The sequence below is a fragment of the Pinus tabuliformis genome, chromosome 5_2 (assembly GCF_031772625.1).
Source record: "Pinus tabuliformis cultivar Carrire ecotype Pingquan chromosome 5_2, CPIR1, whole genome shotgun sequence".
Classification (NCBI taxonomy): Eukaryota; Viridiplantae; Streptophyta; class Pinopsida; order Pinales; family Pinaceae; genus Pinus; species Pinus tabuliformis.
This window is the reverse complement of record NC_142306.1, coordinates 143,023,206-143,167,384: the sequence shown is the minus strand read 5'-3', so window position 1 is coordinate 143,167,384 and position 144,179 is coordinate 143,023,206. Positions and strand designations below refer to the sequence as shown.

Below are 144,179 nucleotides of genomic sequence, written 5' to 3'. Positions count from 1 at the left end.
ATAATCTCGTCTGGGTGCATTCGGTATCTTGTCATAGAGTGTACCAGACTATGTATAAATCAAGTCCAAATGTTGGGCATGAGAAATTACATGCTCTTAAGTGACAACTCCACCTTTCGCCACATCCTTGGTGATAGATGGAAACAAGGATTTTATAAACCACTCAGCTAAAAGCTGATTAGGAACATAAGTTTTGACTATTTGATGACGATGACACCACTCATGAATATGATCAGAGATGTGAGTAGGAGTAGCCTGTTTAAAGTTGGTCAATAGTCCCGTTCCAGTTTCATATCGTATGGGTAACTGGAAGTGGGTTAAAAGCGTGGTAGCTAAAGATATAAAGTTATCAAAAGAAGCTCGTGGTAACTCAATGTACCACTTCGCAACCGGACCAATAAGTGTTCTCTGGAAAAGACGTAGTCTAACTGAATCATCATTCAGGGAGTTTGATGAATGCCATAAATGAAAAGTCATGACATGATTGGATGGGTCTTCTCCAGGGTTTTCATTGAATTTTGAAATATCAGAAGGTAATTTACGAGGAATCACCAGCCACCAAGGTGCATAAATAATTGGGTCATTGGTAAGTTGATTTAGATTTGGTAATTCAAATGTTGCCACAAAAGGAAACGGTGTATTGAGGTTAGGTTGAGCATAACCAAGGTAAGATGTGATTTCCTGGGCAATAGGCATTTACATACTAGCATAAGGCATCTACTGCTGGTAACCTTGATAGGGGTAAGTTTATTGAGAAAATCTGGTATAAGGTGGTTTTTGAGCACCAGGATACATTTGTTGTTGTCCAAACCCAGCATAGGCTTGTTGACCAAGTCCAGGATGAGGTTGGTATTGTTGGAATTGCTGCTATTGATATTGGGGTTGCCAAGGCTGTTGGAGCAACTGTTGTTGTTGTTTACACAACGGTTGTTTCCCACCAATGTAAGCTTGACCAGGTTGTGAATACACTAAACCAGTGTAAGTCTGATTCGTTCCAGTAAAAGGTAAACTGGCCTGAGGTTTTTGGACTCTAGGCACAAGTGGTTGTTGTAAAACTACCTAAGAAGGCTGAATCTATAAACCTGAAACTTGGGGGTCTGAGGTTGAAGTTCCAGCTTGCATAGGTTGAGATACAACTAACTGAGCTTGTGATTGCGGTAAAGCTGTAACAATAGGTGTAGTAGGTATGGATGATACATATTGCATTGGTTATGATGGATACACAAGCCTTGGTTGAATGGGCATTGTTGGCTGCCATTGACAGACAGTCATTCTAGGCTAACCTAAAGACGATGGCATACCACCATATGGTTTCCCCCAAGAAAATGGAGGATAAGGAGATTTTGCATATTGTTCTCCATATGGGGGTAGTCCAGTGTAAAGCAGATACATTGGACGGTAACCAGATGAACCAACTTGATATTGACTTGATGGGTCAAGATGTTCAGTATCTGTTAATGAAGAACCAAATAAAATTCCTGTAGAGGACATGGGTGAAGACCAAGGGCTAGAAGCAACACCTGAGTGGGTTTCAGATAAAGATTGGTAACCTGATGGGACGAATGAAACACCATACAAATGTGACTCACGTCATAGTAAACATCAAAGAGGTTGCGACAGAAGATTCTGCCCTAGTTGTAACAGATGGTACACTCTGGGATGTTGACTCTTCCATAGTCAAATGTCCAAATAAATTTCCTAACGAATCAACGGGTGTCTAAAAGTAATCAAGATCAAAAGGAGCAGTAGAATGAGGAGTATGAGGATAAAGATAAAGTCCAATTCCAAATGGAATGGAATTCTGGGTGTTTCTTCCTCAGGTTACTCTTCTATCGAAATCAAACCAGGTGGAAGGATTTCACTGTCAAGTCCGTAATAGATTTCAGGTATTTGTTCCCGAGGTAAAGGGAAATTCTCGATAGTTACGGATGTTTGAGGATGTACCTATCAATCTTCTTCTGGTATGGTAACAACTTCTGATTGTTCAACTTCAAGATCCAAGTGTTTTGGTAAAAGAAAAACAGGTTCAGGTTGGGCTTCTTGAACAACTTCTGGTTCAGAAGTAACTTCTGATTGAATGGTGATAGGTTCAAGATCAACTTCTGGTTGAACAGATTCAGGTTCAGAAGTAATTTCTTGTTGAACAACTTTGGGTTGAGAATCAACTTCTTGTTGGACAACTTGGGTTACCGTTTCACTAGTTTCACTTCTAGTGTCCTGTTGAAGCCTTGAAAATTGGGTCTACAACAAGGGGGATACCCACCCAGTCCCCACCTTGGTTAGCAGCTCCTTTTCCGTTTGGTATAGTGGGTCCAACTGGGGATATGGGACCAGTTTCCCAATATATGTGTGTGTGTGTTGAGAATTGATATTTCCTTTCTAATAGTTCCTAAGTAAAATGCTTTTATTCTAAATCTAATCTAACAACATGCAATTGTATTCTAATAAACAGAAATATCTAATTCTAAACTAACCCGGGATGTAATCTTTCCGTTATGCGATCTAAAATGATTTCAAATAACAGTTGGTAATAAAGATCATTCAACTGCTATGAGAAAAGAATTCAATAAAGATAAACCATTTCATATAAAAAGTTAGACGAAACAGTTGTGAAAAACATATCGCATAATAAGCTACTCATATATTAAACATAAATAAATAGTTATCACTGTACAGAAGTGCCAAATGATAACTCAAGCATTCATGCATTCATATATAAATAACTGAACATGAATATCACCCTAACACATAAGTAGAAATAGTTAAGAGATAAAAGTACCATTTATAACTAGTTCTACTCATGAGCTTCAAGCAATAATGATTTATCTCTTTTTAATCCAACATCCACTAAGAGTACAAAAGTGCATCAGTAGTAGATATTAAACACAGATATCAATAAATCTTGTTCCATTCATTCATCAAAACCTCCTCGGAAGGTGCAAAAATGCATGTTCTGAGGGCACGTTTTTGACAAATTTTAGGACCCTTCTCTAAATGCATGAGAAGGGTTTAAATACTACTAGCTAAATCTAAAAATAATTTATTACAAAAAATTAGGATACATCCTAAATGACCATCCTCATTTTAGGCAAAAATAAAGAAAAACTAAAACTAGAACTGAATCTAAAACTAAAACTAATAACTAACTATCTATGTATCTGTTCCTTGTAGTCGCAAGCGTTCAACATTTTCTTGAGGAGAGTTGGCTGGCCAACTTCCGACTTTAGCTGTCCTGCAAAAACGAAATCGGTAAGAGCTGGCGCCATCTTCTTGGCAGAATTGATGATACATTTGAGAGTCTTGCACTGGCTGTATGGTTTTACCAAGTACGCCTAGTAAGAATCCCAATTCAACTTGGTTAACCTTTTGATTGAATCTGCCCTTTCTTGAGCCTTCTGTTTCCAGCTTGTTTGTAGTTGTTGTACATTCAGTAGATATCCTGGAGTGGTCTCTGAGATCAGATTTTCCCTTTGTAAATTTTCATTGATGCAGTCAATGACATTATTTGTTGTTGTGGCTGCTTCTTCTGCCGCTTGTTCTGCTTTCCTGATTTGTGCATCCCACTTATTAAAAAGCATTTCTTTGTGGGTGTCATTGATTATTGGTGCACTTGCCTTTTTCCCTTCCTCTGTTTCCTGCCAAGCCAAATATTCAGTAACTCTTTTATCAATTAAATCGTAATCATGTCGCAAGTCCACGACTTGATTAGTAATTTTGTCGCTTGTTTCGCAATAAGAGCTCCACTATGATATTCTTTGGCACAATGTTTCTTGTTGTTGTAGCAGTTGATCATTTAAGGAAATGGATTCTGTGACAAATTTTGTAAGCTTAGGATCATCCTTGTGCATCTCTTGCATAACCTGTAAGTGTTTTTCTCTTTCGGCCAAACTGTTCTGGTATCCTATTTGCATTTGTTAAAAGTCCTGCGGTAATCTTTCAAGTTGTTTATGTGCTTCGTTGTTGGCGTTGACTTGTTGTAGCTGTTGTTGCAAAACCTGTATTTGATATTCTTTTTCTTTCAGTAGTTTCTATACCTCAGATGCTTTATCAATAGTCGCATAGGCATATGCTCCTGCGATCTGAGATAATTTAGTGAGATTTTCAGTGGGATCGGTGGTAGGATCTTGCCAAAGGATGTCTAATTGTTCTGCATCATGAGAGAGCACGCTTTCCAATTTTCTTTTCTTTATTTGTCTTCTCACCACAACCTTATGCTGCGGGTTGTAAAATACATCGAGAGGGGGAATTTCCTCTATTTTGAGCATAAGTTCAGAGGATGGGGTAATGGGAATATGTTCCATTTCTGGGACATTGCTGATTGTTCCTATGACTATATCATTCACCATCTGTACATTACTCTCAGGTGTTTTTGTGCTCTATTCCTGAATATTGATTAAGTCATTGAATGTGTCCCATTCTTTATCCAGATTAGTTCTAACTGATAGTAGCTGGACGATAAGAGGGGGCGGATATACCTGTGGAGAGGTCAAAACATGTTGCTCTGGGAGCTCCTTAGACTGGGCAGTATCCCTTACTGACCCTTCGCTTTTATTATGGTCACTTTCGAACCTCTTGGAGTGTTCTGACGTTTCTCTCCCAGACTTAGATTTAGACCTGTCTGTTCCTGAACTTCCACTGAGACTGATACTGGGAGTTGATTCTCTCACGGGTTCCAAACGTAATTTATCCAAAGGGATATTAGCTAACCTCCTTTCTCTGTATATTTTGAATTCTTGTAATTCTGCTAGAGGAAATCGCATTTGGGCCGAATGCAGAATTTATTTAAGTGTACTTTTATGTTGGAACATATCATCAAAAAGATCATAGTCTTTAGAAAACACCTTTATTTTGACTACAGTAGTGAAATTCTTAACAATATTAGAAGGGTTGAACAGTCTTCCTGGAAATTTGAACAATTGTAGACATAACATGTTGTTTACTTCTTTGAATGCATGGCCTACATCAAATAGTGAAAAGGCCCCACAGGCCATAGGAAATTGTGGCCAAATGGCCTTCTTCTTGTCCTTCAAATCTTTACTCATACCTCCTTCTCCGCAGGTCTGATAAGCAATCTCTCGTGCCAGTAGTTTATCAGGAACATATAAAGGTAAGACATGAGGGGAAGCGAGACTTTCGAATACCCTAACATATGTGAAAAGTTCTTCTCTGAACCATCTTGCGACATGGAGCATATCGACCTCCGCTTCGGGAGAAAATCTTGGAGCATATTTATCATACAACATTTTGTACAGAGGTAAGATGATTCCATGACAAATCTTGTAGAAATACGGAGTGAACTTGGAATCCCACAATTCTTTGTGATAAATATGAATGGGTAAGGGATCTTGAGTAGTCCATTTCCAACCCATTAGAGGAAACTTGGAAATATAATAGATTGCATCCATCACATATGTAGATAAGTAGAAAGGGGGATAAATTCTCTAAGAAATAGTTCTTTTAGATCGGTAATTCAAAATGGCTGTGGCTAAATTGTCAAACAAGACCTTAGCCCAATCCACAATAGTAGCATTAGTGGCGGCATCCAATAATGGTAGCCATGTAGATGAAAATTTGTTAACGTCTGGCTTTCCAAAAAGTCTACAAAGCATAGCAGCTGCAAAGCAATATGGGGAGGTGAGAGAACCAGTACTATACATACCATGCTTATCCTTTTTTAGTGGTTCATCCCTTCATGACCAGTCCTTGGTGCATTCTGCTAAATCTTCATTTTCTTTAGCGAACTTATCCATGAACTATTTGTTATAAGTCACCTGTGGCTCTGGTAGATGATACATGAGCCTAAAATCTTGTGAAGTAAACGAGCCAATGATTCCTTGACCCTGAGTCTTGAATTGTCTGTTTGTGATATCAGCACTATCTAGTATCCATTTAACCATGTTTGTGTATGGAAGAATTTTGGGCCTCACCGCTATCCTGTGCAAGAATGAACATGCTAGATCTGTAATAGATGCCTCAAAAGACCCGTGTGAGCTTGCAGTAGCTGTAACCTCCATTACCTTGGTATTTTCTTCCTCGATTAGGCTATACATGCCTTCCCAAGTAGTAATATCGGCATCTCTGTTACAGGTGGTGTCTGTGTACAAGGGCGTCATCTCTTTATCTTCAGAACTTGGAGCTTTACCTTTCTTTCCCATAATATCCTGAACACTGCTATGTATACTTCTTTGCTCTTCGCTCCTACAGTTTACAAATGAGGTGAGAATAATGATAAGAAAAAGGTGACGGGAAAGCTTTAAATGCGGAAAACATATAAAATATACCACCTTACGTGAAATGGCTCTTCGATAAGATCAAAACCATATTTCATTAATGATTTCCAACTAACTCATTGATTAACATTAAAGCACATAACCGGGCCTTGGTTTATGGAAAAATATTTTTCGAACAATGAGCCCTGAAGATCTGCGATAAGGCGATTTTGCGATTTGCTTCGCAATATCGCAGATCGCAATGTTATGAAACCAGCTCACAAAAAGATAGAAAAGAGAGATCCACGCCTTATAATTCAGCCTCTTCGAGGGGGAAACCTCCTTTACATTACATAAATGAGCAATTCTTGGATGATACAAATGAAAAGACCTCCTTTCTATATATAGGAGTCTAAGGGGTCATAACATAATGAGAGCTGACATAACAATAATAATGTAAGGGCACAATAATAACAATAGTGGGCTTCTATGGGGCACAATAGTAAAAATATGGGCATTACATGGGTACATCAATATAATAAGTGGGTTATACTAATAACAATAAGGGGTTACACTAGTAGTATAGGGGCCTAACATGCCCCTCTCCTTCAAAAAGCGTTGTCCTCAACGCTTGAGTAGTTCTTGATGCTTCTGTATAAAATTCTTGTCCTCCCATGTGGAGTCTTCAGCGGGTAAGTTCTTCCACTTGATGAGATACTCTGAAATTGATCGATTCGTAGCTGTCAGGTTCTTGTTTTTGTGACTGCTCCAGGTTCTAATATGATTTTTCCTTCCTCTTCAATTTCTAGCAATATTGTTTGAATTGGGATCTTTTGCAACTTTTGAATAAGTGGCCATACTTCTTCGTCCTTCTTCCATTCATCCCTTGCTTCGTTTATCCAATTTGGTTGGATAATATAAATAGCACAAAACAATGCTTCCACATCCTCATCCTTGAAGAGTCTTCCCATTTGGTAAGGTCGTCATTTTTTAAGTACATGTAGTATTGCCAACATTTCCTTCTCATAAATAGCTTGCTTGAGATGTAGCAGTAAAAATACCCAATCACCTACATCAAAACATTTTTCACTACGATGTTGATATACCTATTGTTTCGTTTGATTTTGCACCAAAGTGGCGTTATCCTTTAAAAGTCGGAGAAATTGTTGTTGATGCTCGATGTGATCTTTCACTGCTTGAACCTTTTTCTTCTTGATATGTCCTTCTATCTCTAGAGTTTGAGGAGTGGTAATTTCTTCCAATCCTTTACAAGATATGATCGGATTCATTTCTTGATGCTCGATGTGGTCTTTCACTTCTTGAACATTTTTCTTCTTGATATGTCCTTCTATCTTGATAGTTTGAGGAGTGGTAATTTCGAACAATGAATTACAAGATATGGTTGGATTCATTTCTTCTTTCTCGATGTGATCTTTCACTTCTTGCACCTTTTTCTTCTTGATATGTCCTTCTATCTTGAGAGTTTGAGGAGTGGTAATTCTTGCCAATGCTTTACAAGATATGGTCTGATTCATTTCTTCTTTCTCTGGGGTGGGGTCCTGGCATATATCTTCTTCTTTTGATGTTTCTTGATCCTTTTCTTCCTCCTCTTCATATTCTATGTAAAATAATTTCTTCTCAGCACACTTATGACCTTTAGTGCATTTGCTATCACAATTGTAACAAATCCCTTTTTCTCTTTTTTCTTCCAATTGTTGTGGTGTAACCCTTGTAGGTTGTGGAAGGCTAGGAGAAATGACACTTCCATCTTTATAGTTGTGAGGGGTACGCTTCCTGGTTTCCATAATTTTGCTTTCCACTATGTCACAAAGCCCTTTTAATCTTTCCAATTGTTGTGGTGTTGCTCTAAAGAAGGTGTTGCTCTTTGTATCCTCATAATGTGCTATCATTTCCTCCGGGAAAATTGACCATGTAACAAGTCGTTTACGAGAACAAATCCCTTCGTACCATAAAAATTGATCTGGTTCTAAATATGAAGATGCAATATATACCTTTTGTAACAGTTGTACACCATGTAGATCAAAATATTGCTCCATCTGAAGTATCCAATTTACCGGATCCTTGCCATCAAACTTTCTCATCTTGCTTTTTCTTGATTTTAGGAGCTCGACCTTGAAACGATTGTAACTTTGTAATTTCGGATCTTTAAGTTCTGAAATTACGACCTATAGTAGCCCTCTGTGTCCTCTTTCCAATGCCACTAGTTTGATCCAAATTTTATTCTCCAAGAAAGAGTTATGCGAAATCTCCCAAGATGACCTGATTATAGACCTTTCCAGAAGAGCGAAATTTTATGAAGTGACACGTGTCACTGTTTCGACCTTTGGATTTGAAAAAGATATACAAGCAACTAAATTGCGTCCTCTTTCTGTACCTTCTTACAAAATTTCAATCCAATCCCCAGAGAGAAAGTTATGATGATTTTCCCCAGGTCACCTGTTTGGAATGTAATTCAGGAGTCTGTAAAAAGACCAACTTCCTCAGATCATATCTCCGTAAATATAGCGCGCAAAGATCTGAAATTTAGACCCAAGGTTCAGCGCAATTTCTTCTCAAATGGGTTTGTTTTGCAACTTCTGAAACATCGCAGCAAAAAAGTTATAGCGAAAATGCCACGATGACCTGTTTGGCGCAGCGAAACCCTAGAATCCAAAGCTCTGATACCAAATGTTATGAAACCAACTCACAAAAAGATAGAAAAGAGAGATCCACGCCTTAGAATTTAGCCTCTTCGAGGGGGAAACCTCCTTTACATTGCATAAATGAGAAATTCTTGGATGATACAAATGAAAAGACCTCCTTTCTATATATAGGAGTCTAAGGGGTCATAACATAATCAGAGCCGACATAACAATAATAATGTAAGGGCACAATAATAACAATAGTGGGATTCTATGGGGCACAATAGTAAAAATATGGGCATTACATGGGTACATCAATATAATAAGTGGGTTATACTAATAACAATAAGGGGTTACATTATTAGTATAGGGGCCTAACACGCAATATCGCAAATCCGTTGTGTGTGGTAATCATCCATCAATGTGTTTTCTGTGAAATGTGATTTGCGAGATGCGCCATCGCATATTGGTGGTTTTAAGGCATTTCAGCGTAAGTGATGTTTGAGGCATGCGATGCGATGAGGGTCTTTTGATGCGTGATTTCGCATCACGATTTCGCAATCTTAGAATTCTGCTTGTAGGAAGGCATCCATTACCCTTTTTGCAATGTGACGCGCTTTAAGGAGTGATTTTATTCCAACTTATCATAAAACTTAAGTCTTTTTAGATTTTTCAAGGGTATTCTCCTAAGTTTACGATAGTAAGTTTTATTGAAAAAGGAAATACAATCATTAATCGATTTTTTTAATTTTTGAATAACGGTCCCCACTTATTTAGTATTAGTGATAAAAATAAATAAGAAGGGGGGTTGTTACTGGCCACAACAATTGGCAATTCACTTGGAAGAACCAGTTATCTCTACTTTTCTTTTGAATTTTATAAACTTCCAAAACAGAAAAAATTTCAGAAAATAAAACTTTACTATAGAAAGATAAAGTACACCATGCTTTCAGCCGTCAATGATAGTTTGTTTCTTCTATGTCAACTTTGTTTATTTACTTCCTAGAGCTAGTCATTGTATCTACATAAGTCACTACTTGGTTTATAAAGATAAAAAAACAAAACCTTCTCTTTAAATCAGTTTTTTAAATTTGCTCATTTGTCATAGGTAGAGCCTCTGCTACCAGCAGGCGTTTATAGCCTCGACAGGGTTACCTGTTACTCAGTAATGATCATGTATCCCACTAGGAGAAATATACAATTTTCAAAGAGAAATCCATATCTACACTTATTGCTTTCATTTTCTTTTAATCCTTAAAGAACAATACCTCGGTTTGGTAGCCAAATTATGATAGTGCCACTCACTTGATTTATAGCTTTGCTGAACAAGCTGGCTCGTGATGAGACCCCTTGTCTTTTGATTGCAACAATCTTGAGTCATTTCCCTGTTGTGGTATGCAGTTTTGGCAAAGTCAGCAAGCTATAATATCTATGATCATGATAAGTCGGCTCGTGATGAGACCTCTTATTCTTTAAGTTAAAGTGTATCTCTGGATTATTCCTTGAAGCTCATAATTTCCTAGGTGGGGGGGAAATCATTGTTTCCTTAAGAATTGCTCTAGACGACAATGATAGAGTTTTTGGAAAGAGCCTTTCTACAGAGAATCTTCATTTTGTTATTGATACCTTTCATTTGACTGATATAAAACCAATTTTCACTAAAGGTCGTTTTTTATCAAAATTTACAAGGTTGAAACTAGTATCATTTTCAGGCTTATAGCCTTTGACTGTATCTTTCAATAATAATGACCAATTTTCTAAATCATTTCTATTTATACAAGCGAAAAAACAAAATCTAAAAGAAATACTTGTCTTTTTCGTGAATTCCAAATGTAACCATTTACAATTGGTTTTATTATGAAAATAAAGGAAAAACTAATCTATAAAAATAGAAGAATGATCTCGTATGGAAAGTATTTTTTGAGGATCTTCCCGTTAACAGGTAAAGATTCTCTTTTTCCTGTTAAATCCTGTAACATAAAAGTAGATGGGCCTATGATTTCTGCAATTTGGAAAGGGCCAAGCCACATTCGTTGAAATTTCGTATGTTTTCCCTTTTCCTCGTGAGCCTTGTCCCATTTTAAAACTAGATCTCCCATCTGAAAGTCCTTTCTGGATATCATGTTTGAATCAAAAGAAGCTTTTACTAATGCTTGGTGATGAGCATGAGTTATTTTAGCCTGTTCTCATTGCTCTTCTAGCTTAAGTATTTCCAGCTGCCTTAGTTGTAAGGAAGAAGTTGGTGTTTCGTCGATATATTGAACTAAGGCCAAAGAGGGAATTTCTAGATGGGTTGGAAGAACCACTTCTTTCCCATAAACTAAATTAAAGGGAGAAGTGCCAATGGAGGCTTTCTGCGTTATTCGGTCTGCCCATAAAGCATATATTAAAGACTTGTGCCAAATTTTGTGAGTTTGATCAATGGTTCGCTTAATAATTCTGATTAAGTTTTTATTTGTAGATTCAACTAACCCATTCCCCTATGGGTAATAATTGGCAGAGTATTTAAGCTTAAAACCTCTTTTGAGTGCAAATTCAGTCATAGCATTGCCAGAAAAAATACGATGCATTATCAAACATCAAAGCAGAGGGTAAACCAAACCTGGTGATTATGAACTGATCTATGAAATCAATGATGTGTTCGACATTGGTTGTCTTGAGAGGAACTGCTTCTACCCATTTAGTAAAATAATCTGTAGCTGTAAGGATATACTTATGCTGTTTAGAAGAGTGAGGAATGATCACACCTATTATATCCAATCCCCATTGATCAAAAGGTTGTTCAATGTTGACTGGTTGCAAAGGCAACGATGGTTTCTTTTGTCTCCCAGCAGCAGTTTGACAAACTTGACATTTCCTTACATAGCTATGCACGTCTTTGAATAGTGTGGGCCAGTAATAGCCTGCGCGGAGGATTTTATGTGCAGTAGCATCTCCAGTATAATTTCCACCTGCTGGTCCATTGTGGAGTTCCTGCAACACCTTTTCAACTTCAAATTTTTCAAGACATCTAAGGAGAACAGAATCATAATTCATCCTAAAAAGTACATCGTTCACGAGCTGATATTGCTTAGCCTTCAACCTTAGAGCTCTTTTCTTTGTATAATCGAGGTTTGAAGGGGTATGTCCATTCTTTAGATAAAATATGATATCAGCATATAATGAATCAACATCGTTTAGACTTACCTCGTACATTTGTATCTCTACAGATGGTATTTCGGAAATAAGCGATGCTCCAGCGAGCATTTTGCAAAAGCCTTAACCTTTTACAATACTTGCTGGTTTAATTTCAACGTCATATTCTTGTAATGCGGTAACCCAATTGGCTCTTTTCTCACCCACATCTTTCTGTACTAAAAGATTTCTTACCGCTGGAAATGGTACTATGATTTTTGTATGGGTTTTAAGCATAAAGGGTCTGAAATATTTTATCGCTTTGAAAATAGCATAAGCTTGTTTCTCTATGTCTGAATAATTTAACTAAACCCCTTGTATATTTGAATTGAAAAAAGAAATTGGGGCTTCTGCCTTGTCTTGATTTGCTTGAGTGAGTATCGCAACATATGATCTATCAGAGGCAAATGTATATAAAATGAAAGGATCGGAAAAATTTGGAGTTGCTAAAGATGGAGCATTAACAATCGCTTGTTTGATTAGATTGAATGCTTCATATTCGTCTTGGCCCCATTTAAAGATTGAGTTCTTTTTAATCATTGCTTGTAAAGGAGATACGATTCTTGAAAAATCTGGAACAAATCTCTTTACAAAATTAATCTGGCCAAGGAAAGATTGCATAGCTTTCTTGTTGTGAGGCAAAGGTATTTCGGAAATCTCCTTGATTCTGTCGGGATCAATATGGATTCCAGATTTTGACACTATAAATCCAAGAAGTTTTCCTTCACTTAATGCAAAAAAAGACTTTTTTGGGTTAAGTGAAATTCCATACCTTTGACAATGTTAGAAGATTTGTTTTAAATCTTTGAGATGATTGCCTTGCTTCTTGGAATATACAGTTATATCATCCAGGTATATTACTACTGATTTGTTTACTAATCCCTTAAATGCGATGTCCATGGCCCTTTGGAATGTGGCACCAACATTGATCAGACCAAAAGGCATCTTTTGATATGCATAAGTACCCCATTTGGTTCTGAATGTGGTCTTTAATTGATCATCGGGATGGACCAAAACTTGGTTGTAGCCGGAGAAACCATCCAAGAAGGACATTAATTCTGATCCTGCAACTGCCTACAATATTTGCTCCATAGGAGGCAAAGGAAAATTATCTTTTTGGCAGGCTTTATTAAGATTTCGAAAGTCAATGCAAATTCTAATGTCTCCGTTCTTCTTTCTAACAAGAACCATGTTGGAAACCCATTTAAAATGTCGAACGGGAAAAATGATTTTGGCTTTCAACAACTTATTGAGCTCAGATTTGATCTGGTTTTCTAGATTATGATGGATCTTTCTCAGCTTCTACTGGACAGGTTTTTCATCATTTATCATTGGGATAGTATGTTGGATGATAGAAGTGTCATAAGTCTTGAGTTCATCGTAGTTCCAAGCAAAGAAACTTTTGTATTGTTTCAAGAGATAAACATACGCTAATTTTCCTTCAAGAGCTAGGCCAAGGCCTAGGTTGGTATTCTGTGGCTTGGTATCAGTTCCTAGATTTACTAATTCATAGTTCAAAGTTGAAATTTGAAGTTTTGAATTGGTAGATCTTTTGAATCGATCTTTCAAATCATATAGGTCTTCTAATTTGACTACTGACTTTGGCATAGAATTATTAGTGCTATCTTGTTGCAATTGTTTGTCATGTTGGTCCTCATAAATTTTCTAATTTTTGTAAGATCCCTGAGAGGTGAGGAAGCTTACAATATCAGGATCATCGTTGAAAATTCTCCAATTGGTAATGTTATCAAGAATCAAGGGTCTAAAGATTAATTCGATTGAAAATCTATCGAAGCTATAGTCTTCTGAGGGAATGAGCTTGGAAGCTACGTTTGCCAAGAGGTCGGCACTAGCATTCTGGAGTCTAGGAATTGATGAAATATTAAATGCTATAAAATGTTCAGTCAGATCTTGTACTAAAGATTGGTAATGCTTTAAATGACCCGATAGACAATGTATAGTATTTCGTACCTGTCTGATAACAATTTCAGAATCTCTGAAAACTTGTAGATATTTGATGTCTAATCTGATTGCTTTGTATAATCCTTGGACTAAAGCCTCGTATTCTGCAGTATTATTTGTGCAATCGAAGTCAAGTCTACAAGTTAGCATAGTTTTTTTTCCCTTTGGACTGATTAATACGCATCCTGCTCCGGCTCCTTCATTAGACTTAGAACCGTCAAAAAATAACTTCCAAAATAAAGATTTATATACAGGACTATCTATAAAATTAATACATTTAGAACTATCTGTTTGAGAAAAAATTTCTACTTGAGATAAAACATAATTTTCTAAGTAAGGTGAAGTATGAGCATTAAAATTTCCTAAGAAAGAATCAACAGAATAGTTTCCAATTATATTGTTGATGTATGCCACATGTTCATTTTCTCCTTCCAATTATGTTACTATGTATTTTTTATGTCTTTCTTGCTCAACCTTTATCTGATTTGGTTTACCATTGTAATGGAGCCACATGTGCGACCAATCGGTTGCAAAGTATCCATGAAGTTTTTCTGACCAATCTCTACTAAGAATTAAGCCATAAAATTTTGGAATGTCTGCAACTAAAATATCGATAACTTGACATACCTTTGGATTAGATGACAGCCTTATGGTAACCTGATTTAGTTCTCCGATTACTTCAACTTGCGACCGATCCAGCTGCACTATGTGAACAACAGATTTTTGAGGTTGAACGTTCAACTTTGCAAATACTGATTTAGATAAGATATTAGATGAAGCTCCAGAATCAACTAAACAATTATGCAAATTTTTGTTGAAAACTTCATAAGTAAGAAGAAATGGGGGAGTATGAGATCTCGACCTTCCTCCAATTAAAGCGATATCATTTGGATCAACTTTATTAATCACATTAGTTGGAGGTCTTCCCATCTCATGGGAAGCTTGAGAGATTACAGCGGCGGGCAGAGGTGCAACTGGTACTGCATGTAATTCTTTCAAAAGTACCTTTTGCTGATGTTTTAACTTGCTCAATTCATAAAAAGTAATATTAGCCCTAGTCTTCTTCATGTCTTCTATGATATTATACTCCATTTCATCCGAAACAATCAATGTTTTAGATGGAGTTGGTGAATCTATTTGGATTGGGCTTGTTTGAGTCGCTTTGGGTGACGTTTTCTTAGCTGCGACTTTATCCTTAGTCATTGAGCTTGTGCTCTTTGGCTTAGGAGTAGGTTGAGGAGGATCGAGTTGATTTCTACTTCTAGTACTGACCGGTGATGCCTCTTGATCCTCTTCATCTGGTAGGATGAAATCCCACATACCTTGTACTTCTACGACTTCTTCTTCATCGGTAGGCTCTTCGTTAGAGATTTCCTCTTCTTCTTCCTCTGATTCAGCATTAGTAATAGCATTGGGAGGCTTTGAATCAGTTGAAGGATTTCTTCTATAAGGCTTGTAAGGCTTTTTAGAAGAAGTCTCTGCTACTTGTTTCTTTATGTCAACCATTTTCTTAGACATGGTTTTCAAAACTTTCTGCAATCCCTCTAAATAAAATGGGTCTTTGGGTTGTTTTTGCTTTGGATCTTCTTTGAAAGAAACCTTTTTAGATTTACGTTCTTCAACGGTGTTTTCCTTTTCTAGAGCTATGATGCATTTCTCTACCGCTATTGCTTCCTTCATATTGTTAGCTAAATTTGTTTTGTTAGCTCTGTCAACGAAGATTGCTATGTTTGATGGTAAAGTAGATATGTACCATTCACTTTAGACTTCTTCACTAGGTTTGGAAGCAGTAGGGATTTTGTTCAACAGTTTATTAAAACGTGAGTTAAAATCTTTGATGGTTTCCTTTGACTCAGCCCTAAGATTAGACAGGTCATTGATTAGTGTCGCAGTGGACCTATCATCACCAAACTTAGTCAAGAATTGTTCTTGGAAAATATCCCAACTAGTAATAAACCCAGATGGTAATGAGAAATACCATGTTCCGACTGCTCCTTACAAAGTGTAAGGAAAGAGCTGAACGACAGCGTCTTCATTAGTAACCCCATTGAGATTTATGGATAACAGGAAGTTGTTTATGTGTTCTTCTGCTAGTATTCCTGCTTCCGGATTAAACTTAGGCAGCCATTTTTCGGGATGGGCCGGTACTTGACTCAAGGGCGCAGGCATTAAGATTGTCGCTGGGTTATTCCATGGCATTTGGGCCATTGTTGAACTACTAACAAAGGAAAGCGCAGAAGATGATCCCTGCGGTTGGGAAGATGAGGATGTTATAGTTCCAGATGATTGAGAAGAAGATGTTGAAGTTCTAGTGGGCTGGTGGGCAATAATCTAAAGTGGAGGAGTGGATGGTTGACTTCGCAGTGGAGAGGTTGAGATGGATGATGACGACGAAAGAGTCTCACTATCAGACCCTTTAGGTGATTTCCTTGCTCTCTTCCTTGTAGGTAGAGGTAACTCAGTTGGCTCAATGCCAAACTTTTCGCTCTTTAATCTGGTGAGAGGATGAGTAGCGTTATATTGCGAAGTCACACTGCCTTGAGATTTTTCAGATTTTTGAGGTGATATAGAAAATCGCTGAAGTTTATGAATCAAAGATTCAACTTTAGGAGGTTCAATAGTAGATTTCTCTGACATATTCAGGTTTGTGGCAGTGGTTGTTTCTCTATCGACTTCTCGCTCAAGATTTAATGATTCTAAGTGCGATGGAGAAGTCGGGGGAGATGGTGAGGGTGATTTACTCTCAGAATGGTATTTAGATTTAGATTTACTTGCCATTCATAGTTCAGGGCCCTTCTTCTAGTGCCAAATATATTGCAGCCTCGAAAATCGGGTCTAGAACAAGGGGGATACCCACCCGGTCCGGACCTTGGTTAGCAGCTCCTTTTCTGTTTGGTATAGTGGGTCCGACTAGGGATATGGGAGCAGTTTCCCAATATATGTTAGTGTGTGTTGAAAATTGATATTTCCTTTCTAATAGTTCCTAAGTAAAATGCTTTTATTCTAAATCTAATCTAACAACATGCAATTGTATTCTAATAAACAGAAATATCTAATTCTAAACTAACCTGGGATGTAATCTTTCCGTTATGCGATCTAAAATGGTTTCAGATAACAGTTGGTAATAAAGATCATTCAACTGTTATGAGAAAAGAATTCAATAAAGATAAACCATTTCATATAAAAAGCTAAACAAAACAGTTGTGAAAAACATATCGCATAATAAGCTAATCATATATTAAACATAAGTAAATAGCTATCACCGTACGTAAGGGCCAAATGATAACTCAAGCATTCACGCATTCACATATAAATAATTGAACTTGAATATCACCTTAACACATAAGCAGAAATAGTTAAGAGATAAAAGTACTATTTATAACTAGTTCTACTCATGAGCTTCAAGCAATAATGATTTATCTCTTCTTAATCCAGCATCCACTAAGAGTACAAAAGTGCAACATCAGTAGTAGATATTAAATGCAAATATCAATAAATCTTGTTCCATTCATTCATCAAAACCTCCTCAAAGGGTGCAAAAGTGCATGTTCTAAGGGCAAGTTTTTGACAAATTTTAGGACCCTTCTCTAAATGCATGAGAAGGGTTTAAATACTACTAGCTAAATCTAAAAATAATTTATTACAAAAATGTAGGATACGGCTTAGAGCTGGCGCCATCTTCTCAGCAGAATTGATGATACATTTGAGAGTCATGCACTGGCTGTGTGGTTTTACCAAGTACGCCTAGTAAGAATCCCAATTCAACTTGGTTAATCTTTTGATTGACTCTGCCCTTTCCTGAGCTTTCTGTTTCCAGCTTGTTTGTAGTTGCTGTACATTTGGTAGATATCCTAGAGTGGTCTCTGAGATCAGATTTTCCTTGTGTAAATTTTCATTGATGCAGTCAATGACATTATTTGTTGTTGTGGCTGCTTCTTCTACCACTTGTTCTGCTTTCCTGATCTGTGCAACCCACTTATTAAAGATCATTTCTTTGTGGTTGTCATTGATTATTGGTGCGCCTACCTTTTCCCTTCCTCTGTTTCCTGCCAATCCAAATATTCAGTAACTCTTTTATCAATTAAATCGTAATCATGTCGCAAGTCCACAACTTGATTAGTAATTATGTCACTTGTTTCGCAATAAGAGCTCCACTGTGATATTCTTTGGCACAATGTTTCTTATTGCTGTAGCAGTTGATCATTTAAGGAAATGGATTCTTTGACGAATTCTATAAGCTTAGGATCATCCTTGTGCATCTCTTGCATAACCTGTAACTTTTTTTCTCTTTCGGCCAAACTGTTCTGGTATCCTATCTGCATTTGTTGAAAGTCCTGCTGTAATATTTCAAGTTGTTTCTGTGCTTCGCTGTTGGCGTTGACTTGTTGTAGTTGTTGCTGCAAAACCTGTATTTGATCTTCTTTTTCTTTTAGTAGTTGCTATACCTCAGATGCTTTATCAATGGTCGCAGAGGCATATGCTCCTTCAATCTGAGATAATTTAGTGAGATTTTCAGTGGGATCGGTGGTAGGATCTTGCCAAAGGATGTCTAATTGTTTGCATCATGAGAGAGCACGCTTTCCGATTTCCTTTTCTTTCTTTGTCTTCTCACCACAGCCTTATGCTGCGGGCTGTAAAATACATCAAGAGGGGGAATTTCCTCTATTTTGAGCATAAGTTCAGAGGATGGGGTAATGGGAATATGTTCCATTTATGGGACATCGCTGATTGTTCCTATGACTATACCATTCACCGTCTATACATTACTCTCAGGTGTTTTTGTGCTCTATCCCTCAATATTGATGAAGTCATTAAATGTGTCCCATTCTTTATCCAGCTCAGTTCTGACTGATGGTGGTTGGACGATGAGAGGGGGAGGATATACCTGTGGAGAGGTCAAAACTTGTTGCTCTGGGAGCTCCTTAGACTGGGCAGTATCCCTTACTGACCCTCCGCTTTTATTATGGTCACTTTCGGACCTCTTGGAGTGTTCTAACATTTCTCTCCCGGACATAGATTTATACTTATTTGTTCCTGAACTTCCACTGAGACTGATACTAGGAGTTGGTTCCCTCATGGGTTCCAAACGTAATTTATTCAAAGTGATATTAGCTAACCTCCTTTCTGTATATTTTGAATTCTTGAAATTCTGTTGGAGGAAATCGCATTTGGGCTGAATGCAGAATTTCTTTAAGTGTACTTTTATGTTGGAACATATCATCAAAAAGATCATCTTCTTTAGAAAACACCTTTATTTTGACTGCAGTAGTGAAATTCTTAACAATATCAGAAGGGTCGAACGGTCTTCCTGGAAATTTGAACAATCGTAGACATAACATGTTGTTTACTTCTTTGAATGCATGGCCTACTTAAAATATTGAAAAGGCCCCACAGGCCACAGGAAATTGTCGCCAAATGGCCTTCTTCTTGTACTTCAAATCTTTACTCATACCTCCTTCTCTGCAGGTCTGATAAGAAATCTCTCGTGCCAGTAGTTTATCAAGAACATATAAAGGTAAGACATGAGGGGAAGCGAGGCTTCCGAATACCCTGACATATGTGAAATGTTCTTCTCCAAACCATCTTGCGACAGGGAACATATCGACCTCCACTTCGGGAGAAAATATTGGAGCGTCTTTATCATGCAGCATTTTGTACAGAGGTAACATGATTCCATGACAAATCTTGTAGAAATACAGAGTGAACTTGGATTCCCACAATTCTTTGTGATAAATATGAATGGGTAAGGGATCTTGAGTAGTCCATTTCCAACCCATTAGAGGAAACTTGGAAATATAACAAATTGCATCCATCACATATGCAGATAAGTAGAAAGGGGGATAAATTCTCTGAGAAATAGTTCTTTTAGACCGGTAATTCAAAATGGTTGTGGATAAATTGTCAGATAATATCTTAGCCTAATCCACAATAGTAGCATTAGTGGTGGCATCCAATAATGGTAGCCATTCAGATGAAAATTTGTTAACGTCTAGCTTTCCAAAAAGTCTACAGAGCATAGCAGCAGCAAAGCAATATGGGGAGGTGAGAGAACCAGTACTATACATACCGTGCTTATCCTTTTTTAGTGGTTCATCCCTTCTTGACCAGTCCTTGGTGCATTCTGCTAAATCTTCATTTTCTTTAGCGAACTTCTCCATGAACTGTTTGTTATAAGTTGCCTGTGGCTCTGGTAGATGATACATGAGCCTCAAATCTTGTGGAGTGAACAAGCCAATGAGTCCTTGACCCTGAGTCTTGAATTGTCTGTTTGTGATATCAGCACTATCTAGTATCCATTTAACCATGTCCGTGTATGGAAGAATTTTGGGCCTCGCCACTATCCTGTGCAAGAATGAACATGCTAGATCTGTAATAGATGCCTCAGAAGACCCGTGTGAGCCTGCAGTAGCTATAACCTCCATTACCTTGGGATTTTCTTCCTCGAGTAGGCTGTACATGCCTTCCCAAGTAGTAATACCGACATCTCTGTTACAGGTGGTGTCTGTGTACAAGGGCGTCATCTCTTTATCTTCAGAACTTGGAGCTTTACCCTTCTTTCCCATAATATCCTGAACACTGCTATGTATACTTCTCTTCTCTTCGCTCCTGCAGTTTACAAATGAGGTGAGAATAATGATAAGAAAAAGGTGACGAGAAAGCTTTAAATGTGGAAAACATATAAAATATACCACCTTACGTGAAATGGCTCTTCGATAAGATCAAAACCATATTTCATTAATGATTTCCAACTAACTCATTGATTAACATTAATGCACATAACTAGGCCTTGGTTTATGGAAAAATATTTTTCGAACAACGAGCCCTAAAGATCTGTGATAAGGTGATTTTGCGATTTGCTTCGCAATATCGCAGATTGCAGTATCACAGATCGCAATATCGCAAATCCGTTGCGTGTGGTAATCATCCGTCAATGTGTTTTCTGCGAAATGCGATTTGCGAGATGCGCCATCGCATATCAGTCGTTTTAAGGCATTTCAGTGTAAGTGATGTTTGAGGCATGCGATGCAATGAGGGTCTTTTGATGCGTGATTTCACATCGCGATTTCGCAATCTTAGAATTCCGCTTGTAGGAAGGCATCCATTACCCTTTTTGCGATGCGACGTGCTTTAAGGAGTGATTTTATTCCAACTTATCATAAAACTTAAGTCTTTTTAGATTTTTCAAGGGTATTCTCCTAAGTTTATGATAGTAAGTTTTATTGAAAAAGGAAATACAAGCATTAATCGATTTTTTAAATTTTTGAATAAGGGTCCCCACTTATTTAGTATTAGTGATAAACTAAATAAGGAGGGGGGTTGTTGCTGGCCACAACATGTCCTCAGGTAATTGTGGATATTCCACTTCAGTAACAGATGTACCAGTAATTATAGGAGTAACTGGGGTCACAGTACTTATCGGTATAGGTGTTTCTAGAAATTCAGATGAAGAACCAAAAGTTTGGGATGTACTGGATTCTATCAATCGAGACCGCTTTGATCGGATAGGTGTAGCTTCAAGTGGTAAAGGCAGTTTATTCGCTGTCCTCCGCGAACGACGTGGTATGGGTTGATGTTCCTCTATGATTTCTGATTGATTTTATTACAAAAAGGAAATAAACAAAAAGGTGTAAGCTAGGCAAAAGGATTACCAAGCCACTGTGAACTGCATAATACCTCTCGACGAACTGAGAAGTATGGGCAAGCAATCTCCCCAAATGATGTGTTAGGTGTATCACAGTGTACAAGGTGGCCAACTCGATTACCTGAGGATGGATAGCAACCTAATGTAGTCCTCCCATATATACCCGAAAGTACATGGAGGCCCAATCCATGTTAGCGTTGTCTAATGTGAGACCACACAGTGAGAGCATTCCCTTATACTTTACGTGTTGTAACACCGCCCTATATACCTAAAGGTATGTGGACTAGCTACAATATACTCACGTATGTGAAACGAGGTATCACACTCGGAATGTATCGCAGACAAGTTAGCGACAACTGCTATGTTTTAGATGCCAGAACATGTCTCTAGCCTAGAACCTCTAAATGTTTTGCATTAGGTGATAATGCTACATTAGGTTAATTGAGATTAATTTTAAGTTGATCTTGATTAAGAGTTTGTCTTTCAAGGTTCACCATGTGATGTCTTTGAAATTCCTAGAATGCAACTAATATGATAAGCATTCTTTTCATTCAACTTTGAACAATGAAAACCTTAACTAATAGGGATAGAGCAATCAGATTCTTTAACAAAGAGCAAAGAGCACACCTAATGCAATTTCCCTAGCTATTCCTATCTAGCATTCACAAACTATAATATGCACAATGCAAGTTTTTCTTTTCATTTCCCTTACTGTTTAGATGAACAAAAGGAAACTAAATGCACATGCAATCAATCAATACTTTTCACAAGAAACGAAGGCTTTACGACAATTTCTTTTTCAAAGAAATGAAGACTTTACGACACTTCCCTTTTAGAAAAGACTAATTGACTATAAACTAACTTTGACAATGAATTGATAATGATAAAGAAAACTCTTAAGAAACACTAAACAATCAGGGTCAAAGTAGGGCTAGGAGAAGAGATACAAGTTGATTTCAGAACTATAGAAACATTGATCTTTAGACAAACAACTTCAGAAGAAAAATTGGAAAAATCCAAGCCAAAGATGGGTTTTTAAGCGTAAGGAGGATCAACGTAGGTCATAGTGGGAGTAACTGTGCTACAGAGAACTGTCTCTAAGCCAAGGGTGCTTTGCAGAGCACTATCCCCTGACCAAGCTTGTGCTGGAGCCAGAGAGGCTAATCAAAAGACATCTAACCTCAATTTTTTGACCAAAAAAACTTCAAAAAGACTGAATTAAGATCAATGGAGGCAAGTAAAGTCTACTAGGTTGTACTAGGATGAAGATAAACTACCCAGAACAATGATCGATTCATCCCCAGTGGAGTCGCCAATTTGTTATGTTGAATTTCACATCTACAGATAAACACAACTTCCCTAAGTGGGTAGCTACACTTAGAACAACAAAATTAAAGAGTTTTACCTTTTCCTATAGAAGAGAAATAAGATAAGGGACCTACTTGTTATCTTTTGCTTCCCTTTTTCTCCTTTGAATAGCTCTCGTCGCTCCTTCTCAAACTGAATCCGCTCGATCAGTACCTGAAATCATAAATAGAGGACAAAAATCAATTAAAGCAAGAGATATATCTACTATAAGCAAATGGAATCGAAAGCATTTACACATATAATCATCATACATAAAGACAAGAATATGGGAAAAGGTGTAAACAACTTTATTAAGTAGAAGGAAGAGTTACAACCAAAGAAGTTCGATCCCATGTCACTCATCCAGCTTGAGTTCCATCCTTCATCACACCAAAAGCACAACACTCCAGCAGCATAACAATACTTGCTTACAATCTCAAACCTCAAACCAACAGTATCTCCTTACAAATTCTCAAAGTCCAGCCCCTGATCACTATGATGAGTGCTCAATTTATAGGGAAATGGAGGTGGTTTTGTCATAAATTGGGCATTGAATGGCTTTCCAATTTGGGAGTTAGTTTCCATGGAGGAAGGGATGAGAGGATAGGAGGTTATTTGATTCATTCCCTATCCAATTTCGAGCTCATAGGAGAGGATAAGAGGTGGGAATCTTCTAGAATGGTCTAGAATGTAGGAATATTCCCAGAACCCTATGAAGATTTTGCTCAATCTCGCCCAATGCAGGTCAAAGTGGGCCTAGGTGCTCTGCAGAGCAGGCTTGAATGGGCCTAAGTGCTTTACAACGCATTTACCCCTGACCAAGGTTGTGCTGGTCCCTCAAGGAGTCATTTCAAGATGTCTTCAAGCCAGGAAACTCTCAGGAATGATGGCATTCAATGTGATGACTTTTCTAGGGCATGTGGCAATTGAATTAGGGTTTGATGAGCTGTAATAGTACTGATTTGAATGATGGGAGTGATGTACCCAAATAGACTTGTAACACTTATGATAAGTGTTGTTACATGATCATTTATTCTTTATTTTATGGTAGAAATCAAAATAATATATATATTAGTTGTCTTGGTTGTTACACATGTAACAACCGACAACTGTTAAAAAAATAAATGAGATATTTTATTTGAAATAAATAACAGGCATCACCGGGGTCCTTGTCATCAGAATTAAATTCGTGTGTCTCGCTGCCAGAGCTTGGTTCACGCGTCGCGTCACCCATGACTTCTCCCCATGTCACCCAGGTACGTCATCAAAAGGTAATATTGAATTCGCTTTATTTGGTAATTATGGCAACTTAACATGATTTTTTACGGTCGAGGGCGGCTATCACATTTAAGCCGGGGGGGAACAAATCATATTGTGACATGACCATCACATGATTTGTGATTATTCAAAAAATCCTGCAATTAAGGCATGATGACTTGGTAGTTATTGTTACTTAATGCCGATTATGCCAAAAAGGGGAAGTGTACCTTCGACGAGACCTCCCATGACTCACCATTAATAAGGAAAATTGACTGTGCAGTACGAATCATAAGTGAGAACTCCCAATTCGAAATCCTCACTTGCGTAAGCACTAAATCCCCATTCAGAGTGCTCGTAGAATTGGAAGATAACAGTGCAGGTTGAAATAGCTAAGTTGTGTGTCGACGACCCCGGAGCGTCTAGAGGAAGGGAGAAGGAGGTGAAACAACACTAAATTTGCATAAGCAATGGGTGGAGCAGCAATACGGCATGAGCCAGGGTCCACAGAAGCCTTGGAGGATTGCCCTGAAGCATGCCAAATTTTCAAGGATGCAGGCTGGTTCGAATTCTTCCGGAGGTTGGAGGGATCAGACGGCGGTGTTGCCATGGAATTTGCAAAGAATTTGGAGAGAAACCAGACAAAAGTCAGAGGGTTGAAGCTGGAGGTCACAGAAGAGGTGATTGCTAGAGTGACAGGATTACCAGTGGAAGGAAAGAGGTGGTTCAACAGGAAGGTCAATGACCCCTCCCCCAGCCATGGGTTGATGTTTCCCTCTACCTCATCAAGTATATTACTTGCAAGGGAAGGGCAACAATTGTGTTTAATTATCACTTTCCATTGTTGAACCACTTCTAGCATCAACAACTGATCAATATTCCTTACTTCTTGTTGGGAAACATTAGGCACATGGTCGTGGCTGTGAAAACAGCTGCGCATCCAGAAACGTGTGTCACCAACCATGGTCTTATCAAACTCATTGTGCTAGATGCCTTGAGTCACCAGGGTAGGAATTGGGAAGAATTTATGAGGAAGAAGCCCAGGACCACCTGCAGGAGGCAAACCAAGACATCTGAGGAAGCTCTAATGGTGACAAAGGAGCAACCCCAGCCCTTGACAGTAAGGGTTGGTAAGAGGCCAGTTGAGAAACCAATTGGTGACCAGCGGACGAAGCAGAGGATAAGGGTTAGCGGGCACCCAAAGTCCCCATCCATGTCAAGGAAGAATAAAGAAGCAGAGTAAAAGGATGAGGAGCAAGCTCAGCCAAAGAAACCTTCTTCACCTGGTAAGAGGGAAAGGTAGAGCCAAGAGCCCCAGGGCTAGATACTTTGGCTGATGTTTTTGTTTATTTTGAGCAATTAATTTGCAACAAAATTCTAGCATCGTTGTCAGTGAGGATGTTAAAGACGAACAGGAAATAAAAAAATTATTTTAATAGAAATTTAGTTATTGAAATTGTTCAAACAAGTTCAATTACCAAACCTTTCATCAATTTTTGTATAGAATACTTTGCATTTTAGAAGCTTTAATAGGATTGTCTCTAACGCAAGGAATAAGGGATGGTAAGATGAGAGGAAATAATTTACACATTCACCTTAGAAATTGTTGTGATAAGTCCCTAATTTTCCTCTGTCAAGTTTTGTAGTATGCATGAATAAAGGAAGGAACCTCCAGTCATCTAATGCAGTAAGAGAATACCATAATACTAATAAAGATGTAGGTGGATGAGGACAACCATGAGCAAGAGGACATCAAGATTCATGAAAACAAAAGGTCATAAAACCTTCTCCTTACATTTCAAAGGAAGAATAAGAATGCATTCCACATTTTGAATGACAAGGAGAGACTAAAGAAGTAGTCAATGGGAAGCTTGTGTTTGAAGCAAATTCTTAGGATAATTTAGTGGTTGAACCAAAAAAACCTATAGAAACTGGAGAATCGGGGGTTGCAGAAAGACTAGGTTTCCATAAGTCACCATGACAAATAAAGAAGTATATAAAGCAAATCCCCAATGAAAACATCCCTCTCTTTTCTCTTCCCAACTTCCATGGGCTATCAAGTGAAGATCTTGACACCTTTCTATTCGAGTTTGATGTAATATGAAAAATGTTATGACTAAATAGCATATGCTTAGAATTTAAACCTATTCCATGTTTCTCTTAAGATTGTTGAATTATGTTGGTTCATGGCACTCAGTGAGCATATCATCAACACTAGGAGTGAGATGAATAATTTTTTTGTAGAAATATCAAGATTATTGTAAAGGGAGGAACCTTTGAGAGGAAAATTTTGAAATGACTTATAAGGAGGATGAAAGTTTCGACGGATATACATAACGATTCTAATACAACCTTCAAATATCCAATATCAATTTGGAAAAGGATCATTTGTGGACCATATTTCTTAAGGGAATGAAACATAAGTGCATAGATATTTTAAATATCATGGGTGAAGGACATATATCCCAAGAAAAGTATGATAATATCTGTGAGTTGTGCAAAAAATAAGAAGAATTTCTAAGCAAGGAAAGGGATCGAGAGATATCCTCGTTAGCATTAATAAATCAAATATGGTAGGAATATCCCAAGCAGAAATAGGAAACGTGTTGGGAAGCTTTAAGAAAAAAATATTTAGTTCCTTGGTAATCCAAATTGGAACTTTTTAGAATTGTCAAAAACAGACAGAAGTGGAGAAATCATTATTGATATTTCTCTCTATGTGCAAAAAAAAGAATCCATTAAAATAATTCCCACTTAATACCATCAAATCCTACAATATTTATGAGAAAGAGCACTCTACCAACAACTACCCATCCTTGCTAAAACTAAAATCAACTTACCAAGGTCCTTGAGAAGAGCAAAAATTAACTTACCTAGAAGCATTATAGTAGCACTAATATAAGGCTTATGGGTGTATTATAGCACTCCTATGAGGCTCAATGTTGCACTACATAAGGCAAGGAGACCAAAAGATGAGCTCAAGAAGGAAAGTTTGAGGATATAGCACTAGACTATGGCTTAGTCGGGCACTATAGCGCTAGCCAGAGACTCAATGGAGCGCGAAGGAAACTCAAGAAAGAGAAAAATTGGCTTGAAGACCAACTAATGATGTTGTAGTGCTGGAATGAGACCCAAGAAGGTGCTATGGCATTAGGCAGAGGCTCAGTAGGGCACTATGGAAACTTGACAAGTCAAAAATTTGAGAGGGAAAAACAAAACAATGCTTTTCCCAAGGTTGTAGCACTACCTTGAGGATCAGAGGGTTGTTATGGTGTTGGCTTGAAGTCCAAGAGGATGATACATAGTATTTTAGGAGGGGGGGAATAATTTGTAAGTCTTAATGCAAGTTAATAGCACTAGGATGGGGGTCATTTGGGTTCCATAACATTGGCTAGAGGCCCAAGGGGACACTACACTATCTCAAAAAGACTCAATTCTACAAATAAATTCAAGTTAAAACCTCTCTCTCAGAGTCATATTAGTATGCTAAAGAGTTATAAGGTCCCTTTCTACTTATGGGCTAAGGCTTAATACTCTTCATTGTTGCTAGATTGGTCATAGAGGCTCAATTAGGCTCACGAGCCTTCATCCATAATCTCAATTCATCAAAAGGTTGATCATAACTTTGAAATTCTATACTGGTCTTGCAAGATAAGTTTTATGTTATTTGGGCTATGTGAGCCCCTCAATTCCTCCAGGCTCAAAGCACTAGGAAAAATCAAGGAGGGTTGTTGTAGTAGCTATAACACCAACTAGAAGGAATTAACTATGGTTATGTCAAGTTAACTTCTATTAGATTTATTTTATATGTTGATGTTGCTCTTGATTTTGAAGTAGAATACATGGACATGAAGACAACATTCCTACATGGGGATCCGGAAGAATAAATCTATATGAAGCATCCAGAAGGATTTGCGATGAAGGGAAAGAAAGAGTTGGTATGCAGGCTGAAAATTTCTCTATATGGGTTAAATAAAACACCAAGGATGTGGTATTAAAAATTATATATTGGGACTTGGCTTCACGAGAGAAAAGTGGATAAATGTGCATATTTCAAATTAGTTAGTCATCATCTTATTTATTCAATCTTGTATATGGATGACATGTTGTTGATTGGAAATGACAGGGAAATCATCCACAAAGTGAAAACTCAATTATCCTCTCGATTTTACATGAAGGATCTTGGTGCTGCAAATTTCATTTTCAACATGGAAATTAAAAGAAATCGAGAAAAGAGGAAACTTTGCTTAAACCAAAGGAAGTATGCCAAAACAATATTGTAGATTCTTTAATATGTAGGAACGTAGATTGGTAAATGTCCCTATTCCCATAGATGTAAAGTTATCTGCAAATTTGTCTCCCAAGACATAGGAAGAAGAAGAGGACATGTCCTATGTTCCATATGCCAATGCAATTGGAAGTTTGATGTATGCAATGGTATGCACTATATCGAACATTGCACATGCAATGAGAGTATTGAGAAAGCATATAACAAAACCAAGGAAGGATCATTGGACAAAAATAAAGAGGAATCATGAAAGTAGACTAGGCAAGAGATATGGATCATGAAAGATCCATAAGTGGGTATATGTTTAACTGATTTGGAGGAGCAATCAGTGGGATGAGCAGGAGACAATTTGCAGTGGAACTCTCAACTACAAAAGTTGAATACATGGTAGCCACTCATGCAAGCAAGAAAGTAGTATGGTTATAGAGATTGTGTTCAAATATTAGGTTGGTACAACAAGCTCTAACGATAGATTGTGATAGTCAGATGGCAATCTTTTTGGGGAAGAACCCAACTTATCATTCTAAGACAAAGAAAATTGGTGTTCATTATAACTTTGTGAGAGATATAATTGAAGACAAGAAGGTGCAGATTCATTAACGAACTTTGTGAGCACTAAGAAGTTCTCTCTGTGTAAAGAAAAAAATGGAACAAAGTTACCAACTTGACAAGAACTGAACTGAGTTCTTGTTTTTAAGAGGTCACATTTAGTGTTGATTTTTATGTTTATTTTGAAAAGTGGTGATGCAACATCACCCATTTTTCATTTTAGGATTAAAATTCCAACATTTCGTAAGCATAAAATTAAAAACGAAATATTATGACTCTGAAAGGCATGAGAAAACATCAATCCAAAAGTGATGATGTAGCAACACCATTTTTTTAGGGTGAAAATTCCAAAAATTTTCAACCATGGCATTAAAAAACAAAATCATGATTATGAAAAAACTTAAACATCAATGCCTAACGTTTGTGTATATTTCCTTCTTATTATTTTCAATGTTTTTTTTCTTTTACTTTTTTTGTGTTTTTCAAGTTTGTATAATTTTTATTTTATTTTTGGGTTAAAAATACAAACTAATTGGCATTATGACCTTGACGATTGGTACCCTTGAAAACGAAAAACATAAAATCAACTCCAAATCTAAAAGTGTATTACATGATTTTTTTAATTATTAATTTATTATTTTTTAATAATTTACATTAAAAAATTAAATTGAGAAAAAAAAGTTTAACTTCTTTTAAGGCGAAAATCCACTTTTGTATTATTAAAAAAACAAAACAAAACAAAAAACCCATTATTTTTTAATAAAAAAGAAAAGATAAACATTAAATACAAATTTTAAAAATAAATAATAAATAAATTTTAATGTTTAAAAATTTTAAATAAAAATAAAAATTTCAAAGTACAAAATAATTTAAAAAAAAAACAAATAAAATACTAAATTAAAAAGCAATAAATAAAAATCATAGATAGATAGATAGATAGATATATATATATATATATATATATATATATATATATATATAGAGAGAGAGAGAGAGAGAGAGAGAGAGTAATAAAATGCACAATGATTATGCCCATGGGGCATAGGGTAGACGGTGAAAGGTTATTCTATTAAGACATTTTGTGGTGAAAAGGTCACTGGTTTGAAACTCCATTGGAAAAAATCCAGCCATGCTAAGGGTTAGTGTGGTCCAGGTTGGGTGTGATCCCCAGGTGATTTTTATGGCTTATATGCCTTTGGATTGCGACTACCCAAGCTACAGGTTAGGTGTGTTAGTCATCTCAAGACTCACATAACCTAGAAAAAAAACACAATGATTACAAAAGCATTGCCCTCCAACCCCCCTAGCTCGTAGTAACTATGTCACAACCCTCATTAGAAGCCTTGGTTTTCAACATGGGTTTCCATGTGGCAGTGGCAAGAGAGGGGGGTCAAGGGGTGATGCTCAACATTGTGCCTAATTTATATGGCTATGAAGTAATAAAATGCACAACGATTACACCCATGGGGCATAAGGTAGATGGTGACAGGTTATTCTATTAAGGCATTTTGTGGTGAAAAGGTCAATGGTTTGAAACTCCATTGGAAAAAATCCAACCATGCTAAGGGTTAGTGTGGCCCAGGTTGGGTGCGCTCCCCTGGTGATTTTTACGGCTTAGATGCCTTTGGATTGTGACTACCCAAGCTATAGGTTAGGTGTGTTAGTCATCTCAGGACTCACATAACCTAGCAAAAAAAACACAACGATTACAAAATCATTTCCCTCCAACCCCCCTAGCTCGTAGAAACTATGTCACAACCCTCATTAGAAGCCTTGGTTCTAAACATGGGTTTCCATGTGGCAGTGGCAAGAGAGGGGGGTCAAGGAGTGATGCTCAATATTGCCCCTAATTTATATGGCTATGCCTTTTTTTTAATATATTTTTTTCTTTTGATTTTTTTTTAAATATAGGTTTTTAATTTTGTGCTTTATTTAAAAAATTATATATGGAGTATATATCTGAAAGGATGGCAGAAACTGAAGCAAGGGTTATTTTGGAGATGCTCTACGACAATTTGGGCCCCAATACAAGGTTTGGTCAAAGATATTTTGGTCTCGGAAATGATCCCATTCATCTTTTTGCGTCATCATTTGTTTCTGAAGAAAAAAAAATTTCTCTTTGAAAGGTTATATCGACTAGTTTGAGTTCTGCATGGTTACGGGATCTACCCCCCTAAAGTTGTCCTTTTCTTAGTTTGGTTCCTCCTGGAGGTGAGGAGGGCGACCAATCCTTTCTATGTAGGAGACCCATTACAATATCTTGTCATATATAGGTGATTTATGAGGTTCTTGTGGATTCACGACGTGCCTTCTCTTTTTTGTTTCGATTTGAGGGACCAACTCCCTCTCTTTGGGTTTTCAGGATCGTATGTGCAGATCTACGAGATTTTATTTTTCATACAGAGATGTGCCTCCTTAGTATATGCATATCCACTCGAAAAGAAGCAGATCTACAAAATATCCCTTCAAATCCCCCTTCCATGGGGCCAATGGACAACACAAAAATCCCAAAATCCATGTAAGAGTTTCAAAGTTTTTTTAAAACCCTCAGTGGAAAATTTATCCCATTCTAGGTTCATGTGGAAGCCAACGTGAAGGATTTAAAATAGATATTGAAACAACGTCTTGGAATTCCTATAGTCTTTCAGTGTCTTATCTATGAGGGAAAACAACGGTTGGAATCTTGCTAGCTAAGTGCATACAACATCTTTAGGAATTCATTTATGTTTTTAGGCCTGAGACTGTGGGGAGGGGAATGGGTTTTAGAGGACCTTCTACTTCAACCTAATACAAGGACATTGCACATGGTAAAGATCCCATCTCAATGGTTTAGTCTCAAGTTCCTCTAGGACCATACATTGTAGTGAAGACGGAGGAAATGCATGTTTTGGAAATAAACAGTGCAGAAGTAAAGCGCTTATTCACATTTCTACAAGCTAGGGCTATCACTTACAAATCCAATGGGTTCTAGCCAAATTCGGAAGCATTACATCTATGGATCTATATAACATGGACAAAAAATTGTGATAGTTAATTATGTTCCAAGGATTTTTCATTGTACAATGTGATTCTCAGGAAGAAGATGACGAATGTATGGTGGATGGGCCCTAGTTTGGGGAGGAGTGAGGCTCTTCCTCACTCCATGGTTTTTGTATTTTGATCCCTATAACATGTTTGTAACAAAAATTCCAGTTTGGGTTAGGTTGCCACATCTCCTTCCTCTTTCCTAGCATGAAAACATCATTGATGACATTGGGAATACTCTGGGAAAGTTCATAAAGATGGATAGTGAACGGTTACAACAAGGATTATTTACATTTTCTCATCTATGTGTGGAAATGGATCTGATTAAAGGTATACCAAATTGTATTTTTTTGAATCATAGATATTTTTGATGGATCTAGACTTTATATTATGAAAACACGACCTTCAAATGTTTTTCATGTTTTCAAACAGGGCATCTGCAAGATTCGTTCTCACGGGTAAAAATACTTCCAAAAAAGAAAAGGGGGAAATCCATAAATCCAAAAGATGGCAGTCATATGAACCCATTTTCTCAGAGGATGAGGAAGATGAGATTAAAAAACACCCCCTCTCTAAAGATGATAAGAATACCCAAAATCTAGTTGCAAATTCACAACATATGCAGAAATTGTAAGATACAAAGATAACTCATGATCTTTATGCAGAAGGAACATTGAAACTTAAAGATGATGGGTTAGTGGGAACAAAAGAGTACATGTGTTGGAAAGTTCTAATTCTGATAAAGAATAACCCCCTATGGTGAATGTGATAGAGTTGGCAGTGATACCTGTAGATACATCATCAGGGGGTTGACATAAAGTGAAAAGAAAGGGAAAGAAGAAGAAGTTAAATGATTTTTATAATACTTAATTCATCAGTTATTTTATTTTATTTTTTGGGTTGAAAAGGGGTTTATTTTTCTTTACAATATTGTAGTCTTGCTCCTCTCAAATGCTTTAAGCATCTACAAAATGTAATTGTGTTCCTCATGCAATAAAATTACTACTTTTTTTTCTCCATATATACATATATATATATATATATATATATATAAACTTCAATTCCTTATTTCCTCTGATTTTCAATTATTGTTTTCTTTTTTTATTTAATGTATTTTAGTTTACTTTTTATTAAAAACAATAATCGTTTTATAATTTGTTATTTTTTATATTTTGTAAATTTAATTATATTATTACCATACAACCAGATTACATCAAACAAACAAATTACATCAAAGATCATCTACTGTATCTCTAGATTCAATGACCAAAGAGAATTATGGACTTCTTAAAAATTATTTGGTTTAAAAAAGTCATTTTTTAAAACCATTTGATTTGACTTTTCTTTAAAAATAAAATAAAATTTGTATTTTCTAAATTAAAGAGATAAAAAAAATTGTCGTATGCTACTTGTTTTTGAAAAAAGGCATTTTTTTTTACGATTTTCCTTATATTTGTGATAATTTTATAGACCATAGTTAAGAAAATGTTAAAATTTTAATGCTTCGTTCTCTTAGTCTATTGGAAAAGGGTCAAGTTGTCTTAGTCTAGGATTTCAAATGAGGTATAATTTTAATTTGAAAGAATTAAAACAAAATAAACAAAATAAAAAAATTATTGGCCTTTAATGTCATGGTTGAAAAATGTTGGAATTTTAGCCTTGAAAAAAAAGGGTGATGTTGCATTATGATTTTACATTTTTGAGTGTTTTTTCATGTCTTTGATAGTCATGATATTTGGTTTGCAATGTCATGGTTGAAAAATGTTGAATTTTAAATGACAAAAGGGTGATGTTACATCTCCACTTTTTCATTTTGGAGTGCTTTTTTCATGTTTTTCTTGCAAAATTATGGGTTTTTATGGTTAGAGTTCTTATTTTGATGTCATGGTTCTCATTAAGTTGGTGGCCTTTTCACGGGAGTTACTATCCTATACTATTGATCATGCACTCCTACAACCCCCTATATGCAAATAAAACAACAAGTGGGAGAATGTTGGGTATGTGCTATACTCTTTGCATAACTACCATCACATGATGTACATTGTGTCAGGTGTAGCAGGGGGGGCACAAGGGTGGCATAGACTAACCTTGTTTGGGGGCAGTTACAATTGGGAAAATCCCCCCTTGAATAGGAGTTCAGGGGTAGCACCCCCCAAGAAAAATAATTGGGTGATTTTTTGAGTCTATTTTTTGCAGTTTTCAACACAAGGTTTTCGCTAGCGATTTTGTGCCAAATGGTGGTTTAGCCCATGGTTTTTGTAATTTTGGTTAAGGAACTATGGTTTTATTCTAATTCAAGGTAAATATATTGGCAGTGTATGGATATGGAGGAATATATATTTTGTATTATAGTAATACTATAAAGAAGAATATATTGAAAAATATTTTTGGTTTTCCTGGTTTGTGTTCCCAAGGTAAAATCCTTGTGTTAATGTGTGTGCTTTTGGTGGCATATTTTTGGTTTTATTAAAAATCTGTTTGTAGAAATTAGATGCAACACAGAAAGATGGTTCTTTACATAAAAGAATCCAAAACTTATCAAGCATTGAAGACAATGCTTGTTTGAAAGGGTGGAGCATGTTAAGCCATGGGTCTTGGAAAATTATATTAGTATTGTTATAGTATTGGTGTTCAAATAAGCCCATTATTTGTGTCTATGCCTTTTGTCTCCTATACATGCCAAAAAGACATCATATTATCTTATGCATTAATATATTGCAAAAAGGAAGTTGTCCCCTTAAAGAAGCTTCTTATTCACTCGCTCTCTATTATTTTCAAGGCATGGAATTGCTTATTATTTCTACTCTTATTGGGGGTATTTTCTCTATGAAAAACATGTAATTTGTCTTGCATCTGTGATATAAGGACTCTAAAATGGAGAGGAGTAAACAAAATAGGGATGTAATGATACTAGTTAATTTTGGCAACACACATAACTACGAAGACATCAATTTCTCTAAGAAATTAAACCCTTTTGTATATTGTATCAAGGATATCAAACTTAATTTATTAATTAAAAAAAAAATTAGTGTAGTAAGATGGCATAAACATTATGTACAAATACCAAAATTTGAAACCACAAACAACATTTTACACTATGTCATTTGATGGGCAACGGATTTTTGATATAATTGGGTACCCCACCATCACCTCCAAGATAAATCCAAGGAATTTAAGTGACACAAAAAGGATTATATGTCATACATGTCACAAAAAAAAAATTACTACAAATAAAGCTTGTTACAACTAACGAACAAAGAAAATTTAAGGAAAATTTGTCTACATGTAGAGCAAGCATCGTACCAGTGATCACCAAAATATGATACTAAAAGACAAAATAGACAAGCTTTGAAGCATTATAATCAAGATACAAACGAACCTTGGAACCATTCAAACAAAGTTTCAAATCCAGACTTATCCTCCCTAATCAATGATGAAAGGACCATAGAGAAAATTTCAGAGAGAAATTCATGCCAAGTCTACTCATTTAATAATGATTAAAGAACAGGGCTTTTTAACAAAGAGGCAATGTTATGAATATAATAACATATACAAATACAGGAACATAGAAATTAGGGTATACATAAATCGTATGTAATTATTAAATGCTGAAAATATAATTACCAAACACCTTTTTGATTAATGTTAAAATTTAGTAGCATTATTTGGAGTGTTTTTTCCATGTTTTTTACGCAAAAATATGGGTTTTTAGGTATAGAGTTCTTGCTTTCATCTCATAGTTCTCATTAAACTGGTAACTTTTTTATTGGAATTATTTCCCTATATTGTTTATCATGTAATCCTATGAGCCCATGTATGCAAATAAAATAACAAGCGAGAGAATGTTGGGTATGTGTTGTATTCTTTTCACAACTACAAGCACACGATGTATGTTGCGCTAGGCATAGAAAGGGGGTCACATGGGGGTTAAAAACCCCCTTTTTTCAAGGGGGTTACAAGGGGTTGAAACCACCTCTCATTGAGTGGTTTACAAGGGAGTAGAAACCCCCCTTGTATGGGGGTTCATGGGCAGCACTCCCAAAGAAAAAAAATTAGGTGACTTTTTTGCAATTGTTTTTGGCCATTTTCAGCACATGGTTGTTTCCTTTAATAGTTTTATCGTGCATGGTGGTTTAGCCCATGGTTTTGTACGAACTACATTTGTATTCTAATAGGGTAAATGTATTTTTGTTTTATATATACACACAAACATACATACATATCAATTGTAGTATTATTAAAGAAGTGTATATAAAAAGAAAAAAAATATGGTTTTATTGATTTGGGTTTCCAGGCTAAAATCTTTGTGTTAATGTGTTTGTTTTCCATTGCATATTTTTTGTTTTATTAAGAATATATTTGCGGAAACTATTTGTACAAAGTTAAAGCCTATTCATCAAGTGGAAGAACCTATGAATAGAATATGTGACATAGGAAGATGGTTCTTCACACAAAAGTATCGACAACTTATCAAGCATTGAAGGTGATGTTTGTTTGAAGGGGTGGGGTATGTTAAGACATATGTCTTAGGATGTTATATTACTATTTTTATAATATTGGTGGTCGACTAAGCCCATTATTTCTAGTTGTGCCTTTTCCCTCCTATGTATGCCAAGAATACATAGTTTTAGATATCATATTATCTTATGCATTAATATATTTCAAAAGGAGGTTGTCCCCTTAAAGAGGCTTCTTATTCACTTACTTTCTATCATTCTCAAGAAATGTAATTACTTACTCTTTCCATTTTTATGCTATTGGGGGTATTTCGTCCATAATAGAACATATACTTTGCCTTGCATCCATGATGATAAATTTGCAAGTAAGGACTATAAAATTGAGAGGAGCTAGGAATAATAGGGATGTGATGATACTAGTTGGATTTGGAAACACACATAACTACAAAGACATCAATTTCTCTAAGAAATATGATGCAGGTGCATATATAGAGTACGAAGTTCAAGGAAGACTGGACCGAGGCTTGCCGACATGATGGGATGGTCACATGATAATGTTAGGAGGGATTTTAAATGTTTTGTAGATATTTGCATTAGGATGGAAGTTTTGCTTTTAGAATAAGTGGGAGGAATTATTTCCTAATGTAAATATAGCTTAAATTTCCTTAGTTTTTGAGAAGGGGAAGCAAACCATCCCTTGTGACTCTTGGTTATTCCATGTATCTTTCTTTTTAAAGAAAAAGAGTGATTGAGAATAGTAGGAAAAAGTGCAACAGTAAAGAGGAGAAGCATCAGTGCTAGGAGAAAAGACAGCGGTTGAGGGAATGGGCTGCACATGCCTACAATGTATATTCTGGACAGATAAATGTATGTCTAAATTTGACATTTTATTAATGAGAAAGTTTTATTATATGCCTTTGTGCTTGTTTGGCTCTTTGTCTACATGTTGTTAATGAGGACTGACCCTCTGCATTTTTAAAGTCAAATAAGAATGTGTTATGGTTGCAAACCTATGTGTCAAATCGATGTTTTAGTGTAAATGTAGTTTGGGGTTGAACTTACATGCATTCACCTATGCATAGGGGTAAGATATTGGATGCTATATATGTGTTGTGTCTTTGTTGAAATTATACCATGTGTTATAATTATTTATGTTTGTATCGAGTTCTGTAAATTGTGAAGGCTTGAATCCATTGAATGACTATGCACAAGATGACCCTTTCTAATAGTGTGTGTGCTTCTGAAGGAGGTTACACACATAATCGATGATTTGATGAATTTTTGGTGAACGGTGGTTGAACTTGGTGTTGAAGATTTTCCACTCTATTTGAAGATGGTGGACTGTGTTGCGTATGTAATTTTTTGCAGCATACATATGGCAACATTGTCTATGTATGTTTGTTGGTTGATATCCCTTGGCATGTTGACCATTCTATTGATGAAAGATGGCTGCTATAAAATATAAAGAGTCTTCATGTGCGAAGAAGACATAGTACTCTGTTTTGTTAGTATGTTGTCCAAAACCCTATATATTTGTTTGTACTTGGTAAGTATGAGTTAGAGAGGTAAATCCCCATGAGGAATGGTGTGGTTAGTCATATGGAGAGTTAAGAGACAATTTAAGACCTTGTAGAAGTGATTAGGAACCAACTTGAGTTGGCTAATATCCCTAGAATCCAAAGACACTTTTATGGAATCACTATGAAAATATTTTGTAGCACTTAAAGGTTTTTTCCCGCACTACGAAAATATTTCATATCGCCTATAACCAACAATTTTTCACGGTTGCGTATGAGATTTTGGGAGCCAATTTCGGCTTGCCAGTATCCATATTGGGTAATTGGGTCCCATGTGAGTCGGGTGAGTTTAGAACAAGGGTTAGAAGGTGTGAGAAAGCCCTCTCATGGAATTTTGCAAAGGGAATCAATATTCTCTTTTGAATGCACATTTTAAATAAAATTTCTGAATTTCTAGAATTAAGGAAAACATAGTTGTGTTTGTGGGTTTGAGTATCCTAGGGTATTGGGAGACATTTGAGGGAACCCAGCATGTCCCCATGAAGTGGTATGAGATCTTAGCTTCATTATTTGGAGAATTTCAGAGCATGAAAAGAGTATATTCACTCTTTGGTGATGCAGTGAAAACAACAGGGGTTGGAATTAAAGTTCAGATGTTGATTGTGTATGAAGACCTTTTGAATGGGTTGTTGTAAAAAATTTTGAATGGAATTGTGAGAAAAAAAATTCTTGAAAAAAAATTAAATTGAAATGGTTGAGAGGATACTTGATGTATCTTGAGGTAAGTTATGTAGGTTATTAGAAGCATATTTGGATAGACTTTGATAGAATAGAACCGAGTGTTTTGTTCAAGAGGAAATGGACTTTTATCCATTTCTATGTGGAAAGTGGAAATATCTCTGGAAGACAAATGAAGAGGTTGGAAGAAGATCCATGTGATGGATATGGCATAGAGGTCAAAGAAGAGTTGATCCATGTACAAATGGAATTTCCAAGTTTGAAGACAACTTGACAGTGAAAAGAGGTTAAAGAGGAAAAAGAGCCTTACAACAATAAGTGAGGTGATTGCAGGGGAGTGAAGAGGTTATATGATCTTGAGGAAGAACAAGTGCATTGGTTGAAGAGGGATTGGTTCAGCAAGTAGTGGAAGACGATATCTTGTTATAGATCTTATAAACATTGAATGTGATGTTTATGCTAACTTGGTAATTAAAAGAATTGTGTTTGTAGGATTGAATTGGTAGAAATTTTCATAGCAAGTAAGATGTGTCATAGAAGAAGGAACCAAAAATCTCTTGGATAAATAAATGGTGATAGAACCCAAAAGTAAAAATAAGGAGTGGTTTAAGATGCAACAGCCAACAACTTTGAAAGTTGATGAAGAAGCAGGCTCAAGAAGAGGTTCTAATGTAGAGGGCCTAGAGAAGAGAAGATACTAAGAGGATGAATTGGCATGGGTGAAAAGTAGTAGACTTGTTATAGATAAAATAAGGGCTTGTTTCAACTCACTAGTAGATAAGGAGATTTCACAAGAGGAAGAGATGAAGATGATAGTAGGGGTTCAAAGGAAAGTCACAAAAAGAAGAAAAATGATGCCAAAGAAGTGAGTGATGAAGGATTGAGAAGAATATGGTTGAGTAGAGCATAACTCAGTCATGTGAAATAGTTGCTGCAATAAATTCAAGATGACCAGAGTTATGAGCGAAAGAATGGTGTCGAACAGGGAGTTCTGCAACAACAAAAGGATGGCAACAGTAAGAAGAATTTTGCAGAAAAGTTGTGTTTTCAAGTGAAGATTGAACCAAAGGTAAAGGTCTTTTTTTTAAGTTAATTGTGGACTAAGTGTTGATTACAAGTAGCAATGATGAATGTTGCAGCTAAGGATGATGGCAAGGAACCTTGTGGTATAAAATGAGGAAGAACAACAAAGTTCTTAGAGGAAGAAGGTGAGAAAATTGTATGTCGAAGCTAGAAGAACAAAGAATGCTTAGATGGAGATTCCAGAGGAAACAGTTAGCATAAATACTAGGAGAAGACTAGGCATGGAAGAGCTTAGTGTGGTATTTAAAAACATGTTGATGGAGTCAGCTTGTTGTAGTGGCTTGTGTGCAGTTTATAGTGAGCAGGTAGAATATCATGGAAGAAGGAGATTTTTTACTACTGAAAGTAATGGTAAAGGTTCAAAGATAATCCATAGCAGATCAAGTGAGTACAATCTTGATAGATAAGTAGTTTAAGTCAAATTACAGCTAGAGATGATGAGAGCACTGCTACCAAAAGATGAGGAAGACCAGGGTTACAGATGGACCCTCCGGAAGAGAGTAAAATGGAGGTTGTTGTAGGTGAAGTTGAGACAAAGATAAATGCTCAATTGGAGAAAAATATCAAGGGAGTTGAGTTGTAGCCATAGAAGAACAACCTAAGGGTGATGAACACATGTGATGAAGCAATTGAAGATTTGATGAGCAGCCTGAAGACAAGAAATTTTGGACAAGGATTGAGTTAGATGATGAAATTGACAAAAGGAAGCAGGAAGGTGTAGTTGGTTGTATGAAGAGAAAACCTATGATGTTAAGGAAGTTTTAGGAAGAGTATTGTAAATTTTGAACAATTCGGCATCAAATAAAAGGTCAAAATTTGTAGTGGATGTGGTAGAAGAAGGTATAAGTTGAGTTATGGATTTGGTAAGAGATGTGTTTCACTATGTAGGTGATAGTAGGGGAAGGTGAGGAGATTTGCAATCGCCTATGCAACGAGTGCTTACAAGGTTCTAGAGAAGAGAAACATGAAGATGTCAAAATCCCAAACTCAGGAGAAAGTTTGGTGAGGTATCGTGTAGCAAGGTGGACACTTCTTACTATAGAGGTGTGTTGCAACTCACAAGTTGAGGTTATCACGAAAAGACCAGATGCATATGATTAGGAGGTCATATATTTTCGTACCTTGGGATTCTAATGCAGGTGCATTGATGGAGCACGAAGTTTGAAGAAGACTCAATCAAGGCTTGCACATGTGATAGGATTGTCACATGATGATGTTAGGAGATATTTTAAATGTTTTGTAGATATTTGCATTAGGATGGGAGTTTTTTTTAGAATAAGTAGGAGGAATTATTTCCTAATGTAAATGCAGCTTCAGTTTCCTTATTTTTGTGAGAAGGGGAAACAAACCATCCCTTGTGACTCTTGGTTATCCCATGTATCTTTATTTTTATAGAAAAAGAGTGTTTAAGAAGAGTAAGAAGAAGTGCAACAGTAGAGAGGAGAAGCTTCAGTGCTAGGAGAAAAGGAAAAGGTTGAAGGCCTAGGATGCACATGCCCACAATGTATATTATAGCTAGCTTAATGTATGTCTAAATTTGACATTTTATTAATGAGAAAGCATGGTTAAATGTCTTTGTGCTTGTTTTTCTCTTTGTCTTCATGTTGTTAATGAGGATTGTCTCTTTGCATTTGTAAAGTCGAATCTGAATGTGTCAGGGTTGCAAGCCTGTGTGTCAAATTGATGCTTTCGTGTAAATGTAGTTTGGGGTTGAATTTACATGCATTCACCTATGCATAAGGGTCAGATATTGAATGTTATATATGTGTTGTGACTGTGTTGAAATTAGACCACGTGTTCTAGTTATTTATGTGTGTATCGAGTTCTGTCAATTGTGGAGGCTTGAATACATTGAATAACTACGCACACAATGACCCTTTCTAATAGTGTGTGCACTTCTGAAGGAAGGTACATTCATAATCAATGAGTTGATTAATTTTTGGTGAACGATGGTTGAACTTGGCATTGGAGACTGTCCACTCTATTTGAAGATGGTGGATTGTGCTACGTATGGAGGTTTTTGCATCGTATGTATGGTTGCATGTTCTATGTACGTTTGTTGGTTGATATCCCTTGGCGTGTTGACCATTATATTGATGAAAGATGCATGTTGTCAAATGTGAAGAGTCTTCATGTTCGAAGAAGACCGAATACCCTCTTTTGTTAGTATGTTGTCCAAAACCCTGCAAATTTGTTTCTACTTGGTAAGTGTGAGTTAGAGAGGTAAATCCCCATGAAGAATGGTGTGGTTAGTTGTGTGGAAAGTTAAGAGACAAGTTAATACCTTGTAGAAGTGATTAGGAACCAACTCGAGTCAGTTCAGCTTCTTGGAATACGAAAAGACACTTTTTTGGAAGTGGGCTTGAATGCATTGAATAACTACGCACACGATGACCCTTTCTAATAGTGTGTGCACTTCTGAAGGACGGTACATTCATAATCAATGAGTTGATTAATTTTTGGTGAACGATGGTTGAACTTGACATTGGAGACTGTCCACTCTATTTGAAGATGGTGGATTGTGCTACGTATGGAGGTTTTTGCATCGTATGTATGGTTGCATGTTCTATGTATGTTTGTTGGTTGATATCCCTTGGCGTGTTGACCATTATTGATGAAAGATGCATGTTGTCAAATGTGAAGAGTCTTCATGTTCGAAGAAGACCGAATACCCTCTTTTGTTAGTATGTTGTCCAAAACCCTGCAAATTTGTTTCTACTTGGTAAGTGTGAGTTAGAGAGGTAAATCCCCATGAAGAATGGTGTGGTTAGTTGTGTGGAAAGTTGAGAGACAAGCTAATACCTTGTAGAAGTGATTAGGAACCAACTCAACTCAGTTCAGCTCCTTGGAATACGAAAAGACACTTTTTTGGAAGTGCTACGAAAATATTTCGTAGCGCCTATAGGTTTTTTCCCGTGCCATGAAAATATTTCGTAGCGCCTACAACCGAAAATTTTTCAGGGTTGTGTATGAGCTTTTGGGAGTCAATTTCGGCCTGCCAGTATCCCCGTTGCATAAGTGGGTCCCATGTGAGTCGGGTGAGGTTATAACAAGGGTTAGAAGCTGTTAACAGTGTTGGAAATACACTAGCCAAGGGGGTCTCCTTGATGTGACATCCCAATTAGACCTCACACAATTTGGAATAGAAGCCCCATCTGGGGTATCGGCCCAAATGCCATATATTCTTATAGATTTTCCTTGGCTATAAAGTTTAGCACAAGAGAGTAATGCATAGGTAATCTCTGATCAGCAAGTGAGTATGCCATGCAAAATTTTTAATTGTAGATAATATCAAGGTCCTTCTACCGAAGGGAAGAGAAAAGTGGGCCCTTTAAAGACAAGTAATAGTATTAATCTAGAAAAGGCACATGAGCATATACATATGAATGAATCATTGATCAACCAGTGAAATAGTTCACAAGGAAGCAACGATTTTTAAAGAAAATACAACACACCTTCAACAAGATAAGTACCAAAGCCACTGAAATAGTTCAATTTCCTTAGTACAGATGAAAACAACATACATCACAAACATTCAAAGAATAGTCTTACAATATTCATGACATATGCATGAAAGTGTGTTGGCTCAATGAGATTTTGAATTAAGTAAAATTTCCAAGATACATAAATACAGTGAACACCAATAGCCCCAATAATGGAGCATTAGATCATTCACTTTCTCCTCCCAAAAAACTATCTTCCTCTCCAATACTTGGTAGGAGGAACTAAGGTGAAAATTCCTTTGAATGTGCTATGAGGGTGTATATATAACAAATAGGGTGATCATTCACCCCCCTTGTGACACTTGGATGACCCTCATGACTGTTTGACTTCTCTATGACCTTTCAAATTCCTATTTGACTTTTCACATTACATGGATGACTCTTGGACTTCCACTTTACATTATATTTCTCCATATTGGATTTACATAATCTACAAAATGATGTGGCACATGATGACTCATGACATGACATGACATGACATTGATGACATGGACTTCATGCTAACATGGAAATGTCAAGACACTCTTTTTTTATTTGTCTTCAATAAGAGATGTATCCAATACTTCGTCTTCATGAGAGATATGCTCTATTCTTCATATCCACCCTCCAAAGCGTTGTAAATCAGTATGGAGTCTTCATGTGGTCCTGATCTTTGGTATTCTATTGTAATCCAATGTTCCTTTGTCTTCTTTAATTATGATCATCTTATCTCCTCATCTCCTAACATGGTCTCCTTATCCATCCTCTTCATCGTCATCCTGTCGTGACATACTAGAATATCTGCTACTACAATCCACCCATGAAAGGAAGACAGCAGTCTGATAAACCCCTAGCCTAAGATGCTTCATGAAACCACTTGTTAGGGCTAGAAATGGTGACTGGTTGAGTGACTGACTCACGGATTATGCAGTTCTAGAGGCCAAGGTCTGGGACTAAGGCTAGAGATTGTGCAATGTGCAGTACAATATGGCCAGGGTCAAAGGATTTCTCAATTGAGGGACTCAAGGACTCAGGCTGGAGGCTTGAGCCTTGAGACTGTGCAATGTGCAGTTCTGGGGGCCAAGGCAGAGGAACTGCGTAATTGAGGGACTCAAGGGCTCAAGTTGAAGGCCTGAGGCTTGATACTATGTAGTGTCCAGTTCTGAAGGCTTGAGGCTTGATACTATGTAGTGTGCAGTTCTGAAGGCTTGGGCTAAGTCACTGCATAGTTGAGGGACACAGGAGGTCAAACTTGAGGCTTGAAGTTGCTCAATGCACAATTCAAGCAGGAGAACAAGTTGGGAGATTGCGTAGGTGAGGGGTTAAAGGGCTCACGCTTGAGGCTTGAAGCATGAAGTTTCCCAATGTGAAATTATAGAGGGACATAGACCAATTTATTTTAGAGTTGTGCAGTTCAAGAGCTCAAGGCTGACGCTTTATGCTTGAGACTACGCAGTGCAAAGAGAAGGCCTACTGGAGGAAAGAATTGCGCAATTCTGGAACTCAAGGGCTGGGATTGGGCTCTGATATTCCGCATTGTTCAATTCAAAGAGGGAAGGTCAGGGCTTGAGGTTTGAGACTGCGCAGTGCGTAGTTCACGTAGGTTGAGTGAGGTCAAGTTTCACGGAAGTGAAATTTTCTAGATAAGGCTAAGTGTGGGATCGATGAAGCTCGGGTGAATAGAGACAAAAATCGATCATGATCACACACTTGAAACAGTCGATGATACAAAATTTATCACTTAGAATACAAGAACAACATGATTCCCTCAATGCAGCGGTGATACAACATACCTCTCTAAGTGCAACACAAAAGATAAACTTTGCGACGAAAGTGACAACACTTATGCGACAATGCATAAATATTTGGGAATGAGTTTGAAACATGTCTACATGACTAGAATGACTCATCAACACCAAATTTACCCTTTTAAACAAGCTAGAACTCCACTTTTCACGATAAATGACACTTCCTATTCCAAAAGACGACACTTGTGATACAAAAATAAAAGTGCAAACGACACTTGCAATATGCGAACGATGGTGAAATGGACACATGCCAAAGCAAGGATAACATCAAAATGACACTCATTAAAGTGAAAGGAACAGACGTAAACGTGAAACAACATTTTCGAAGGTGTGGGCAAAAAGCGGCAATTCGAGAAACTCCCCGAAATAGAAATACGATCACAAACAAAAGTGAGAGACTATCAACTGAAAGTGCACACTGACTGTCGATATAAGTTGAACATTGTACATGCATTTTCTTGATGGAATTTGTTGGTCTTGTTCAATCTTGCGTAAAATAATGCGCTCATGAACTTGTTGCGGACTGAGCATGTGTGAGCAGGTGACTTCGACACTTACAATTCAAGAGGGGAGCCTGAAGACTTAACCAAGCATCAACCAACCAAGAAGTGATTATGGAATGACTGATCACAAGATCCATAGTAGGCTCCAAAATTCAAGTGTAGGAAAAATTTTGGAGGGTGTTTGTCACAACGACAACACTTGGCGGCACACAAGTAGAACTCTAGCTTCTCTACTTTGGTCAAATATTATGTACAGAGTCTAGTTCCTCGGGGAGTATTGATTCATCGTTTAGATTACCCAGACTTCCCCACTTACCCCATGCATAAAAATATCCCCTGCATTCCTCCTCGACTGAACACAAACATAAAACTAGTGATATTGCAACATTTCAACAAAGGAGAAGGGTAATGTAGCACTCGAGCTTTAGATTTTCAGCGTATAGTTTTTTATCTCTGGTGTTTCTCCGTTGCCGGCAAGCCTAGACAGTACCCTAGTGGAATCACTTTAGTAACAAAAACATCACTTTGCTGCCAGTGAACCTCGACAGTACCCCAATAGAGTTGCTTGCTTCAACTCCCTGCACAGGAAACCTTTCTCTTCTTTCGCCCTTTATTTATTTTATTTTATACGGAATTGTGCATCGACACTAATTTATTTCATGGGTGGAAGAGGGATCCCAACTTATTGAGAGAATAATAGGTTGTTCCTTCAGATAATCATATGTAAAACCTATGATATTGGTTTTCTCATTTAGATTCTCCCCTTTTCCTTCTCTACTTAACTGGATAAGTGTGGATAACAATGAAACATAAAGAACCGAGTATAGGCATGAGATTTCTAGAGTAGACACAGAAATCATGGTTTGACGCAGAGCTTTCTTCATGCAAGGATCATATTTTCCATCAAAACATCATCGAACAAAGTATAACCAATACAAGGAAGAAGGCTCGATGGTTAGCCAAATGTTGCAGTGTCCCAAAGCCCTTTTATATTTTTCCACATTGTATTCGAGCCAAAGGGAGCATCCTTCATGAAATGTATTATTAAATAAAACATGAAATAAGAGACAAGACACAACAATAAAATCAAAAGGAAAAAACAAATAGAGCTTAAACCAATCAACGAAATGCAAAACAAAACCTAGAAAACAAACGAAAGACTAGGGAAAGTGAGTGCATGATGAGTGCAAGAGGAGCAAACTAAAATTTAGCTAGGCCTGCTCCTAACCTAACTAGTTAGAAGGTCAAGGTCATGTATAATGAAATTTCTAATGTATCCAACATAGATGCTGCTGACCCGCATACACAAAGATTCGAGCAATTAAAACAAATAAAAAACATTGTGAAATGTAAAAGATAAGATCTTGAATATCTTGCACAAAAAATTGAAGGTCTTTCCTATCAGCAAAAAGACACATCATAACCACTACTTCTAACCATCTCACATTCTTACCTTTTTTATGAAAATCATAATTAAAAAAACCTTGAAGACTTCTCGCGGATGCATCTTCATGTGAATTGTACTTCTTAGCAAGCATGAGGAAATATCGAAACTTGTTATTTGCAACAGAGCTTTCCAAGTAGGAATGTTCCAACCATTCAGCGATTAGATCGTAAAATTTGAAACAGTCATCTTGAGAACCCTAAAATATTTGAAAAGATGATTTTTCAATCAAAAGCACAGGGTGAGGATGAGAATATTGTGAGGGAAAATGGATCTGATCGTATTCAGAAAACATGCCAAGATAGTGAGAACTCGACATAAGCATCAACGAAGACCAATCTACCTCAACTGCTTGACAAGTACCTGAATAACGAGATGTTAAACCATAAAGATCAAAAGATGTAAAACAAATTTCATAGATGTGCTGATGAGAAAACGGTAAGTTGAATAACAACATCATAGCCATAATTATGATCATATGGGTTGATATCAGATTCCCAATTTGTAGTTAACAAAGATAAACCAAATTGAACATCTCTGCAAATGCTCTAAACAATAGAATCAACTTCCTCACATGTCAAATGTGACAAACCATTTTCCTGTAACTGGTGACAAACTGTACAAGCATCACAATCTTCGAAAGAATTGAAATGGAATGCTAGTATAGCGAACATATGAAACCATTCAGGATGTAATGGAAGAAAAAGAGGAACTGAATTCAACAAATAACTCAAGGGGATTTTGGGTGTCATGAAGACATTTATAAGAAATGCTAGGAGTTGAGTATTCACCATAGCACTCAAAAGATATGAACTCTTCGGCCAAAGGTAATCTTCAAATTGATCAACTTCGCGATTGGGGTGGTAGTGAGATAGATGGAAGAAGCACAAAGTTGGATGCTTCAGCCTTGGATCCTCCATGGTTTCATGGATGAGAAAAAAGCAAGATACAGTTGCTTTGAGTAGTGCAGAAGTTGAATATGTTGTTGCCAGCTAAGTTTGTTGGGAAGCAGTTTGGCTTAGGAAGTTGTTATCAGACTTGTTTGAAGGACTACTTAGCCCTGCATGGATACATTGTGATAATGAGAGTTGCATAAGGTTGATGGGAGACCCGATGTTTCATGCTAAGACGAAGCATATAAACAACAAGTACCACTACATCAGAGACTTGGTATGAGATAAGGTTGTGGATCTGCACTATCTACCTACAGATGAACAGGTAGTCGACATACTGACTACCAAACAAGAAGCTTGAGTAACTAAAAGCTAACCTTGGTTTGGTGTAGATCTCTTCTCTAATTGAGAGGGAGTGGTATCATATAGTTCTTGTCTTTATGGGCCAGGCACTAGACTAGGACTAACAGTCGTAAATCTTAGTGAAGGCCATAAAGAAAGAATGGAATCTGGAGAATTGGATAAGCATCTAGATTGGAACTTCTTATGGATTGTAGAATCCAAGGAAATAAGTTGTTGATCGATGCTCTTTGAGGATGAGGTAGGGCATCTAAGATAAGAGTAGTCGATGAGGGTTGATATTCTTTAAGGATCCTGGTTTGGGAATCCAAGATAAGAATAGTCCTAAAAGGACATATCTTGTAGAGATCTTAATGGGGTATGTGCCTTGAGAAGTAGTGTGGCAGCTCACGTAAAGCCTCCCAACATAATGCTCATAATTAAAGATGAACTTGTCTAGTTAAGGCCTTCAAGGGAAGTGTTGGTTATGATAAAGATGTTTGACAAAAAAATGGCTTATCAATCTGACTCTTCTTATGAGAATGATTCAAGATTGAGATTCCTTGTACCATGAATACCTCCCTAGTTAAGAGGGAGTGTTGAAAATTGTAACTAGGTTCGGTCTTCATTCTGATGTAATTGTAATCCTGACATTATATATTCTTTATAAAAAAATTATATTTTATTTTGGAGTATGGGTTTCATACTCAAGTTTGATTCAAAAGCATGTTCTTCGTGCTTCTAGGTCTTTCTAGGATAAAGAATAATATTGGCCTTTTGAAATAGTCCCATTTGGACTCATTGTAATGACGAAAGACATTTATTTTGTCGAGAAAGAGCCATGGATAAGCCCAAGACCAAGTTGGCCCAAGGAGCAGATCAAGTCGGCCTAAAGGGAGGGAATTCGACCCTCAAGAAAGGCTATATAAAGGAGTGAAGCTCGACTCATTTGGTCACTCATCTCAAGCAAGTTCGATCTGCAATAGCGAAGGTGAAGAAGAGTATCTAGGAGGACGAAGAAGAGGAGCAGAAGTCAAAGTTTGTCAAAGAATCTCTTTCCTTGTCTCGCTAGGGTTTGTGAAGCTGCCAATTGCAGGAGGTTGAAATTTTGAAGCATTTGCAGGAGGCCAAAATTGCAGGGCCAAATTCTCAAGGAAGATCTTGTTGGGGGTTGGCTTGGGCTTAGAGGGTTTGTTGGTTTTGGTCTTTGGATCTTGGAAGTCTCTTTTGTAAGCATATTCTGAAGAAGAAGAGAAGCATTTTCTGGGTTTTCCCCTTGGAGGGGTTTTTCCCTAGTTTGAAGCCTATATCTTGTTGTGATCTTCATTGTTTTGGTAATTGCTTGATGAACAAAGATCTAATAAAGTAATAAAAGGCCAACACATATCACAAGTAATTATCAAGTTAAGGAAAACCATCTAAATACATAAGTCTCATGATTTTCCAACAAAGAAAAACAATGATACCAACAAAGATTAATAAAGAAGATTACAACACAAAAAATGGCATTTTCTCTCTTACATTCACCATCCTGACTATCAAGTTGTGCAATGAGAAAACTTTTTTCCAAAACATTGGTAAAGAAAATTGCACAATTGTTTTGGAGAAAAATTTTGTTAGTCGATGGAGTATTTTGAAAATATCATTGGAAATAAGAAATCTACTTTTAATCATTTCACAGAAAAAGCATGCCCAAGGTTGGAGCCATCTAAGTAGCCATGGTGTTATTATCATCTATTTTTCGCCTTACAGTCTATTTCAAGTTAAAAGATTGGGTATTTTTTAAGCACTCATTATATGATGTGATTAAAGGGCCAAAAGAAGCATGGATAAACTTAAGAAAACCTATAGTCCACTTTAAATTATTAAAGTAAAATATTTAACATTGAACCAGTGGAAGCAATGACATTAGTACTTGTCATTATGAAATCCATGAATTAGGTGACAATTTTCACATTTATCACAATAAATATGAACTTATTTTGATTTAATCATTTAAAAAAAACGTGGATAGATTTTGGTACTAGAACAGAAGTATATAAAATAGGCTAATCAATAACATTATTTGCATTATTGTAGGTTTGACAAGGAAGTCTCAAGAACATTAATTTTACAAAAGTACATAACTGTGTACATGTAACATGACAAACAACATGATTGGAAAACAATTAACAGTATAAAATTATGAAGGATACATGGATGAAGAAGTAACAATTAATATTTTATATAGAAGCTAACACTAAATTTATTTGTTACACAATGAACAAAAAGATAATCTTTTCAATAACATATAGAGAGAGTTTAGAATAAATATAGTATTTGGTATTACCTTGCTAAAATGAAAGTAGAGTTCAAGCTCTTGCCTAATCAAACTAGCATTTCACAAAATCTATTTTTCCATTTTATGGAGCCGTATGATAATTACACTTGGCTCTCCACGTTCTAGAAATTCATCTTTCAAAAGCTGCAGTGCTTTAATTTTTAAAATTCTTGGAATATAAGAAGAAAACGAATGTATTATCCATACTACATAGTAATAACACTTATGAATTGCATGAAAAGCTCACTAATTTTTCTTACATGATAGATGGTAAGACATGCCATGTTGTACATGAATTAGCTAAACTCTAATCCTAGTAAAAAAATTCAATCTTCTAAAATTTGTGTGTCAAAATCTATAATCAAAATTGCTAATCTACTAAATATTCTCAATCAAACTCTATAAACTCAGTCAAAATTACTAGTCCTTTAAACTTGTGAATCAACCTCAATTAAACTCCATCAATACTAATTAAGTTGTTTAAAAATGGTCAAAGTCACCAGTGATTTTGTCATTTACTTTTTCAAGGTATTTGACCTTGAATTTGGGTTACTATGATTGCTTCCCTTCTAGTCCCAAACATAATTGACAGCTCTTTTCGTTGACTAGTCAACACAACAGAAACAGTGCTTTGGGTGGAGTGTCCACTTGAAATGTTGGACAGGGAAAACCTCTACACAGTTCATATCCGAAAGTCTCAAGCATTATAAATAACTGTGGAAATCTCCACTCTCAAAAAAGCAACAGTGCTTGTCAATTACTATATAAGGATTGTTGACTCTGCTCATCAGTCTGCCATGAAACTAGCCCATACTTGGCATGACTCAATCAAGCTTGATCAAACATGGTCGAATGTGGGAAAACACTTGAATCTTCCAAAGCTTGTGCATCAAACTCAGAAGATAAATTTGATGAAAGCTCATCAAAGTTAGCCAAATTAGCCAAAAAACCAATCAGCCTCACCAGTGATGATTTCCTCTATTTTTTTTCATGTTACCTGCAATGCAATTTGTTATTTGAATTTGCAATACGCAGGAGTTATTGAAAAATATAATTGATGTTTCAAAACTAATAGCAAGTGGAGTACTATGAAAATGTCATCAAAAGCAAAAACATTCTGTTCATCAAAAGAAAAAATTTAAATATAAGTATTACACAATTGCAAACCATGTCCCATCTAAAAATATCTACTAAAAGAAAATATTTCAAGGTAAAAAAAAATTAAGTATCTAATTGCATGCTATCTGTTGTCAATTTTTAAATTATCAGCATTTACAATTCTGGTATATCCAGTAATCACCAATATTTTACCAAGTTTTTGAGAATGACAAGCTGCCACTTTTGCTTTTGCTTTTGCTTTTGCTTGTACCAAACCATTGCCATATACAGGTCAAGTGCTTTGTCCCATTCAACCACCGGTATAGTAATTGATAAATAATCTCATGTATTTTACCTGCTGTAAAGGTCATTTTCAAAGAAACCAATTGATCGGAAATTTCAAAATTGGGAGATGAAGCCTGGAAATTAAGTTATAAGCTGATTTTTCTGGGGATACACAGTGCTCATTAAAACAAAATAGAAAATGAATCTTTGTGGAGAATGCCAACCTATTCAATTTCATTCTAGTAAAAGTCAAATACAGGATGATGAAATGAGATCATACAAATAAATAGAAATTTTATAAAACTTTCTAATGTGCATGTATCTGCCAAATTGTACAGGACATTGGCCTTCTTGTGGATACTATATAGGCTAAAACCACCTTTCTGGTCCTGAAGTATGACCTAAAACTGCCCCTGATTCGTGAAGAGCTTGTCTTCCTCGGATGTAAGGAGACAGGTTAATGTCCCAAAGAACCAGATGCATGTGGCAGGAGTGGAAGCCTCCCCCTTTACAGACCATGAGCAAGTTATTTCAGGTGGCTAGGTTTTGTTTGCACAAATGATTCGCTGCACATTAGAGTCTTGAGATACTATCAACAGAGGCTAGCCCAGTAGCCCTGAGTAGTTGTAGCTTTTTCCTGCTTTGGGTAAAAAAATGTATCTGCCAAATCAATTGATCTTGAATACTAGCCAGGATCTGCTACTATGCCAGAACAGTGTACTTCTCATGAAAAATCAGCGTATATTTTCAATAAGACCAAGATAAAATCACTTAAAGAAAGTATGTTTTACAAAATATCAGCATAATTTCAATATTATCGAAGTAAAACCAAGACACCGTAAAAATATACCCAGCATGTCTCTTCGACCAAATTTTGTGAATGGAATCTATGGACTGACAGCTGTAAGCCTAATTACATTGTAAAACTATAAACGTACTGCTTCTAAAATTTAACGCCAGCATTATACCATTTCCTTTCTGGGTATTAGGATTCATAGTTAAAACATAAAAGCCAGTAATGGGATCAAAGGCTTTGCATCCTGTGCCTGGAGCCATTGACGATTATCGTCTGGTTAAAAAATCACTCGAGAGTCGAATGGCATGTGAAATCAACTCCTTTCATTTTTTGTCTGTCATTGGAACATTTTACTGCCACTCTATTCTTCTCGAGTCAAAGTACTTTACAATTGGTACTTTTGCAAGAGAGAATAAAAACATCATCAATTAACCGAATGGAAAGCAGGCAACCAAATAAACTATATCTGAATTATATAGGAGTACGGATTTTGGCTGCTGATACATGTAATTTTCAAATAGACAATGACTGGATAGCAGATCATATCCTTAATTCAATGACAACATTAAAATGCTAATCATATGCAAAAATAACTCCCAGCTTTTTTTACTGGAAAAGAGCACCTTCGCACTCATAAACAATGAAATATCTTTGATCTCAAGATTCAGCAGCACTTTTGCACCCATAAACAATGAAACATCTTTGATCTTAAGATTCAGCATTTTCATCTACTGTCACTGCACTCAGTGTTTCTCCTGGTGGCTTTGATTTCGGAGGTGAATCTACAAGCATATGACCAGGTGTGAAGTACATTTGTACAGAGATAATGCAGATCACAATACCCAAGAAAAGCTGCAAAAGAAACGAAGGAAACCAAGTAAATAGTGTTTTAAAAACAACTGCTATACATGAATTAGATAATATACAAATATTCATGGCATCCTATAAGGTCTCCAACAGACTTGAAATGACTTTTTCTCAGCGAAGAAATGGAGGTCATTAAGTGCAAACATAAAGGAAAATCAAGTACATCATACCTGTAAAGATGGCCTGAAATCAAATAGGTAAACCGACAATACCATTGTGAGAAGCATTGCCATTGATGTGGCATAGACCTTTATCAAGCATTGATAATTCATTCTGTAAGTATATGCATATTGCATACCATAGCAAAAAATAGTACTAGATGATTTCTAGCTTCACATTGAATTAGTGGGCAACCTTGTGGTTAATAACCAATTCAACACTTCACCACTAGAACCAAACTCAAAACTCTGCTCATTTCATTCTAAAGAGTATATGATGCAAAAAAATTCCATTAAAAATACTTGCACCAGAGGAAACACCTATTTAACGTGTAAGTTGTTTCTTAGATAAAGGGCCATATTATGCCTTAAACATTGGTTGTTAAAGAGCAGAAAACCTAAATGAAAACATTCATGAAACCTAATGTTGGCAGATTGTTATTCCATCTGTTCATACAAGGAAAAATGGGAGATTAAAAGGACCTACAAAGGAAAGCAGCATAATGATCATCACCTTAACAATATTGTCCGCATATTTCATCAACCAGGAAACTAATAGACCAGTAGAAGCCAAATTGAGGACAACCAGCCATGTTATGAAGTCATAACCATTAAACAGGTTTTGCCACCATGTTCCTTTTTCAAATCCAGCACTGACATCATCCATGATTAGTCTAATCATATTGAAAAGTACACCAAACCTGCATAACATCACCCTGCCACAAATTTAAAATACCTATGCAAGATAATCCCATATTAAAAAATTTTAAAGCAAAAACGAGAAAACTTAAAATGTGCATCCCTTATAAATGTATTCAAATAAGCTATGTTGTCATGTGTGGATGTGAAAATCTGAAATACCAACATTACACAAGAACCCGTCCCCGTGCCCAAGGGAAGTGTCCCCTACATTTCCCATCCCTAGGGACGTGGGGATTGCAGAGAGAATTCCTCGTTAGGAAGGGGCCCTTCCCTGAGGATTGTTGAAAATTTGCCAGCTCATGGATGAATTTCTGAAAATAGAAAGTCTAAAAATAGAATTTATAAAATAGAATTTCTAGAAATAGAAAGTCTAAAAATATAATTTCTAAAAGTAGGAAGCCTAAAAATAGACTTTCAAAAATAGTAAATCACCTTGCATCAATTGTTAATCAAGTATTGTTGATGGAAAATCCCTTCTGATCATCAATCAATCCTAATAGTTCAATTTTGACTTAATCATCAATATTATCATTAATATTATCATTATTATTCTTATGATACTATTATATTATTATTAAAAAGAGATTCAAACCACTTAATCATGGCTCTCAATAATGTTCTCTTACACTCTCATTATTGGCATGGCATATTCCTCTTACACTCTCGTTAATGCTCTTACACTCTCTTACACTCGTTAAAGCACATCATAAAAGATTCTCGTACACTCTCCTACACTCAATAAAAGCACGTCACAAAAGATTCATCTTATGCACTTTTTAATGCATATGCTACATTCTCTCCTTTATGGCATAAGTTACTAAGGCATGCATTTATCTTCTTAATGGCATGAGTTACATTCCCTAATTGGCATATGTAACTTTCCCTCAAGGCCTGTTAGTTACTCCTCCTTTATGAATCAAACTCCTTGATCCTCCTATATATATGTGCCTCTCATCCTCTCTTCTTACTATTTGTGCATTGTGAAAGAAGAATTCGAACTTGAGAGAGAGTTGAAAAAGATTGTGAGAGAGAGACTTGGAGAGTAAGAGCAGAACTTGGTGAACCAAGGTTGATTCAGTGCTTCAGTGTTTCAGTGTTGATTCAATGGAAGGGAAGGTTGATTTAGTGTGTGCATTTGTCGTTGCTACTAGTGATCTTCATGCTACAACTTGTTCAGATTTGGGTGAACTTACTCATTCTCTTGATCTCTCATTGTACTTTGTATGTCTGTTGAACAATTGATTTCTAATAGAAGAAGAATCTGGTTGAGTTTTTCTCTGGTCATTGGACCTAAATTTGTTGTGTCTCATTGTATCCTTGGTTGTCTTGTATTGTGCATTTGATTTATGTTCTATCTACAATTGTTTATCTAATATTGCAACATAAAGAAGTTTTGTAATAAGTGATTGTTACAACATAGAACATCAAAATTTCAACATGGTATTAGAGCTTTGGTGAAAACAAACCCAAGAAGATAAGAGTTCTCTCCTTCCTTGCTGCTGAAATCTTATTTGTTACACCTTACTTACTGCTGAATTTTCACTGTTGAATTTTACAGCTGAAATTCTACTGCTGAAATCTAATAGCTGAAATTCTACTGCTGAATTTTTACTGCTGAAATTTACTACAGAAATTATACTGCTGAATTTCTATTGTTGAAATTTTACTGCTGAATTTTTATTGTTGAATTTTACTGCTGAATTCTTATCGCTGAAATTATACTGCTAAAATTTACTGCTGAAATTTTACTGCTAAATTTTTGCTGCTGAAATTTTGTTGCTGACGTTCTTCCAAGATTCCAAGGAACCCAAGATATGATAGTAAATTTGGAGATAGTAAATAAGGTGGTACATGTGTTTAATAGTTGTGGTTTTGGTACTTGATGCATGCAAAAGTAAATAGTAGTTTTACTTCTGTCTATGCATGTGCAAGAATGTGTTGTCTTGAAAAAAAGTTTAATGCATAAAAGGTTATTAAAGAATAACTCATAGAAATTGAATGTTGAAGATAGTGAGATTTTGACTCTCTCACATCATATGAAAAAGGTCATAATCTTATGGGTTTTGGTAATTTTGATATTAAAGTTTACTAACAATAGTGATTGTAGGCAAGAATCATGACTTTTGCAAAAGATGGAATGATAGTTTTCTAAAAGAACCTCTTTCGTAGTGATCAAAAATGGATTATAACTAATATCATTGCAAGCAATGAAGTCAATATGTATTATTATTATTACATGTCTTCACTCTGGGGTCAAGATTTGAAGATCTGTATAAATTCAATAAAGGATCTATCCATGCATTGATTCATGATAAGTAATCATCAATCTAAACTGTGGCACCAAAACTTCACTCATCTTCACTATGAAGCATTGTCTCATGTGAGAAAGATGGTTTCCAAAATACCTGAGATTAGAGTGGACCATAATGGAGTTTGCCAAGTGGTGTTCAAGAAGATGCATTTCTTCTGTCAATGACATATGACTGATGGACAGTGGTAACTTATAGAGGCCGAATCAAGAGGGAGCTAACAACTTCCTTCAATCCCCATTAAAAAATAAGTATTTTCAAGTCTTATGTTGTTTCTTTGTGTCACTGCTCTTGTTTAGATTTATCTTTATAGATCATTGGTTATTCTTCTTGCATGAGTATTTGAATGATTCTTTCACTAACTTCTTGATGAGGATGCGATCAAGAAAAGCAGATCCTGAAGATCATTAGGGTGCAGAATAGTGCAAGAAGAGTAAACTCCAAGAGGAAGTTGGTGCAAGGATAATGAAGGAGCCACTCTCACATCTAGAAAATAAAGAAAGACTTGCCTCATCACTAGGTATACTTTCATTATGTTTATTTACTTTGCTACTATTGCTCTTGTTCTAGGATTAACAGGTACACTTGATGAATGTGAGAACCAAGTACTTTGTATCGAGATTGAGGAAGATGTCGAGCCATCCCATGACTTGAGTGGACATGAAGTTGAGAAGAGCTCAAAACTTCTGCAAGGAAGTTGGAATCAAGAAAGAGACCACCGTACCTGTTGACGGTGTTGGACCTGCCAACATATCATGGGATCTCCCCGATAAGAAGTCCCAATTAGACATCAGACCGTTCGATGTAGGAGTCCCAGCAGTGGGTCGTACGGTATCCCCTTGACCACGGTTGCGTGCAGAGGCAAGCAAGATGTCCTTGTTGATAGCAAGGGTGTGACCAGCGCAACAAGCCAAGGAAGGTGCATGAAGGGTTCTAACACATGGAAAGTGGAATAAATGCGCCCCTTGGAAACCTATGGAAACACATAGTTTGGAAGGGAACACACGAGCAAAGATACATCACAAAATGAAAGGCAGGTGAACCAACGATCCAAAGTGATGGTTAAACCAACAGCACATCTCAACCAGATTCATACATACATATCTAGAAAGAGTCCATACATAATGCGTAAGAAAACAGATACGTATATCGTTAGTGAAACCAAGACAGCTGAAATACAATAACATATGCATGAAATGTGTTGGCTCTGTTATATTAAGAAAGTGAAAGTCCCAATCATACAAACAACCATGTCCAACTACTAGTCTCGACAACAGAACGTTACAATCACTGTCGTCTGCTCCTCTAAAGAGTTTTACTAGCTTTGCATTGTGGAGAAGCCAAGGCTTGTTACAATACAGTCCAAGCTTTTTCTAAGATACACCTATAGGAAGCTTGGCTCCCAAAAGCCTGTACAATGAGTTATGAGGTTCTATAAATAGCAAAGGGTGGGGTGACCCTTGACATTCCCCTTTGTGACTCTTCACCTACCCTCATGACTCTTCAACTACTACATGACTATTACATTCGACCATCAACACTTGGTCTTTCACTTTTACAAGATGTTACATTACAATTTGCACATGTACCCATGTGAGACAAAATAGGCTTGAGTAAGCCATGCAAGACATCACTAAGACTTAGACAGTTGTGGGAAGACCAACTCTTCGACATCCTCGTGATGATCGACGGTGGCGAACTAATGCCAAGTTTGGTAGTTCGTGATGGTGTCCGCGTGCTCAATGGTGACATCCTGCTGAAAGCGCACTCTTGCCTCCGTTGCATCCGGGTACACTGATTTGGCACCTCTGTCCAACTCGTTTGTTAACATGTGCATCATAGTCTTGAGTGCAGCCGGACCAACAACAAACTGATGCATAGTGTCTGCGTTGATCTCCAAGTGTGTGTTGGCGGCTATGCACACTAACTCGTCAAAATACATGTCCAGCTCCAGTCGGACATGATTCTTCTGTCTTCGCCTCGTTGAGTGTGCCAACGGACGGGATCGCATGCATGCGCACAATGACATTTATGCTCCTGAACACCCGCACATGTGATCGACAGCACTGCTCACCCTGTCTGCTCTGTGTCATCTGCTGGGATAGGTCTATATCTTGTATGGGTGCAGTTTCATCAGTCTATGCATGTTGCGCCTCTGTTGTACCTGTTCCTACTGCACTTCCTTCTCTCGTCTGTGCAACTCCTGTTCTTCTCTGATTTGTCACTTCAGCTCCTGCAACTCCTTCTTTGTTTCTCTCTCCGCCTTTGCGCGATCCTCTCGTCGCGTTGTCGCCTCATAGTCTTAATCTCCAAAGCTGCTTTCATCACGAGTAGATCTGCTTTGAACTCGCAGCTTTGCTCCGCCTCTGCGCTATCAACAACCTTCCTCTTGCATTTGTCGCGCTCAGGTCTGCTACCCTTTACTACTGCTGATGGTGTTGCTCATTGCGATGCTACTGCCATTTCATCTTGATATCCTTTCTATGAATGGCTTCTTGTCTTCATACATAGGCAAGCTCATAGACACTTGCTCAACTGTATCTCCAGTTGCGCTCTCAACAATGCCCTTTGACTCTGCTCTCCTGGAGGCCATTATACATGTACTACTGAGAGGCAGACGAACACCTGTGATACCTAGAGACATATTAACACTCATGGCAAGCAATCTGTCAGTTGAAAATCAAAACAAATTGGAGGACTGTCATGCAACATACCTATGTGACGGACTGTGAGGATTGCACAATTTTCACCAGGAGGCTGGGAGACTCACTGCCAAAACTGCACAAGGCACAGTTCGGGCTGTCAGGAGGCTGACTGACTACTAGAACTACACAATGCACAGTCTAGTCTGGCCTGCTGAGGACTGAAATTGTGCAATGCGCAATTTCAGTCAGTAGTGACATGCAAGCCCAGGGACTGCATTGCGCAATTTTCTGGGTCAACAGGGCACTGCCTCTCAAAATTACGCAAAGCAAGCCTGGAGGTCAGTGCTTGCCAATTTTGCACAGTTTCTAGAGGGAAGACTGAGCCTTCACTTCCAGAAATGTGCATTGTTGTCCGAGCAAGGCAAGGTCTAGGTCAAGGTAATCCAGACCTGCCAACAGGCGACTGAAAACAGAAAAGGTTTGGATGCATGGCAAGACTTAGTGTAAGCAAGAGTGAATGATCATGCATGCAAACAGTGGGTGCAAGATTCAGAAAACGGGAAAGCGAGCATGTGTGTGAAGCGAGTCGCCGCAACAATCACCGTTAGTGCAAAAACAGTGTCATGCATGAGACAGTAGTGAGATGTAAAGGAAAACTGAAACAGTGCTTCTACAAGCTAACATACATCAAAACAACAGCAAGCACTCATTGAAATCAAGAAGACAGCACTTACACAAAGTGAAATACAAAAAGCAACAGAAACAGAACACAAGACATGCAAAGCAGACTTACCCTGAAACAATTGCGCTGAATGTGCCGAAGACTCCTAGATGCGATGTGGGATGTCAGAGCTGCAAGATCGATGTGAGGGATGAGCTCTGCAACATCTAGTACATAAGTTTTGATAAGATCAAGGTTATGACGCGCATGCCACAAATCTAGGAAAAAGCGACACTTGGCGGGAGGTTTCTAAACGATCTTTACATGTAACCTCCAGCTACTAAAATAGATCCCTAAAATCTAGGGATGCCTTTTGCATGTTGCCTTCTGCTATTTCGAGAAAAGCCGCCCATGCATGCAAATCAGGGTAGCTCAGTCCCGGAGGGGACCGATCGACCTGAAGGCACTGCAACAATCTACAAGCCTGGGAAAGGGATTTGCGCAGTTTCTGGGTTGAGCAGGGTTGGCTGTCCCTTAGGCATTACGCAATTTCTGGGGTCAGCAGGTCACTGCCTCCCAGAATTGCGAAATTTCTGAGCTGAAGCCCAGTGTTGGGTTGGATTGCGCAATTTCCTGAGGGAGGGCTACCTGGCTGGATTGCGCAATTCTGGAGCTCAGCAGGATTGCGCAATTTCTGGAGGGAAGGCTGGTTCCCCTCCAAAATTGCGCAATTTTCGGGGGGAGCATCTCAGCGAGAAAATTGACTAAGTCCCAAATGATAGCCTGCAGGTGGGAGACAAACAAGTTGACATGCACAAGTTGTTGAGTCATTGAAACTCGGCTGAAGCCTAAAACTTGACAATGCAAGACATGCTGGTAAGGATGGTTGGTAGGGAGGCTCCAAAACGAAGCTAAGGAAAAATTGTGGAGGGTGGTTGTAGCCGCTACAACAGTACCATATAACCCAAAACAAAATGGCCACTTAAGGACCTTTGACTGCCCTTTGCCAAGGGAAAAGAGTACCACGCTGGAAGCTTCAGGTAAGAAAGGTATGATTGTTGGTTATTGTGAAAATTCTAAAGCTTACAAAATATATGTTCCTGGTAAAAGAACTATAGAGTTTAGCAAAGATATAACATTTGATGAAGATGCGTCTCTTTGAAAATCCATAGGCACTCTTCCTCCTGCTAATGTTTAAAGACATGATGATGCTTTGGATGCACAAGAAGATCCCGAGTCTGAACTTGATCTTGTTGATGAACCCATGGATCCCATGGACTCCTTGGATCCTTCTCCATGTGCTAGAAGGAGATCTTTATGGCTTCGTGACACCCTTCAAGATACTGATAAACATGTTGCTCCCAGAGGAACCTTTAGAGAAATCAAGAAACCATGTTGGTTCCAAGGATATGTTGTAGCCATGAGCAACAATTGAACCATGCACTTTTGAAGAAATTGTGAAGGCTCAAGTGTGGAAAGATGTAATGACTAAAGAGTACGAGTCCATCATTCATAATGATGTATGGAAAGTGGCTCCAAGACCCCAAGGTAAATTTGTTGTGTCTTTTAAATGGTTGTATAAAATTAAGCATGGCATTGATGACAATATTGAAAAATATAAAGCTAGATTTGTGGCTAGAGGGTTCTCTCAGAAAGAGGGAATAGACTATGATGAAATCTTTGCACTTGTTGCCTGTTATACAACCATCTGATCTATTGTGGCTCTAGCTGCTAGACAAGGATGGTCCCTTCACCAAATGGATGTGAAGATTGCTTTTCTGCATGGGTTCCTTAAGGAAGAAGTATTTGTGGAGCAACCACAAGGCTTTGAAGTACATGACTGGAAAACTCATGTGTGTAGACTGAAGAAAGCCCTCTATGGTTTGAAGCAAGCTCCAAGAGCTTGGTATGCCCACATTGATAGCTTCTTGATGAAGCTTGGTTTTACTAGAAGTAATGTTGATCCAAATCTTTACTTCAAAACAATCCAAGGTATGCCTTTGATTTTAGTATTATATGTTGATGATTTATTTATGATCAATAGTGAACCTCTTATCCTCCAGTGTAAGAGGGAGTTAGCTTCTGAATTTGAAATGAAAGATCTTCACTTAATGCACTACTTTCTGGGTCTTGAAGTATGGTAGAAACCTGGTGAGATTTTCCTTTCTCAAGGAAAATATGTTGTCAAGCTGCTTGAAATATTTGGTATGACAGAATGTAAATCCATGAATACTCCAATGGAGATGAACTTCAAGAAGCTATGTGGTGAAGTTGCAGGTCTTGATTTGGCAAATCCTTTTGAGTATCGTCAACTGATGGGGGCATTAATGTTCTTAGTGAACACTAGATCGGGCATGTTCGGCCCCTATACTACTAGTGTAATCACTTATTGTTATTAGTACAACCCCCTTATTATATTGTTGTACCCATGTAGTCCCCATATTGTTATTATTGTGCCCCATAGAAGCCCACTATTGTTATTATTGTGCCCTTACATTATTATTGTTATGTCGGCTTTGATTATATTATGACCCCTTAGACTCCTATATATAGAAAGGAGGTCTTGTCATTTGTAACATCCAAGAATTGTTCATTTGTGTAATGTAAAGGAGGTTGCCCCCTCAAAGAGGCTGAATTCTAAGGCGTTGATCTATCTTTTCTATCTTTTTGTGAGCTGGTTTCATAACATTTGGTATCAGAGCTTTGGATTCTAGAGTTTCGCTGCTCCAAACAGGTCATCGTGGAATTTTCGCAATAACGTTTTTTCTACAAAGTTTCAGAAGCTAAAAAAAAACCCATTTGAAACGAAATCTCGTTGAACCTCGAGTCTGAATTTCAGATCTTGTCTCGCTATATTTTAGGATATATGATCTAAGGAAGTTAGTGTTTTTGCAAACTCCAGAATTTCATCTAAAACAAGTCATCATGGAAGTTTCGCTATAACTTTTTCGCTACAAAGTTTCAGAACGTAAAAAAAAACCCATTTGAGAAGAAATTGATCTGAACCTCGGGTCTGAATTACAGCGCTTGTTTCACTATATTTTCGGAGATACAGTCCAAGACATTTAGGGTTTCTGCAGGCTCTCGAATTATATCCCAAACAGGTGACGTAGGGAAAATAGTCATAATTGTCTCTCTCAGCATCAAATTGAAATTTCGTAAGAAGTTACAAAAAGAGGACGGACTATAGTTTCCTGTGTATATTTTTCAGATCCAAAGGTCAAAACAGTGACACGTGGCACTTCATACAAGTTCGCTCTTCTGAAAAGGTCTATAATTAGGTCATCGCGGGAGATTGGGAATAAATATTTCTTCAGGAATCCAATTGCAATCAGACTTGCGGAGTTAGAAAGAGGACTTAGAGGGCTATTACAGACCCAAATTTCAGAACTTAAAGATCCGAAAGTACAGAGTTACAATCGTTTCAAGATCAAGCTCCTAAAATCACTAAAAATCGAGATGAGGAAGTTTGATGGCAAGGATCCGGTAAATTGGATACTACAGATGGAGAAATATTTTGATCTACATGGTGTACCGCTGTTACAAAAAGTATGTATTGCATCTTCATATTTAGAACAAGATCAATTTTTATGATATAAAGGGCTTTGTTCTCGTAAACCACTTGTTACATGGTCAATTTTCATGGAACAAATTATAGCACATTATGAGGATACAAAGAACAACACCACAACAATTGGAAGAAAAAAGAGCAAAATGGCTTTGTTACAAAGTGGAAAGCAAAATTATGGCAACAAAGAAGTCTACCCCTCACAACTATAAAGATGGAAATGTTGTTTCTCCTATCCTTCCACAACCTACAAGGGTTACACCACAACAATTGGAAGAAAAAAGAGAAAAAGGGCTTTGTTACAATTGAGATAGCAAATGCACTAAAAGTCATAAGTGTGCTGAGAAGAAATTATTTTACATATATTATGAAGAGGAGGAAGAAAAGGATCAAGAAACATCCAAAGAAGAGGATATACACCAGGAACCAACCTCAAAGAAAGAAGAAATGAATTCAACCATATCTAGTGAAGCATTGGCAAGAATTACCACTCCTCAAACTCTAAAGATAGAAGGACATATCAAGAAGAAAAAGGTTCAAGAAGTGAAAGATCACATTGAGAAAGAAGAAATGAATCCAACCATATCTTGTAATGCATTGGCCGAAATTACCACTCCTCAAACTATCAAGATAGAAGGACATATCAAGAAGAAAAAGGTTCAAGCAGTGAGAGATCACATCAAGCAGCAACAACAAGTTCTCCAACTTTTAAATGATAACGCCACTTTGGTGTAGAATCGAATGAACCAACAAGTAGATCAACATTACAGTGAAAAAAATTTTGATGTAGGTGATTGGGTATTTTTACAGCTACATCTCAAGCAAGTTATTTATGAGAAGGAAATGTTGGCAATACTACATGTACTTAAGAAATGGCGACCTTACCCAATGGGAAGACACTTCAAGGTAAAAATGGATCATGATAGTCTTAAATACTTTTTAGAACAAATATTATCTTTAGAAGAACAGGAAAAATGGGTCACAAATATGTTGGGTTATGACTTTGACATCATCTACAAAAAAGGAAAGCAAAATTTTGTTGCAGATGCACTCTCAAGAAAGGATGAGGATGTGGAAGCATTGTTTTGTGTTATTTCTATTATCCAACCAGATTTGATAAATGAAACAAGGTATGAATGGAAGAAGGACGAAGAAGTGTGGCCACTCATTCAAAAGTTGCAGAAGATCCCAATTCAAACAATATTGCCAGAACTTGAAGATGAAGGAAAAATCATATTGGAACCTAGAGCAGTCACAGAAACAAGAACCCGACATCTACAAAATCGATCAATTTCAGAGTATCTCATCAGGTGGAAGAACTTACCCGTTGAAGATTCCACATGGAATGACAAGAATTTTATATAGAAGCATCAAGAACTACTCAAGTGTTGAGGACAACACTTTCTGAAGGAGAGGGGCATGTTAAGCCCATATACTACTAGTGTAACCCCTTATTGTTATTAGTACAACCCCCTTATTATATTGTTGTACCCATGTAGTCCCCATATTGTTATTATTGTGCCCCATAGAAGCCCACTATTGTTATTATTGTGCCCTTACATTATTATTGTTATGTCGGCTCTGATTATATTATGACCCCTTAGACTCCTATATATAGAAAGGAGGTCTTGTCATTTGTAACATCCAAGAATTGTTCATTTGTGTAATGTAAAGGAGGTTGCCCCCTCGAAGAGGCTGAATTCTAAGGCATTGATCTATCTTTTCTATCTTTTTGTGAGCTGGTTTCCTAACAAGGCATATATTTTGCGATCAATACTTGGAGCCAAAATATGTTTAAACCATCTCATGCACATTGGATTGCTGCAAAGCATGTGTTGAGATACCTGCATGGGACCATCAATCTAGGATTGAAATATACTGCTAGTAATATAAGACTACATACTCAGATGTCGATTGGGCTAGTACCTCTATTGATAAAAAAAAAACACATATGGGTGTTGCTTCAGCGTAGGATTTGCCATGATATCTTGGATGAGCAGAAAACGAAAGTCTATAGCCCTTAGCATGGTTGATGTTGAGTACATTGCTGCTAGCATGGCTAGCCGTGAGGCAGTCATAGTATTCAAAACCGGCCGGTTAGCAAGCCCACTGGTCGAAACCGGCCAAAAAACCCGGTCAGAGAGGTCACTTCGCCAAAATTTGCAAAAAACGGGTCCTAACCGGCCTGTTTAGAACAGAACCTGCCAATTTGTATCAAACCGGTCGGTTCCGTCCTAAACCGGTCGGTTAGGAGGCACGCCCACCGTGAGCCCAAAAAGCGACATTTTGACTGTGTTTTAGGGTTTTGGAGGGAAGCTAAAGGTGCTTTCCTTCCAAAAACACCCTCTCCAAGCCTTTAAGAGGCCCCTCTCACTCTCATTTGTCTCACATCTGATTTGGAGTGTTTATGAGTGTTTGTGAGTTTGTTTGTGAGCTTGGAGAGTGTTGAGTTTTTGCTGAAGTAGTCATCTTGGAGTTGGAGTTGGAGCTATTTTGGAGATAAAGTATAGCTGTCAGTGGAGTTGCCATTTTCAAGAGAAGGCTAAAGAATCTAGTTTGCATTTCCAGGTAAGGATTTTCACTTGAAAATTCCTCATTTGACTATTGTCCATGAATTAAATTTTTTTGTGTTATAAATTTATAAACTTCTCACTTCTATCATCTATGCTATGAACTCTCTAGCTCTATGCTATCAAATTTTGTAGCTTGCATGTGCATTTGTTTTCCTACATTTAGTTTTGGTTTTCCATGTTGCTTAGCTGCAAATTTTTTTTTAATGGCAGATTTCTTTGCAAATTGTTATTATTTCAAGTAAACATGGCTCCAAAAGGAAAGGACAGTGCATGGGTTCATTGTGATGTAATTGATGGAAAAATGATATGCAAATTATGCCATAAATCTATTGGAGGTGGGGGTATTCTTAGGTTGAAACAACACTTGGTTGGGATAAGAGGCCAAATTAAGCCATGTGATGCACCATCAGCACTGTTAGGTCCTATTAGGGCATAATACATTTCCATGCTTGAAAAGTTTTATGAGGATAAGGCTAGGGAGAAGGCCATCCAAGATGACATTGCAAGGAAGAGGGAATTATTAGAAGCCATGAAAGAGAGTGGGTATGATGATTATGAGATTCAAGACTCCTCTTCTATCCCTTCCACCAACGACCCCTTTCACTATGTTCATCCTTCTTTTGGCCAAACATCAAAAGGAACAAAGAGAACAAACATCCAAAGTTATTTCTCATCTTCTGCCAACATTGCCTCTTCTAATCCCACTTCCTCCCAGCCAAGTTCTCAACCCACTTTGGATCAACATTGGAAAAGAATTCCTCGTTAGGAAGGGGTCCTTCCCTGAGGATTGTTGAAAATTTGGCAGCGCATGGATGAATTTCTAAAAATAGAAAGTCTAAAAATAGAATTTATAAAAATAGAATTTCTAGAAATAGAAAGTCTAAAAATATAATTTCTAAAAGTAGGAAGCCTAAAAATAGACTTTCAAAAATAGTAAATCACCTTGCATCAATTGTTAATCAAGTATTGTTGATGGAAAATCCCTTCTGATCATCAATCAATCCTAATAGTTCAATTTTGACTTAATCATCAATATTATCATTAATATTATCATTATTATTCTTATGATACTATTATATTATTATTAAGAAATTCAAACCACTTAATCATGGCTCTCAATAATGTTCTCTTACACTCTCATTATTGGCATGGCATATTCCTCTTACACTCTCGTTAATGCTCTTACACTCTCTTACACTCGTTAAAGCACATCATAAAAGATTCTCGTACACTCTCTTACACTCAATAAAAGCACGTCACAAAAGATTCATCTTATGCACTTTTTAATGCATATGCTACATTCTCTCCTTTATGGCATAAGTTACTAAGGCATGCATTTATCTTCTTAATGGCATGAGTTACATTCCCTAATTGGCATATGTAACTCTCCCTCAAGGCATGTTAGTTACTCCTCCTTTATGAATCAAACTCCTTGATCCTCCTATATATATGTGCCTCTCATCCTATCTTCTTACTACTTGTGCATTGTGAAAGAAGAATTCGAACTTGAGAGAGAGTTGAAAAAGATTGTGAGAGAGAGACTTGGAGAGTAAGAGCAGAACTTGGTGAACCAAGGTTGATTCAGTGCTTCAGTGTTTCAGTGTTGATTCAATGGAAGGGAAGGTTGTTTTAGTGTGTGCATTTGCCGTTGCTACTAGTGATCTTCATGCTACAACTTGTTCAGATTTGGGTGAACTTACTCATTCTCTTGATCTTTCATTGTACTTTGTATGTCTGTTGAACAATTGATTTCTAATAGAAGAAGAATCTGGTTGGGTTTTTCTCTGGTCATTGGACCTAAATTTGTTGTGTCTCATTGTATCATTGGTTGTCTTGTATTGTGCATTTGATTTATGTTCTATCTACAATTGTTTATATAATATTGCAACATAAAGACGTTTTGTAATAAGTGATTGTTACAACATAGAACATCAAAATTTCAACATGGTATTAGAGCTTTGGTGAAAACAAACCCAAGAAGATAAGAGTTCTCTCCTTCCTTGCTGCTGAAATCTTATTTGTTACACCTTACTTACTGCTGAATTTTCACTGTTGAATTTTACAGCTGAAATTCTACTGCTGAAATCTTATAGCTGAAATTCTACTGCTGAAATTTACTATAGAAATTATACTGCTGAATTTCTATTGTTGAAATTTTACTGCTGAATTTTTATTGTTGAATTTTACTGCTGAATTCTTATCGCTGAAATTATACTGCTAAAATTTACCGCTGAAATTTTACTGCTAAATTTTTGCTGCTGAAATTTTGTTGCTGACGTTCTTCCAAGATTCCAAGGAACCCAAGATATGATAGTAAATTTGGAGATAGTAAATAAGGTGGTACATGTGTTTAATAGTTGTGGTTTTGGTACTTGATGCATGCAAAAGTAAATAGTAGTTTTACTTCTGTCTATGCATGTGCAAGAATGTGTTGTCTTGAAAAAAAGTTTAATGCATAAAAGGTTATTAACGAATAACTCATAGAAATTGAATGTTGAAGATAGTGGGATTTTGACTCTCTCACATCATATGAAAAAGGTCATAATCTTATGGGTTTTGGTAATTTTGATATTAGAGTTTACTAACAATAGTGATTGTAGGCAAGAATCATGACTTTTGCAAAAGATGGAATGATAGTTTTCTAAAAGAACCTCTTTCGTAGTGATCAAAAATGGATTATAACTAATATCATTGCAAGCAATGAAGTCAATATGTATTATTATTATTACATGTCTTCACTCTGGGGTCAAGATTTGAAGATCTGTATAAATTCAATAAAGGATCTATCCATGCATTGATTCATGATAAGCAATCATCAACCTAAACTGTGGCACCAAAAGTTCACTCATCTTCACTATGAAGCATTGTCTCATGTGAGAAAGATGGTTTCCAAAATACCTGAGATTAGAGTGGACCATAATGGAGTTTGCCAAGTGGTGATCAAGAAGATGCATTTCTTCTGTCAATGACATATGACTTATGAACAGTGGTAATTTATAGAGGCCGAATCAAGAGGGAGCTAACAAATTCCTACAATCCCCATTAAAAGATAAGTATTTTCAGGTCTTATGTTGTTTCTTTGTGTCACTGCTCTTGTTTAGATATATCTTTATAGATCATTGGTTATTCTTCTTGCAAGAGTATTTGAATGATTCTTTCACTAACTTGTTGACGAGGATGTGATCAAAAAAAGCAGATCCTGAAAATCATTAGGGTGCAGAATAATGCAAGAAGAGTAAACTCCAAGAGGAAGTTGGTGCAAGGATAATGAAGGAGCCACTCTCACATCTAGAAAATAAAGAGAGACTTGCCTCATCACTAGGTATACTTTCATTATGTTTATTTACTTTGCTACTATTGCTCTTGTTCTAGGATCAACAGGTACATTTGATGAATGTGAGAACCAAGTACTTTGTATCGAGATTGAGGAAGATGTCGAGCCATCCCATGACTTGAGTGGACATGAAGTTGAGAAGAGCTCAAAACTTCTGCAAGGAAGTTGGAATCAAGAAAGAGACCACCGTACCTGTTGACGGTGTTGGACCTGCCAACATGTCATGGGATCTCCCCAGTAAGAAGTCCCAATTAGACCTCAGACCGTTCGATGTAGGAGTCCCAGCAGTGGGTCGTACGGTATCCCCTTGACCACGGTTGCGTGCAGAGGCAAGCAAGATGTCCTTGTTGATAGCAAGGGTGTGACCAGCGCAACAAGCCAAGGAAGGTGCATGAAGGGTTCTAACACATGGAAAGTGGAATAAATGCGCCCCTTGGAAACCTATGGAAACACATAGTTTGGAAGGGAACACACGAGCAAAGATACATCACAAGATGAAAGGCAGGTGAACCAACGATCCAAAGTGATGGTTAAACCAACAGCACATCTCAACCAGATTCATACATACATATCTAGAAAGAGTCCATACATAATGCGTAAGAAAACAGATACGTATATCGTTAGTGAAACCAAGACAGCTGAAATACAATAACATATGCATGAAATGTGTTGGCTCTGTTATATTAAGAAAGTGAAAGTCCCAATCATACAAACAACCATGTCCAACTACTAGTCTCGACAACAGAACGTTACAATCACTGTCGTCTGCTCCTCTAAAGAGTTTTACTAGCTCTGCATTGTGGAGAAGCCAAGGCTTGTTACAATACAGTCCAAGCTTTTTCTAAGATACACCTGTAGGAAGCTTGGCTCCCAAAAACCTGTACAATGAGTTATTAGGTTCTCTAAATAGCAAAGGGTGGGGTGACCCTTGACATTCCCCTTTGTGACTCTTCACCTACCCTCATGACTCTTCAACTACTACATGACTATTACATTCGACCATCAACACTTGGTCTTTCACTTTTACAAATGTTACATTACAATTTGCACATGTACCCATGTGAGACAAAATAGGCTTGAGTAAGCCATGCAAGACATCGCTAAGACTTAGACAGTTGTGGGAAGACCAACTCTTCGACATCCTCGCGATGATCGACGGTGGCGAGCTAATGCCAAGTTTGGTAGTTCGTGATGGTGTTCGCGTGCTCAATGGTGACATCCTGCTGAAAGCGCACTCTTGCCTCCGTTGCATCCGGGTACACTGATTTGGTACCTCTGTCCAACTCGTTTGTTAACATGTGCATCATAGTCTTGAGTGCAGTCGGACCAACAACAAACTGATGCATAGTGTCTGCGTTGATCTCCAAGTGTGTGTTGGCGGCTATGCACACTAACTCGTCAAAATACATGTCCAGCTCCAGTCAGACATGATTCTTCTGTCTTCACCTCGTTGAGTGTGCCAACAGACGGGATCGCATGCATGCGCACAATGACATTTATGCTCCTGAACACCCGCACATGTGATCGATAGCACTGCTCACCCTGTCTGCTCTGTGTCATCTGCTGGGATAGGTCTATATCTTGTATGGGTGCAGTTTCATCAGTCTACGCATGTTGCGCCTCTGTTGTACCTGTTCCTACTGCACTTCCTTCTCTCGTCTGTGCAACTCCTGTTCTTCTCTGATTTGTTGCTTCAGCTCCCGCAACTCCTTCTTTGTTTCTCTCTCCGCCTTTGCGCGATCCTCTCGTCGCGTTGTCGCCTCATAGTCTTAATCTCCAAAGCTGCTTTCATCACGAGTAGATCTGCTTTGAACTCGCAACTTTGCTCCGCCTCTGCGCTATCAACAACCTTCCTCTTGCATTTGTCGCGCTCAGGTCTGCTACCCTTTACTATTGCTGATGGTGTTGCTCGTTGCGATGCTACTGCCATTTCATCTTGATATCCTTTCTATGAATGGCTTCTTGTCTTCATAGATAGGCAAGCTCATAGACACTTGCTCAACTGTATCTCCAGTTGCGCTCTCAACAATGCCCTTTGACTCTGCTCTCCTGGAGGCCATTATACCTGTACTACTGAGAGGCAGACGAACACCTGTGATACCTAGAGACATAGCAACACTCATGGCGAGCAATCTGTCAGTTGAAAACCAAAACAAATTGGAGGACTGTCATGCAACATACCTATGTGACTGACTGTGAAGATTGCACAATTTTCACCAGGAGGCTGGGAGACTCACTGCCAAAACTGCACAAGGCACAGTTCGGGCTGTCAGGAGGCTGACTGACTACTAGAACTACACAATGCACAGTCTAGTCTGGCCTGCTGAGGACTGAAATTGTGCAATGCGCAATTTCAGTCAGTAGTGACATGCAAGCCCAGGGACTGCATTGTGCAATTTTCTGGGTCAGTAGGGCACTGCCTCTCAAAATTGCGCAAAGCAAGCCTGGAGGTCAGTGCTTGCCAATTTTGCACAGTTTCTAGAGGGAAGACTGAGCCTTCACTTCCAGAAATGTGCATTGTTGTCCGAGCAAGGCAAGGTCTGGGTCAAGGCAATCCAGACCTGCCAACAGGCGACTGAAAACATGAAAAGGTTTGGATGCATGGCAAGACTGAGTGTAAGCAAGAGTGAATGATCATGCATGCAAACAGTGGGTGCAAGATTCAAAAAACGGGAAAGCGAGCATGTGTGTGAAGCAAGTCGTCGCAACAATGACCGTTAGTGCAAAAACAGTGTCATGCATGCGACAGTAGTGAGATGTAAAGGAAAACTGAAACAGTGCTTCTACAAGCTAACATACATCAAAACGACAGCAAGCACTCATTGAAATCAAGAAGACAGCACTTACACAAAGTGAAATACAAAAAGCAACAGAAACACAACACAAGACATGCAAAGCAGACTTACCCTAAAACAATTGCGCTGAATGTGTCGAAGACTCCTAGATGCGAAGTGGGATGTCAGAGCTACAAGATCTATGCGAGGGATGAGAGTTATTACTACCAAGGAAATTCTTTGTTAGGTAGGCCAGTTTCGGCACCCAGATTGTACTCTGATATTGCTTAATAAGAAAACCCTCAGATAGCTACACTGGTTTTCCCACATTGGGTTTTTCCGAGGACATTAGTCCAAAAATAATGGTGTCATATGGTGTGTCTGATCTGTTTCTTTTAGTTGTTGATCTGTAATATGTTGAGCATGCACTAATGTTTATTTTTGGTATTTACATTGTAAATAACTTGTTAAGAAAAATAACAAGTAGATAGGAATAAATTAGATAAAGTGCATGGAGGGTTTCTAACTAAGTAAAACTTAGAAACTTCAACATGGTATTTGAGCATGATTGCATATCACAAGAGGACTAAGGACATTAGCTGAGCGGAGCAATAGCAGCAGAAAACAGTTGTCCCGACGTGACAGAAGTTGTTTCTAGCAGAGCAACAACAAGGGAAGGGTGACATAGTGCCTGCGTCATCAAGGGTGAACAGAGAAGAGGCAGTGTAGAAGCTAAGGAGGCAAAGGGAGCCTCACGCAGTAGCTGGGAAGGTTGACGCAGTTGGCTGAGGAGGCCGGATTGCTGGTGTCAGGATTGCGCAGAGCCTAGGAGCTCTCACCTTCAGGTTGCTGGGGTTTAGAAGGTTGTGGGAATATTGCAGAGTGGAGCTAGCGAGGTACTGTAGTTAGAACAATACCTGACATAGCAAGACTAGAGGAGTTGCTACTGAGGGTTTCTAGTTGAGGAACCCGGATCAGTAGTGCAGTAGCACAAGACGATCAAAGTAGGGACCATCTCGATAGCAGCAGAAGGATTTCCAGGAGGGAAATCAGGACTTAGAGGGAGTCCAGAAGAGAACTTCCAGACGGGAAGTAGAGACTCAGAGGAGTCGAACAAAGAACTTCCAGGAGGGAAGTAGAGGAGCATCATGGCACTACACGGAGTAAGAGACCAGGATAGACTGGACGGAGCATTGAACTTTGCAGTCTGGAAGGCTAGAATCTTATCCGTACTTGACAGGAATCGTGTCAAGAACTTCGCCTTGAAGGTAATAGCTATCCTAGTCGACCCCAATGATAATGAAAAGTACGAGGAGGCGATGGCGAGGGCCGAGAGCATTATCCTTGACGGGGTCAAGGATCATGTAGTACCACACATAGCCGAGAAGGAAACGACATTTGAGATGTGGGAGGCTCTCAAGAAGCTGTACCAGCATACTTCTGTGCAGAGAAGAATGCTGCTTGAGAATCAGTTGAGGTCATATCAGATGAAGAAGGGAGAACCGATTGACACCTTCCTTGGAAGACTGAATGAGATCCGAGATTAGTTGACTGCTATAGAGATGACACCGGATCAGGCGCTGATGGTGAGGACAGTCCTGAATGTTGTCTCAAAAGACTGGGAGGTATTTGTCCAGAGTATACTGGGAGGTATTTGTCCAGAGTATACTGGGCAGAGGGACTCTCCCACCTTGGGACGAGATGTGGGCAGCTCTTCGCCAGGAAGAGATCAGACGGCAGTCAAAGACAGGTAGCAGCAGCAAGGGGATCAAAGTCAAGCAGGAGGAGGAAGATGTGGCCCTAGCATCTGAGGGAAAGCAGGAGAAGCGGAAGAAGAAAGATCTCTCCAAGATCAAGTGCTTCCACTGTGGGGAGCTGAGTCATTATGTGACTCAATGTCCAAGGAAGAAGAGTAAGGGAGAGTCTTCCGAGACTAAGGCAGCGCCAACACAGGCAGAGAAGGAAGTTTTGACAGACGATGACTGTGCCATGAGTGCACACGCACCACTTGAGTGGAAGTGGGGAGACGTCGAGTTGTAGTCAGGCAGGCAATGAGGGGCAAGATCCTTGAGGTACCCAGCCTCTTGGATTGGACCTTGCTATGGGAGCCCCGACAAGGAGTAGCAGGACTGGCTGAGTGGGTAGAGACTGATGCGAATGGAGCGGCAGTGAGAGCTACAGTGCAGGAGTCCCGAGACAACATGAGGCTAGCAGGCTGCAACAGTGCGAGAAGCACAGGAGTGTTGCACCAGTGCAAGATGGCACAAAGAGATGTGCAACGGTGCGAGATGCAAAGAGTTGTTGTACTAGCGCAGAGGTCAGAGAGGGAGCACTTGTCAGCGGCAAAGGGAGCTTCAGCATCAGTGGGTGTCTCTAGCCCAACAGGGAGGTCAGATTGGGAGATCAGTTACTTACTTCTCAGTAACTAAGTTGCAGTGCAGCAGTGGGCAGCACGATGCAACATGATGAGAGGAGGTGCAGTGCGGATGCAGTGCTGGGAGAAAGGACCAGCAGCAGCACGGATGCAGAGGGAGCTGTTGTAAAAATGCAGCAGTGGTTGTCGTACAGATGCAGTTGTGGCAGTGGCAGAACCATGGGCAGCAGTATAGGATGCAATAGTGCAGAGGATGTTGGGCAGGAAGGCCTAGCATCAGCACAGGTACCAATGCCGAATGATCAGAGTAATACTCAATGAGGAGTATTGTTAGAGCACAGTCCTCGCTAAGAGGGAGCGTTGATTTGGGGTAGCATCGGATGTGCTCTAGCAACGACATTTGGTGGAGAGGTTGGGGCACATGAGATCTTCAATACCCAGAAAGGGTTTGAGAAAATTCTAAACATATCAGGAGATATTAAAATAATTAATATTTTTAATGGAGTCCCTAAGTCTAAACTTAGGGAAAATAAAATATTAATGTGTTTTAATATGAATCTGTGTTAGAATGGTCTAGAAGACATGGATCAAGCCAGATCTAATCTTAGTCGTTGATTATGGACTTAATCTCGGCCATTGAGATGTCAACAGGAAAAGCATAAGAGGAGGCTTGAGGGTCACTTGGAGAATACACCAGAGTGATTAGTCATTCTATTCTCTAGAGCAGGGTTTGCTAAGAGAGATAGAATTAGTGATCAGGAGATGCAGCTGAGGGGCATTTGCGTATAGAGAGACAAAGAGGTATATATAGTGTCGAGAGAGCAGCGCAGTAGCCAAGGAGAGTGACGCAGATCAAGCGAAGGCTCATGCAGAACCACGCAGAGGCAGCCGAGAGCTGCGCAAAGCCTCAGAGAGGCCAGCATTGCTGATGCAGAGGGCCAGAGGGCTGACGCAGGGCCTCCCAGGGCTGACGCAAACCCATCCGGGGTGACGCAAGGCCAACGTGAGGCAGAGAGGGGCTGACACAATCCAGAGAGAGGCTAATGCTGGGGTTTCTGGGGCAGATTTGTGCTGAGTAGCTATCAGAAGGATTATCGGGGGTTTCAGCTAGGAGATTTGTCAGAAACTGAGAGGTATTACTGCCAAGGAAATTTTCTGTTGGGTAGGCCGGTTTCGGCACCGAGATTGTACTTTGATATTGCTTAATATGAAAACCCTCAGATAGTTGCACCGATTTTCCCACATTGGGTTTTTCCGAGGACATTAGTCCAAAAATAATGGTGTCATATGGTGTGTCTGTTTATGTTTCTTTTAGTTGTTGATCTGTAATATGTTGAGCATGCACTAGTGTTTATTTTCAGTATTTACATTGTAAATAGCTTGTTAAGAAAAATAACAAGTAGGTAGGAATAAATAAGATAAAGTGCATGGAGGGTTTCTAACTAAGTAAAACTTAGAAACTTCAACACAAAGTTGTGACATAGCCTACCACAACATATAGCAAACCCTAGAAACAATTCAAACAAATATAGCTCTACAAGGCATTTAACAACTTTAGAATTCATATGTTAGACTTTGCACTAGGGATTCATACAAATCCTAGATTTCATATAAAAGAATTAATCAAAACTAATCACAGTTTAGTCATTAACATGACCAGTTTCCACTAGGGTTAGTTGTAAACCCTAGATTTTCAATCAATCATCAATCACAACTAAAACTCAAATTTCAACGATTTTATACAAATCTCAAATTATTACATACATCAGAGATTTTAACTTCTAAGGTTTAACTCCAAAACCCTATAATTTCATTTTCACAATCTCAACAATCACTATATAAATAGATCTCGGATTGTTATATCACACATACTAAAGAATTTTAACTACTACTAGGGTTTGGCTGCAAAACCCTAGATTTCCAAATATCATCCTAGAATCTCAGGCAAGGGCTTATATTAAATCCTAAGACTTATGACCATCAATAACTAGGTGAACACATGTATCTAGGAATTCATTATCATGCATAAGCATATCATATGTCAGACAACATTAATACATTAGACATATACTAACCTAGACCAAGCTAGGGTTTCGACCAAATGGACACATCTATATATGCCTAGGGTTTCATTCCTAGGATCTTGCATTCATAACAAAGGTTTTGCTTATACGCCCAACCAAACCCTAAAGATCTAGGGTTTCATAACATAGCAAAGCAAACCCTACTATTCCAAAAATTTCAAAGGTTCGAGATCTCAAACAAACATCATTCAACCCTAACAAGTTAAGATTTTATGATCATACCGAAATCCCAATCATGACATCATCAACAAGAACTTCAAATAGCATTTCACAATATCCCTAAGTAGTTTAGGGTTTCAGACATTCACATTAGCATACCCTTAGGTTAGGGTTTTCCAGAGAACCTATCTAAGGTTCTATAAAATCAATTAAGAATAGGAGTGGGGTAGATTTATCAAGTGATGAATCACCCAAGATAAGAAACAATATGATTCACTATAGCTAGACACAACCATGTTAGTAATAGACTGTCAAATGAATAAACATTTATTATAAAGAAATCAATGTTTTAAAGCATATCTTTGTTCCTTGACAAACCTTGTCTTGAGTGGTCCTCTTTCATACTCCTTGAGAATATAGTAGATGTTTTTCCTAATCAAGACAATAGAGGGAGAATGGTGATTAGTATTTAATATAATCAAAAACTAAATGAGTACGTGTAACCAAAAACTGAAAGGAAATGAGATACTTATCTTTGGGAGTTGTTGGGGGCTCCCTCCAAAGCTTGAGTGATACCTATAAACTTATAAAACAAAAGAAAAAGTCTTTTCCAAAAACATGTTAAAATCTATAAACCCTAAACATCAGAAATACAAAAACAGAATATCTAAGACTAAAAGCAAAGGACATAATAGTGTAATTCCCTTATATCAGATTCTTCGGGTTTGACTTTCTTTGGGTCTCTTTCTTCAGCAATTTTGGCTTGATCTCTTTCTCTCTTCTTGTTTCTTGGATTGTCGAGACAGTCACTCCTATAGTGACTCTTTTTATGACATTGATAGCATTCTATCTTTGACATGTCTACTTTCTTCCTTGGTCCTTTCGATTTCTCTCTTTTGTGATGAGCAATGTAGGCATTTGATACTCCTTCAGGATTGGCAAATAATCAGATCCTTAATTCTTCCTAACTGCAAGCAGTCCATATTTCTTCAAAAGTGGGAGCTTCCTTCCAACTGTTAAGTCCTGCAACAAATGCACCCCAAGTAGGTGGCAATCCTACTAGAGCAGTGATCACGAGTTCTTTCTCTAGAACAATTGCATCAACGGCCAAAAGATCATCCCTGATTCTTGCTATCTTCACAAAGAAGGAGGCCATTGTATCTACTTTAGTCATCTTTTTGGTTCTTAGTTCATTCTTCGAACTTGCTACTTGACCAATGTTCTTAATAGTGAATAACTTTGACAAGGCTTCAGACATTTCCTGAGCATGATTGATGTTGGCTATAAAAGGGACAAGGTTGCCCTTTATTCCTTCTACCATTAGATTCATGGCCACCAATTCTAATTCTCTGAACTTCACTTTGTCAGCATCACTAGAGTCATCTGTAGCCTTCTTTACTTTTCCTTTGACCAAGTCAAGTACTTTGTTCTTTTCAAGGATGAGGTCAATCCTCTTCTTCCAAGACCTGTAGTTTGAGGCTCCTTCAAGTTTGTTCTCTCCCTTGATTGTGTTAGAAATCTTCCATCTTCCTTGAATATAGTAGACTCTTCCCTGAGATAATCCTTTGGAATGGTTCCTTGATCAAGTGCTTGAGACTGCCTTTTTCTTCTTTCTTCACCAAAGCTTTGATACCATGTTAGAAAATCAAAAACGCAGAACGATTTTCTTATCTTGATAATTTCTTGTGAGGTTCATGATTTGTTATTACGATTCTTTATATCTTCTTTCTTTTAGTTCATTAAGCAATTACCAAAGCAATAGCACATAAAACAATGGACACCATATGTAGGCACTATGTCAGGGCAAAACACCCGTTGAGGGGAAAACCCAGTCAAAATTCTCTTCTTTTCAATAGTATTCTTTGAGACTCTTCACCCTAGACAAAGACTAAACCTTCCCTCCACACCAACTCAGCCTCCCAAATCTTCGACCTCTCTTCCAGCAACTTCGACTATGTAGCAGCTTTCGACATCAAGTAGCTTCCGGCATTAGCAAAAGTTGGAAGACTTTGACCTCCCAATCTAGGGCACGAAACAGAGAAAGAGAGGCACCAAAATTTTGTTTTTCTTCTTCTCCTTAGACTCCACCCAACTCGCACTTCCTTTGGCTTCCCAGCGTCATACTTTGCACTTCGCAGCGTCTTTAGAGATATTGAACTTCTTGTGAGAGAGTGTGATCCAAATGAATTCAACTTGCTTCTATTTATAGGCTTCAAGGGAGGTCAAATAGGGTCCTTAGGCCGACTTGATCTTCTTCTAGGCCGACATGGTGTGGAGGATACATAAATTACATTTGACTCAATACTTAACCTTTTTACATGATTCAAAAGCCCAAGAAGGGTCTCTTTAAAAGTACAATGACTCTATTGACTCAGAATAAATTCTAGAAGTCCTCAATGGGGATTTTGACCTAAAACATGGTGACCCAAGCATGAAACCCATGCTTTAATAAGTCACAATAATAATAATAATAATTATTTTCTTTATTATTTTGACAAGTACATTACAAGATGACTCAAATACATTTATTGAAGACCGAACCTAGTTACATTTTCCAACAGATGGATAAAAGAGTGAGAGACCAGTGCTTTAATAACAATGCGCAAATATGAATTTAAAATACTTGCACAAAAACAATGGATTTATCAAGTTACAAGATAAGCAATGTTGCAAGACAAGGTTAGTACAAGAGATCAAGCAATTAAAATTATGAGCAATAAGACTTGAGATCAGAATTGCAAGTAAAATATGATATCCAAGAGATAATAAGCTTGAAACAAAATGAAGCTTGCAAGTAAATAATGAGCCCACAATTACAATTACAATAACCAGTTGAAAGACAATGCAAGATCTATCTATGTGAGATGCAAGATCTTAGTTAATTTTAATTATATGCCTAAACTATGGTGAATTCCTTCTCCTCAATTGTCAAAACTTGTCTTAGAACAAGGTTGTTGGAAGAAGTGTTGGGGAAGGAGGCTAAGGCCTCATTAACGATACCTACCTAGGGCTTCTAGCAACCCAAGTGCCTTTGTTCCTACAAGGGACTGGGCCACAAGAGAACTACAAGGTCACTCGTTTTAACCATTGTTTAAGGGTCAAGCTCCTTAAACTGAACGGTGGAGAAGGTTGTCCTAAAATTTCTGTCAACCAAGCTTATGCTTGGACGTAAATTTTAAGGATGCAAGTCTAGATCTAAATGCAAATGCTTCAACGAGATTTAATTCTAATAATATGCTTCAATAAAGGAAATGTCAATCCACTTATAATCAAGATTCATGATAAGCACTTCGAACACAAGATTATAATTATCTTATCGCAATGATTTATGAAGCAAGTTAAGATTACTCAATGAAACAATAGAAAAAGAGATGACAATCAGATCCATATGTTAATACAATAACTCAAATGCCTTTAGTGAAAAGTGCTCCTTAATATGTCCTTCACTTATATTATATTAGGACAATTGAAGCAAGTGAGAATTATATGATGAAAGAAAAAGTAAATGATGGCAAATTAGATTGATAAAAGAAGATAGAAAGACTATTTAAATAAAAGAGCAAGTAGATCAAACAGCCAATATGGTGACAAGAGCAATTAGAAGATGTCAAAGAAGAGATGCAACTCAAGAGATTAGATCTAAGCTTATGACAACAATGGAACACTAACTAATTGAATGAGAGCAAGAAAAGAAGGTTAGTAATCAAATCTAAGACTAATGAAAGAGAAAACTAAACCAAGAACATGAAAGATCCTCCCTTTTAAATAAGGAGGAGGTATACCACAGGAAAAATCCCAAGCTCCCTTAGGCAACAAGATTTTTTATTATTATTATTTCCAAGAGATGCCCTTTAGACAATGAGAAGGGCCTTTGAAACCTTGAGGAGGGTTACAAGTGATAATTCCTTACAACAATAATGGAATCCCTTCCTCAAGCTACAATGAAATAGCAAAGCAAATAACAAATCCCCTTCAAAAACTTGACTAAGGAAATTCCTCCAAATAAATCATTCCAAACCCTTTAGAGGCCTAGGGTCCTTACAAAAATGAAGAAAGATCTCCCCAAAGCTCACGGCCAAGATGAAGAAGAGGCCTAAAATGCTCACGGCGTTGCAAGGAAATAGGCCCAAAAAAATTTGATTGAATTTTATGATTTATTTGCAAAAAAAATTAAGCCTAAACCCCTTAAAAAAAATTGGCTATCCTTCAAGATACTAGTGTTCAGATCTGAGAATAGTATACAGCCTTCCTTGCACCCTTGGCTAGGAGAGAAAGGACCTCCAAAGCTTGCAGCTTTCCCCAAAGAATAGCCTCAAAAGACTAATCTCCAACTGATTAATTCCTTCTCAAAACTTTGATGGCGAAACCCTTCAAACAAATCAATTTTCTCTGCAAAAATTTCAAGGGTTAGATATATAATACCAAAAGCAAAAGATCAAGCCCTAAAGGGCTTGTGGATAGGTAAATTAATGCCCAAAGGGTTGCGGCTAGCCCAGCGATCTTCAACAAAATTTTATGAGCCACAAAACCAAAACTTTAAAATTTATATCCTTCTTTTAAAAGGCTAGAGAGGCCTCTATGCTTGCGGCCTAAAGAGGTAGGGTTTGAAATGTTAGACGACCCTCACAAAAAATTTGATGCATTCAAAACCCTAGCCATCTAGGCTAGATGAGGGTTTGGCCTTCGAGAAATTCACTTTCCCTTTTATTTTTTGAAACAAAGCCACCTGCAAAATGAATCCAAACCAAGACTCTTGTCTTTCTCTTCAGATCTATAAGGAAACAAAGAAGAAAAACTCCAAATCTATATAAAGACAAGATGAAACAAAATTATATACAAAGGTTAGAAGAAAAATATATCCAAGATATATTTACAAATTTACAATAGCTAGTTCAAGGAATATGAGTTCCTTGACTAGCAAATAATGGTTCTTAATAGCAAATCTATTCGATTAAAATGCAATAGACAAAAAAAGTAGATGAGATAAATAGGTTTTAGATGAGCAATAGCCAAGAAATCCTACAAAATAATTTGTTAGATAAGTCTTTGAAACCAAACAAGGTATGCTCTTCAATTTCTATGTCTTGGGAGTTGGCTAGTCCAACCAAAGACATCCCCTAACACCCAAGATCTGAATCATTGATTGATCTCTACACACTCAAGATGAAATCGTTAGATCACAAGGAGTTAGATAACACAATAAATCAAAGATCTAGAAATACCTGCTAGTTCGATTAAATTTAGAATACTTCTCTAAACTCAAGAATTAATGCAAGATACCTATGCAAATAGTTAATCCACAACTGGCTAGTGAAATAACAATAATTAAATGTAGAACCAATAGAGTGTTGATTTTTGTGTAGCTTGGGAGGTACTCCAAGCCCTAGTGTTCAAGGGTTGGAGGTCAAAGCGCCACAAATGGGCTTGTGGGCTTGAGATCCAAGCTTGGGGGTTTTGCACCCATCGTGATTTGGGCCAAAACCATGACAAATTTACGACATATGATGGATGAGGATGATAGTGCTCGGCAAGACGATTCCAACACAACGAGAATCATCCGATTCCGAGTTGTCGTTAGAGAGAAATGAATTTTTGAAGTTGACTAATTAATTATTGGTTGTCAAGTCATGTAGGCTTGATGTAAATAACTCCAATAGAAGGGCCACTTCATTAATTCGGTGAAGCAATTCTTTAGCCTATAAAAGGAGGGTGAGATGATTCATTTTAGGCATCCATTTTGGTGCAACACAAGGCAAGAAAGATAGCTCTGAAATTGCCCTAGCTGCAGCAAGAGAGAGAGGCTCTAAGACAACGTGAAGGAGCTCCAAGTTCCTTGATGGAGGCCAAGTGAGCTGCTGGAGCAGCAGTTTGTTTTTGGGTCACGTTGGTGGAGGCCAAGAGGTTGTCTTAGAGGCGTAGGCCTGTTCTTGAGGGCGGAAGGGAAAGGGTGTCGTTTTGTGGGGTTAGGACCCTTGGAAAGGGTTGTCGCAGCAAGGGATAGGCTTGTTGTAGCAAGTCGCAGTCCCTAAAACAACCACAGATCTACGTTAAGGCCAGCAAGGAAGGTGTAAGGCCTGTTTGGGAGTGCTGGTGGATGGCATGACAGCATGGGGTTTAGGGAGTGCTGGAGAAGGGTGACCGCAGCCTTAGAAGGACTGTTGCAGCTGATGTGTGAGGGATGGTAGGACTGTTATTGATGCCCTAACCAGTCCATGAATGCAACAGTCAAGGAGACCACAAACAATGAGCAAAGGTATGTTATTTATGACATTTCTTGTAGGTGTTGGATCCTAGTTTAGGATCAGATTTGGATCGTGATAGGGCAACCTATGGAATTCAATGAGGAGAGGGAAAATCTCATGGTTAGATGCCCTAGACCAGTGATAGTTTCCACAGTGATTGGGCAGCAAACTTGGAGCGAGAGTTTGTCGCTAAGTTACCGGAAACTCCTGAAGAATTATCCGGAAACATGGATCCCCGTTTCCGATACATAAACAGATATGATTCTTGTCTGAAACACTGTAAAAACGTTTTTGCGTCATTTCAAAAAATCGGAATCTTTAGATTTGGAATTGGATACGTTTCCAAGGGATTTAAATTTTTTTGGATCCGTTTCCGAAAATCCGAAAACGGATCCACGAAAATTGTGATCAGAATCCACCCTTAAAATGTTAAAAAGCTTGAAAATTTGTATAGCCATAAATAAATAATAAAAATGAAGAAATCAGATTTGCAAATAAACTCACTATAAACAGTCTCATAAAGTCTTTTCTAAATCTTTAGAAACAACGACACTCCATATATTTATCAAGGATTCTTACTAAGAAAAAGATAGATGTTCAAAAATGCAAATAAAAGGGTTTGATGAATGTCTTCGTAAAGAGATTTATTTGAGCGATTAATTTTCATTTTGGTTAAGGTTTTGTTAATTGTCATTGATTTTTCTCTTGATTTCATAAATCCCTCCAATATAACAAATCTTCTCTAGCCAATCTTGTGCCTGCATATAGTCATGAGACCAAGCTGACATTGAGAAGATTGAAATGTTCAAATAGGTCTTGATGGAATATCCCAATGATCCCATGGGCCTTTTAATTGTCATGCAAGGAAGATAGATATCATCTGCCATGCATGACACATTCTTTGAAGGAGTTGGACCCGAAAGCACAAAGGTTGTAGCATTTCTGATTACATTATTAATGATGATGATAATATGTTGAATGTTATAATAATCACTAATGATGATGACAATGTTTATGCTGAATTGATGATGATGATTTGTTTATGTTGAATTCATGACGATGACTATGCATTTTTAGATATAGATTCTAGATTGTAAAAGATGAATGGTAATATATATATATATGCATGTCATTTCCTTGCCGTATTGTATGCTGATATTTTGAAAATTTGTCGTATCCGTTTCAAACCCCGTATCCGTTTCAATGCAACTTACGTTTGTCGTGTATTGGGTCAAAGTGTTAACTATTGCGTGGATCAGTTGATGGGCAGCTTAAGGAAGCCTTAGGAGTTGTTTGGAGGAGCCCACGTGGATTGTTGGGAGGCCTACCAAGCAGCCAAGGTGACAGCAGGCACATCAGATTGGAAGGCAAGAGGACAGCAGCAAGGTGTGTTGCAAATGGACCTATGTATGATGGATTAATAGATGTCCTAGGTAAGGACATGATCGGTGCCCAGATTTGTGCAATAGCTCCTCTATTGCAGAAGCAAAGGGCAGATTGGTGGAGGTTGTGGGCAGCCATGTGTAAGGGTCTCCTAGGTGTGGGGATGCCCTGACTAGGTACAGATGCTACAGCGTGGACTTGGTCTCTCATGGACTGTTGGAAGGTAACGTGAGAGTAGACCAAATGTGGACGAGATTGGGCACTTATGGTCTGCTAGAGGACAACGTGATAATGTCCAAGTTGGAGCCGAAGTACAACACCTTGATGGACAAAGGTGACTGCTAGCCTGGCATTTGTTGAGCTCAAGGGTTGACGAACCAAAGGAGTAGTTTTGGAGCCTGAGACTTGTGTGTAGAGGACTTCTACAGCAGATGATGGGCAGTCCTCCTAGCTCGTGTTCATTGTGGGAGATGGACATCTTGCAGTGATAGATGGCAGCCCTTCGTGCCCTATGTTGGTCTTCATCGGAACAGCGCAAGAAGACCATAGTGGGTTAGACGTCCCTGCGTAGCTGAGGAGCAACAGTGGGCAGATCGAGAGTTGTTCACAAGTGGAACTATGAACAACTCGATAGGAGTCTCGATGTGTTGTGGCCTTAATGGACAAAGGCACAATTAGAGAGAAAATTGGATAGCCAAGATTCAGCAACCAGATGGACTTGGTGCATTGATAGAGGCAGGAGCTGTAGATCGAGAGCCGAAGGACTAATCAGGTACAGGGTACGCGTCCGAGAGGAGTTGAGAGAGCATGCGATAGCCAAATGGTCAGAATATCTTGTTGAGGGCAGATTGGTTGTCGATGGATAGACAAGAAGCCGTAGTTTATATTCTGATGTCCAAAGTAGTATCGTTGAGATTATTGGTTTGGTAGTGTCAAAGATTTTAAGATTCTATCCTAGACCCAAGTTCGTGGAAATTCAACATAGAGCATTAAGAAAAATATTTAGAATGGGTTTACAACAGAAAATAAAAGAGGAACACCAACATGAATTAACCTCAAAGACTTCTTTATTATTCCACAAAAGTATTACAGACCAGCGGAGCTTGACTTAGAACTTAATTACAAGTTCATCTTGTTACAACGAGGAGCAAGAGCTTCCTTATATAGAAAATATGAGGGAATGAGACCACTTCAAGTGGATAAATGGCTAGCTTGACTTGATCCTCCCAAAAAAAAAAATTGAACCCTTGATTTGTTGGCACAAATCCAAAGGAAAAATTCGTTGGCCTTGATGGATGAGTTGGATGGACCATATGTTGACTCTGGAGTAGTTTTGGACCACTGGAATATCTTCTCAAATATTTTTTCCTTGAAATTTTCTCCTTCAAAATAACATCCTTGGACCCAAAAATTTGATTTCCTTGAAAATTAATTTTCTTTTGGCCCAACGAATTTCTTGTGGGACTTTTCTGCCTTGGAAATGAGACCTTTCTCATTTTTTTATTTAATTCTTTTTTGGGAAAGTCCTCATCAATTTTAAGTTATTTTCTCTTGGAGTGAATTTTATTCTCTCATTTTTTATTTTTTAACCAATTTCTGGCTAATTATTTTGCCATTTTTTGCCGGAAAATTAAAAATATGACTCCAGAGGTTATAAACATATTTTTCCACGCTCAAAGTGTGTCTAGATAGAAATTTTTGGAGTTGAGGTATAATTTTAAGTACCCACACCCCCTATAAATTCCATAAACAACACCTTTTACATCTTTACATCAAATATTACATAGAAATCTCGTCGGAAAGGAGATTTTGACAATTAAAAAATGACCTCTAGACACAACCAAATTCTGCGACAATTTAAACATGATCTAGTATGATAATTTACACACCAGGACTTACCTAAGACTTCACCATCAAGCCCTACTCTAGCTTTGGGGTATATTTGGGAGAAAAACTTAACCAATTATTTAGTTTTTAGAAACACATAATTAGCTAAGGAAAAAAACTCTCTAGAGTGAAACTATCTAGCAAAAATCTTAGGCTACCTAGATGTTTTGCATGCCTTTATAAACATACTAGAATCATTTTTTTACACAAAGGCCCGCAGGGGTGCCGAATTTGGATTACATTTGAAGACCAAAAGCTAAATGATGCTGATGAAATCTAAAAAAATTCTAACTGCTCTAAAATGTACTATGCTTATGGGGTAGTTGACACTTGAGTGGTTAACAAGAACAAATGTATGATTGTAAATATATTTGTAACAATCCTAGCTGACTCAACAATTTCCTTGATCCAAGGAATTTTCCCCATGTCCTCTAGCATCAAATCAACTCCTAAACTCCCATCCAAAAACTTTGATTATGTCTCACAAGTTGGGCTATGGCTTGCCCATCCACTTTAGTGCTATAAACACAAGCATTTCACTCATCTAAGAGAAACATCCTCCACAACTCCAACATTGAACTTTGAAGAGATTGAAGAGAAATGAAGCAAGACAAGAAATGTGCAATAAAAAGACGGACCAACTCCTTGACCCTTGTGAACTGTCTTATGGGTGTTAGAACAAATGTATGATTGTAAATATATTTTGTAACACTCCTAGCTGACTCAACAATTTCCTTGATCCAAGGAATTTTTCCCATGTCCTCTAGCATCAAATCAATGCAATGGGTGGCACAAGGAGTCCAATATAAGCTTTGATACCTCTCCATGAGCAACTTGCCAACAACAACATAGTTAGAAACATTATCCATAATGACTTGGACAACATACTACAGACTTATCTCCTGGATGAAGTTACCAAATAATTGACATAATAATTGTGCATCTTTAACACATCCAGATGCATCAATAGATTTAATAAAGAATGTCCCCCTAGGACAATTAACCAAGAAATTCAAAATGGACCTACCATTCCCATTTGTCCAACCCTCTGATATAATGGTGCATCCTGTGATCTCCCATGATTCTTTCAGTTCAACCAATCTCTTTGTGCAATCAGCCATTTTCCCTTGAAGGAAATGCCCTCTCAAATCATTATGAGAAGGGCCCTAATAGCCCAAACCAACAATGGCAGCGGCTTCAAACATGGAATGGTAGAATGGGTTGTTCTCGGCAATGTTGAATGGTATGTTGCTCCATAGAAAATATTTTGCCACAATTTTGTCAACCACTTCCTTCTCCTTCAATTTCACCATTAATAGGATAGGAGTTTCCCCGTAGGCACAGTTCTTGGCACAAAGAAAGGAGAGGACAATGAGGGGCTAGGCATTGCAAAATGTGAACCTGAGGATTGGCTTCCCCACTCCTGAGAAGCTTGTAGATCTATTTGCAAGCTCAAGCCTCACTTCTTCCTTTTGATCTCTCTTCTTATGCATTTGAAAAATGGATTGGTTTGCAATGTGGACAATTTCTGGGGTGGATGTTGGGCAAAGATCCACTTCATTCCCTGGTATTTTGGCAAGGTGGTATTTCAAATGGCTGATTCCACCAAACATTTCCATACCACATAACTTGCAATTCAACCTCATTCTATTATGACCCTCATATGGTAGACCATACTCCCACATTGGATCCAATGGCTTTGGCATTTTGATCTTGAAATGTGTGGACTCTAAAGCATTGTTTTAATTTGTAAACCTATCGAACAAAAAAAATAGGAGGGGAACTTAGAATACAAATCCACAAAAAATATAAAAAAAGCTCCAATTAAAATACCATAGCTACATAAGTGTGAAATCCTCCATTCAAAGAGGGAAAAAAGAGGTATGTCTAATGAACCTTGTGTTGATTTTTGGTAGCTACGGTTAGTATTCTTCACTATACAAGTCAGCCCTCAAACGGAAAAATCAAAAGCAAGAATTTAAAATTTAAAATTTGAATTATTTTGCCTCCAAGTGCATAGGTCGGCTCAAATTGTTTAAGTTGGCCTAGCTTCAAGATGTTGAATTTTTTAGCAATTGGTGAGAAATTTCCCTAGAAATCACTTTATGTGGTTAATCCCTTTCACCCTTGAAGCGAATTATTTCCCCAGAGCAAATTATTTTTCATCAGTAAAAGTTATTTCAAAAATATTTTATAAAGCAATTAGACATGTGCAAAATAAAATCACTTGAGTGATTCAATCAGACATGTGCAAAATAAAATCACTCTAGGAGCTTCCAAAACACTTTAATTCGAGGAAGGGATTTTGCCTCAAAGATTTTTATATATTGAAGAGAAGATTTCATTTGCAACACATCGAGTTCTCTCTCTCTCGCTTTGGTGATCTAGCTCTCGCATTGATGATCAAGCCCTCGCATCAGTAATTTATCTCCCTTATTATCAATAGTAGATCTATTGCATATTTGCAGATACCTTATCATCATTGGCAGATCTCTTATTATCAGTAGCACATCTCTTATTATCAGTAGCAAACCTATTGCAGATTTGCAAATCTCTTATCATCATTGACAAATCTATTGTTTCGCAGATCTGTTGTTTGGCAGATCTATTATGTGGCAGATCTATTGTTTGGTAGATCTATCGTTTCGCAAATCTATTGACAAATCTCAGAACTCTCGTTCAACTCTCACACCAATGGTTTCTGCTTTTGTTATTTGTTGTTGTTAATGCTCTCGCTCCAGAGAAGTATTATTGCAATTGGTATTTCTCTCACACCAGAAGTATTTAGCTCTTGTATTGATCTCGCACCAGAGATATTTTATTCTTGATATTGCTTTCGCACCACAGTTTGATTGTTGGTATATTTCCCTCGCTTCAGTAGCATTATGATCTTGCATTTGGAGAATATTGCTCTTAGTATTTAGCTCTCGTACTTGTGCACTTTATTCACGCTTGGAAACTCAGACTGGAAGCCTTTGGAGGCTTGTGGTGGTATTTTGAAGTTGTCATATTAAAAAGGGTTGTTACTACTATTATTTGTAAAAGGGGTTTTGTACTCTGATTATGTATCTTTGCTAAACATTTGAAGACGATCTAATAGAAGAGCATTTTAAAAAGGGTTTTCCCCCATAGTGGGGGTTTTCCCTAGTCTTGGACCAAACCCTATGTCTTGTTGTTCATTGACTGTCTTCTATGGTTTATGATCTCAAAAATTAAATTTTAAATCTGCAAAATTTAACATGGTATCAAAGTTGTGGTGAAGATAAGCTCAAGAACAGTAATCTTAAGGCAATTATCTACTGAAAGACCTTATTTGCTGCTCAAAATACAACAGTAGATCAGTTCAAATGGCTACATCCTTCTTCAAGGACAGCGAGAAATTGACAGGGACTTCAAATTATGTTGCTTGGAAACTCAGACTGGACACCAACTTGGATGGAGAAGATGTTATAGAGTATGTCCAAGGAGGTGTACCCCAGCCCCCTGAAAATGGCCCTGCTGCTGCTAAAGCAAGATTCAAGAAAGGTGAGATCAAATCTTGCAAAATTATCATTGATTCTTTGAAAGACCATCTTCTTACCTGTATCTCCAAACTGAAGACATCTAAGGAAATGTATGACAAGATTGTTGGCATGTTTGAAGTCCAAAATCTTAATCACGTCCTTGACCTGAAGAAACGGCTCAAAGATATCAAATTGAAAGGGAGAATCTATTCAGTCTTATTTTATAAGGATTACTAAACTCAAGGACCAAATTTTGTCTGCTGGCAAGCACCTGTCTGATAGGGAATATGTACACACAGCCCTTGATGGACTACCAGCGACTTGGGAAGTATTCATTACTACTATTAGCAATAAAAATGTTCTACCAAGTTTGATGCAATGATCATAAGATGCAAGCAGGAAGAATCAAGTATGATTTCAAGGCGCAGAATTCAAAGACATGAAGAAGGAGAACCCTCTGCCTTTGTTGCACCAGCAAAGAAGAAGAAAGGAAAGGGAAAATCTTCTAAGCCAAAGTCCAAACCCAAGTTTTTCAAGAAGAGTGAGGAATGTTGAATGCTTTAACTGTCACAAGCATGGGCACTATGCTCGCATATGTCCAAAAAGAAGATCCTCTTATAATCAAAGGAGTAGCAGCAACTACAATAATCAGTCTCCTAATCAAAAAAGGAGGAATTATAGAGGAAGAAGATCTGAAGGAAGAAGCAATGCTCACAGTGATCGTGATCAAGAGCCTCGTCCTCAAAAGAGATACAAAAGTACAAGGTATGAAAATTGTTAGAAAATCAGAAAGGCAGAAAGATTTTCTTGTTCTTGATAATTACTTGTGATGTTTCTTATTATTATGATTCTTTATTTCTTCTTTCTTTTAGTTCATCAAGAAATTACCAAAGTAGCAGCACATAAAACAATAGACACTAGATGTAGGCACTATGCCAGGGAAAAAACCCCCTTGAGGGAAAAACTCAGTCAAGAAATTCTTCCTTTCAATTGTATTCTTTGAGACTCTTCACCCTAGACCAAGACAAGACCTTCCCTCCACACCAAGTCAACCTCCTAGAATTTTGACCCCTTTCCAGCAACTTCGACTAGGCAGCAACTTACGGCAATTGACAGCTTCCGGCAATAGACAATCTTGGAAGACTTCGATCTCCCAATCAAGAGCACGAAACAGAGAAAGAGAACAACCAAAATTTTGATTTTTCCTTTTCTCCTTAGACCTTCCCAAACTCACATTCACTTTGGCTTCTCAGCAATAGACTTCGCACCTTTTCCCATCTACAAAAGAACTTCACACTTCTTTCCAGCTACAAGAGAATTTCACACTTCTTCCTAGCTACAATAGAAATCGAACTTGTGTGAGAGAATGATGCTCCAAATGAATTCAATGAGCTTGTATTTATAGGCTCCATGTGAGTTCGAATAGGGTCCTTAGGCCAACTTGATCTTCTTCTAGGCCGACATGGTGTGGAGGTTACATAATTCATATTTGACTCAATACTTAACCTTTTTACATGATTCAAAAGCCCAAGAAGGGTCTCTTTAAAATTACAATGACTCTATTGACTCAGAATAAATCCTAGAATTCCTCAATGGGGACTTTGACCTAAAACATGGTGACCCAAGCATGAAACCCATGCTTTAATAAGTCACAATAATAATAATAATTAATATTTTCTTTATACTTTTGACAAGTACATTAATGAAAACCGAACATAGTTACATTTTCCCACACTCCCTCTTAACTAGGGAGGTATTCATAATGTACAAATACAATGGAAGATCTCAAACTATATGAAAGATGAAGAACTTTAGGCCACAATGCCATGGACTAGATTCCTGACCAGGGGAATCTATCCAAGTGGTCTCTCAACAATTTAGGCACCACAATGCCATGGACTAGATTTCGGACCAAGGCAATCTATCCAGGTGGGACTAAGATGGACTCAATCTTTCAGCCTCTGTAGGTACCATCAGGTTTGCTAACCACCAACCCAAAAATCCAAGTGTGTAACCAAAACAGAGCTCAATAACCAACACCACCTTTCCAACTTCGGGACCCAGACATCAACACAAAGTGTCGGCCAGATGTCTTCCCAGGCAATGCTTCACTTGTAAAGCCTCAACACCCCTTGATCCAGCAGATCAAGGACCACAAATCTCTCCCGATCAAACTGATCGATAACCAGCATGCTAAAACATTCGAGAGATTCACCTGCACAAACACAACCCCAATCAATAATATACTTTCAAACGTAAATAATCAAATACAAACCTCCGAGGTCTTCCAGACAATTTGATGTTGCTTCTCAACTTTTCATAGTAGGACTATCAAGCGAATCTCTCACAGAGGATTCCTCAATCATACACTTTTTTTCCTACTTCCCATGAAGCAACATATCCTCCGAAATTCATTCATCAGAACCAAGCTATGCTCTCCCTCTTAACCAGGAAGCATCTCTTTATCCAGACTCCCTCTTAATCTTAGGGAGATCTCTTCTATTTAGGCTTCCTTAGGGAGATCAGCGTCTTCTTTTTGTCATCAGAGAATCTTTCGTAGCTTCCAATCATTTCATTAGAGTTATCATCATCCTCATCATGCTTATCCCATCAACGAGCATCTTCACCAAATTGAAGAATGTGTATCTGCACAACTTAGATAGCAAGTACAACCAAATATATAGAAGCATGAAGTTAGCCATATCAGAATCACGGAAGCATTTCAACTTTATACATATCAGATACCCAGACTTAATTACAAACAAGAGGCATATTACTCTTCAACAACTTGCTAAGGACTTTGTCATAAATCCTAGACTACTTCACAACAACTTCCATTCCATCTAGGGTTTCAATGTTACTTCCAAAGGTATGACATACCTTCCTACAACATATAGAAAACCCTAGAAACAATTCAGACAAATATAAAGCATCCAACAACCTTTCAAAATTCATATGTTAGACTTCTCACTAGGGTTTCATACAAATCCTAGATTTCATACAAAGGAATCAATCAAAACCAAACATAGCTTAGTCACTAACATGACCACCTTCCACTAGGGTTATTTGCAAACCCCAGATTTTTTATCAACAATCGTTCCCAACCAAAAACTCAGATTTCAACAATCTTACACAAATATCAAATTATCATATAGTCATCATACATTAAGAGATTTCTACTTCTACTAAGGTTCAACTCCAAAACCCTAGAATTCCCTTTCATAATCTCAACAACCATTAAATAGATCTCAAATTGTTATATCACATATACTAGGCAATTTAACTACTACTAGGTTTTAGCTGCAAAACCCTAGATTTCCAAATATCATCATCCTAGAATCTCAACAAGGACTTCCATTAAATCCTAAGACTTATGACCATCAATAACTAGGTCAACACACATATCTAGGAATTCATAACCATATATAAACATATCATATGTCGGACAACATTAATATATCTGACCTAGACCAAGCTAGGGTTTCAACCAAAAGGACATATCTATATATGCTTAGATTTCATCATCATGCAAATGCATTTCATATCATGTGTTAGTCAAACCCAACTTCACAATGATCAATAAGAGCTAGACACACAACAATCTTGATTACACTAGGGTTTGATTAAACAAACACACCCATAACAAGGAAAACATTTCTAAGACATTATAAGGGTCTTGCTCACACATTCCACCAAACCTAATGAGCTAGGGTTTCAATGTAGAAACATAGCAAGCCCAACATTACCAAAACTTCAAAGGTTCAGGATTTTAGACCTTATCATTCAACCTTCAAAAGTTACGATTTCCTGATCATGCCAAAATCCCAAACATGACATCTTCAAATAGCATATCTCAATATCCCTAAGCAACTTAGGGTTTCGGAAGTTCACATTATCATACCATTAGGATGGGGTTTTCCAGAACCTGTCTAAGGTTCTACATAGTCAATTAAGAATATGAGTGGGGTGGGTAGATTTATCGAGAGATGAATCACCCAAAGAAAGAATCACTATGATTCAATATAGCTAAACATAACAATGTTAGTAATAGATTATCAAATGAATAATCCTTTCAATATCAATGTATTTAAAGCATACCTTAGTTCCTTGACCAACCTTGTCTTGAGAGATCCTCCTTCATACTCCTTGCAAATGTTTTTCCTAATCAAGACAATAGAGGGAGAATGGTGATTAGTATTTAATATAATCAAAATTAAATGAATACATGAACCCAAAACTTGAAAGGACATGAGATACTTATCTTTGGGAGTTTTTGGGGGCTCCCTCCAAAGCTTGAGGGATACCTACAAACTTATAAAAACAATAAAAATGTCTTTTCCAAAAATATGTTAAAACCTATAAATTCTAAAACATATAAAACAAGATATATAAAGCTACAAGCAAAGGACTTAGTAGTGTAAGTCCCTAATGTCGGATTCTTCGGGCTTGGCTTTCTTTGAGTCTCCTTCAACAAAGTTGGCTTGATCCCTTCCTCTCTTCTTATTCTTTGGATTGTCAGGACAGTCACTCTTGTAGTGACCCTTCTTATGACATTGATAGCACTCTATCTTGGACATGTCAACTTTCTTCCTTGGTCCCTTCGATCTCTTTCCTTTATGTTGAGCAACGTAAGCATTTGATACTCCTTCAGGATTTGTAACCATTGAGATCCTTAGTTCTTCTTGACTGCAGGCAGTCCATAATTCTTCAAAGGTGGGAGCTACCTTCCAACTATTGAGACCTGCAGCAAATGCACCCCAAGAGGGTGGCAATCCTAATAGAGCAGTGATCACAAGTTCTTTGTCTGGAACAATTTCATCAATAGCCAAGAGATCATCCCTGAGTCTAGCTATCTTCACAAAGAAGGTTGCCACAGTGTCTTCTTTAGTCATCTTCGTGGTCCTTAACTCATTCTTCAAACTTGCTACTTGACCAATGTTCTTAATAGTAAATAACTTCGACAAGGCTTCATACATTTCCTGAGCATGATCGATGTTAGCTATGAATGGGACAAGATTGTCCTTTATTCCTTCTACCATCAAAGTCATGGCCACCAATTCTAATTCCTTGTATTTCACTTTGTCGGCATCACTGGATTCCTCTATAGGCTTCTTTACTTTTCCTCTTACCAAGTCCAGTACCTTGTTCTTTTCAAGGATTAGATCAATCCTCTTCTTCCAGGACCTGAAGTTAGAGGCCCCTTCAAGTTTGTTCTCTCCCTTGATTGTGTTAGACATCTTCCTTGAATATAATAGACTCCTTTCCTGAGATAGTCCTTTTGACTGGTTACTTGATAAAGTGCTTGAGACTGCCTTTTTCTTCCTTCTTCACCAAAGCTCTGATACCATGTTAGAAAATCAGAAAGGCAGAAAGATTTTCTTGTTCTTGATAATTACTTGTGATGTTTCTTATTATTACGATTCTTTATATCTTCTTTCTTTTAGTTCATCAAGCAATTACCAAAGTAGCAGCACATAAAACAATAGACACCAGATGTAGGCACTATGCCAGGTCAAAACCCCCTTGAGGGGAAAACCCAATCAAGAAATTCTTCCTTTCCATAGTATTCTTTGAGACTCTTCACCCTAGACCAAGACAAGACCTTCCCTCCACACCAAGTCAACCTCCCAGAATTTCGACTCCTTTCCAGCAACTTTGACTAGGCAGCAACTTACGGCAACTGACAGCTTTTGGCAACAGACAATCTTGGAAGACTTCGACCTCCCAATCAAGAGCACGAAACAGAGAAATAGAACCACCAAAATTTCAATTTTTCCTTTTCTGCTTAGACCTTCCCAAACTCGCATTCACTTTGGCTTCCTGGCAATAGACTTTGCACCTTTTCCCAACTACAAGAGAACTTCGCACTTCTTCCCAGCTACAAGAGAATTTCGTACTTCTTCCCAGCTACAATAGAAATCGAACTTGTGTAAGCAATGATGCTCCAAATGAATTCGATGAGCTTGTATTTATAGGCACCATGTGAGGTTGAATAGGGTCCTTAGGCCAACTTGATCTTCTTCTAGGCCGACATGGTGTGGAGGTTACATAATTCATATTTGACTCAATACTTAACCTTTTTACATGATTCAAAAGCCCAAGAAGGGTCTCTTTAAAAGTACAATGACTCTATTGACTCAGAATAAACCCTAGAAATCCTCAATGGGGACTTTGACCTAAAACATGTTGACCCAAGCATGAAACCCATGCTTTAATAAGTCACAATAATAATAATAATAATTTTCTTTATTCTTTTAACAAGTACATTACATGATGACTCAAGTACATTAATGAAGACAGAACATAGTTACATTTTCCAACAAAAATAATGTTGTTGCTTCTCAATTTGAGTACTTTCGGATTTCAGCGTTGTCTAGTGCTTCTCCTCCAAATTCTTTAGATAGCTAGTTAGTGGATAGTGGTTCCTCTAGGCACTTCTCTGGTTATAAAGAAGTCCTCTCTAATTTGGTTGAGAGGGAGATTGGTTTAAACATTATCCTTGGAGATAACACTACATACCCTATAAAAGGGTTTGATTCAGTTTCTTTTCATTTGGATCTTGGAGAAACTATTCATCTTCAAGATGTTTTATATGTACCTGGTCTAAAGAAAAATATTGTATCTATATCTTCTCTAGAAGATAAAGGAATGAAGGTGGATTTTATAAAAGGAAAGGTGTTAACCTGGCCAGAGAAAACAAACATGAAAAATGATTTTACTCTTGGATCGAGAGTCAAAGGGCTTTAAAGGTCAATGGGAGACCTATTAAAGTTTTGGCTCAAGAATGCAATTTCAATCAAATCGAGTTATGGCACCGCAGATTTGCTCATCTACATTATAAGTTACTGACCAAAGATAAGAAGATGGTTTATAGAATGCCAGAAATCCAATCAAAACATGATGGTGTTTGCCCTGGTTGTGAAAGTGGAAAGAAAACGAGAGGGCATTTTCCCTATAGCAATACCATATCTCATGACATTCTGCAGCGAATTCATTCAGATTTGTGTGGACCTATGCCAGTGACATCCATAGGTGGATATTTGTATTATATCATCTTTGTGGATGATTTCTCTAGAAAAACGTGGATATAATTTCTAAAGCACAAAGATGAAGCCTTTGATATTTTTAAAAATTTCAAAGCATTGATTGAAACCAAACTGGAAAGAAAATCAAAGTCTTCAAATCAGAGATTGGAGGAGAATTCATTTCAAATGAATTCATTGACTTTTGCAAAGAAGTCGATATCAAGAAAGAGACCATTGTACCATATAATCCTGAACATAATGGTGTGGCAGAAAGAAAGAATAGAACTATCATGGAGGCTGCTCGTGCCATGCTACATGATCAGAATGTGCCAAAGTTCCTATGGAGAGAAGTTGTCAACACTATCGTATATGCATAGAACAGGACTCCTCATCGAGCATTATATGACAAGACTCCTGAAGAAGTATTCACAGGCAAGAAACTTGATGTCAGTCATTTAAGGATCTTTGGTTGTCCTGTTTATTTTCATGTACCAAAAGAAAAGAGGAACAAGCTTGAGGCTTCAAGTAAAAAAGGTATGTTTGTGGGCTATTGTGAAGATTCTAAAGAATATAGAATTTATATACCTGGTCAGGAAAAATAGACTTCAGCAGAGATGTAACATTTGATGAAGATGCAGCTCTTGAAAAAGTAAGAATTAGTCCTCCTTCTATCTCTTCTAAAGAAACAAATGATGATGTGGATCCCTCTACCCATGAACCTGATCATGAGGACCTAGATGAACCTGTTGAGCCTATGGATCCATTAGATCCTCCTCCATATAGGAAAAGGCCTCTATGGCTTCGTGATACTCTACAGGATGCTGAAAAACATACTACTCCCAGAGCACTTTTAGAGAAAGCAAGAAGCCCAGTCGATATCAAAACTATGTTGTTGCTATGAGTTCTATCATACAGAGTGAACCTCAATCATTTGAAGAAGCAGAAAAGCACCAAGTATGGAAGGATGCCATGACAGAAGAATATGAATCCATTATGCAAAATGATGTATGGGAAGTTGTTCCTAGACCTCAGGGAAAATCAGTTGTGACTTCAAAGTGGTTGTTCAAAATAAAACATGGCATGGATGGTAGTATTGAAAAATATAAAGCAAGGTTTGTGGCTCGAGGATTCTCTCAGAAAGAGGGAATTGATTATGAAGACATCTTTGCTCCTATCGCTCATTATACCACCATTCGCTCTATTATTGCTTTAGCTATTAGCGAAGGGTGGACTCTCCATCAGGTGGATGTCAAGATAGCTTTTCTCCATGGTGCTCTTCAGGAGGAAGTATATGTTAAACAACCTCAAGGCTTTGAGATACATGACAAAAGAGCCCATGTATGCAGATTGAAGAAAGCACTCTATGGCTTAAAGCAAGCCTCCAGGGATTGGTATTCTCGCATTGACAACTACTTAGTAAAGTTGGGATTCACGAGGAGTTGTGTTGATCCAAAGCTCTACTTCAAAGTTGTACAAGGTATGCTTTTGATTTTGGTATTATATGTTGACGATCTGATTTTGACAGGTAATGAACTTCTGATGATTCAACATAAGAGGGAGCTTGCCTCTAAATTTGAAATGAAAGACCCTGGGATGATGCACTTCTTTTTGGGCCTGGAGGTCTAGCAAAGACCTGGTAAAATTATTCTCTCCCAAGGGAAGTATGTTGTAAAGCTATTGGAAAGGTTTGGAATGGTAGAGTGCAAATCCATGAGCACTCCCATGGAGATGAACTTCAAGAAACTCTGTGGTGATGAAGCTGGACCTGATTTATCTAATCCGTCTGAGTATTGTCAGTTGATTGGAGCATTGATGTTCTTAGTGAACACTCGTCTTGATATTTGCTATGTTGTAAACACCTTGAGTCAATTCATGACCAAGCCTTTACATAATCACTGGGTTGCTGCTAAGCATGTGCTTAGATATTTGCATGGGACAATTAATTTCAGTCTTCGATATACTGTTGGCAACATAAAGTTGCATGGTTATACTAATGTTGATTGGGCAGGCAACATTGTGGACAGAAAAAGCACTTTAGGATGTTATTTCAAATTTGGGATCTGCCATGATCTCTTAGATGAGCAGGAAACAGAAATCAGTTGCTCTCAGTTTTGTAGAAGCTGAGTATATTGCTGCTAGCTTAGCTAGTTGTGAAGCTGTTTGGTTAAGAAAACTCTTTGGAGAGTTATTTGAGCAAGTCCTGGATACTACAGTGATATTCTATGATAATATGAGTGGGATCTGATTGTCTGAGAATCCCATATTTCATGACAGATCCAAGCACATTGAAATCAGATATCATTTCATTCAAGACATGGTACAGAGAGGAGCAGTGAGACTCCACCATATTCAGACTGATGAGCAGATTGTTGATACACTTACCAAAGCACTACCGAAGAAGAAATTTCTAGTCTTCAGAGATATGCTTGGATTAAGGGATGTACCTCTTCCGGGTTCGGGACTTGGCTGATCAAGAACACTGAGATGTGTGCTCGCCCCCTCTAGTTGAGCTCCCAGGGATGAGGAATTGAGCTAGTGAGCTCTTGGGGATGAGGGACCTCCAATCAGGAGTATGCCCCAATCATGCATCTTGTTTCCCACCCATCTGGCCAATGGGTGCTGGCTACTTGAGATCGGATGGTGATCCTTACTAGTCATGGTAAGTTGTATCTCGCTCAAGTTTGAAGATGTTGGTGTTCTTGAACAGCATAGATGTTGGTGTTCTTGAACAACATGGATTCTTAGCCTTTGAGCTGAGCTATTGTGGATTCTTAGCCTTTGAGCTTGAGCTATTGTGGATTCTTAGCCTATGTGCTGAGCTATTATGGTTTCTTAGTCTTATTGACTGAGCAGTATTCATTCCGGGTGGTAGCATGAGTCTCCCCGATGGTATTTGTTCCAGGTTGTAGCATGTGACTCCCTGATGCCGGGTGGAAGCATTTGGCTCCCCGATGATTATTTGGACCAAGTTGAAGCTTGAGACTCCCTGGTGAAGGTTTCTTAGCTTTTATTTGGCTGAGCATGGATCTAGGGTGGTAGCAGTAGCTCCCCTGCCATGAGTATTCTTCTTTAGATTCGAGAATGTTCAGCATGAGTCATGATGATTTGACAGGTACAACAGTTTTGGCTTTATTGATGGAAATTCCTCCCTAGTTGAGAGGGAGTGTTGAATTTTTGAGCAACTAGGGAGAAATTTCCCTAGAAATCACTTTATGTGGTTAACCCCTTTCACCCTTGAAGTGAATTATTTCTCAAGAGCAAATTATTTTTCATAAGAGCAAAAGTTATTTCAAAAATATTTTATAACGCAATTAGACACGAGAAAAATAAAACCACTAAATGACTCAATTAGACGTGTAAAATAAAATCACTCTAGGAGCTTCCAAAACACTTAATTCGAGGAAGGGATTTTGCCTCAAAGATTTCTATATATTGAAGAGAAGCCTTCATTTGCAACACATTGAGTTCTCTCTCTCTCGCTTTGGTGATCTAGCTCTCGCATTGATGATCAAGCCCTCGCATCAGTAATTTATCTCTCTTATTATCAGTAGCAGATCTATTGCATATTTGCAAATCTCTTATCATCATTGGCAGATCTCTTATTATCAGTAGCAGATCTCTTATTATCAGTAGCAGATCTATTGCAGATTTGCAGATCTCTTATCATCATTGGCAGATCTACTGTTTGGCAGATCTATTATCTCGCAAATCTATCATTTCGCAAATTTGTTGACAGATATCAAAACTCTCATTCAGCTCTCGCACTGGTGATTTATGCTTTTGTTATTTGTTGTTGTTAATGCTCTCGCTCCAAAGAAGTATTATTGCAATTGATATTGCTCTCACACCAGAGGTATTTAGCTCTTGTATTGATCTCGCTCCAGAGATATTCTATTCTTGATATTGCTTTCGCACCACAGTTTGATTATATTGCGCTTGCTTGAGTAGCATTCTTATCTTGCATTTGGCGAATATTGCTCTCAGTGTTTAGTTCTCGTACTTGTGCACTTTGTTCACGCACTTGTGTCTGCTGCTCTTGTTTTGGAAGTCTTTGGAGGCTTGTGGTGGTATTTTGAAGTTGTCATATTAAAATGGGTTGTTACTACTGTTATTTGCAAAAGGGGTTTTGTACTCTGATTATGTATATGTGTTGAACATTTGAAGACGATCTAATAGAAGAGCATTTTAAAAAGGGTTTTCCCCCATAGTCGGGTTTTTTCCTGGTATTGGACCAAATCCTATGTCTTGTTGTTCATTCACTGTCTTCTATGGATTATGATCTCAAAAATTAAATTATAAATTTGCAACTCAAGACGACAATTATAATCCATTCGACCTCCTCTCTTGGGTAAGTAATTCAGATCACAAGATATCTTTTGAGGCAGTCGCAGATCATCTTAAGAAGGACGAAAAAGGCAAGGAAAGATGAGCTATTATCTTTGTTCTGAGGCAAAGAAAGAACGACAATTTTTTGCTTGAAGAAGGCCTAGTTTGAAGGCCGAGTTTATGCTTGTAGGAGGCCTAGTTTGAAGGCAAATCCTTGAGGATTGTTGTCCATGGATGGACAGTTGTTCTAGCCCTAGGAATTTCCAAGTTGTCCTATAAAACTCAGATTGTATCTCTTATTGAATTAGATAATTTCTCGAAGAAAAGGTTTCTAGGTTTTTCCCTGGTTCGGGTTTTCCCAGGATAAATTTTGTCTCTTGCGTTGGTTGTCTCTTCATGATCCTATTGTCATTATTGTTTTACTGTTGAAGATTTTCTATGTATAATTGTTTAATGATGAATGTGACACAAGATAAATTAGTGAAGAAACCATTGGAAGTAATTATCAATCAAGCAAATCTTGAAAAATCAACACATTGCATACCCTATACTAGATCTTGAAAAACAAAGAAAGGAAGGCAATTTTTTTTTTACACACCTAGAAATATGGATATGGTATATTAGAGTAGATCTGCACTCCACAAGTGCTCAACTGATGGCAAAGAAAACTAAGGATTTTCCCTTGTTTTCTATTAGAAAAATGTTCACAAGGTTCACACCACACTCAAAGCTCAATCTTAGCACAAGAAAAACCCAAAATGACCCTCAAAATCCCAAACTGGATCTTTTATCATAGCGATTTAAGCAGCATGCCAATAATGTCGGGTCGTCTCATGATAATTTCAAATTCAACAAATGCTCATGATAATATCGACAACCTTGGATTTAGTGATAATATTGCAATAAATCCAATATTACCACAATATGTGCAACTATTAGAAACCTGTAGAATTATTCATTCATCCAATCAATTCTAAGTATTAAAATATTCATTATTTAATGATAAAAATAAAACTTCAATATTTTTTTTCTAATTCTTCAGTTGGATTCATATAGACTATATCAGACAATAAAAATCCCATAAATGTGTCAATTGGATCTAGCTTGGGTGGTTGAGAGGAGAAATTGTTATCCAGCCCACCTAGGTTCAAATCTTGTTTGTAGCATGTTTGCTCTTTGTGGACCGTTGGCAAGGCACCGGACTTCCAATTCTTACTTAAGCCCTTGAGCGTGGGACAAGGTGTTGCTCATTAAAAAAATCCCATAAATATCGTGAGCCTTCATCTCAAAAATATATAGTTTAATGTTATAATATATAGCTCCTGTTCGATTCTAGCAATAGTTGTACTACGACTTTGAACATACCTGGATATAAAAGCAACACACAAAATGATCCTTTCAAATAAAGGATTCCATTTCCAACTATATTACTTATGCATTAAGTTTAAAACTTCTCATACTACAGCGTCTCTAAGACTTGAGATCTATAGCATGATATGGGAAAATAGGTACAAGTTTCGGAAACAAAATGCATAGGAAACCTGAATTAGAAAATAGGAAAATGTGACATATATCTATAATGTCCTATTTTATAAATAGCACATCACATTGAAACTTTGAAAGAACGCATTATGAATAAATGAGCAAACACCATTTAAACAACGAACCTAAATGGAAAACAATGTTTCACCATCACTTATATTGGGATCCTAATCATTAGTATGACCCTTTGCCTTTTGTGTAGCCTTTGCCTCTACTTCAATCCTCCAAGAACATCAATGAACACCATCCAATTTTGAGGAAACTACCTAATCCAACCCTTAAAATATGGTTGAAAAAGCTTAGCATACCTAATGAATGATTTTGGCTAGTGTGAAGCATAAATTTTTGCTAAGCCCAGTTGAAAAATATGTAACTAGGTTCGGTCTTCATAAGTATGAAATGTATTCTTGTAAATTATAAAATGAAAAGAAATTATTATTGGAGCATGGGTTTCATGCTCAAGTTCTTTTATTTTATAGGTCAAGCACCCACTGAGTGCTTCTAGGGTTTGTCCTAGGTTTAAGAGTCATTGTCATATATTGAAGACCATATGGGCACATTGTATCTTGCAAAGAAAAAAAATTGTATTGTCTTTAAAGTGTCAAAATACCTCCAAGATCAAGTCGGCCTACATGAAGAGCCACGTCTACCCTTGAAGAAGCCTATATATAGAGAGGAACTCGTCCTCCATTAGACACACTCACTCATCTCATTCTATGCGAAGAAGAGGACTAAGAAAGGTCGAAGAAGAAGGACGAAGAAGAAGTCGAAGGAAGTCGAAGTGCTTGGGCTAGTTCTCTCTCTCCCACGTGGAAGTCGAAGCTAGGGTTTCTGCGCTGGGGTTATCTTTGGTTCGATCTTGGAGGAAAGAGAGAAAGGAAGTCAAGCGAAGGTCACTTAGGGTGTCTCACTAGCCCTAAGTCTCAAGGAAAGGCAAGCGAAGGGAAGAGAAGGCCATATGAAGAAGATCAAAGTCTTCAAGAGGAGCAATAACAGTTGCCAGAAGACAGAATTTCGGATCTGCAATAGGAGGTCGAAGTTCTTGCAATAGGAAGCCGAGTTGATCTTGATCTTGGAGGGTATTTGTTTGAGTCATTAGGTCATGGTATTTGTCAATTGAAGGATCTATAAGAAGAGAAGAGATTCCCCTCAAGAGGAGGGGTTTTGGCCCTGGCTTGCAACCTATATACTGTGTCACTATTCTTATTGTTTTGGTAGTTGTTTGATGTATCTCACACTATAATAATAAAGAACAAAGCTAATAAGGAAAAAGGTAACACAAATAGTTATCAAGTTAAAGAGAATTAACATATTCACCGCCCTACTGAATTCTCAACATGGTATCAAAGCTAAGGTTATCTAAGGGCATCATGAAGATCTCCTCTACAGTGAAGAAGTTCATCAAGAAGATCGCAAGCCATCTCAAGAAAGGTATCAAGGAAGCATGGAGTTTCTTATCTTCTTCAAAGAAGGTATCAGTCAAAGAAACGAATGAAGATCTCTTCTCGGCTCTCTCTGGCACATTCCAAGATGAAGACAGTTGGGTAATTGACAGTGGTGCATCAAGGCACATGACTTGCCATTCCAATCGATTGAAGACCTTATCAAAAGGAAAATCATCTTATTCAATGGAACTTGCAGATAACAAGAGCAATCCCGTGAAAGGTATTGGATCAACCTCCATAAAGCTGGAAGACGGAAGCAACATTCACCTCAACAACATTCTATTTGTCCCAGGTGTTGATTTGGGGTAGCATTAGATGTGCTCTAGGCCTAAAATTTTGTAGGGAGGCTTGGGCACATGTATTCCAAAGAACCTAGAAAGCGTTTTGGGAAATTCCACCCAAAAACAATTTTATTAAAATAATTAATACTTTTTTAATGGGGCCCTAAGTCTAAACTTCAAAAATTAAAAATATTAATGGGTATTAATCTAATTGTGGGTGTAACTTCTAGAAGAAGACGAGGATCAAGCTAAAATGATCTTAGCCATTGATTAGCTTTTAATCTGGGTTGTTGAATGTCAACGAGAAGATTATTTAAGGAAGCTTGAGGGTCATTTGGAAAACACACCGAGAGATCAAGAGATCGAATTTCTAAAGTGAGAAGTTCTCAGGAGGAAATTTTGATAGAGTAGATTTCTTGCAGTTGAGGGGCAGAGATAGCATCCACAGCAAGAGAGATTTTCTCAGCCGGAGAATCATCAGTAGAGAGAGGCAGCAAGTGATCCTGCAGCTCTCACGCAGAGGCTGACGCAGGGCCACGTAGAGGCAACGCAGAGGCTGACGCAGGGCCACGTAGAGGCAACATAGAGGGTGAGAAAGAGTCCAAAATTTTGCAACAGAATCAGTTTCAGAACCGGGGCACCAAGGTGTGAGACCGAAAGGCTGAGAGCAGTGACTCTAGGCAACAAATCGATCAGTTGGCTGGGTGACGCAGTGCCTAGAGGGGCTGACGCAAGGACTGCGTGAGGACTGCACAGGGCCTACTAGAGGCACCTCATCCAGTGACCGAACCAGCCGAAATTTTTCTTAGTGATTGTGTGAGGTAATCTCACAAATCTTTTTGCTAGTATTTCTCTCTCTGTAACTGAATAACCCTTGAGGTATTCAGAGATGTATTCAAAATTTGCTACTGCTTAATAATAATAAACCCTCAGATCTGCTGCACCGGTTTTCCCACATTGGGTTTTTCCGGGGACATTTGTCCAAAAATAACGGTGTTATTGTGTTGTATTTTCTTTCTTGCTCAGTCTCTTGTTTCCACATATAAATTAATTAAGTGAAGGTTGCAGTGTATGTATTTCAATATTTGTCGTAGGAAACTGCAAATAACTTGTTCATGTAAATCTAACAAGTAGGAGAAATATCATCAGTTGCTGCAGTAGGGATTTCGGTTTAGGAATTTTCACATGGTATCGGAGCTGCAGGTGGAACAAGAAGAGTAGTGCCAAAGAACCCAGCGTTGAGCAGAAGAGGGAAATTGAAAAACTACAAGAGGCAGCAGGTCAAAACCCCAGAGAGTTTCGCAGTTCTTAGCTGGAGGGCTGAAATTTCGAGGCAGTCTCTCTCTGAGTGAGTCGACAGAGAGAAGGGCTTCCAGATCGAGTTTTGTTGGGGCAGAGGGAGCAGCGCAGAAGCCTTAGCATGAGGAGAGCTGGTGGGATGCAGATTTTTCTGCAGGCAGTTTGCTAGGCAGAAAATTGTCAGAAGAGAGAGGAGAAGCACGATTGAGGGAATTTCTTCCTCAAAGAATTCCTAGCCAAGGAATTCGAATTCTCTAGAGCTGAGCAGCAGCAAGGGGCAGCAGTTTTACTAGCTCCAACAAGGAGTGCGTAGGCTAGCCCAGCAGCAGCACAAAGGAGAGAGGAGATTTTTGACATTTGTGGCAGAAATGGAAACCAGTGGCTTGAGGTATCAGGACAGGTTGGATGGGGCATCCAACTGCGTCATTTGGAAGGCTAGAATGTCATTCCTTCTAGATGAGCATGCCCTCAAGACATGTCGACAGCGTGGTGGTTATCCCTGCAGATGCAGATCTGTTGAAGAAATACAAGGCTGAGATGGCAAAGGCGAAAAGAATGATCCTCGACAGAGTGAAGGATCATGTTGTTTGTCACAACGCTAGCAGAGGGATGGCTAAGGAGATGTGGGACGCTTTGTCTACGTTATATCAGGGATCTTCCAAGCAGCAGAAGATGTACCTTGAACAGAAGCTAAGATCTGCTCAGATGCAGAAAGGGGAGCGTGTGGATCCATTCCTCACAAAGCTTCAGGAGACCCGTGATGAATTGTTTGTTGTGGGGCATACACCTCAAGACCCAGAGTTAGTTAGACTAGCCCTCAATTCTGTCTCGGATGAGTGGCAAGTCTTTGTCCAAAGTATCCTAGGCAGAGCAGCCTTGCCGAATTGGGATGAGATGTGGGCAGCTTTAAAACAAGAGGAGCTGAGGAGAGACTTAGTCAAGGTTAAACTTGACGGAAGCAGCAGCAGTGGGTCGAAGCCGAAAGAGGAGGAGAATGCAGCCCTTGCATTGAAGGGACAGCAGGAGCAGCAGAGACGTAAGAAGGATGTCTCGAAGATCAAGTGTTTAAGGTGTGGTGAGATGGGTCACTACGCTACTTAGTGCCCACTCAGAAAGAAGGACAAGGATGAGAAACACGATCCGAAGGCTGCACCCGCGAAGATCAAAGAGGAGTTCACCATGACAGTCGTGATACCTCCAGGAGGAAGGTGGGCTGAGATTTGGAGTTGCAATTCGAAAGAGATACAAATGGGCAAGATCCCTAAGGAGCCCACGGCTAGGATCATTTCCTTGCTACGGGAGCAGAGCCCAAATCAGAGGTAGTAAGATGAACTAGTGTCAGATGGTGCCGAGGAGTGTCGGAGAGACAGTTGCAATGGCTAGGAGTGCCAAAGTCTGAACAGCGCAAAGCAGAGTTGGCAGTAGTGCAGATGGCACAGAGCAAAGGTCAGCAGCAGCGCAGTAGATTCAGAGGGTCAACGCAGAGACTAGCAGCAGTCAGGCTTCAGCATTCACGTGGTATCATACTGAACATAGTTAGTTCAGTAATTTGGGATGTTTTTCCATTGTTGATGGAGTAGCAGCAACAGTTTGTTGTGCAGTGGCAGTGCTAGCAGCAGCACGGATGCAGAAATTCAGAGGGAATCGCAGTACGGATGTAGTGTTGACTGTGGCAAGGTCAGCAGCAGTACAGATGCAGCTTTTGCGCAGTAGTTGGTGGACAACATGTCAGACATCAGCAACGCAGAGGACGATGCTTCAGAGTCAGAGCAGTATGCAGCAGCGTATATTGCTAGAGCACATTCATCGCTAAGAGGGAGTGATGATTTGGGGTATCATTGGATGTGCTCTAGGCCTCAAATTCTGCAAGGAGGCTTGGGCACACGTATTCCAAAGAACCCAGAAAACGTTTTGGGCAATTCCACCCAGAAACAATTTTATTAAAATAATTAATATTTTTTTAATGGGCCCCTAAGTCTAAACTTAAGAAATTAAAAATATTAATGGGTATTAATCTAATTGTGGGTGTAACTTCTAGAAGAAGACGAGGATCAAGCTAAAATGATCTTAGCCATTAATTAGCTTTTAATCGGGGTTGTTGAGTGTCAACGAGAAGATTATTTAAGGAAGCTTGAGGGCCATTTGGAAAACACACCGAGAGATCAAGAGATCAAATTTCTGAAGTGAGTTCTCAGGAGGAAATTCTGATCGAGTAGATTTCTCGCAGTTGAGGGGCAAAGATAGCATCCAAAGAGAGATTTTCTCAGTCGGAGAATCATTAGTAGAGAGAGGCAGAGAGTGATCCAGCAGCTCTCATGCAGAGGCCGATGCAGGGCCACCCAGAGGCAGCGCAAAAGGTGAGAGAGAGAGTCTGAAATTTTGCAGCGAAGTTAGTTTCAGAAACCGGGAGTCGGGTGTGAGACCGGGAGGCTGAGAGCAATGACTCCGGGCAGCAAATCAATCAGTGGGTTGGGTGATGCAGTGCCTAGACAGGCTAAACAGGGACTGCGTGAGGACTGCGCAAAGGCAACGCAGGGCCTGCCAGAGGCACCTCATCCAGTAATAGGATCAGCTGGATTTTTCTCAGTGATTGTGTGAGGTAAGCTCACAAATCTTTCTGCCAGTATTTCTCTCTTTGTAACTGAATAACCCTGAAGGTATTCAGAGATGTATTCAAAATTCGCTACTGCTTAATAATAATAAACCCTCAGATCTGCTGCACCGGTTTTCCCACATTGGTTTTTTCCGGGGGCATTTGTCCAAAAATAACGGTGTTATTGTGTTGTATTTTATTTCTTGCTCAGTCTCTTGTTTCCGCATATAAATTAATTAAGTGAAGGCTGCGGTGTATTTATTTCAATATTTGTCGTAGGAAACTACAAAAACTTGTTCATGTAAATCTAACAAGTAGGAGAAATATATCCTTGGCCTGGCGATGCAGGAGCAAGCAGAGCGCTCTAAAGTGGTGGAGAACAAAATTGACAGCCTCACCAACAAATTCGTGGTTTATGTTGAGGTTGTCCATCACTGTCGTTTCATCACTCGAGACTCTCCTCACTACACAGTCTTAAAGAAAAAGTCTACTGCTAAGATGCATTCACCTGCAGAATGCTCTCCAAGTGTAAAGAAAGAAGTGGCGGGAGCCTCCCCTAGCCATCCATCTGCTATGGCGTCGCAGGAGGGAAGCACCCAAGAACAGCCAATAAGCTAGGATGACGACCCGTCACCGCCAACCCCTAATGTGCACGACAAGATCCTTTTTGTTTTGTCTCCCTTTCAGACTCGAGGTCGCAGCAGAGAATGCAGCGACGATTTCGGAGCAGAAAATAAAGGCCCTGGGTACTGACAGTCCCGGTTCGACTCAGATTTCTGGTCTCTTTTTGGAGTCAACAATAATTTTGGTCTTTGTTTGTCTACTCTATTCTAAGCATTGTAATTCCCATCGCAAACAGAGCTTCCTTTTTGTCAAGTCTCAATGTAACTCTGTCAATTTCGCTGCCATAATAGCCAAGGTCGTTGCCTCTTGTGTTGGAGAGACAATCTCGCACAAACCAACTTTTGTAAATACCTCTTCTATACAGTAATATAACATATCTTATTTACAAAAAAAAAAGTAGGAGAAATATCATTTGTTGCTGCAATAGGAATTCCAATTTAGGAATTTTCACACCAGGTTTGCACAAGAACTTACTTTCAATTTCAAGTCTAGAAGATAAGGGTGATAGAGTAGCCTTCGTTGATGGAAAGGTCGTTATATGGGGTAAAGACTCAAGTATAGATCAAGCTAAAGTCATTGGCATTCAAGAAGGAAGACTCTACAGACTGATATTTCTTGTGGCCCAAGCCCTAGTTCACATTGAAATCAACCCATGTGAACTTTGGCATAGAAGATTTGGTCATCTACATTTCAAACTACTTCCAACTCTAAGTTCCATAATAGATGGAATTCCTTATCTAAAGAAAGATCATGAAAGAGTTTGTAAGGGATGTGCATTGGGTAAGAATACCAAGAGACCATTTGGAAGCAGTGCTTCACAGTCAAAAGAAATCTTGGACCTCATTCACTTTGATGTATGCGGCCCTATGACTCCTAAATCTCTTGGAGGTCATCTATATTATGTCACATTTATAGATGATCATTGAAGAAAGACCTGGGTTTACTTAATGAAAACCAAGGACGAAGTATTTACAAAATTTCAAGAATTCAAAGCTGAAGTGGAGAACCTTATAGAAAGAAGAATCAAGATACTAAGATCTGATAATGGAAGAGAAAATACATCCAAAGAGATTATAGCATTTTGTAAGGAGTCTAGGATTAAGAGGGAGCTGATAGTCCCATATAATCCCGAACAAAATGGAGTTGCAGAACGTAAGAATAGATCCATTGAATAAAGTGTAAAAGCAATGTTATACGGTCAGGATCTACCTAAGTTTTTGTGGGGGGAAGCGACGAAGACAGTTGTCTACATTCAAAATCGAAGTCCCCACAGGTCTCTAGACAACAAAACTCTGGAAGAAGTGTTCACTGGAAAGAAGCCATTTGTAGATCATCTCCAGATCTTTGGGTGTCCTATATATATCCATATACCAAAGGACAAAAGAAAGAAGTTGGATCCTTCTGGCATGAAGGGAACATTTGTTCGGTATAGCAACTCATCAAAAGCTTATAGGATCTACATGAAAGATGGGCATCATATAGAAGTCAGTCGTGATGTCATATTTGATGAAAGCATAGCATTCAAGAAATCAAAGGAACTTTCCATAGATTCTGATGACGAAGAACTTCTAATATTTGAGTAGGGAGTTGACAAGGGGGAAGAAGAATCACACCATGAAGAAGAAGGTCCCAGTGAGCCTGTTCAACTTGTGGTCATCCCTGAAACAAGAAAAAAGGGCCTAATTGGTTGAAATGTACTCTACTTGATGTCGAAGGTCATGAGGCAACGAAAGGATCTTTTAGAGAAAGCAAGAAACCCAAAAGATATTTTGGGTATGTTGCATACATGACAAAACTAATAGAAGCATAACCATCCACTTTTGAAGATGTTGTAAATAATCAGGAATGGAAAGATGCAATGAATGAAGAGTATAAATCTATAATGAAGAATGGAGTCTGGGAGATCGTACCTAGGCCTGAAGACAAATCTATGGTTACTTCCAAGTGGATCTATAGGATCAAACATGCGGCTGATGGAAGTATAGATAAGTATAAAGCATGATTTGTGGCTAGGGGCTTCTCTCAACTTGAAGGCACCGACTATGAAGAGACATTTGCTCCAACAGCAAGATATACAACGATTCGATCCTCTCTGGCAGCATCGATGAGATGGAACATCCACCAAATGGATGTCAAGGTTGTGTTTTTGAATGGCACAATAGATGAAGAAGTCTATATAGAGCAACCCTTCGGATACGAAGTTAAAGATAGGAAGGCATATGTTTGCAAATTGAAGAAAACATTATATGGCCTCAAGCAAGCATCAAGGGCATGGTATGCTAAAATGGATGCATACCTACAAAGAATAGGCTTCACAAAAAGTTATGTTGATTCGAACCTTTATATTAAGGTTGTAGATGGTGAACCTGTAATCATTCTTTTGTATGTAGATGATCTTCTCTTGACAGGTGTAGAAGGTTGAATTGAAGAATGTAAGAAGCAACTAGCAGCAAAATTTGACATGAAGGATCTTGGGCTAATGCATTACTATTTGGGACTAGAAGTCTAGCAAGGGCCTGAGGAAGTTTATTTGGGTCAAGGAAAGTATGTGATCAAGATGTTGAAAAGGTTTGACATGATGGGTTGCAAGCCTATGACCACTCCGATGATCACAAACTTGAAGAGACTAAGGAATTCTGAATCTAGCCCTGTGGATCCTTCCAAGTATAGGCAACTTATTGGATCATTGATGTACTTGGTGAATACTCGACCAGACATATGCTTTGCAGTAAATGTTCTCAGTCAATTCTAAGTGGAACCAAAGCATGATCATTGGGTAGCAGCAAACATATTATGAGATATCTGCGAGGAACCATCCACTATTGTCTGAAGTATGACAAAGGAATGATGTCGAACTGATTGGATATACAGATTCTGACTGGGGACACAGTGAGCAAGATGGAAGGAGCACTACAGGAGGATGTTTCAGTTTGGGATCCTCCATGGTCTCATGGATGAGCAGAAAGCAAGACACAGTTGCTTTGAGTAGTGTTGAGGCTGAATATGTTGCAGCCTGTGAAGTAAGCAGAGAAGTAGTATGGTTGAGGAAGCTACTATCCGACCTGTTTGAAGGACCGATGAACCCTACAGTGATACTTTGTGATAACACCAGTTGTATACATTTGTCTGAAGATCCAGTGTTTCATGGAAAGACAAAGCATATAAACAACAAGTATCACTATATTCGAGAGCTAGTGCAAAATGGTGTGCTATAGCTACAGTATATCTCCATTGATGAGCAGGTAGCTGACATATTGACAAAGTCACTTCCAAACAAGTAGCTTGTGTACTTGAGAGACAATCTTGGTTTGGCTCATGTATCCTCCCTAATTGAGAGGGAGAGATAGACACTACATTCTTGTCTTCACTTGGGAAGAAAGAATGGAGGATTGGGTAACCATCTGGCATTCGATACTCTTTGAGAATGTGGTAGGGCATTGAAGACAAGAGAAGTCGTGAACCAATATTCTTTGAGGACTAGCTATCCAAGATAAGTATAGTCCAAAGGAAGGTCACACTCGGTGAACACCCGAGTGGAGTATGTACCTTGAGAGACAATGATGATGGTGTCTATAAATCATTGGTCTCGCCAAGATTGTGCTCTGATCTTGTGGAGAGATAGAGTTGTTAGTCAAGGCCTTGCTATGTGACAATGTTGGTTAAATATGATGCTAGACAGATGGGTTACCAATCCGACTCTTTTTATGAGATCTCTTTAGATTGAGAATGACCATGTACCTCTTATGAATACCTCCCTAGTTAAGAGGGGGTGTTGAAAAATGTGTAACTAGGTTTGGTCTTCATAAGTATGAAATGTATTCTTGTAAATTATAAAATGAAAAGAAATTATTATTAAAGCATGGGTTTCATGCTCAAGTTTATTTATTTTATAGATCAAGCACCCATTGAGTGCCTCTAGGGTTTGTCCTAGGTTTAAGAGTCACTGTCATATATTGAAGACCCTATGGGCACATTGTATGTTGTAAAGAAAAAAAACGTTTTGTCTTTAAAGTGTCGAAATACCTCCAAGATTAAGTCGGCCTAGAAGCTGTCAAGTCAACCTACATTAAGAGCCATGTCTACCCTTGAAGAAGCATATATATAGAGAGGAACTCGTCCTCCATTACACACACTCATTCATCTCATTCAATGCGAAGAAGAGGACTAAGAAAGGTCAAAGAAGAAGGACGAAGAGAAGTCAAAGGAAGTCAAAGTGCTTGGGCTAGTTCTCTCTCTCCCACATGGAAATCGAAGCTAGGGTTTCAGCGTTGGAGTTATCTTTGGTTCGATCTTGGAGGAAAAAGAGAAAGGAAGTCAAGCGAAGGTCACTTAGGGTATCTCACTAGCCCTAAGTCTCAAGGAAAGGCAAGCGAAGGGAAGAGAAGGTCATACGAAGAAGATCGAAGTCTTCAAGAGGCGCAGCAGCAGTTGCAAGAAGACAGAATTTCGGATCTGCAGTAGGAGGTCGAAGTTCTTGCAGTAGGAGGCCGACTTGATCTTGATCTTGGAGGGTATTTGTCTGAGTCATTAGGTCATGGTATTCATCAATTGAAGGATCTATAAGAAGATAAGAGATTTAAGGGTTTTCCCCTCAAGAGGAGGGGTTTTGGCCCTGGCTTGCAGCCTATATACTGTGTCACTGTTCTTATTGTTTTCGTAGCTGTTTGATGCATCTCACACAATAATAATAAGGAACAAAGATAATAAGGAAAAGGATAACACAAAGAGTTATCAAGTTAAAGAGAATTAACATACTCACTGCCCTACTGAATTCTCAACAGGATTAACCCAAATGGTCTGGATCTTGAAGGAGTTCATGGGTGGTTTACCAAGAGCCAAGAGGTGACATGACTATCTATTTGTGGTGTTGGGCAGATTTAGTACGATGTGCATTATTGTGCCTTGTTAAAATGCCATCAAGGGATAAAATGCAGTAATCCTATTCTCTGAAAAGACTTATGTGCACTTTCAAATACGAAGGAGCATCATCTCAAACAATGATACAAGATCCCTTAATGCCTTTTGGACGACACTTTGGGAGAAGATAGACGCCAACTTGAATATATCTACAACTTTCCACCTAAACGAATGGGTAGACATAAGTAGTGAACAAGACAATTGTTCAACTTTTGAGGCGTTACAATCAGAACTCCAACGACCTGGGACAGAAATTTGATTTACAGTAAACATTCTTATAACAAAGGATTCCACACATCCCCTAGTAAGTCCCCTTTTGAAAATTGCTTTGGATATTTGCCACCTTTGCTTTTAGATGTTGTATATGACAGCAAGAAGGAGCTAGGGAAGACACCAAGGGAGAAGCATTGGAAAGATTCATTGACAAAATCAAGTAGATCCATTTGCAAGTGCGAAAGACATTGAAGAAGTCACAGAAAAGTACAAGTCCAGCATGACTATTATAGACTTGAAAAGGCATTCAAGGTAGAAGATCGAAGTATGGTTTCATTTAAACAAAGAAAAGCTACGCAATTGAGATTTGAGAAAAAAAAAAGAGCAAGGCATATCCCTCACCTTCTGCTGCATTTTCCCATATTAAGTTTCCCAGGGTACATGTTGTGTCCATTATGTGGAAGGTGTGGAGTTGTTTTAGCTTGTTTTATTTCATTCCCAGTTCATTTCAGTATTTTGAGCACTAAGCTTGAAATATAAATTTTAATTATAAGTAACCACTGCATAACAAAGATTCTGCAAAAACTTGTAAGATCTATTGTGAGGAACTGTTCAAAGTGGAACATCAATGGCAGTTTACATATCACAATACAATTCAGAAAAAAATTCCATAGCCTATTGCTCTTCATATTTCTGTTGCTTACTTTCAACATCACTACAACTTTCACTTTCTATTTGCCATTAAAGTACTTAGGTTGTCCATTATTTTTTGCCAAAATATTGGTCTCAGTATATGACTCACTCAGGCTCTTAATCTACTCGACAATCCACAGAGTTCAATCCCTTTCATGGATGCCAACATTTTGATTTAACCAATGAAGTTTAGAAACGAGCAAATGTTGCAAATAGAAAGAAATTGGAGCATTACACCACTTCGGAATGTGCTGTATTTCAGTTTATGGACCACAAGCAAAGTAAATTCCCAAAAAGGGAAATTACTGAGTAAGGTTTGCAAAACAGACAGCAGCAGCCCACAAGAGGAAAACTAAAAATGATCAATGAAAAACTAAGCCAAGGTCAATGAGAGTTTTCCTTTTGCGGGAAAATGTCTCATATATTACATTATAAACCAAGAAACAAATGCATCAAGATTGTTACAGCCTGGAGCCAACAAGTGATTAGATAAAAGCCCTGACCAACATAAGCAAGGAGGGAAAGCATATCTGATTTTGCTGCAACAGGAAGATTGTCTATTCCAATCCTGACAATGGCAATCCTGGCCAAAAACTGAATGGCAAAATCTGGAGCAAAGATTGACATGTCTAGTGAGGTGAAGGAAGCGAGTAACTCAAGAGAGATCTATGGGAAAATTGGGACTAGCAGCAAATTCTTGGCAGTGTAAATTGAAGGTGAAGTCCCTGATTCAAAATGAGTGTTTTTATCCAAAGAATGGACAAGAGATAGCATTTCCGACATGTTCTTGGCTGTTTCTAAATTGGAAACTTATCCTTGGTGCTAAACAAATACAAAACATATCAGGAACTCCTCCTTTTTAGTATTTACTATTTTAGCAATAAAGATTTGATTTACTGCCAGCACTTCTCCATCTTTCCACAATCTAGAAAGCTATAGATAGTTTATATCAAGTATCCCCCATAGAAACATAGCAATCAAACGCACTACTTTTGTGGTCATTCGTCAAACATTAATATAATTATCTAATCTTATCTAAAAGCAGACACAGGAACAAGTTATTAATCTGCAACTGAAGAAAACATGGTAGAGTGCTCTATTTGGCTCCAGACACTCTTTGACAACATTATAGAGTTGTCTCCACAAACAGTTAACTATTTAACAATGAAGTTTACAAAAACACATGCACTGATGAACTCACAATAAGCTCAATCCTCCGAAAAGAAACTCAAATAAACAAGAGGTGCGCATTGTCCTTGCAAAACAGAAAAGAACAAAAGCCAAGCAATAAAGCTAGGACAAAGAAAATGAGAATATAAAGTCTACCAGACCATGTGTTGCCAGAAAGTTGCAAGAAGAAACATTTCCAGCATGTCTTTCGCTATTCTCAATCAGAAACTCCTGTCTTATACTAAGAAGTGCACTATGTCTTTGACTGAATTTCTCGTAATGAAGTTCCAATTTATTATAAACACTTCCCCATTCTTTTTACATCTTATCAAGGTAATGGTTGGCATATATCAAGAAATACTGACACAATAAAGCAATCAAAGGTACTTTGTGATAGACAGGGTACCTACGCATATAACTGTACATTTTGCCAGTACAAAGAATCATTGTTTTTCTTCATAAGATACTCAGTATAAACACCTGCAAGTGCTGAAAGACAAGCAGATAGTATACCAAGTAGGTAGCCCTGCAATGGTGCTGAAAAAAGAGAATCACACTTGGCCTCTCCACAACCTTTTACCTGCAAAAATAAAAAATTCCACATCATTCTGGATTCACATTGATAAATAAATTTCTTTCTCCAAATTGATGACTTCCCTCCCAAATGTGGAACTATGGCAGCAAATAATGACCTCACTAGCAGAAATTGTGCATCAAGAAAGAAATTTTGTAGAATGCATTTCAACAGTAAGGAAAAAAACAAATAAAGAGCAATGATGGAAATAATATAACATCCAAGCAGTATTGAAGGTGCAAACATAAATCTGTTATGCAAAATTAGGAGCTTCAAGGAGAGAATCTTCAGGAGTTATAACTGAAGGAAATGAGGAAAATACAAAACGAAGGTCATGTGAAATCTATAATCTTTAGGAGTGGCAACTGGAGGAAATGAGGAAAACACAAAACCAAGGTCTTATGAAAGCTAAAGTTTGTCTATAAATATAATACAGCCAATGTTCAAAGGAAAAATGAATGGACAGATATGTTCTTGAATCTGCAGAAGCAAGCCATCAAATTGTATGTGTGATTCAAGAGGGTGACCTGAAAGGTCACGACCATATACAATATTAAAGACCACCAGAATGTTATTGTGGAGAAATAGGAAGGTTAGATACTATTGACAAAAAGCGAACGTTAAGCATCGATGGATCAAAACATGATTGCCATCCATGGGGGATCAAACGATTACATCTACATGATATGCACATGACCACATTGGGTGACCAAGGTCAGTCTCTATGAAGAGAAGGATTATGCATGTCTGCCCAAACTGCACATGTAGTGAGTCAATCTGCAAATATTTGATCTGTATTCCAGTGGGAAAATTGAAATCACCCAATGTATCACCACTATGGATTTCCTACCTTAACTAAAATAAATGGTTAGACTGGATTTATGAAAACCATGTTTTAGATTTCTCTTTCCCTTATTTAAGCAAAACGGAAAATAGACATGAGATGATTTCACATGCAACATTCAACACCAAATACGCCAATGTATTTACTATAGATTTCCTACTTTAACTAAAATAAATGGTTAGACTGGATTTATAAAAACCATGCTTTAGATTTCTCTTTCCCTTATTTAAGCAAAACAGAAAATAGACATGAGATAATTTCACACGCAACATTTGTCACCAAATACGCCAATGTATTTACTACAGAACCCTCTTCAGATCTGTGATGGTTGATCCATATTCCAGTCGGCAATTTATCTAAATAGTTTAACTGTGTTTGTGTGTTTTAGAATTTTCTTTCCCTTACTTCAGCAAAACAGAAAATAGAAATAAGATAATTCCAAACACAACATTCATCACCAAATACATCAATGTTTTTACTAGAGAACCCTCTCAGGGAAGAAACTCATGGTTCAATTAAAATGAGTCTACTGGCCAACAATATGCTTACAACTGCAAATCAATACTTCCTTACTGATTTCAGTTCACAGGGTGATAATTACAGTGTGCTTGGCACTCCTAGAAGTGGCGGTAGAAGATTTCTATTCACAGGTCTCTTCCTCTCCTTCACTCAGCAACTCTAGCCATGATATTGCAATCAACCAACCAACCAATCAGTTACAGCATCATATCGATGCTTTCTCTCTTCAGTAACCAAAGGGTTCAACTTTCACCTTTGCTCTTCAATTACCAAATGGCTTGAATTCAACCTTCAATCTTCAATTACTAACGGTTTTGCTTCCTCGCCATCATTCACAATTGCTCTATTGAGAACAAGGATTCCCAACGCCAATTGCTGCATCGACAAACTACTTATCTCTGCACTCTTGCCAACAATCTTTGTGCTAATCGATGATAGTCTAGTCGATCCCGCTTGGATAGATTTTGGCTAGTTAATTCTTTCTTGTCAATTCTATGTAATCAATCAGTGTACTCGGATCCAACTTTTGAATCAAAACTCTCCTTTTGGGGGGTTTTGGTCTCTCAAAAACCTTATCAATTTTGATGAATATGAAGAAACTTATCTTCTACCTCCTCCAACCATTACCATTTGGCCATTGTCAAAACATGGCCCTTTGGACCAGCTCCCAACAACTCTTATTTACCTCTACAAGTCTCTCAAAGCTTCCTCTGCAGAACAGTGTCCTGCCCCAAGTCACCTTGTGCATCTAGCACCAAGTCTTAAACATCATGTGATACAAGTAATTTTTCCTCTCCTTCATCAAGCATGGAAATGTCAAAAAGATTCAAAATCTCCACGTTGATAACAGAATAAATACACAATTTATGGCATCAACTCCATTCAAAAAGAATTCTCTCCCACCTGCTACATAATCTTAAATGGACCATACCTAATGGGTTTCAGCATCTTCCCCAGGCCTTGTAGCCTCTTCTCACTAAGATGTAGCCAAACCATGTCTCCGACCTTGCACTAATGAGCAACTCCATGTGGATCATCTCTCCTTATACCTCCGTTGTGCTCTCTATAGTTGCTCTTCCACCTACACGTGTACCTGTTTAATCTTATTAATAAATTTATTGCGCTTTTCCTGCTCATCACCATGAATTGTCAATTTGTCATTAGTAGCCTAGGAAAATGAAATTTCAAAGGATGTTTGAGGCAAAAATCCCAAACATGCCTCAAATGGGGACTTACTAATGGAGCTATGAATAGCCCAATTATAGCAACACTGAATGTACGGTGCACTCTCATTCCAAGTCATAGCATGCTACCTGCTAAAATATCACAAAATAAGCTAAGGTTTTGTTTACTACTTTCACCTACCTATCTAACAGTGGGCAAAAGATTCTGCTCCTCTTCAACTTAGTGTCCATCATATCCCTCAATGCTTTACAAAAATGGCTCAAAAATGAAAAAGTCTAGGAACTTTGAACAACCACATGAATGCAGTCGGTGCAATACTAGATAGTAAGCCCAAAAGGCATTGCCAGCCATTTAAACAACCTCTTTTTTCTTTTGATTTTCACCTGATGATATCCAAATTTGAGATCCAACTCGGTAAAGTATTTTGGTCCTTTCAACTTTGAAAATCAAGACACATTTGCCAAGCCCCATTCTTCCTTTGCACCAACACACTCGAAGAACTGCAGGGGAACACACTAGGCTTGAACCCCCCTTATCCAACCACTCTTGAATCTGCCTCTTTATTTCCTCACTCTCCTTAATAGAAGTTGTATAAAATACAAGAATTGACAAACATGGCTATGGCAACAGTTGTATCTCATGCTCAACTGGCAACTTGGGAGGAAACCCCTTCCGTTCTACAAAAACAATTTCATACTCATTCAAAAGCTGGCTCAAATATATTTTTTGTTCTGTTGTTATGTCAGCCTCCTCAGGGTCTGTCTTTGCAGACTTTTATCCTCTTTGGGTCTTCCAACAATGTGATATTCCCACTTAGCAATATTGCTAAGGGGAAATATCCATTTTTTGCCAATTTTGTCATATTTGGACTCTAACTTAGGAAAAGTGGGTTGCAGGACCCCACTTGACATTTTTGGAGCTAAGGCAAGGGCCCAACATATGAAAGAAGGGAGTATCAAATGGTTGGTGATTGGTGGGGGCCACACCAAGGAGGGAATACGCACCCCTCTTAGGAATATACACCATTGGAGGGAAAAGATGGAGGAAATCGATGGGTGGACCCCACATGGGCAAATTGGGGGCACAATGACAAAATAGGAGGAGGCACTCCGTTTTGGGCATCTTTGATCATTTGAGCATTCACATTGACTAGCACGCTTGAGCTGGAAGCCAAGTCTGCATGTGTTTTTTAGCACAAGAGATTTTCAGGCGAGAATCTCACCCTTGCTTTGGTGGACCTCAAGTGTCGGCCCTAGGAGGGAGTATCCATCACCTTTAGATCGATCTAGGAGCCTTGCAGTGTGTTCGTGGAGTGGGTTCAGCAAAGACTGTGTAAGGCCTGCATAGTTCTATTTCGTGCCACATGTGGGACACAAGGACGAAGAGGAATTTGGGGTTGAGCTTTGTGGAGGAGTTCTGGGAGGAAAATTGTTAAATATCTCAGTGATTTTGAGGGCCTTCAGCAGTGCTAGTTACAGGTGGGCTGAAATACCCAGCAACTGGAGGAGCTAGGGAAATTGGGCCGAAATTTTGGGGTCAACATTTGGCCAAACCCTTCGTGGGTTTTTGTGGGTTATTGAAGGAGAGGTCGGGGTTAATTTCCCGGAACTTTCCGAGCACTGGAAGAGGTCCTAGCAGCCATTGTTTGCAGCCAACAGTGCAGCTTTCTTAGGAGCAACGCAGAGTTTTGTTGGGGACAGCTACACTTGTGTCCAAGCAACTGATTTCATCACCTGGGCATTGTTAGCTTGCCTTGGGCAAGCCCAGGTGCATGCATTCTGATCTTATCTTGTACCCAACATTTATATTAATAAAATGGCTCAGCTCAGCGCAAATTATGGCATTTTTTGGGTGTTTAATGTGGTGTGAAATTTGTGTGTGTGTTTTTGCTATGTTTGCTTTGTTTATCATTGTAAATTTCCTTTAGGAATATTATAGTGGTATCAGAGCTCATAGTCTTGGCTCAGCCTGTGGGAGCAGTTATCAGTCTATGACACTAGAAGATCAGCGAACCGTGACATACCGGAGGCAGAGATACAAGAGCAAAGAAAGGCAGTTGCAAATTACCCCTGATCCCGTGATAGTTGAACCGGAGGTTGAGAGACCAAACATGGGGGATAATGAGGGAGACAAAAGAAGTAAAGAGGAGGAGTTTGCCCAACACCTTCTGAAGGTCGTTCAGGATTTGTCTAAGGGTATTGAGGAACTGAGGTAGCAAACTTGCAGCAACAACAAGGGCAAAGGAATTCAAGGGGAATTCCAATTTGGTGAAGGCTCTGGTACTTCGCAGCACCACGCAGCTGATGGCCCCAACGTACCACTCGTTCCTAGTACACCACCTAGATCCATTATCCCCGAGTTTTTCAGCATCCGGTGCTGGAAGACCACAAGGGCAAGAGGAGATGCCCATGGGGGACTATTTCGTGGAGTATCAATCCTACAAACCCGACTTTAGAGAGGCTATTACCTTCAGGGACTTCCTCTAGTTGAAGGGTAACAATAGGAGAAAGGGACAGGGTGGAGTAGGCTACGCACATGGTACGGACTTGCAGCGTACCATGGGGAGATCATTTGTCCCGACTTTTGATGGCTCATCCAAGAGCTCAACGAGAGCATGGGTTGAGAAGTTAGATGTCTACTTCCAACTCAATTAGATGACAGAGGGGGAGGCAATTAAAATTGCCACATTGCATTTAGAAGGGGAAGCGTGTGACTAGTGGTTCCATGGGCTAACCACGATGGGGCATGCAGGATTTACAACCTATGAGGATTTGACTAGGAGGGTGTTGGAGCATTTTGAGAGGAGAGACCCAGAAGAGCACTTTAGGGAATTGACAAGGCTCAAGCAGACGAGGAGTGATGGAGCCTACATCTCCGAGTTTCTAAGATTGTCAGTGATGGTGCCCAATCTATCAGAGGCTAGGAGGGTTTTCATGTTCATGAAGGGGCTAGCAGAGCCACTAAGGGGATTGGTGAAGTCCAACAGGCCCATCACCTTGCAGGACGCAGTTGGAAGAGCGTGGGACTTGCAGGATGCTCTACCCATGGCCAGAGTGCAGGTACCACCTAGACAGGGGTTCTAGTAGAGGGGTGAAGACACAGGGCTCCACAACCAAGAGCCAACCAGGGGCATGGATAGTTGGATGAGTAGACCCGAAGAGACCTCCGGAGGAGAAAGCTATGCTTCACTTGTCAGGAATTGTGGGCACCAAGTCATTGATGCACAGCGAGCAAGGCCCACTACATTGAGGTCTTCTCTAATAGTGACCAGGAGGACAATGTAAAGTTGGAGGTAGGTAGAGATGACAGTGTGGCACACATGGAGAGGGGACCACCACCACCAGGGGGAGCCCCTTTCGCACCAGCACGAGGGGTCCTTGCGTCCTTATGTGGGGTACCCAAGTTTTTGACATTGAGGATCAGAGGCACAGTGCAGGGACAACGTGTCTCAGTTTTGGTGGACAGTGGGACCACCCACAACTTCATCGATGCACAGATGGTGTAGACGAAAGGGATCACAACCGAGGAGTTTGAGGGGTTCTTAATCCTTGTGCCGAGGGGCAGGACCATGCAGTGTACATGATATGTTCCCGCTCTGACAATGACCATGGGGAACTATTCAGTGACGGATCATTTCTTCGTGGTGTATGTACCAAACACCAATGCAGTGATGGCTGTCCAGTGGCTCTATTCTCTTGGTCAAGTCAATATTGATTGGAGGAAGTTGGAGATGGAGTTTACAGGGCCGGATGGCAACTTGGATGTTCTTAGGGGCATGCACTCTTACCCTCTACAGACTCTCTAAGCACACAAAATGGAGGCTGACCTAAGGCACGGTGACATTGAGTGGGCGGTGGAGTTGAGGATTTTTTAGGTTGGGGGTTAGCCCAAGCCACCACACCCTGACATACAGACCATTCTGGACAGGTACCCGGTAGTGTTTGGGGACATACCACCAGGGCAGCCACCTGACCGGGGGTTTGAGCACACGATTGAGCTGGAGTCGGGGGTACAAGCCATTATTACCACACCCTACAGACATCCCAAGGCTTACAGGGATGAGATTGAGCGAGCCATTCATGAGTTGCTGGCACTTGGGCATATTAGGCCTAGCTCTAGTCCCTTCGCTTCATCAGTTGTCCTGGTGAAGAAGAAGGATGGGACACTGCGTATGTGCATAGACTATTGGGCACTCAACAAGAAGACCTTGAAGAACCACTACCCCATTCCACGCATAGATGAGCTGATGGATGAGCTGAGAGGAGCCAAGTTCTTCTCCAAGATAGACTTGCGTTCGAGGTACCACCAGATCAGAGTGAGGGAGCAGGACGTCCCCAAGACGGACTTCAAGTGCCACTATGGGCACTTCGAGTTCCTGGTTATGCCTTTCGGGCTAACCAACGCACCTGCCAACTTTCAGTCCTACATGAACCATTTGTTCCATGTGCAGTTGCGAAGATTTATGTTGGTGCTTTTCGAAAACATTCCGATTTATAGCCGAACCTGGGAGGAGCACTTGCAGCACTTGGAGGTGGTGTTGTGCATTTTAGAGGCGCTCAGTTCTATGCCAAGTTGTCCAAGTGTGAGTTCGGATTGACAGAGATACTCTATCTAGGACATATTATCAAGGAGGATGGTGTGAGAGTGCACAAGGAGAAGATTAGGGCCATCTAGGACTGGCCAGTGCCCCGGAATGTGACAAAGTTGAGGGGTTTTGTGGGTATATGCACTTACTACAGGAAGTTTGTGAAGGGCTTCTCATAGTTGGCAGCTCCCCTCACAAATTTGACCAAGAAGGGGGCATTCGAGTGGATTGATGGAGCACAAGAGGCTTTTGAGCGCCTCAAACAGGTGATGAGTAGTTGCCCAGTGTTGGCACTCCCAGATTTCACACAGCCCTTTGTGCTTGAGTGCGATGCATCAGGGGAGGGAGTAGGAGCGGTCCTGATGCAGGGGGGCACCCGATAGCTTTTGAGAGTCAGAAGCTACTTCCCCATGAGTGGCTATACTCCATATACGACAAAGAGATGCTAGCCATCATGCATGCGCTGGCCAAGTTCAGACAGTACTTGGTGGGCAACAGGTTCCGGGTGAAAACAGATCATAATAGCCTCAGATTCTTTTTGGAGCAGAAGCAACTGCAGGAGAGGCAACAAAAGTGGGTGAGCAAGATTCAAGCGTATGACTTTGACATTGAGTATGTCAAGGGTCGGCACAACGTGGTAGCAGATGCTTTGTCTAGGAGGCCAGCCACTATTTCGTTGATGAGCATGGCATCGAACTGGAAGGCGCAGTTGCTAGTGGAGTATTCCAAGGACCGATTTGCATGTGAGGTCCTGGATGGTACAGTTATGGATGACCGGTACAGGGTGATGGACGAGGTGATCTACTACAAGGACCGGATCTATTTAGTGCCCAACTCCCACTTGAGGGAGAAGATTATGCAGGTTGCCCACGACTCACCATTAGCCAGGCATCAGGGGTTCACCAAAACTTACAAGACTATCAGGGAGCGTTTTGCATGGAGGGGCCTTAAGGATGATGTTCTGAAGCACGTCCGAGAGTGTGATACGTGCCAAAGGAACAAGGGTGAGCAGACACACCCTGTTGGATTGTTACAACCTCTTCCTATCCCTGAGGGGAAATAGGAGAGTATTTCGATGGATTTTATGGCTGGGTTGCCTACAGTCCAAGGCAAGGACTGCATCTATGTGGTGGTAGACAGGTTAACCAAATTTGCCCACTTCTTCGCTATTTCCTCCCGGTATTCGGCCTCACAGGTGGCCGAACTGTTTTTCAAGGAGGTATTTCGGCTTCATGGTCTTTTGAAGACCATTGTTAGTGATCAGGACAACAGGTTCATGGGGGGATTCTAGCAGGAGCTATTCTAGTTGGTGGGTATTGAGCTCACCCCAAGCACTAGTTACCACCCCAAGACTGATTGGAAGACAAAGATTGTAAACAAGTGGCTAGAGGGCTATCTACGCAACTATGTGACGGGCCAGTAGCGTGCGTAGATACGGTGGTTGCATTTAGGTGAACACTACTACAACACAACGTACTACATGTCCATAAGCATGTCCCCATTCCGAGCTTTGTATGGTTATGAGTCATGACACATTGACTTTCGCTGATGTGATGTTTGGAGACAGCAAGGCCCCCAGGGTCAAGGATTGGATTCATGAGAGCCAAGATATCCTACGGGCTCTCAAGGACAACCTACAAACTATGCAGAACCAACAAAAGCTCTATGCTGACAGGGGTCGAGTAGAGAGGCAGTTTGAGGTTGGGGATCTGGTTTTGCTAAGACTTCAGTCGTACAAACAGTCCACGCTCAAGCAAAAGGGGGCTGAGAAGCTCAAGCCCCGCTTTTATGGGCCATACAGGGTCACCAAGAGGGTTGGGGAGGTAGCATATGAGTTGGAGCTACCCCCAGGGATCCGAATTGAAAATTCACAATATTTTCCATGTGTCTTGCCTGAAAAAGGCGTTGGGGTAGCAAGTGATAGCAACTACAAAGTTATCGCCCATGGATGATGAGGGGCATCTGGTTTTGGAACCTGAGGCCATTTTGGAAACCCGTGAGAGGCATTTGCAGAACAGGGTCATCCGAGAGTTTTTTATCAAATGGAGGAATCTGCGTGATGAGGATGCCACTTGGGAGGGAGAGCAGATACTCCAACATCCATCCTTGTAGTTGCTTGAGAACAAGCAACGTTTTGGCAAGCAGGACTGTGATATTCCCACTTAGCAATATTGTTAAGGGGAAATATCCATTTTTTGCCAATTTTGTCATATTTGGACTCTAACATAGGAAAAGTGGGTTATGGGACCCACTTGACATTTTTGGAGCTAAGGCAAGGGCCCAACATAGGAAAGAAGGGAAAATCGAATGGTTGGTGGTTGGTGGGGGGCACACCAAGGAGGGAATACGCACCCCTCTTGGGAATACGCACCATTGGAGGGAAAAGATGGAGGAAATTGATGGGTGGGCCCCACATGGGCAAATTGGGGGCACAATGACAAAATAGGAGGCACTCAATTTTGGGCATCTTTGATCATTTGAGCATTCACTTTGACTAGCACGCTTGAGCTGGAAGCCAAGTCTGCATGTGTTGTTGAGCACAAGAGATTTTCAGGCAAGAATCTCACCCTTGCTTCGGTGGACCTTGAGTGCTAGCCCTAGGAGGGAGTATCCATCATCTTCAGATCAATCTGGGAGCCTTGCAGCGTGTTCGTGGAGTGGGTTCAGCAGACTGGGTAGGGCCTGCGCAGTTCTATTTCGTGCCACATGTGGGACACAAGGAGGAAGAGGAATTTGGGGTTGAGCTTTGTGGAGGAGTACTGAGATGAAAATTGTTGAATATCTCAGCCATTTTGAGGGCCTTCAGCAGTGTCAGTTACAAGTGGGTCGAAATACCCAACAACTAGAGGAGCTAAGGAAAATTGAGTTGAAATTCTAGGGTCAACATTTGGCCAAATCCTTCGGGGTTTTTGTGGGTTATGGGAGGAGAGGTCGGGGTTAATTTCCCGAAATGTTTTGAGCAATGGAGGAGGTCCTAGCAGCGATTGTTTGTAGCCAACAGTGCAGTTTTCAAAGGGGCAGCACAGAGCTTTGTTGGGGACAGCTACACTTGTGTCCAAGCAGTTGATTTCATCACCTGGGCATTGTTAGCTTGCCTTGGGCAAGCCCGGGTGCATGCATTCTGATCTTATCTTGCACCCAGCATTTATATTAATAAAATGCCTCAGCTCAGCGTAGGTTATGCCATTTTCTGGGAGTTTAATGTGGTGTGAAATTTGTGTGTGTGTTTTTGCTATGTTTGCTTTGTTTATCATTGTAAAATTCCTTTAGGAATATTACAAATAAGAATTACAAATTTCTCACAATTGCTAACGCACCAAGGACCAGAAATCACATTACTTTTGACAGTCATAATCAAAAAAAATTGTCACCATTGTCTTTTTGATTTGCATCTTAACATGGAACAACTTCTCCCTCGTTGCACACAAAAGTCTCTACTCAGCCATAAAAAAATAATTGTTTCTCTTCGATGGAGAGTATAGTTTCAGCTATTACAAATAAAATATATATAAATATAAGTAATGAGGATAATTGTAATATTGATTAGTTAATTAGTAATTAGGTTGAAGAGGCATGTCTAATGGGACATGACTCTCCATGACGAGGCACCTGCCTAATATATAAGCAGGCCCCTCGCTCTCATTGTATCATCATCTTATTCATCCTTTGTAATATATATTTTTATTTTCAATGGAGATCTTTATATTCCAAGTCTCCGGAGTATTTAACATGAGGTACGAACTTTGTTTGTTCCATTTGGTATCATAGCAGTTCGATCCTCTGAGAGACGCGCTCTTCGATCCAGGCCCTTGGCCATCGACCCTTTGTCAACTTTATTTTTGTTGTAGTTCAAGTGTTTCGCCACAATTTGGAGTTTCTCCATCTCACCATCAAGGTCTTGGCCATATAGATAGATTAAAAAAATTACCTTAAACAAAACAAAAATTATATATAAAAAAGGAGATTATTAAATAAAAAAGAATTACAAAGGAAAACAATAAAATTAATATTGAAAAAAAAACAAAAACTTGAGGTCGTCAACCGCCATTCTCAGAAGACCGCCACAACCGACGAGCCACACATACTCAGAAGACCATCACGCACAAATTGTAGTCGCTCACATCACTGGCGTTGCCTCTGTGAGCCACCAACTGTAGCAGCCCATCCGCAAACGCCCCTCTGTTGCCTTGCCAGAGCCACGACCACCAACATATTTCATGAGTCATCATCGAGTTTGTTGTGGCACGCTTCTACTAAAACTTGACACCACACAGCCGGCATAGTCCACTTGCCATCAATAAATATCATCCAACGCTACATTCACAGCTCCTGACTGTCCACCGTTGTTGCAATTCTCTTGTCGCCTCTACGTGAATAGGCACTGTTGTCAACTAAATTGCAACCAACAATCCGACAAGTCGTTGTGGCCTCCTTCAAAGCTCTTCGTCACAATCGACATCGCCACCATCCTCTCTGTTGCCAGCTCTGACTCCCGGTCAGTACAATTGACGCCCTCACACAGACCCATTGGGGCTAATTTATGCCCCTCAAACCGTTTTCCGCAAACAGAATCGTGACCACTGTAAGACACTTCCACTGCTAGCCGCCATCCATCCGTACAGTCGAACCGTTTACCATAGTCGTAGTCCTAGTAATCTGCACTAACCATAAGCATTTATGCGTCCATGTTCTCTTCTCTGTATCAGTGATATCCATTCATTGCTGCCACCTCCCAAGAGTCACGACCAATCAAGATCATTTCTTAGATAACTATAACTTTATATTTATAAACTTTATAAACAAAGCTATACTAACTTTATAAAATTTATATTTTGAAGGGGATCACCCTATCATCTCAAAAAAAAAAAAAAAAAAAAAAAAAAAAAAAAACAAGATTATAAAGAATAAAAAAGGGGGGTTTATATTATGAGGAAATAGATACAGGTATTTAAGGGAAAGAGCAAGACTGGTAAAAAAAATAAATAAATAAATAAAATAAAAAGGAACTATAGAAGTTATAAAAAAAGGGTTATTTTAAATAAACAAAAACAAGAAAAAAAAATTAAAAAATGGAAACCAACAGTAATGAAAGATTTCCTAAAACTTTTAGTAAAAGTGTTAGTACACTATTCAAAATCAAAGGATCACTCGCAGGAAGAGATATTATAATCTCTATTAGTACTACTGAAGATAGTAATTATGTTAGTACTAAATGTGCTGACCAACTAGTAATTTCTGAATCAAATATAATCGAAACAGAGTTTGTTGACACAAGCAACAAACAACTAAGTATTGGGGATTATACTTTTACCTCGCAATTCACTATGAAAACCTTATTTTTTTCCGATAGTGACATTGTTTTGGGCTCACCTTGGATGGAAACTCTAGGGTCCTTTATTCTAAATACAAAAAAAAAGTCTTTAACATTTTCCTACAGGAAGAATAAAATAACACTCCAAGATGTTACATTAAAGCCAAATTCAGTAACACCAGAAGACATACAAGATATTTCAAAAATAATTTTTCAAGAAGGTAAAAAAGTTATACAAAATATGCAAAGCGAAGTTGACAAGATCACTGCTGCCAAAAATGAAGAAGTTTCTTGGCTTAAAGACCATAGTGAAAAATTATTGACACAAATTAAGAAGCTTAAGAAGGACAAGAAGTCATTGGAAAATAAGGTGCAACAATTTATCGAGAAGGAAGCATCGAATGTAGAAGTCCAAGTGGAAGAGAAAGTAACAGATACCGATCCAGTGAATGTCACAACTCAAGAAGAAGACAAGCAAGTTGAAGGAAATACAAACTTAGATGTTGCAATTCAGACAATGAACATCCCAAGTGAATGTTCTGTGACTAGCTCAACAACATTCTCACCAGAAGAAAATAAAAAAATTACCACACGCTCAATAAGGGAAAGTCAAATCAAAAAAGTTCCATATCGACATCCGAATCACGAGAGTAGACAACTCAATCAAGCTACGTATCTGTACCATTCAGAACAGAAACAAGAAGCAGATGTTCCGAAAAATATTGAAGTAACCTTAATCCAGTCTTATGATGACAATTCGTTACGAAATTCCAGTGATCAAAATATTCCACAGAAGATTAATCTAGGATGGTTTGATCCCTTCTCAGTGTGACAATTTTGTTTGTCACTTAGAAGATCATATCAACTTGTATCAACAAAGATGATAGTGCCGAGACGAGAAGACATTCGAAACCGAAAAAGAGAAAAAGTGTTTTGCATCAACAAGCTTTGGGGACAAAGCTTTTTTTAGGAAGGCAATGTTACGAATAAAATATATATAAATAATATAAATATAAGTCATGAGGATAATTGCAATAATGATTAGTTAATTAGTAAGTAGGTTGAAGAGGCATGTCTAATGGGACATGACTCTCCATGAAGAGGCACCTGCCTAATATATAAGCAGGCCCCTCGCTCTCATTGTATCATCATTTTATTCTAATATATATTCTTATTTTCAATGGAGATCTTTATATTCCAAGTCTCCTGGAGTATTTAACGTGACGTACGAACTTTGTTCATTCCAGTTACACTAAGCCATCAATGAAAATTTGTCATCAACGTTTGATGTTCTACCTTCAACCTTCTTGAAATGAACCTTCAAGAACCTTTTACCAGCTTCGCTCTTGGAATAAGCTCAAGGGTGTAATGTCCAACAATCTTTGTCATGACCACTCTTATTGCAATGACCACAATGCGGGTCCCTCTTCAGTATGGCATTCGTAAAATTCCTTTTGCTTTCTTCTTCTTCCCTTTTTCTTCTTTAGTCTTTTTGTCCTCTATCTTAGAAGCAAAGTTAACAAACTCGACTCTGCAAAAGACTTGGTTGGCTTGGGACTTGGCAAGAGTTGGTTGCTCAACAAAACTTGATTTAAGACTTGGCAAATACAAAAAAACTCAAAATATAGTAAAATTTGTGCACAAAATATATAATAATGACATTTCTAATCCATAATTTATAAGGCCATCTCAGGAAGAAACTATGGAGGAGGCATGGGAGATATGGTGGAATCAAGCTCACCCTATCAAACTCCAAAATCTTCCCCTTCTGGTTTGCTGGGCAATTTGAACCAAAAAAAAATTCAAGATACGGATAGACCCTGGATGACTATCTGTACTCAATTGTTGGCAATTTACAACATGATTCCGAAGGACGAGCAGATACAGAGGTCTAGAATCATAAGAGCATAAGTTATTAATAAGTCCATTCCCTGGGCTTATTTTGATGGATCATCTCAGCAAGAAAGATGTGGAGGAGGCGTAGTTCTGTTTTTAAAAGAGGATCATTATTACAAAATGAAAATGGGTCTAGGGAGAGGCACAAACAATTATGCGGAACTTAACAGCGTTAGACTTCTACTCCTATTTTCCCTCGAGAAAGGATGTCGGCAACTACAAATTTTTGGTGATTCTAAAATTGTCATAAACTGGTTCAATCTTCAGTCAAATTGTCATGTGCACACACTCAGGAATTTGTTGGATGAAGTATTATTATTAAAATCACAATTTCACCATGTGATCTGTCATCATATTTACAAGGAAAGAAACCATATTTCCGATAATCTATCCAAAGAAGTAGTGCAGCAACATCTTGATACTTGGATGATTCAAGAACATATTGGTTAGGAGTTCTATCAGTTCTTCCACCACCCTTACATTGATCATCAGACACAGGAAGCAGCATCCACATGATACATCACAGCTCATATATCAACTTTTTTGTTTTCTGCTGAAAATCTAGAAAGATCTAGAATTGTATATATTTTTTGTTTTTTGGAATTGTTTACAGTGTTTTCTTGCTATATTATGGGGACACTTTACAATATGTGGTCTGGTATGGCCACCAGCTTTGAGATATGCTCCTTTGAAGCATTTACAGCATGTAATTTTCAATATTTTATATAATGAAAGTTACGATTTTTCCTTGGGGAAAAAGTTATAAGGCCATCTCATAAAATAAGATACCACAAAATCTGAACTATTTTTATTTTCAAATCAATAATTTGAAAGATGACTCCATGATCAAACTGACAAATAGTAACCTAACCCCTTGTTTGTAAGATCTGCATAGAAATATGTACCAATTTCAAAATTTATTAATAAATAGTCAACTTATACTGAAACCCTTGCTTGCCACAGATTATGCCTCATAAATTATGCTAACAGAATAAAGAGGAAGGTGGATTGGCTAGGGTGGAATCTTTCACCACTGAAACCAACCAGAAAAAAAGGGGTCTTAAAACCCTTAAGAGCCTCAACTCACAAATCAGAAAGATCAACAATCCATGATGATCAAAATGAATCTCCTCCCTCCTTTTTATAGATTTCCTTTGGGGTTTTTCCCTCCTAATTTAAATTTTGAATGGCTCACAAGTTTCCCTCCATTTGCCCCAAATTTGACTTCTATTACAAGTTTTCCTCCATTTACCCCAAATTATCCAATGTTACCCCAATAACATCAAATAATGGGTTTCCCCCTTTACAAATGACTATAGCCTACAAGGTTAGATAGGCTACTTCATCTTCCCTTGGGCAATTTAATTAGAAGAGGACATTACAGTCCCCCCTTCCTGACATTGCTTGTCCTCAAGCAATTGCAAATTTGGGTGCTACAAGAATTGTTCTCCTTCTTCCATCACTACTTCAAAGAAATCTCTGAGAATATCCTTTGGAGTGTGGTCAAACCAGTGTGGAAAAAGTCTGCAAAAAATCGCGATTTAATCCTAAAAATGCGATTTTTTAAACTAAACGATTTAATCCCCCGACTTTTTGGTGACTTTTTCAGAAAGGAAAAAATCGCGATTTAATCGTTATACTCCCGATTTAATCGGGAGTCGACCCAAAAAGTCGGCCTCCCTCCCAGGCCGCGGATAAAGAGGCCGCAAAGGCGAAAATGATATAATTTTCTGTTGTTTAATCTTAAGGCAGAGAGTGGAATCTTTCAAACATAGCCCTAGAAATTTGATGATAACGTTGTGCTGTGCAATTTGTTTTGTTGTTGAATCTTAATTTCGAGCATTATAGTTGGTTGGTGTTACTGAGAAAATTAATTGCTTAGTTGCTATATTCTGTTGAATGTTGAAACATATACAACTATTATTGGTTTGCTCTTGCTGGATGTTATGTCTGCAAAACAATAGGGATCTATATGAGATGTGCAAAAAAATACAGAGAAGAGACATTAGCCAAAGGCTAAGCTGTCAAAAGGCTGCTATAAGAAACTAAGAAGACTATGAAAAAGAAGTGCATACCTACCTCGATGAGCATGATTGTGAGACATAAGAGCAAGAGGACAAGGAGTATCCAGACTAGCAAGCAAGGAAGTGTAAATAGCTGATGAACATTCCAAGAATCAACATTGTTATGATCATATTTTTTGTGGATAATGTTGAAAAACATTGGTGATAAAATGCACTTAGAATGCAGACTGCAAGAGTGTAACATCCTTTTAGTGATCGAATTCACATGTAAAGAATGACATTGTAGTAAAACACTAAAAACACCTCTAAACTATGACTTAGACTCTAGATGTTAAAAAAAAATTTAAAAAATGAATAATTTTGTGTTTTTTTAATTTTGCCGACTTTTTCAAAAAAACTCTCGACTTTAACGAGTTTTTCAACTTTTGGACCCTTGCTAAATTAATCCCGACTTAGACTTTTTCCACATTGGGTCAAACTCATTTGTAATACTTAGCATTTGTCCAAATTTTGCAGTCTCTTTCCTCAGTTTCCCCACAATCTGCCTCGTACCCTGTGCATGATACGTAAAGCAAGACACAAATTCTTCTCAACATCAACCCGTACTTTCAGAGATTCAGATGCATGAAGTATGTTGGAAACAAGCATCATCAGGTTTGTCCTTTTATCACAGCGCCTACAATAATATTCCACATCTAAACCCATGCTTTGCTCCATGCCTACCATATGACAAAGTAGAGCACACTCTAGGTGATCAACATGCCCACAAACAAATTCATCATTCAACTTTCCCTCACATCTGATAGAACAGTAGTCTGCCACACTCTGATCAGTAGCCTTCCCACAGAAAATACAAGAGCATTCATGGAAAAAACCAAATTTGATGTAGCATATATCACAATTCATCGCCTTGAGAGATTTGGTCTTGCCAGTTTCTAGTCCACATTTCAAATTTCCAGCTTTACATCTCTTGTCTGAAGTATTCCCACGTGGTTATGATTTGCTCACACACTTTGCAATAGTTTTCCCTCTATGAACACCAGTATTCTTTGCTTCCTTTGGACGACTAGTATCTAAATCCAGGAACCTTTGGATGACTTGTCCCTTGATTGACTTATTACAATAACACCTTTCCTTGTTGCAGGTGAATGATGTTTCTTAGTATCTGAACATGTTGTATAAGGTGTAGCACTTGAAGGTTGATCATCTTCATCATGCATTAACCGATCTAGCTCAGGCCAGACCTACTCTTGCCAACATGCACTGATAAACCTGCCACCTTGATCATTAACTATATTTTTAGGCAGCCCATGGAGTCTAAACACCTCCTTGAAGAACAATTATGCGACTTGTGTTGCCTTATAATCTACTGAGATCGCAAAGAGATGTGTGATCTTGGTCAACCTGTCAACTATCACGTAGATGCAATCCTTGCCTTGTGCATGGGGTAGACCTGTGATGAAGTCCATTGATATGCTCTCCCACTGCTGCTTTGGAATTGGCAAGATTTGTAGCACTCCTGCAAGAGGAGTATGCTTAGGCTTGTTCTGCTAACAAGTCATGCGCTCCCTTATGTTGGCATTATGATGCATGTGTTGTACTTGATGGCAACCCACTTGTAGCAGAACAACTCACTTGTACATGGTAACTAGATGAATCTACAAAAGAGATATCAGATGTGACAGAATGCATGGCAGTAGTATTTATAGATGTGATGAAATGCAGGGCAGCTTCAAGGAATCATTTCAGAAGGCAACTCACTCAGATGAAAGATCACAGTATAGCAGGTAAATAGCAAAGAATTACAGATCAATCTTCACAGAATGAAGAAAGAGAGGTATACACAGGTTCACCATTGACCAAGCTGCGTATACACGCAAGTTCACTGTATACAAGTCGCGTATACGTACACACGCACTTTCACAGAAGGAAAAGCGTGTATACCTTAGAAAACTAAATTTTTGGTCCAAAGTATTTGGTCCTTGGTATTTTGATCCATGGTATTGGTCTAAGGTATCTGGTCCAAGGTATTGACCCTCGGTATTTGGTCCAAGGTATTGGTCCTAAATGGTTTTGGTCCATGGTATTGAGAAAGGCCTAAAACTATAAAAGGAGGAGAAGATCGTTAGGCCAAGGTGTGCAAGTATCGAATATCTGATGACGTGTGAGATCTAGTATGCAGGTTATTGGGTTATGGTGCATTGTTGGATCTGAACCAAGGATGAACCTTAGCTGATGATGAGGGATCAGATCTAATGATGGATCGCGATCTTAAGGCGTAAAATGAACTATCATTAGGTGTTTTTGCTCATGTATATTCTAGATCTGAACACTGACGCATATATTATTCTGTAAATGATATGATCTGGGTATAATTAAAGTCTGGAATAGCTATAGAATTCTGAATTTATATTTGTAGATGTATACGCTGGTTAGCTTTGGTAAAAGCGCGTATACACGCAGGTTCGACACATCGAAGTAGCGTATACCTTATGAACTATGATGTTTGAAGTTACAATTGGTTCTAGTTGTTGATGCAGAGTTCTGGGTTTTGCTTTATGTTCTGGTGACTGCATTCTGGTAATAGTGTTTAGATTGATTGATTGTGATTTGCTTCAGTAATGATGGATGAGATCTAATAATGGATCAGAATCATAATGACTTATCATTATGTGATCTGATGGGCTAGATCTAGTTGCTAACACATGTATTATCCTTTATATGTGATGATCTGGGTATGTCTGAAGTCGGGAAGTGCAACGAAGTTATAAGTAAGTATTTGCAAATCTATACGCTGGTTCGCTTTGATGAAGTTGTGTATACACACTGGTTCGGCTCTTCCAAGTTGCGTATACACTCTAATGCATGGTTTTGAGGTTACAGCTAGTTCTGATTAATGATGCAGTGTTCTGGGTACAAATCTGTGTACTGGCTACAGTGATCTCTCTGTTCCAGTTGATTAAAGTATGAATGAATGGTTGATTCAGTTGTGTCAGAGGTTCAGAGGTTGTCAGTGATTGATTGAGTTTGGTTGATTCAGAAAGTAATGATTGAGTTTCAATGATTGGTTGATGCAGATATAGTTGATGGTTGTATTGCAGTGGTGATTGATTTGAGCTTCAATGTTGTTGATGGGTCCAGTATGAAAATTGGATGAAACGTGGCCTTCAAATTATGGTGTTGTGTTCCAGGAGTATCCAGTCTGAAAATTTATGAAACGAGGTCCCTAGAGGAAGAGAGAAGGTTGTAGCCTTCTGTAGGTCAGCGCCTACGTACTAGTAAACATATCGGCTAGTACAAGAGCTAGGGGGTTGTAGCTCCCTTCTAGTAGAAGCTGGAGAACGAGAGAAGGTTGTAGCCTTTTGCAGGTAGAAGCCTGCATACTAGTATGAGTCTGCACCAGTACAATGTTGTAAACAGATTTTCTTATTATTAAAAGAAGACAGAGACGACAGCAGCAAGTGGTTTTCACCCACATTGGGTTTCCACCTTAAATCTTGGTGTTCATGTGTGTTGCTTATGTGTGATGGTTCACTTTGTTATTAACTACATATGGTTACTGTTTAATGTTTAATAAAGTACTGATGCACAGATTAAAGATCAACATATGATGAATTAACTGAATCATTAGTTTGCTGGATATACGCTTGTTTCCTTAAGCACAGTTGCGTGTACACGCGGTTACCCACATGGAAGTAGCGTATACAAATTTGAGTATGAAAAGAAAAATATTATTGACTTGACTAATACTGATTCACCCCCCCCCCTCTCAGTATTATTTCCAACAATTGGTATCAGAGTAGGTCCTTTGGTAGAAGCTTGATCGCTTGAAGGAGATCCATAGAACAATGGGAAAGAAGCTAAAGAAGAAAGCGCCTCAGAAGAAGAAGACATCTCAAAGGAACTATGACAGTGGGAGAGTCGATTGGGGATTATGTGGAAGCAACTCTTCAGATTCAGAATCACCTCAGAATGAAGATGAACAAGCAAAAGAACTATCAGGTATGAATTTGTTATCCTCTAGTGATACATTTCTCCATCCATTTGAAGATGATGAAAGTGATAGCGAAACAACTGAATTTGCTCTTATGGGTGAGGAAGAAAGATATCAAATAGAGGCAGAATTTAAAAGGCTTACAGACAAAATTAGAGATCAACAAGATCTATTGGACAAAAGGGAATGTGCCTTCAAAGAAGAAGCTACCAATCTAAAAGCTCAACTAGAGGAAGGAAACAAGGAAAAGGAAGATCAATGTCAAAAGCTGCAGGATGAAGTAACATCATTAAGAAATGAAGTAAATAAAAGGAGCACAACAATCAAGAAACTCAAAGATAGATCCAGTTACTATGAAAGTCTTGAAGCTAAGATCCTCTCTCTAAAAGAAGATCTTGAAAAATCAAATAAGCAGAATGAAGAACTACTCCAAGCTCTTGAAGAACAAGAAAACGAAGTTCTCGAATTAAGGCAAAAAGTGGAAGAAGGAAGAAAAGCTGAAGAAATCATGAAGAAGTAGTATCTTGAAAAGGAAGAGCAATATCAAGTTGAGGTATATATACTAAAAGGTAAATTAGAAAAAAAGGATAAGCTTTTACGATTTCTAGATAGTACTAAGATTTTGGATGATATTCTTAGTAGTCAAAGGTCTCCTGCCATCAAATCTGGTCTTGCTTTCCATGAATCTGTTGAAGGTGAATCTAACTCACAAGCTAAGCAAGGAACTCTAATGCAAAACCTGAAATGCTCAACAAGGAGATGAGAGGTTAATCCCATCAACAACCAAGGAAAGAAATTCTTCAAAGAAAATCTTTTACTCCTAACTATGGAAGTGATAGTTGGTTATTTCCTCAAATGAATAATGTTGAATGTTTTATATGTCATAATCTTGGACATGTTGCAGCGAGATGCGGAAGTAGAATGGTTCAAGACCATCACATAAAAAGATCATCAGCTTCCAGATACTTTAAGGGATATTGTTTTTCTTGCAATATGTTTGGTCACAAAGCCATTGACTGCTATAGAAGAAACATGAAACATGTAAGATGTTATGCATGTAACAAATTTGGACATATAGCAAAGGAATGTAGGAGAAAATTTCGGGCACCATACCAAAAGGAGAAAACATCATCACACTCGAAGATATGGAAGAAGAAGGAAGTACAGTCAGAAAAATGTGGCATGGCACAGTGTACAGACATGATAGACTCAGGGGAAGCCGAAAGTATGAAACTTCAATGTTCTAAATCTCATACGCAAGTTTCATGAAGACAAGTCGCGTATATACGCGAGTTCGAAGCTGCACAATCACGTATATGTAGGTTTGAGAAAAATGCAGTGGGACAGACTCAAAAAAACTGATTTGATATGGTTCAGACAATTATCAGTTATCTTTTCTGTCGTGATGATAGATGACTACAGTCTGTGGATGTTATTTAGAAGTGTTTTTGATCCTCACAAGTTGTTGATAACTTGATGTATATCTGATTGATGATGATGCCTTGATACTTCTTACTAATATATGCAATGATCAGATCTGACAGTGAACAGGTGGAACAGGTTCAGGGGGAGAACATGCTATGCTTCTAATAAAGCATTGTTGGCATTATGTTTAGAAGTCTTTGGTACCTAATCAATGATAATGATGCTTATGATACATCTTGCTATGTTACGGTTATGAGTTGCCCATGATAAAATCTCATATGATTCTTGGGGTCACATAGTTGGTATTCAGATCAGATTTATGGATGATTGTGGATGACTCTTTGATGATGCATATAGTACATATATGTTGCTTACATGATGATCTTCATAAGGACAAAGAGAAGTACAAAGCTTGAGTACACAACTTCATTATTTGATGATGAGCCACTCATTTCCTTTATGCTGTTGTCATCATGCCTTCAAAGATGCATAAAGTTCATATGGTGTAGTTATGATTTCTATAGTTCTTGGCTCTCACATGGTTGAGGATTGTTGTTGTTGATGATATCAAGAAATCTTGACAAATGACCATGAGCTCATAGTTTGCTAGATACATATTGATATCTCTTTGATGGATACATGGATGATTACTCAAGTTGCATATTGTTGGTTGGCCAAGAGAATGGTGTTATTGCAGGTCGCATGAAGACATAGCTATTTGAAGACATGGATTTTCAAAGACATGGCTTACTTAACCACATAATGATGATGAGTTCTTATCTTATGATGATAGGTTGATACTCACATATGTTGATTATCATGGTTGATGCTTATCAGATGTGGGATGTTCCCTAGTGATGATACATGGTTGATATATTGAAGGTCCTTGTGGAAAGATCATGCAGTTCTTGATGATGATGTGAAAGATCATGTGATGACTATGGTGTTTTCACATATGATATGGTGTGAATGATTTTGTTACTGCTTGGAGATATGACATATGCTGAGTTGATTCATGGAAGGAAACAAAGCAAGTTGATCTTGATGAGATCAAGAGGATGAGTTGATATCTATATGCAGACATACTTTGTCACAGGTTGATGATATTTACACTGACATGGACATATACAGGTTGTTGGTCTGGATGTTGTTGACAGATGCTTATGGAGCAGATCATACATGGTGTATGATAGTTGCTGATGACTATCATGGTCTTGTTTAGATATTTGGTCTCTGTTATAAATGTCATTCAATGTAAAGGTCATATCAAGACCCATGATGTAATAATTTGTCTCTGTCTGTTGTAGTCTTTTGATGAGTCCCTTTTGGTCATATGATGTAATTTGTACCCCCACTATGCATGGGAAGGATGATGTAATATTTCAGTCATGTATAAACAATTGGTATATCCCCACTTGGTTGGGTGGATGAGTCAAGTTTGGTATATCACCACTTGGTTGGGAGAATGAATGTATGTATGAGTCATTGGTGATAGGAAGGTCAAACTCACATAGTTGAGTTATAGAGTCATGTTATTTTTCTTGAAAATATTTGCAGACTCTGCATGTGCTCAGGGGGAGCATGGATGATACAGTACATCTCAGCATGAACAAAGGGGGAGCTCAATCAGAGATTTCAGCATGTACTTAGGGGGAGCATGGACAACATAATGTATATCAAAAGGAGAGAATATCTTGGTCCACCCTTTGCCCTTGATGTCAAAGGGGGAGAGTGACTTGGTGTTGTTGTTGCCATCAAGTCCAAAGGGGGAGATTGTTGGCATTATGATGCATGTGTTGTACTTGATGGCAACCCACTTGTAGCAGAACAACTCACTTGTACATGGTAACTAGATGAATCTACAGAAGAGATATCAAATGTGATAGAATGCATGGCAGTAGTATTTATAGATGTGATGAAATGCAGAGCAGCTTCAAGGAATCATTTCAGAAGGCAACTCACTTAGATGAAAGATCACAGTATAGCAGGTAAACAGCAAAGAATTATAGATCAGTCTTCACAGAATGAAGAAAGAGAGGTATACATAGGTTCACCATTGACCAAGTTGCGTATACACGCAGGTTCACTGTATACAAGTCGCGTATACGTACACACGCACTTTCACAGAAGGAAAAGCGCGTATACCTTGGAAAACTAAATTTTTGGTCCGAAGTATTTGGTCCATGGTATTGGTCCAAGGTATCTGGTCCGAGGTATTGACCCTAGGTATTTGGTCCAAGGTATTGGTCCTAAGTGGTTTTGGTCCATGGTATTGAGAAAGGCCTAAAACTATAAAAGGAGGAGAAGATCATTAGGCCAAGGTGTGCAAGTATCGAATATCTGATGAAGTGTGAGATCTAGTATGCAGGTTATTGGGTTATGGTGCATTGTTGGATCTGAACCAAGGATGAACCTTAGTTGATGATGAGGGATCAGATCTAATGATGGATCGGGATCTTAAGGCGTAAAATGAACTATCATTAGGTGTTTTTGCTCATGTATATTCTAGATCTGAATACTGATGCATATATTATTCTGTAAATGATATGATCTGGGTATAATTAAAGTTTGGAATAGCTGCAGAACTCTGAATTTATATTTGTAGATGTATACGCTGGTTGGCTTTGGTAAAAGCGCGTATACATGCAGGTTCGACACATCGAAGTAGCATATACCTTATGAACTATGATGTTTGAAGTTACAATTGGTTATGGTTGTTGATGCAGAGTTCTGGGTTTTGCTTTATGTTCTAGTAACAGTGTTCAGATTGATTGATTGTGATTTGCTTCAGTAATGATGGATGAGATCTAATAATGGATCATAATCATAATGACTTATCATTATGTGATCTGATGGGCTAGATCTGGTTGCTAACACATGTATTATCCTTTATATGTGATGATCTAGGTATGTCTGAAGTCGGGAAGTGCAGCGAAGTTATAAGTAAGTATTTGCAAATCTATATGCTGGTTCGCTTTGATGAAGTTGCGTATACACGCTAGTTCGGCTCTTCCAAGTTGCGTATACACTCTAATGCATGGTTTTGAGGTTACAGTTGGTTCTGATTAATGATGCAGTGTTCTGGGTACAAATCTGTGTATTGGCTACAGTGTTCTGGGTACAAATCTGTGTACTGGCTACAGTGATCTCTCTATTCCAATTGATTAAAGTACGAATGAATGGTTGATTCAGTTGTGTCAAAGGTTCAGAGGTTGTTAGTGATTGATTGAGTTTGGTTGATTCAGAAAGTAATGATTGAGTTTCAGTGATTGGTTGATGCAGATATAGTTGATGGTTGTATTGCAGTGGTGATTGATTTGAGCTTCAATGTTGTTGATGGGTCCAGTATGAAAATTGGATGAAACGTGGCCTTCAAATTATGGTGTTGTGTTCCAGGAGTATCTAGTCTGAAAATTTATGAAACGAGGTCCCTGGAGGAAGAGAGAAGGTTGTAGCCTTCTGTAGGTCGGCGCCTACGTACTAGTAAACATATCGGCTAGTACAAGAGCTAGGGGGTTGTAGCTCCCTTCCAGTAGAAGCTGGAGAACGAGAGAAGGTTGTAGCCTTCTGCAGGTAGAAGCCTATGTACTGGTATGAGTCTGCACCAGTACAATGTTGTAAACAGATTTTCTTATTATTAAAAGAAGACAGAGACGACAGCAGCAGGTGGTTTTCACCCACATTGGGTTTCCACCTTAAATCTTGGTGTTCATATGTGTTGCCTATGTGTGATGGTTCACTCTATTACTAGTTACTGTTTAATGTTTAATAAAGTATTGATGCACAAATTAAAGATCAACATATGATGAATTAACTGAATCATTAGTTTGTTGGATATACGCTTGTTTCCTTAAGCACAGTTGCGTGTACACGCGGGTTACCCACATGGAAGTAGCATATACAAATTTGAGTATGAAAAGAAAAAGATTATTAACTTGACTAATATTGATTCACCCCCCCCCCTCTCAGTATTATTTCCAACACCTTACGTGTTCCAACACATCATTCTTCAAGCCTTTCCAAGAAAACATTTCTCCAATCTGCCAGTACGTTTTGAAGAACTCTTGGTGTCTTGCTAGTGGGGTGTCATGTGTGGCCTTCAAGATCTCCTCCTTGAGTGTAGATTCAGGGACCAAATATAACATGTCTTTATAGAAAATGACCTCATCTTCTACTCTGTACCTGTCATCCTGGATGAGACTATCCATTAACTTGCAAGCAAACTTATTTTTGGAATATTCTATTAGGAGGCGTCATATATTGTTGGTTGTTATCTGATGACTTCTGACGCGTAATCAAACATTCTGCTACGCGAGGTACATCTCCATGCCTGTATATAGCCTCCATTTTCTTAGCTGATATAGTTTGAGGACCACCATTGGACATACCTCTCAACACTACCTTGCTACCATTCGAGGCCTTGAATTCCATCTCCATCACCTAGTAGTTCATTGAGAATTTTCCTAATGAGTACAACCATTGTACCCCCAACACAACATTGGTATCTGCAAGATCTACTATGTAGAAATCATCGGTGAATGTGTAATTACCTAGTGTCACGCTCATGTGTGGAATCTTCTGTGTGCATGTCATGTTGTACCCATCAGCCACCACAATGCTAAAGCCCTCAAACTCTTTTGTGGGAATACCTCTCTTTGCTACCAAAGTTGTATCGACGAAATTGTGCGCTGCTCCGCCATTGACCAAAGTTATGAATTGTTGCCCCTATATGACCTCCTTAATCTTGAAGGTGTAATATCTAGGGACTCCAGACAAAGTGGCAATAGTACCACCCTTGATTCTTGTATGGGGTCTCTCATCTCCTTTAGCCTCCTCAAGGGACTACTCTTCTTCAAAACTGCTAGGCTCATTGCTTGGTGTTGGCGTTGTATCTTCTTCATCATCGTTGTCTGACACTACTTCAATATAGTGGACCTTCCCCTTGCCCAAGCATCTATGACTTGGTTCCCATGGTTCCTTGCGAGTGAAGCAGAGTTTTTTCCTTCTCAGTTCACTCTAGGTCTCATCATCCAACCTATCCTTCTCAGTTCACTCTCTCTGAAAGGGCTTCTCTCTTTGTTCTTCTGAGGGATGAATGGTTTGGATGGAATTTTAGCTTTAGGTACTACATCTCCCATATCTCGTGTCTTGGTGATGGTATCTTGTAAGGTAGTGGGCTTGAAGGCCTTGACCCACCCACGCAGTGGCTCGACTAGACCCTCTATGAAGAGCATGATCAGCCTTTGTTCAGATATATCTGTCACTGTAACAGCCACTCGCTGAAATTCTTCAATGTAGGCATTTGGTGTGCCAATCTGCTTGAGTTGTGCTAGCTCCCTAAAGTGTATCTCTAGATCCTTCCTGTCAAACCGGCATATCCATCTTTGTGTGATGTCCTCGTAAGTGGTGATGTTGGAATGTCCCAGGGTGATCAACCCGTGGTACCACCATTCATGTGCTTCTCCTTCCAACTTCAGGGTGGAAAATTTGATAGCCTTTGCTTCCAATATTCGGTTAAGTTGGCAATAGGTACTTGACTTTTGTACACAAGCCCTTGCCAAGCACTTGGATGACCCAACAAAAGAGGGAATGGATAGTTTCCCAACCTTTCACA

The 144,179-nt window shown here is 38.5% G+C and overlaps 1 protein-coding gene across 1 annotated transcript; it reads right to left on the bottom strand.

The window, feature by feature from the left end:
- Positions 1-52,803: 52,803 nt before the first annotated feature.
- LOC149157922 (Nucleotide-sugar transporter family protein) lies at positions 52,804-116,830 on the bottom strand. The gene is made up of 4 exons (XM_089436051.1): positions 116,619-116,830; positions 54,397-54,583; positions 53,895-53,972; positions 52,804-53,709 (listed from the first exon to the last, which is right to left on the bottom strand). The coding sequence occupies exons 1-4, from the start codon at positions 116,813-116,815 to the stop codon at positions 53,566-53,568; spliced, it is 606 nt and encodes a 201-aa protein (XP_089292177.1). The 5' UTR covers positions 116,816-116,830; the 3' UTR covers positions 52,804-53,565.
- Between the last annotated feature and the right edge of the window lie 27,349 nt (positions 116,831-144,179).

Excerpts from the sequence above, each read along its gene's own strand:
- LOC149157922 (XM_089436051.1), bottom strand. The coding sequence starts at position 116,815 with ATGATGTGGAATTTTTTATTTTTGCAGGTAAAAGGTTGTGGAGAGGCC. Across the intron at positions 54,584-116,618 it reads CAAAATGTACAGTTATATGC|GTTTGGTGTACTTTTCAATA; the intron begins GTAGGTACCCTG and ends GATGTTATGCAG. Across the intron at positions 53,710-53,894 it reads ATTTCAGGCCATCTTTACAG|CTTTTCTTGGGTATTGTGAT; the intron begins GTATGATGTACT and ends TTTCTTTTGCAG.